Raw genomic sequence first — 144,179 nt, forward strand, 5'->3', positions numbered from 1 at the left:
ATCATTCATCCATTCATTCATTTTTTGTTATTTACAGATTGAGTGATAAATGTGCCGCCATCTGGAAGCAACAGGCGTCCCCTGATGTCGTGCCCTTGACAAGATCATGGCAAGAAAGTCTATAATCTAAAGTTGAGCACGGCTTTTGCAACCCGCTGTTTACATTGGCGCTGATTGAGCCGATCGGAGCCGTCCCTGAGGCGGCGAGACTTATCATTCACCGCAGAGGACCCGAGAACTGACAGAAGTCGTTCCTCCCCCCCCCCCCCCCCCCCCCCCCAAGCAAATTACAGCCAGGTACACTAAATGTTCCCATCATCTCACACCTGCAATACAAAGACAAACAGGGGACTTTTTCTCTCTCTCTTGCTCTTTCTGCAGGTCTGCTAGATCCTGCTTCATTAGACGTGCAGCTGTTGAGTAGAAAGGCGGTAGAATGAGAGAGAACCCAGGAGAGGCTAGCAGACATGTGACAGATGAAGAGAGAGAGGGAGAAAGAGAGGGAGCGAGAGAAAAAGGGAGGGAGGAAAACTAACAATGGCCTGTCATTCTGAGCGGCTGCCAAGCGATGCCCATAATTGATTGCTCGTCCCATTTTCAAAAGCTTTCTAGACACGGACACACGCACACACACAGACTGTTTGAACATAGACTATGGTAATAGAGGATGAATCAGTGCAAATCACAGACTCACACACCGTGAATTTGTGAAATGGAATATTTAGGTTTATAAAGGACAGTTCTGACTCTACATTCTGATTGGATGAACCGTGTTTGAGGCCGTTATGATGCAGATAAATGCACACCTGTGACTTCATATTCTATATCAAAACACCAAGTTGCATAGTTAACAGCCTACTGTTATGAATAGTTTAATTTGATGTTAAAATGAAAATTCGGTCGTTACAAACTTTTATGACTTTTTTTTTCGTTCTGTGGAACACAAAGTAAGTTGTTTTGAACAACAACAACAATATAAGTAAGTAAGTGGGTCCAAAACCAATTTTTTGGCCATTTTACACAGAACACACTAGTTATTTTTTTATATAATGTAGGATGTAGAAAGTGGCCCACACAGCAAAAGCTAAAATAATTTATAATTTTTTAAAAGATAAAAATATATTATTTTTCCTTACGTAGCAGCCATGTCAGTCCAATCTTCACAACCAACATAAGAATATTTCACTGCTATAAAATGAAGGCCTGGGAGTGCATGAGTTTAAAGGTAAATTATATATATATATATATATATATATATATATATATATATATATATATAATATATATATATATATATATATATTATATATATATATATATATATATATATATATATATATATATATATATTATATATATATATATATATATATATATATATATATATATAAATGAATAACACAATTTTACCTATAATTTATTCTTAGTATATATAGCACACATCAAAAAAAGCATAATAAATGGGACTTTTATTATGTATTTTATTTATATTAAACTGTTAGTTCACCCAAAAATGAAAATTCTGTCATTGATTACTCACCCTCATGTTGTTCCACACCCATAAGATCTTCGTTCATCTTCGGAACACAAATTAAGATATTTTTCATAAAATCCGATGGCTCAGTGAGGCCTCCATTGCCAGCAGAATAATTAACACTTTCAATGCCCAGAAAGCTACTAAAGACATATTTAAAACAGTTCAAAACAAACAATTCTTTCATGAAGCTTTACAAATCTTTTGTTTCGAATCAGTGGTTCGCAGAGTGTATCAAACTGCCAAAGTCACGCCCCCCAGTGGTGAGCCATTGAAATTTCGAAACACTTATGACGTAACGAAGCCTCGTTTACTGAAATCACGTGACTTTGGCAGTTTGATACGCGCTCTGTACCACTGATTTGAAACAAAAGATTCGTAAAGCTTCGAAGCTTCATGAAGCAGTGTTTTGAAATTGCCAATCACTAGATATTGTTGAATAAAGTCGTTATTTTGTTTTTTTGGCACACAAAAAGTATTCTCGTCGCTTCATAGCATTAAGGTTAAACCACTGTAGTCACATGAACTGTTTTAAATACATCTTTAGTACCTTTCTGGGCATCTAAATGTGTTAATTATCTTGCTGGCAATGCAGGCCTTACTGAGCCATCGGAATTTCATCAAAAATATCTTAATTTGTGTTCCAAAGATGAACGAAGGTCTTACAGGTTTGGAACGACATGAGGGTGAGTAATTATTTACACATTTTTGGGTGAACTAACCCCTTTAAAGTCTCAATGTAACAAAAGGAGTGGATTAGCAAAACAAAATAACAAATGTAGGGCGGGTCTTGGTTCAATACGTCAGTCAATGATTGGATGGAAGCAGAGCTGAATGTGAGCTTGCAGTTGATTGTAAAAAAGAGGCGGGTTTTTTGTGGATGAAATGATTGGAAAAGTCAGGCATATGTCATCAGAGAGAAGTCTGTTGATTCAATGGAAGATTGTGTTATGACATTTTGATTAAAAATTTCAATGTCCAAAAATAAAAGAAAATAAAAAACATGCATGGATGATTCGTTCACGACAAGATCAATAACATGCATTCAGGATACACGACAATGACGTACTAAAAATGGAAAAGTTTTTCCTTTGCGTTTTTCATGTACAGACAACAACATTGTCAAAACAATCCCCATTCACACGGATCTGCGAAAACGACTAAACGCTGTATTCTGCTGCCAGGCCAGTAGTTGGCGATATCACTTTGTAAAGAAACTCTATAGACTGAACACGTAATACGCATGCGCATGACGTCATCATTTTTACAAATTCACATTTTTGTTGTTTACATGGAGACAATAACGGTATTATTTTCAAAAACTTGCACTTTGAAACACGTTTCGAAAAGTTTCATTTTCAGGCCCCCAAAACATTGTTGTCGTGTAAATGTACGGCCAAAACTGTTTTTAGTTGAAAACGGTGTCATGTAAACAGCCCCTTAGAAAATAAATGAAATAGACTGAAGTTCCATTTCATGCTGCGATCATTAGAATTTTTTATTGAACATTTAATCAAAATTTGTAATAAGTTTATTGAACATTGGTGTCTTTTTTTTTGCTAATGCTACGGTATCAACAGGTCCATAAAATCCATAAAAAGTATGGATTTCTCAAACAGTACCTCAAACGCTCTCAGCCCAGTACGTCATAAACTGACACTCGTGTTTAGTGAAAAGAGAAGACATGAAGATGTTTGGTTGTGAGAGGTCAGCAAGCAGCCCAGTGCCTGTTTGTTAGCGTGTAGGCTAGTTTGTGCTCTGTTGGATGACTTAGCCTGCAGCTCTCTAAAGGGACGTCGAAATCTCCCAACCATATACCTGCTTTAATGCTGTCTGACATGCCTGGGCCTCAAAGAACGAGCCTGCAGCTCAGGTAAGTCTCTGTTAGCCATCCGTATGCACGCACACAAACACACACACACACACACCGGGGAACGCATGCCAACGTACACGCACACACGCTTGTTTCCTCCCTCTCTTTCTCGCTCCGTCTCTCTCCTCTGGCTTTCCCTGTAGCTCTCTGGCAGTTTTGCGTCAGTGCTGGAACCGCAGGGACGGTTGACATTTCAGTCTGGCTATGTTTCTAGTCCCTGTGATCAGAGCCATGCTGCCTCTACGAACTTAAAGGTCACAGTTGTTGTTTGTCAAAATTTCTAGAAAAAATAAAAAGGTAGAGCGTGTGTGCTGGCAAACAGTGCATCACATTCTCTTTACTGTTAGCTGATCTTAATGCACAATATGATTTGCTTCCAAAATAATTATACCCTAGTACATAAAAGCGGGCCAAACAGAGCTTCCCACATCGTAATGAGATTGAAACTGCAATGTTAAACACAGTTGTGTGAAAAAACATTGCCTTCAGCTTTTAATTTGAACATTTTCTCTCTATGAAATATTATGTACACATTGTTTAAAAGTATTTTACTCTGTGCCTTGTAGGTTATGGTCTTTTAATCAGCTATGAAACTCTTTTAGTTACATAACAGTTTTATCAGTTCTCTCTTTTTCTTCTGTTGAAAAGTTTTAAATTCTTAAAAAAAAAACAACCTAAATAATAGATTATCTGTATCACTTGCATTTCCAGGCATCATTAAGAATCTTATTACAGATGTAATGTTTTGCACTGCACAAATGAAGATATGGCAGCACATATGGCAGATATACTTGTAAAACTTGTTAATCGTTTACTGTGGTTCATCCAGAACTATAGTTGATATACCTCAGATGATTTTATAGACAATTTTTTGATGTTCATCTGTTCTGAGTGTCACAATCTGAGTGTGGTTTATTCAAAGGGCCACCGATCCCCAGACGTTGCAATTTGCCACATATATATGTACTGAGATATATCATGTTGTAGGGTTTTTTGTGTTGATTTTTTTACTGTTTGCTATTTTCTGTTATTAATTATTTGCTCCCTAATTTTCTAATGTTAATATAAGTTAAAGGGTTAGTTCACCCAAAAGTGAAATTTCTGTCATTAATTACTCACCCTCATGTCGTTTCACACCCGTAAGACCTTCGTTCATCTTCAGAACACAAATTAAGATATTTTTGATGAAATCCGAGAGGTATATGACTCGTTCATACAGCAATTTAACCGACACTTTCAAGGTCCAGAAAGGTAGTTGTTCAACCTTAATTTTATGAAGCGACGAGAATACTTTTTGTGGGCAAAAACAAAACAAAAATATTCAACAATCTTCTCTTCCCTGTCATTATCCTTATGTAGTTGCCTTTTTAAACAATGTCTTTAGTACCTTTCTGGACCTTGAAAGTGTCAGTTAAATTGCTCTCTAATGTCTATACCTCTCGGATTTCATCAAAAATATCTTAATTTGTGTTCCGAAGATGAACAAAGGTCTTACGGGTGTGGAACGACATGAGGGTGAGTACTTGATGACAGAATTTTCATTTTTGGGTGAACTAACCCTTTAAAGGCACAATATGTAATTTTTCGCCGATAGAGGTCGCTTATTTGAAACAAAGGCGTAGCTTGATGATGCCTTGATTTTGTGGAATCACGGCAGGTGTTGTCTTCACGTCTACAGCCGGTGGAAAAGAATCCGATGAAACTCGGGCAGAAATCATATTCATGGATGAGCTAATGTATTAAAGATTTATTAACATTACTGTAGTATGAAGCAGGGTGTGGCTGAAAGCCATTGGAGCGGAACGAGGCCGCTGGAGCGATTGCTAAATGAGAGATGAGCGCGACACACGGCTCGAGAGCAGTGGAGCTTTTATTATGCCGCAGTCGACCACTTCCGCTTCTTCCGGTCAAGCGTATGTGGGGTAATGCAGCCCTGTTTTATCATATTAGACACTGCAGTAAGCTAGATCGATATTAGGCATGGTACTTGCGGTAAATCAAGAAAACTAGATTTAAACAGTAAGACTTACTGTGTTGAGCTATATAACAATACTTAGTTTTCTGTTGATGAGTGTATCGAAACAGTTGCTCACCTGACTAATAAAACACATAATATATTAAAGCGTCTTTGGTGTTTCCATGGTTTCTACAAAATAAAACCAGAAATCGAGGGTAACACGGGTATGTTGTCATTGATAGGCGACACACGGACACCGTCCGTGTCCTGGTTAAAATTGCTTATTTCTCTGGATTTAAATATTCTTGGAAACATTTGGCATAATGTAAGTAGCCTACACAAGTCAACAAAATATATAACATTGTTCTAGTGGTTTTTGGATATTTTAATCTAAAATCTACATATTGTGCCTTTAAAAGTCTTGGTAAGGACTTGATCTTGACATAATTATTTTTTTATACTGTACAAACTGTATATTCTATCCCTCTCCCAACTCTAACCCTACCCCTAAACACAACCCTCAGAGAAAACTTTCTGCAATTTTACATTTTCAAGCTGTTTTCCTCAAGGGGACCAAAAGAAGTCCCCACAAGGTGAAAAATTTCTGGTATTACTATCTTTTGTGTTTGGTCCCCATAACGTAGGGACCACACACACACCTCTCTTGCTGTAACAGACATTATATATACAAAGGAAGCAAACTGACCACAGCAATGGCAAAGTACTTTAGAGCATTGGGCTGAACCATACTAATGTATTGCTTTTGGGAACCATGTTCGAGATTCAGCCTGTCAAACAGGTGTTCCATGCAACTCTCTTTCCCAAAGGACTGATTATGTATCAGCAACAGATATCAAACCTATGAGTCCTGGGTGTACGATAGAGGGGCGGTGTGTACTGGTGAAGGGTCCATGCTTGTTTCATGCACATGCACAGATTATCCCATCCTGTTCAGGGCCACACTCAATGAGTGGAAGTAGAGAAATCGAGGCGGATGATATACGACACGTCATATTTTTAGCGGAGGAGAAGGACAGAGTGAACCTCCAGGGAGTGCTTGATGATCTCGTCCTGAAGACTGTGGCCCATTCGCTCGCTTTCCCTCTCTTTCACATCGTAGCTTCATGCATCTGCTCTCTGCAAGAATAATGAGTGAAGAGAGGAAAAGAATACCATGTTGGAAAGAGGACTGTGTGTGTGTTCCTCTGACAAACTGTTGTCCGTAAACAACCTCAAAGATAAACGTCTTCCATCTCATCTCCAAACACTTGCACACAAAGAATTTCCCTGCCTGCTTGTTTGAAGAGAGCACTGCTTCATCCCCAAGTCTTCCAGCGGGACCTACTGGGGTGAGTTGGAGGCAACAGAAAAGGCTTTGAAAACATTCCAGAAAAATCATCCCAGACCTGCAAGCAGAGCTTAAGAGGACACACACAGAAATGTCTCAAAGCTTTGTGGATGATGTGCAGTTTATATTCCTTTTTTGACTAGAAATCAATGTTTGAAGTGAGAGTTTGAAACTCGTCTGAATAATGCCACTGTAAATGTGCATAGTGGACTGATTAAATGTTTAATTTTGCTCAAAATATGTTAAAGGAAGTCGTGAACGTGCCTCAGAGGTTTTATGACTGATGATATCAAAAGAATATTGAACAAATAACGATGAATTATAAATGAAGTCACACTGCCTCCGACCTGTCCTACACCACTCCATAAGACCCAAGTCTCAGCCTCAGATAAAGGCAAAACAATATCGTTATAAGGTGACTTTGCTTTAATGTTGGAGAAAGCCAACAGCACAGCTCCTCGTTAACAAGATAATTAAATGGCGCAAAGTCGTTAATTCCCTCTGTATAACCAATCATTGTCAGGGCTGACCATATAAGCCAATCAGCTTTCAGTATCACGGCGTCGTCAGGTCAGACCTCTACCTCTCTTGTTGTTACAACGGAAACTTTTGAGTTTAGCCAAAATTATCGAGGAAAAAAAGTGAAACCGAACGACAGGGACATATATACATTTTCCACAATGGATTATGAAGTTCATCTTCGAATAGGTGAGTAGATACTGGATAAAATGGAGCTTTCCATTCGTGTATAAATGCGTATTATTATCATATTCTGTATATGACGCTGCGTGATTTGTTCCGTTGATTTGTGTTTGAAGAGACATTAATAACATTTGCGTCATTATTTATCAGGACTATGTTGGAATGTCAGTAGGGATATTATATGTGTATGTTAGCATAATTATTCAACTGTTTAAAAAAAAAAACCTTTATTTGTCAAAAGCTGTTACAGTCAAGTTTTTTGATTGAATTTGAATTTGTATTTGAGTGTAAAAATAGCTGAGCCAATCCAGTTTGTCAACGTCTGTCAAAAGTCTATTTCTGCAAGACTAACTAGCCCCTATATTAATATAAAATAATAAATCAAATATATTCTGCAAAAAAGAAGCCCAACAAGTTAGGTCTGAGTCAAATGAAGAAAATTTCTTTCTCTTATGCTTTCCTCACTATACACCTTTTCCAGTGCATAGGCAAACACAAACGCTCAAATTGCTGTGCTAACCATTATTATTACGGCATAAAGAATGGCTGTCGTTTTTTATGGGGGCCTGAGACTTACATTTGTTTGAACATTTATTAATGAATTCGTTTTTGCAACATCATTCAATGATTAATGTACCAACCACGGTCCCATATGGTACAGGAAAGTTAAATATTACATTTCACCCTCTGTGCAAAACATTCAGTAGCTAACAAATTCTAGAATGTACAGCCAAATTGCATTCCTTGTGTGGAGGAGAAATATTAAAGATTCATATTTGCATTTTTGGCTGAAAAGACTCAACTTTTGAACAAAAGTTTCACTCTCCCTGGGTATCTCTAATCTGTGTTACAATGCAGCCAGAAATCTCTGAGTTTACAATCTGTCCAGAAAAATAAAGAGCGATAAAGCCTGGGGCAGGCCATCCGTGTTTATAACTGCATGTATTTCCTCATTTTATTAGCAGAGATAATCTAATCCATATGACACAGAAATGCCCAGATAGGCCATTTGGGTTTTTTTTTTTTTTTTTTTCTTTCTTTTAACACATTTATATTCTTTATTTGGTCGCCTAATTACAATATTGACAAAAAAGAAATGGTTCTGCTGTTTGTTCAGGTCAGTTTTTCATGTGTAACTTTTTTGAATATATTGAAAAATCTATTTATGTAGAACATTTTATATTTTAATTTTAGCAGCTCATTTAACACACATAACCCATATATTTGAGTCAGAACTTAGTGACAGCTCGTAGCTACTTAATCTGTGCGTCTATGTATATACAAGTCACGCTCTTATCTCATTGGTTATTTTGAATCCAAATTTAGTTCATGCCGACACATGCATAAATCCCAGAACCTTACATTTTGTGACATTTATTTGGGAGGCGAATATAAATCCTTTTTAATCCAATGCATTTAGGGGGATTGAGTAAGAATGTATTGTGCCTCGCTGGTGTTGGTGAATCAGCCAGGGTGAGGTGAGGTGTACCACTGCTCTGGGTTTATTGAGAGCTTGTTATCTATTGGCTCTGAGTGGTTTGTTTCCCAGCAGCATACTTTCACCGGGGTGTATTCTTCAGTTCGTGTGCGGTATGATACCTGGTGACTGTGTGTGCGTGTGTATGTGTGTCTATATTTACTGTTCACCAGATGAGCTCTGATCAGGAGATGGACCATAGAATTGAGGTGGGAGGTTTGTGTGTGTGTGTGTGTGTGTGTGTGTGTGTGTGTGTGTGTGTGGCTTATTGGGAATTTGAAGTGTGATTGACAGGGGAGAAGTCTATTAGCTGAGATTGTTAACTCCAGGGCACAGTAGAGGCTGTTATCGGCTGCAGACAGCCGTGAAAGGGCCCGGCTGATTCACAGGAAAGCCATTGTGCATTTCAAAGGTGTTGTCTGAGTGATTCGGGTCTGGGCTGACACCAAAGAGAGGCAGAGAGAGAGCAAAAACACAGGAGAGAATGTGCTGGAATCCACAATGATCAATGGACGTTTAGACATCCCCATATACCCCCTCTCCCTCCTGCCCGCCGTCTCTCCGAGGAACTCGTGTGACAGTCGTGGATAGAAAGGCTAGAGTGAAAGGAGAGCTAAATGTTTAAAGTTAAACTGGAGTGATTGAGGCGGTTTGTCTGGCTGCCTGCTCGCATTGGTGTGTGGGCTGTGATTGGCATTACATTGGAGTCATCCTTCTCTAGGATGGCCGCTTGTGTCTGACTGCTGCTCGCGGCAGTTTGTCCATTAGGTGTAGAAAGAATTGAAGTGCATCACACCTTAATGTAACTTGACTGTGGGATATATATTTGTTGTGAATTTGTGTGTATTAGGTGCATTGGTGGCAGACTTCAAAGTCTCCTCTTTTCTTTGGTAATGATATCATCATGAACAAATTGTTCTTTTGAGCGTGATCTTATTTAATCTAGTTTGCAAAAAATTGGTCTGAAAGATTTGTTCACAAATCAGACTGAATAAGTTTGAGTGCTTGTTAAAGGGATAATTCACCCAAAAATGAAAATTCTGTCATTTACTCACCCTCAAGTTGTTCCAAACCTGTATGAATTTCTTTCTTTTGTTGAACACAAAAGAAGATATGTTGACTGTCGGTAACCAAACAGTTGATGACCATTGACTTCATAGTATGGGAAAAAAAAATAATATGGAAGTTAATGGGGCCCATCAACTGTTTGGTTATCGATATTCTTTAAAATATCTTCTTTTGTGTTCAGCAGAAGAAAGAAATTCATACAGTTTTGGAATAACTTGAGGGTGAGTAAATGATAGCAATTTTCATTTTTGGGTTAACTATTCCTTTAAGGCCTGTTCACACCAAGAATGATAACTATAACGATAACTAAAATGCTTCCCAAAAGATTTTGTGAGACTGTTGTAGGTGGAACATGGTCCCCCAAAAGAATAGTTTGCATTGTGAGAGAAAAAATAAGCCCATAGAAACATAATTGAACAGAATAAAAAAAATGTATTTTCATTTACCTTTTCCTGGAATTTTAAAGGATTCGTTTGGGGATTATTTGCTTTAACTCTGTAAAACTAATTTTTACATTCAGGAGTAATGCAATAGTGGCCTACCTATTTTCTTCTGATGCCATGTGGCCAGTTTCCATCTTTCACTGTCTCTGTCTACATTTCACTCTCTGTCTTTAACTCTCTATCGTTGTATCTGTTGAACCTTGTGACGTCACAGGTTGTAGTACTGCAAAATGAATGAACGAATAAATGAATGTGTGAATGAGGAATTAATATATAGTGCTTTAGGGGCCGTTCACTCAGAATGCGTTTTTCCAATCTACTGCACTTTTCCCTTGTTTTTCAATGTACACACATGCTAGATGGATGTCTTTAACCGTTGCGCGTGGGTCTCGCATCTTTTGCAGCGTCTTGTGCATGGCACAGCGTTCTAAAAACACTGCGCTCAAGTTAAAAGAAGTTCAGACAGGACCACTTAAATTACTTGAGTTTATTATTGAAACACAATTTATCTTTGGTGGTATGGTTCCTTATGGGCGTTCTTGCTCCAAAATTAATTGAACATACAAGAGCTTTAACATTAACCCCCCGGAACCATCAGCTTGGAAATACATAGACAATTAAGACACTTAGTAATGTCTTTAAAAGCGAACAGTGGTAATCGTGTAGATATGACAGTGGGACGTCTATACTGTAGCTTGGTTATGAGGATGAGTGTCTCTCAGCAGTGAGGTCCATGCCAGCCGGGACTCGAAAGCCTTAGTGATCTGAAACAAAAGAAGACGACAACCAGAAGGTGCACAGTAATATGCTCATGCTTATAATGGGGAGGGAGGGTTGCGAGCAGTTTGAGCATACTTACCGAGCAGTAATGCCACGTATATATATCCTGTGTCTAATAGGAGAATGGTAGTGATTGAAGCGATTTGCTAGGTTGCAGCACTATGCCTACGTGGCCTGACTGAACTAACGCTGCGCTCGATTTTAACTTTAAAAAAACGCATCTCTAGACCTTGCCCTTTTTTTTTTTTTTCTATCTGAAACTCGCCTCTCTGTGTGCGTGCTTTGAGTGTGTGCAGATCTGCGCACAGACAACGGCACGCGAGTACCGAATTGAGTTCTTTTTTGTCTCTTCTTTTGCTAGAATGGTTTAAAATCACTTGAATGTGTAAATTGGCAAGATAAAACACATGCAAATGATAATCTTTCACTCTATGATGGTTAAATTTTGCAACTAAATCACAAGTCACATCCGTGCCAAACTGTGAGGTCAACTATCATCCGTTTAACCCCTAATATCTATAAATATGCTACATTTATATTATAGAGTCAACACTGACAGGATAATCAGGCACTCACACCTCCTATCATTTAAGTTTTCATCTACTTTTTGCTGTCAAGGACAGAACTATCCGACAGTGTTACATTAAAATAATAAATGAGTGTTTTACGCACTACTTGGTGTCAGATTTTGTCATATTTATTCTGTTTTATTTTTGTACTGTTGATTATTGTCTCATCCAAATGTTTCTGGCTCTCTCGCCTCCTCTGATAAATCAGCCCTGGATCATTCCTGAACTTCTTCTGACCCTGAGAGATGCAAACGCAGGGGTTTCTAGATGACAAAGAGGAAGAAAGGACAATGTAGATAGATCTCCTGGACTGGTGATCAAGTGAGAAACAGCTGGGGGTTTTTGTCCTTATGTTCTTACTTATGCGCATTGTTACTCGGCGTTTCCTTTGCTACACTGTTTGAATCTACAGTGATATGGCAAAAGAAATAATAATTCATCCGAGTTGTGAGTTTGCAATCTAATTCGAATGTGATGGGATAAGAATCAAATCAGCAAATCATTGGTAAGAAAATATGTTTTCTCTTTATGTGTCTTCGAAGTCTGCACAGAAAACAAACACAAATACAGAGTGGCAAAAGTAGTCAGATTCACAAACAAATTTCCTCTTATGAGCCAGATCTCTTGATGAATTGTTCAAAAAGACTAATGGGAAAATGGTTTCCATCTCAGGAACCTTTTACACAACACTTTTTCAACTAAAAAAGTTTTGGGGGCCTGGAAATGCAAACATTTGAAAACTGGTTTCAAAGTGCAAGTTTTTGAAAACAAAACCGTTATCCTCACCGTGTAGACTACAAAAAGGATCATTTGTGAAAACAGTGATGTCATGCGTATTGCGGTGATGTCATTTGCTATTTAAACAACGTGGCTGAAACTAGCAAAAAAACACTTGTCGCGCCTGGTGCCGCATTGCACCGCGTGTATGATAGGGCCCAAGGTTAGCTATCTGAACAAGCCACACCATGTTTCCTGAACACAAACACTTTCCTCTCTTTGCTATCCTGTTTGCAGCTGAAACAATTCTGCTATCAAGCTTAAGTTAGGGTGTAACTAGTAAATCAATCTTAGTTATACTGACTCTAGGCTTGTCTGAATGTTGCGATAATTACTATATCGGCTTGTCATGCGATATATGGACATGACCTTGATCATTTTTGGTGACGTGATATTTGGCCTGTTATATTTACATAAAAATGAGGTGAAAGTGGGGCTCAGGCAGCTCCTCCATGCACAATGGACACCATCAGGAGAAGAAAAGGCATTATAGTGTTTTCCTGACAACTACAGGAAGTCCAAATGGACCCGGTTTCAAAGTCTCAATCCACTGTTCCGGTGCAAATATAAATGTTACCGATTAGCATTAGGGCCATTCACAGAGAATGCGTTTTCTGGGCCAAACACGCTTGCATAACGATCTGAAATGATTTGGATTCGTTCGGACCGCTCTGTCACTGAATTATCTGTAGTTGTTTCTTGGTCAGTAACAACAAATACAGAACAAATTGCTGTGTTTTCCTGTGTTTCACTAGTTTACTTTGAACTACGCAGCACGGCCCAGTGGATAACGGAACGAAAGCTTAAAGGAGCTGCGCGTTTATTCCCGGTCACCATTATTAAACAGCGTTGCAACATCAAGTGAGATTTGCGTTTCAAATCGACACACACCTCTCGGTTACAAACTACAAATCACTCGATGATTAAACTAGTTTTAAATCGGATGAAACAACCAACATTCCCAACAAGACTGAGGAAAACATGAGAAATGTGCCATGAATGAAGATAGAAGACTTTTAAATCCCAAAATCACCACCCTTACAAAAATTTACCATGAATGAACTTTGTTTGTGAAAATGTGGAATATTTATATTGAAAACTATGTTATAGCCAATTATATTGCAATATTTATTAGGTGGGTAGGGGAATATATAATTTGTGTCTTTGTTAAGGTGTAGTTTGTACCTGTGTTTAGCCGTTTTTTTTTTTTATAGGCCTATATAACATATTATAATATAATATCATTTGACAATGGTCCATGTATGGTTTTACCTGTGGTTACCAAGTCTCAATATGAGAATATTTTCATTTAAGCCTAATAATTAATAAAATAATTTTACCAATAAGTCACATCTGTTGCAGTGTCTCATACATGTAGTGTGTGTACACATAGGCACAAAAAAATGTAATTTAAACATTTTTTTTCCCCCCATTAAAAAAATGAATGAATACTTTTTTTTTTTTTTTCTTCATCAATTACAAACAAAACCATTATGCACATCCAAAGGTAAGAATGAAAAATTGACATTTCAGATTTGTTGATTAATAGGGTGGATTCTAGTTTTGTTGTGTCATGTTTCATGTTTGTAGTTTTAAAACAAATTTTGGTCAGATTTTGTCACATCCTTTTGCATCACCTTTTTATAACTGGAGCGTTCTAGTTCTAGTTTTTTGCGAGTGTTGTATCACTCATATTTGAAGTGTAGATGGCTTAATTTATTATAATGGAACCATTGTAGGTTGTTGTCACATTGTGTTGCTCACTTGCAGTGTACACCAATTGATCATAATGGGTCTGTTCTAGTGCTTGCTTGCAGTGTAGACATGTCAAAGTTCAATCTAATTTCGTTGCATCATGTCTCATCGCTTGTAATGGGAACTAAAGTTCACTGAATATCTCTTGTTTTTGTTTGTTGTCATGTTCCTTGCTTGCTTGCACAGAATTCAGTCTAATTTTGCCACATCATACCATTTATAATGGTGTGTGTTTGTCATGGCGAATTGCTCACTTGCAGTATAGAAAACTTTGATTTATAATGAGAACATTTTTTTGGTTTTGTCATGTAATAATGGTTGTAATGTGAGCATTCTACTTTGGCTGCAGATGTTGCATACTTGCAAAGCATAACTAGTACACTTGGTGTATTTTTGATCATACGGAGTGTCGCTTTAGAGCAAGAGAGAACATGCTTTACCATTTGAAATCTTTCTCTTTTTTTGTTCTCGTTTCAAAAAGCATTCAGCGACATGCACAGCGCTTCAAAAATCATTTCCGCGACACAGCAGAGGGATTGAGAGAGACATGCCACTATTTTTCCATGCTCTCCCTGCAGCACAGAGCATACTGTTCTCTAATCAGCTGCTCTCCCTGTGAGTTCGCCTCCACTGATGGCAGAATTGGCTCTCTGGAAGCGAACACTGCCTGCATTTTGTTGACTCTCAGCGGTGGAAAAAGCTTCATAAATTGAGATGCGTTCTCTCCCTCTCCCTCTCTTTGCCTCCTCCCCAAACACATAATCGCTGTAAACAAGCGCGCTGAGAGTGAGTGCATGTGTGATTTGGATGTTGTCATGGTTTATTTTCCCCGGTTAGAGACGCTGCCAGCATCATCGTCATCCTCCCTCGTTCTCTTCCTCTCCCCACACAACCGTCGTGGCAGCAATTTCTCCCGCTGTCACAGCGCAGAGGCGGCACCTCTCTCCCTCTCGCTGGCTGTCCGCCCGGTAATTTCTTTTCATGCAAGCTGCAAATGTTTCTGTTGCTCTGACAGTGGGTAGACAGTAGATTAAGAGAAAGGAATTGCAGAGTGTGGAGGATACAGCAGCCCATCCACCTTCAACAGGAACAGACTGACTGCACGCACAAGCGCAGATAAGACATCGGGCTGACTGGAGAGCACCGGGCCACTGATCGCTGTGTGATTTCACCCTGCGAGTGCAACGGATGCTATCCCACAATCATAAAGCGAACTGAAAAACTGAATGCTTTTATTAGACTCAATATACATTAGGCTCGAGTACATGTATTGTTTTTTACACAGCTGGTGTTACACAGCTGTACTGCCCAACTCCCTCATACTCAACCAAGATAATGTCTTTCATAAAAGGGTACTTCACTCCATCTAAAGTGGCCTTAAAAGATATTTGGACAACTACAGCAGTCTTAAAAATTTGTGAATGCCTTTGCATGGTGTGTGTATATATATATATATATATATATATATATATATATAATTTTTTTTTTTTTTTGATGCTGATGTTGATGCAAATATCTTACAGAGCAGGGTGGCCTTTGGCAGATAAAAAGCCGCTGCACAATTAATCATTAAAAAATGATCTCGATTCAAACACACACATCCTAAATGACAATAATAACACCAAATGACAAAATCACACCAGAACATTCAAATCTGCATTTGAAATTTCATTGAAAATTTCATTTCAAAACGTATGTCCGCCTATGGTCCTCATTGGTTGCCCGCGAACAACGTCTACTCAACGTTACAAACACTGTAGCTGGTTTGTGTTGAGAAGATGCGGTTTTCTGCTCTGCAAAAGAAAATGATCTTTGTAAACACTTCTAAACAATGAGGATGTGACAAGTCAGTGGTTAAAATTACCACAGTATAACCTTTTGACTAGGGTTGCACCGATATAAAAAATTTGGCCGATACCAATAACCGATAATTCTTTATATTTGAAAGCCGATAACCAATATATTGGCCGATAAATCTAAATCAAAGGTTTTTTTAATATAATTTTTGAGAGCCTGATTACAAAAATAAAAGTTTCACGATTAAAAGCCATGTCCCAAGCACACAATTATAATGTTCTCATTATAATTTTATTTAGTTTGTATGACAGACTTGCGCTGCTTATGTTGCACTTAACTGTATTTTCATTTTTGAAGTGATTTCAATCATATTTCAAGCAATTCAAAACCATCATTGTGGACAGTGCGCATCTGAAGTGTCTCAGCTGAAGGAAATAGTCCATTATTTATCAGCTTTATTATATCTGCCAAATTTTCTTACCTTGCCAATAATGATAACATTAAAAATGAACATATATCGGCCTATACTGATATGGTGTCCGATATATAGTGCATGCCTACTTTTGACAATTGCTTCTCAAATCTGAGGTCTAAATGTGGATTTACAAAACGCTTATTAATGATGGGACAGTACCCACTTTATTTGGACCGACTTGCTCCTCAGAATCACAGCCTGTAAGTATGATTAATTATTGATGTATATATTTTCTATCAGGTGTTCAAAATACGTAGTTTTGTGTTTTATATTGTGTAGGTCTATGGCTAACTTATTACTGTCTTACTGATATAGTTCTGCTAATCAGCTGTGGGCCCACTATTACCTAAAATTGGATCCATTAATGCAGATTTTTCTGTTGTTCTTATTACTTTGAGTAATGATAAAGGACGGAGCAAGATATGTTTTACAAACTTTAATGTTACATCAGTCACTCAAATTGGTGCTCAGCTAATGTGCGCTGGTATTGATACAGTTAATGATACAGTTCCCACATGTGCACTGCAATAAATTAGAAATATACACATTGGTTTGTTGATGATGGACATACGCTTGTTAATGCTGATGGTGAGGAATTACAGTTGCAACATCTCATAATGCACGTCAAACTGAGTAGCGTATCTCTGAGAAATGTCCTGCTCAAGTTGTACTTGCGAGATAGGTTCGGGTTGAATAACTAGTTCCAGTGTTATATCATCGGACTCGCACTCGGATTGATATGGTAAACTCGACAGCATAGTTACTGTCTTTACAGTGATCGCTGAGCTTTAGGAAGACTCCGGGTCTGAAATTCAGCCTTTTGTTTCCGACACACTCTGTAACGGTACACCAATCACCAATCAGCAGTAAACCTATCTGGCCAATCAGAGCAGAGTAGGCTCTCGGAAAGGAGGGATTTCGAGAGACTGAATCTTCAGACGTGTTGTTTGAGAATCATTGAAAATGTGGTGATGTGCAATGTATATTATGAGAAAATGAAAGAGTTTTTTGACCTTTGATGCATGTAAACCTGTTATAGTAGACCCCCAAAACAAAATTAAGAACCTTTAAAATAGCATAATATGGGCACTTTAAATGTCTGAATATCTTTGCATGATATTATAAAATATTAAACCAAGTGGCATATATTTTAAAGAAAGTGTATGGACACTTTGTATGCAGAAACCACTTTGTTTTATTTTTTTGTTTCTATGATTCAGTTTAATTCAGACATTTTAAGTGCGACGTGGCTAAAAGTGTCCCAATATACCTTTTTTGGGCCACTGTATGTTAAATATGAAAATTATAGTTTTTGCTTGTGATGTTACTTTCTACATGCATTAAATTTAATCTTATCAAAAGACATTTACATATACAGTAAGACAGATAGATGGTTCATAGAGAGGGTGGAAAGGATATGTAAAACTAAATATCATTTTTGGTTCAATAAACTCTGACTAACCTAATAAGTGGTCCTTAGGGAGGGAATTGTTATGACCCCTGTAAGATAGACACGGTAAATGTATAATTCAAAACAGTTAATGATCATGAGTCAGATTCTTGAGTTTTCTCATTGTGTTCCTATTAAGTTGTTTCCAGCGCGCCCACTCCATCATAAAGATCTGTGCGGATGTACAGCATCAGCCTCCGGCTCATGTCCCGTGGGTCATTTCATTCAGCAACCACAAATAAACTTAGCGCTCTTTCTGGATCTCCAATGAGGAATAAAAAGAGGATTTTGAGATATATTTAGTTTGATTATATAGCGAAGTGTGCCCTCACTTTTTTTTTTTCTTTTCTTCCTCTCTCTCTGAACAACTTTGGAAATCTCATCTCTGGTGTAATACGTTCGCCATGTCCAATTCTCAAAAGGCAAAACGCTGTAATCTGAAGAATTTATAAGCGACAGTACAGCATTTGTGTGCTGGTATTTACACAGGCATCTTCATAAAAACTCTGGAATATTCAATGACATTTCAAATCAAGCGTAGCCTTAAACATCCAATTTACTGTCACAATAACTCAGGGAGGCGCAAGGAAACGAGTAGAGAGTGTAACTATGACAACATACATATGTGTGGACGCATGGGGTGAGATTCAATATAGATGGCAGGATGCAAGGATTTGGCTGAAATGAACTTGTGGCGGGGAGGGAAATGAAAGTAGCGATGGGTGGAATGAGTAAACGTGTGGGTCCATTTCCTCACGCGGCAATGGGATGGATCCCTAGATTAAAGCTTTATGTGGGAAAGAGGGGATGTGGGCCATGGCCTGGCAGAGACGATAAGAGAAGGCCTACCCTCACATCTCAGCAGATGCATTATTGATCAAGACTACCGGTAGCTGAGGGGTTCTCCCATACGGGCTTGGCCCCTCTGGTTGTGGGGCTTTGCAGAAGGATGGAGACCTGCTGGAACTATCATAGGCTTTTGATGTTATTACCTGCACTCATACGTTAAAATGCACGTGGAATTTGATCTATGTCCAAATTCTGGAGTTTTGTAAACGTTACTGAAATTTTATGACATTTTAAAAAATGATTGTCATCCCAGAAGGAAATTCTGTTGTTCAGAGTTTCTTTTATAGCTCAGGAAAGTTCTTACTTGCGCTACCAATTAAAAGTTGTGGTCAGTTAGAAGTAATTAATACTTTTATTCAGCAAGGATGCATTAAATTGATCAAAAGTGACAGTAAGGAAATTTATAATAGATTTCTAAAAGATTTCTGTTTAAAATAAATGCGATTCTTTTGAACTTTCAGTAACATTTTACTGTTCCATCTTTAATGTATAACTAGGAAGAAATGAGTAACGCATTATTAACACTCTAGTAACTACTATTAGCGAACAAGAAACTCTGATTAACGAATTAGTAAGTAATAGTGCTTTGTCAAATAGTAGTTCACTATTAGCTAATCAATAATTACTATTTTTTTTTTAATGCCTCCCAGAGGACGAAGAACTACTATATAAAGGTTCATAATTAACATGAATAATGCGTAATATATAATTAATTCTGGTCACACTTTAATTTAGGGTCCAATTCTTGGTCCAATTCTTAATTCATAACTATTAACTATGACTTTTGCCTCAATAAACTCCTTATTACTGCTTATTAATAGCTAGTAAGGTTATGTTTAAGAATAAGGGATGTAGAATATGGTCATGCAAAATAAGGCATTAATATGTGCTTTATAAGTACTAATAAACACAGCCAATATCCTAGTAAAATGAAAGCTAATAAGCACCTAGTTAATAGTGAGAATTAGAAACTAAAATGTTACATTAATTCTAATGTGAAGGCCACAGTAACCCACTAGTAATGACTGAAGTATTACCAAATCCTTTAGAAGGAATTAGTAGTTATTTGGATCAGTTCTCTAGTAATGACTGAAGTCATAGTAAGCTTTTGAGGTTTTTGTATGTTTTTGTAAGATTTTGGATAGTAATTCCTTCCGATGGATTTTGTAACACTTGAGTCATTACTAGTAGGTTACCATGATCTTCACGTTAGAGTACTGAGCCAAATAATTAGTAATTCCTTTAGAAGGATGTAGAAACACTTGAGTCATTACTAGTAGGTTACCATGATCTTCACGTTAGAGTACTGAGCCAAATAATTAGTAATTCCTTTTAGAAGGATGTAGAAACACTTAAGTTATTACTATCCAAAACCTTACAAAAACCTTAAAAGCTCACAATGATTTCAGTCATTACTAGGAAGTTATCATGCTTTTAAATTTAGAATACTGATCCAAGTAATTAGAAATTCCTTCTGAAGGAGTTGGTAATACTTGAGTCATTTCTAGTGGGTTACCATGGCCTTCACTTTAGAATTAATTATACATTATGCATTATTCACATTAATTATGAACCTGTATAGTAGTTCTTAGACGTTCTCTGGGAGGTATAAAAAAAAATTGTAGTTACTGATTAGCTAATAGTGAACTACCACATTCAACTGAGCACTATTACTTACTAATTCATTAATCAGAGTTTCTTGTTAGTTAGTAGTTACTAGAATGTGCATTACTCATTTGTTCCTTCTGGAGTAGTGTTACCGAACTTTCTGTTCATCAAAGAATCCTGAGAAGAAAAAATGTATCACAGCATAATGGCCGATTCAGCTTTGTCATCACAAGAATAAATTACATTTTAAAGGTGCAATATGTAAGAATTTTGCAGTAAAATGTACAAAAACCACTAGGCCAGTGTTATATGTTTTGTTCACTTGAGTACTTACAACATCCCAAATGTTTGCAACTATTTGTAAGTTGTGAGAAAATTGCACTTTTAACCAAGGCTCTGGGACGTGTGAGGAGTCACCTGTCAATTGCGTCATACCCTCGGTTTCCGTTTTATTTTGTAGAAACCATGAAAACATGTTTTATTGTTTAAATCTAATTTTTTTTTTTTTTTTTTATACCATGCCTCAGAGAAAAACACTATTTTGTGAAGTAGCTAACATAGCATAATCAGATGCAGCTTTATTTTTAGTAACAGTAATACAGAATTTTCTCCATCATACAATACGTTTTAAAATTAATTGCATGCCATTTATCAACACAAGCCATCCAGCATTTAATATGATATTCTAAAATCAATCAAGCTTACTGCAGTGTGCAATAAGTGTCTCACAACAGCCGCCGAGCGAACGCACGGAGTAACATTGTAACATCATTTTCAGCACACTCAAATGTATCTAATATGATAAACAGAGCTGTGTTACCTCATACTCATGACCGGAAAAGCGGAAGTGGCGCCGGCGACTGTGGCATAATAAAAGTTCCTCTGCTCGCGGTGTGTGTTGCGCAATCGCTCCAGCGGCCTCGTTCAGCTCCCACAACACTCGGTCCTGCTCTGCTTCATACTACAGTAACGTTATTAATCGCATCCCATGAACATGATTTGTTCCCGAGTCCTATCCCAATTCTTTTCCACCGACCGTTGAGATGAAGACCACATTGCCCAAGATTCCGCGCTTAAACTTGGCGTCATCAACCTACGCCTTTGTTTTGAATAGACCTCTAGCGGACAGAAAATATTACACAGTGCACCTTTAAGTATATTAAAATCGAAAACATATTTTACAATATTACTGTTTTTACTTTATTTTTAAGCCTTGGTGAGCATAAGAGACTTTTCTAACATTAAAAAAAAATCTTACAGACCACAAACCTTTGAAAGGTAGTGTAAATCTTAAAGCATCAACTTTGTCTCAGATGTTTCTGCTAAATGATTTAGTAAAAATAAAATGAGACATTTGTGAACAAGAATTAAAGTGTAGAGCTCTCACACTCACAGTTTTGCACTCAACATTTGGTCTACATTTTGTCCAGTTGCTGTTAAGGAGAAATTTAGATATCACATTTTTTTTTCTTATGGGATGAAGTACAAGGTAAATCTAGATTTCAGGTATGGTTTTTCAATTCTGTAAAAAAAAAAAAAGATTCTGTGCTCCCAGCAGAAGACAAAAAAACAAACAAAAAAAAACAACTCCAAAATAGTTTAAAAGCTCCCGGTACTGTCTAGCAACCTTGGATTTTAACTAGTGTAGAAAGTTATAAGGAGCTCAAAACAATCTTTTAAAAGTTATCATTTCTGTCCCATAAAGTGTGTGCACATAAAAAGAAAGTAAAAAGTTTTAAAGGAGATCTGTAACAGAGGTCTAATCAGACTCAAGGTGTCAGTTTCTCTCTCTTTTTACACTCCCTCTATCTCCCTCTTTCTCTCTCTCACTATCAGTCTGGGAGAGTGTGCTAAGATTCACTTTTTCCTGTGCCGAGGCTCTTGGCTTTCCCTAGATTAATTGAACAGACCCAGCTGTGCTTTAATTAGTGTTAAAAGATCAATGATTTTCGATACAGAGATGCCTGCTGTTAACCCCTTCCTGCCCACCATGTTTTTTTTTAATTTCCCATGATCCCTCCATCTTGTCAGTTTGGTTCTCACTATCAGCAACCTGTAGTTCTGATCATATTTACAGCTGTTGGCATGACTTTCGAATCCCATGGCCTGATGACATACAAACACATGCACAAATCACAAGATGTTGCTTTGCTTCTCGCCAGGACAATAAATGTTCCTTTAGCGGCAGGTCTAATGACAATTAAAAAGAGTTAATTATTTCTGCCACAATGATCAAGAGCATGTTAGGCATGAGGAAGAGGGAGCGTGCGCAAGGAGATTTCCTTTAACCAGTGTAAAGCCTGAGGCATTGTAAACTCTCTGAAGGGTTCTTTCAAAGCTCTACGATTAATATAAATATAGTAGGATGCTTACAACAAAGCATGACACCCATCTAGGCCCTATCTATTTTCTAAATGCATGTTATTGATCTTATTGTGAATGATTATGCCTTGTGTATATGCTTTTTTGATGTTGTAACCTTTAATCAAAATGTCATAACTCGATCTTCTGGTGAAAATGACAGACTTCTTTCTGGTGACGTACGGTGGACTTCTCTAATCATTTCGTCCATTTCGTCGCATTCATTTTTGAGCACAACGGTTACATCTTGAAATCCAATTAACAACCAATAGATAGAACCAAGATCTGTAGCTTTTGTTTTTATCATGACTTGAAAATAGTTCATGCAAAAATGAAAATGATCATTATTTTCTCTCTCATCCACATCCACAAGTTTCATTTTTGTACACTGTAAAAATGATTTCATAATTATATTGTGATTAAAACGGATAAAAGTATGTTTCGCAAGAAAATACTATTTCAGTCTTTCTACTTCAAAATTTCACATTTAATTAAATCTGTTACTTGCCATTTCTTTATAATTACTTGGGAAATTTACTAGTTGTTTCCAAGTAAATCCTACACCATTTTTTTTTTTTTTTGTCCCCCCCCCACACACACATATGTCTTCTGCTTGTTCACCTGACTTGCACCAACGCCTGTCCTACTACAACATAGTGCCATTCTATGTGTAAGTGAGTAAGTGTGTGTGAGAGACAGAAGGGAATGTGACCCACTGTATTTTGTGCGAGGGTCTGATGGATGTGTGGTGACACATTCACTTGAGTCCAGATCCATCACGGTAACTGGAGAAGCTACAGACGCAGGGAAATTAAAAGTGGAGCCCTGAGTGGCAGGGGCCAATGGCTGAGGCTAAATATGGACTCTGCCAAATAATTACTTCGGTGATTGGCCAAAACACCTTCAGATCTTCCGCACCGAGAGTTTCTTAATGGGACTGACTTGCGTTGTCTGTGATTTCCAGAAGGCTTAGGGATTATTCAGGTAGCATTCAAATCTTAACACCACTACAATTAGCAGTTTAAGTTTGGAAGTAATGTGCTTTTGCGGAGCCATAAATTTTATGTGGAATGAGAATTTGTGCCCTCATGAGATTTTAAATGCCATTATGGCATATATTACACAACAAAGACTAGTTATTGATTGACCAGAACAGGTATAAGAAAGAAGGGTTAACAAACGTGCTTTTTGAAGTTGATTCAAAGTAATTTAGTGACTCAAGCATCCCTTGGATAAAACTTTATCTGTTTTCACTCAATTCGCAACATTTGGTTTAGGTTACAGAGAGGCCATTTGCCATGTCAGAGGTTTATAAAGCTGATGGATCAGCAAAAAAAAAAAAAAAAAAAAATTAATCAAACATTGAATAAATAAAGTGATATAGGGGTCCAAACTAGTCAGTTGCAGCAGTTTTAGATTATTTACAGTATATATATATTTGCTGACACAGCTGCCTCAAGTTCAATTCAACTTAAGTCTATGACTGCCAAAGCGCAATGTCACCAAAAATCATGTCATATTTCTGTATAAAAGGTGTGTGCGAATTGCGAATGTACTGTATGTGTATATGGGAATAAATATACTCTTGTTGTAGAGTAGAAAAGGAACATTATATTTTTTGCTTCTTTTGATTTAATAATTCATCCATAAAATAGCTCTATCCAAAGAATGCACAGAATAATAAATCAGCAAAGTGGTAGGGGGAAAAGCTGCCTGCATTATCGGATCTTTAGATGTATATGCTTATATGAAATTATGCTGCCTGTGGGTGTATGAGAACACGTCAAAGCAACATGCATCAATCCCAGTAATAATAGTTGAAACAGGCTCTATGATATGCAAATACGTAAAATAATGCAAGCAAACTATGAAAGGAAAATTATTGCACTACAATGTATTATTAAGACCTTGTGGAGGGTCTTGCAGTGTTTCTTTGTGGTGTGGTCTAATTCATAATACTATATTTTATCATGTTTATACATTTTTTTTTTTTTTTTTTTTAAGATATTCATATAGATTAAAGCAGATAACAAATTACATTTGATGTTTCTACAGTATGTAATATGTTTTACACAAGAACAAGTAACTCCAAGAATGATGTTGCTAATATATATAGTTGATTATATATATGATTTATAGTGAGTCATAACCTTTTAGCAGCACTTCATATCCAGTCGTTTATACGAAGGAGGGGTGCTGAGATCTGTCAATACTTTCCACATGTTGAACAGAAACATTTTCATTGTCTCAGCTCTAATGTGCTTGAACCGAATTGCAAAACAGCTCAATAGCACAGAATTGGCTTTTTATGTAATGTTATGACCATAAATGATGGAGTCATAAACCCTGGGTGAATGCTTAAGTGTTTGAATTATTGTCATAATCATCATTACTTCGCTGTGTGTAATGTGTATTGCTAGAGATGGCAGAACAAAATTTGAATTTGTTATCAGTGAAAGAAGCTCTATTCTTGGAGCCGAGACCTTATTCATGAAGAGAGCGACGCTCTGTCTCTGATCCTGGATCAGAGCTCATCTCTCACTTTCTCCTTTTTCTCTCTCTCTCTCTCTCTCTCTCTCTCTCTCTCTCTCTCTCTCTCTCTCTCTCTCTCTCTCTCTCTCTCTCTCTCTCTCTCTCTCTCTCTCTCTCTCTCTCTCTCTCTCTCCAATCTCCCCCATTTTGCTCTTCGTCCAACTCTACGGGAAGCTTTCCTATCCAATTTTCTCCTTTCTGTCTCTTCTCTCTGAGTGCAGAGTTTAGATTCGGCGACAGAAAGCTTCATAAACAATTTCCTCCCCCTGCCGTCGAGCCATTTTGCCCGGGTAGTGTGTGAACGCCATTCCAATTTCCCGAATCCATACTTCACAGATATTTCTTCCTCCTTACTGCGCTTGTCTTGTAACCTTTCCTTCCCTCTCTCACTCTTTCTCCATTCTTGTTACAGTACCTGTCTGGAGATTGTTCTTGTCTCATTGCAGTGTAGTAACACTGGATAGTTATGTCCCAGCCAAGGCTGGTGGTGTGTTGGCAATTTACTCCTCTGTACCAGGTACCTCTACTGCTGCATGTAGATGTCCTCTGATCATCTGATCTCAAACCTTGTTTATACTGTATATCCTGTCATAAGGAAAATAATCTGCACTGAGAAAAAGATCTAGTGAATAATATAGAAAAATAATGTAATTTTTTTTGGTTTACTTACTGTGTTCTAGCTACATTCAGGAACATGAATATTGCATCTGGATGCAGTTTTTCAATTTTGATTTACTGTTTTTTGAAGTCAAACAAGCATAGCAGGTAATTTTGTTTAATGCACTTTTTTACAGGCTCTGGGGCATGAATAACTTGATTTTGTGGTCATGTTCAGTAATTTATTATCTTGTGATTTCAGGATGTGTTTATTCCTCTCATTTAGTTGATTATTACCTTTTTTGCATTTGCAACTGTTGAGGTCCCTGTGTGGCGCTGTAAGGCATTTCATGAGTTTTTGTAGTGATAGACCAGTGTAGCAGCCAACCAATTTTTTAGCTATTTTGAGATTATTGCTATTGGCTGTTAACCATGTCCACTTGGCATGATTATTGATAAAATTATATGGGTCAATCAATCAATATATATATTTTTTGTCTCTTAAGATAGTTTTCAATAATTGAAGACAACAACTCCATGACATTAAAATTTCCCATAGATACCACATAAGTAGGGTACACGCTATATGCCTTCTCAGGGCGTGGCTACCAACCAAGTGGTATAATAACCATTGTCTATTGTCAAATATGTAGCAATGCATGATGCACCACTTGTACAGAACTAATTTTTAAACCAAGCAGCTTTCTTATCGGAAATGCTGCAAATTCGCTTGACCAACTTGAACACGAAGAGAATCTGTGTGTGGGGAAGTTTTTTTACCCTTGTGTGAAACTTGCAATCTTGAATGATGAATAATGAAGGCAGATTTTTTTTATTTGCACATACATTTGCCAAACACTTGGCAAACTAAATCAGGTCATGCATTCCCTGGAAAATCGAACCCAAGACATTGGTGTTGTTAGCTCCAAGCTCTACTGTTTAGCTTGCAGGAATGCAACTTGGTGGCAACTTTACATTTTAATGGTGTTTTCACACCTGGCTTGTTTGGAGCGTTTGTTTCGGAACCTGATGCATTTTCTCCATTAGTTCAGTTAATAAAGGCAACATTCGTGCTCAGATCCACACCAAAACACTGAACAAGGTTGTCTCGGTGCGATTGAAAACAAACTCTGGGGCAGTCCGGTTAAGGTGAGAAAGCAATCCGACCCAACGGGCCAACGAACCAAGTGGTATAATAATTCATAATAGGAAATGTGTTATATAAAAAGCAGCAGTTTCTGATTCTGTGAGCACATTAGTTATCGCAGTTGAAGACCAAAGAGTGCCTCTTCGTCTTAAAATGTTGTGTAATTGCTCTTCTTCATGCATTGTAAGAATGCTGTCCCAAAAAAAGCCTTGCTTCCCACTCTAACTGTGTTATAAATTATATATAATTTGTTAGTCCATCTTGATGGATGATGCAGAGTAAACTCTGGCCAATAAGTTGTACTCACATGTGACTTGCAACACATTTTGGTACCCTTTGAAATGTTGCCTTGTGAAAGGAAACTGAACCAAGGAGAAAATGCAACATTGTAGCAAATTAAGTTGCTGTTTCTGAACAAAGCAAACAGGTCTGAAAACATTTACATATAGTAATAATTAAGCAAATGAATCTGACATTCCTGTACCTTCCAAATGTGTTGATGGAATGAAAAAGCACTGCAAAGTGCTGCCTTTTTTTTTTTTTTTTTTTTTTTTTCCAAGTTTTTTTTCCAGTGTATGAATGCCCGGTGGACATCTGATCTCATAAACCTCACGTTTATACTGTATATCCTGTTGCAAAATAATAATCTGGTCTCCATCTCAGTCATTGTGATTTTCCTCATGGGAAAAATCCAATGAGATGCAATAATAACAACTGTAGAAAGTACAGAGCCTGAGGCGACGGCTCTCTGTTTGGTAGTCACAGTTGCTCTCGTTCCCTTGGTGGACGGGCCTGACTAAATCTCCCGTAACGTTATGAGCCATGCATCATGGCAAGGTTGTGTTTATTAGATGCTGTGTATGACTGGATTGTTTCTGACCTCGACAGGAGACAAAAGGTGAGGGGAAAAACGGACAAGCTGCTATAAACGGGAATTAGAATAAGACAAAGGAGGCGCCGTCGCTGGTTCTTCTGGGGGTGAATAAAGATGAATGGCGTTCATGAACCGTGAGTCCAGATTGCAGCATCTTCAGAGGCGTCTGCCTGTTGCAAATGTGTGTCCTGATGAGGGCAGCTGGTACGTGTTTTTGTCTGGGTATTATCATGTGTAGCAGGACCATGTGCACTCATTCTCCCCATAGTGAAAGGAGAGAAGAGAGGACAGCCTTGCCGCAGTGCCATAAAGGTCAAGGCAGATTTTCTGTTAAAATACAGCAGACTTGCAAAAAAATGCATATGTCTGTCTTCTAATTTTAGATTAGTTTTTTAGGAATAGCTCTCTCAGAAAGAACAAATTTTGACATTTTCATCACCCTCATGTTGTTGCAAACCTGTATGAAATCTCAAAATTAAAATGCTATAAAACTTACGTCTCATACACTGTATTCTGAAGTCAAATGAAATTTGTGTGAAGAACAGACTGAATTTAACTTGTTATTCACAACACCTCTACTGTTGTTTGGTGTGATTGATGTTATCCTGGTAGAATTGAGGTGGAGGGGAATATTTTCAGCAAAAATTGATTTCATTTTCAGTCTGTTCCTCACAAAAAGCTATCATATGACATCACAAGACTGAATATAGTGTGTGAGTCGTATGAACTTATTTTATAATGCTTTTTTGAGCTTGACAGCATGTGTCCACTCTCTCTTTCACTGAATGGAAAAGAGCTGCCTAACTTATCCTTTTGTGCTCCACGCAGAACCGTTTGGAGCATCATGAGGGTGAGTAAATGATGACAGAATTTTCATTTTGGATGAAATCTACTTCTTGAGTACAAAATGTGAAAGTTTGCAGTATTATACTGCAATTTCCAGAGATGTAGAAAGTACTTCTTTAGCTGAAACCTGAGGAATGAGGCCACGTTAAACATATATCTACATTCAGGGCTATTTTTGAAAGCGTACAGCAGAGCAAAAATCGTCACTTTTTTTTTTTTTTTTTTTTTACTGAATTTTATTCTGGTCTGGGCCCTTGTCTTTACCATCTCTGCATCTGAATGCATGTGTGTTAGCCAGAGGGCAGTAAATGAAGTTAATTCCTAATGACAGCTTGCAGGACCACAGACACAAACACTTTCTCTCTTTCTCTGTCTTTGGCCACATAAAGATCAAACATCAGATTTACCCATTCTTACTGCTTATGTTACATGTCTGCAAAGGAGGTAAAAGTACAGATTATTTATTAATTTATATTAATTACAATAATTATATTAATATAGTATGTATTTACTCGGTTCTTTTGGTCCGGACCATAAAAGAAAATTATATATTTAGTCCTGGTTCACTTAGCATTCGTGCTGTCATTTTAAAGGGGCTTTTACGATGTATATTTTGCAGAACTTACAGAACATCCAAAACAATGCTGTGTGCTAGGCTAAACACGCTTGTTGTATGTGTACATACACTCTAAAAAATAATGTGTTGGCTCTACAAAAAAAATTAACGCCACAGTTTGCATCAATTTTTTGGAGTTATGACAATTTTGAGTGAATTTATGTTCAACTAACAAGCTACACTGAGATAGAGGAACTTAATTTTTTTGAGTAATCAACTTAAAAATACTTGTTTATGCTACAAATTAAGTCGCTCCAACTACCAGAGTTGTAGCCCTGGAATAAATTAATCTTATCTATTTCACACTTTAAATCAACAGCTATCATAGCATATGTTAACTTATTTATAATGTATATTTAATGAACAAGTAAGATATTACTTGTCACTGGCTGTAGCGCAGTCATTGCTTATAGAGTCAATAGTGTTACTACAACTTCATTTTTTTAAAAAGCCGATTAACGCAGAAATTTGAGTTTAAATTATAGACGATATTAAGTTGATATAATGATCAACATTATCATGTCAAAAGAACTCAACAAAATAATGTTTGCAACCTAAAAGGATTAATTAAAACAATAAATTAGAAATTTTAACTTGAAACCATGCATTTAAGTTGTGATAACCGGTCTCCTGAATTACAACTTGTGAAGAGTTTATAAAATGTGTAAAGGAGTCAAAACAGCGTTACACATTACACACACAAATGAAGATCTGCTGCAAGGAGACGGCATTTCCGATGCCCGTACCAAACTCAAATAGGCAACATTGTGACTATCACGAGAAAAAACATGTGTGCTTGAACATTCTGTCCTTTTTAGGGGTGCATCTTATGACATAACATCCTGTTTTTTGGTTAGTTTAGATGTCTTTGGTCCATGTTGCATTCATATTTCAGTCAACCCACCCAGAGTTCGTTTGGCACTTGTTTGGTGTTCACCAGCATTGGGATGACAGCGTTCACACTTAGTCAAATGTACCGCACTAACAGAGCAATCGCACCAGAGTTCGTTTTAATTGAACCAAACCTGCCAAGTGTGAACACACCCTAAGTAGTAATGAAGTACAGGTACAATTAATCTTCTTTACATGGTATCAGATTCTTATGGCAGCTCTCCATACACACATCTAATATTTTTAGGAATCTCCAGGCAACATTTAGACAATGTATTTGTGCTGTTTGCACCTTCACAGAGAGCTTGAGCTTTGCTTCTTAATACATGAAACTCTCTAAGCAGCTAAAAGGGTGAAATTTTAGTCATCATAACAGTCGATATATATGAAATAACACGGCCATGTTCAGTCATACGCACAATGATACAAGCGTCATTCGGTGATGCCATAAAACCTTATGAGCGGTAAAATTCAAAGTAACTGGTGTGTTAATCGCCCTAAATGAACATCGATAAAGCATATAGCTAATTGCCCTTAAAATGGCAGAGCAAGATCACAAATCCCAGTGTGCTTTTGTTTTTAGGCTGGCTAGCGCCCCTCATAATCACTGAATTAGAGCTCTGTTGAGAGATGGCTGTCTGCACCAGGTTATAAGATAGAGTGGCCTTTCTGCACGCTTTTCCATCAGCAGTGCTGAGGCGAGAATGAGTATTTTCAGAGGCTAATTAACTGGGGGCCGTCTTCATCACATGGCCATTATAGTGAGAGGCAGGGCCTAGAGGGGCGCCCGTCTCTCTCTACGCACTTAGCCCCGCTACTGCTTTAATTGTGCAGAAAATGTAATTTGTGTCTCAGTTCAAGTTCCCTCAGAGAGCGCTGTTCACTGTGGGAGACTCCAGTCACATGAATAGCTCTGCCATTCAACCATCCAGGGGTCAGGTGGTGGGAGTAGGCAGGTTTGGCATGCGTGAGTGAGTGTGTGTGTGTGTGTGTGTGTGTGTGTGTGCGCAGTGTCCTTGTGTAAACCAGTGCATGTTCACTGCACGTTGCCACGACAACTTGTCACTCACATGATATCGCAACAATAACAAACCATATCGATTCAACCATCCAATCAATTCCCAACGGAAAAAATCAGTCCTGCCCTACATTTTTTTCTTTCTCGAAGTTCTCAGAATAGATATTTTTGAGAATTGCCAGGAAACATTCAGACTATGTGTTTGTCCTGTTTGCTCTTGCTTTTTAATACATGAAACTCCTTGCAGCTAAACCAGTGGACGTTCACCGTATGTTGCCACACCACCTCTTTAAAAATCACACAGAGTGAGATTCGCTGCTAGCCACACTAAAAAGCATAGCAATCATTAGTTGAATTGTTACTTCTTTCGTAGTTAGTAATTACAGACACTGTGAGAAGATAATAGGCTGGATCCTGTGTCATTTTTTTGTAATACACAGCACAATGGGTAACTGGATTTTTATAACAAATGCCATGTGTGCCGCAATCAGTCCCTCATTGGCAGGATAATACGGTGGACAGAGGGGAAATAGGGCTGGGACGGGATGGAAGGGGAATTGCATTGTGTGGGACTTGTGTGAAACAATACGTGGCGTAGTTTTAAAAGAGATGCCATGATCTTAGCTGGTTATCATCTAATAGGCTGTGACAGCAAGGCATTATGGGAGTTCAGAGGAGAGCAGGGGTTTTGGCGCTCAGAGAAAGAGAGAAAATTGGGAGGGGGATTGGTTAAGGGGTAGAAAAAGAAAAAAAGTGTAAAGAGAAAAAGAGGGAGGGTGAAGGACGAAAAGATGAAAGAAGCAGAGCGAGCGAGGGGAAGGAAAGGAACGAGAGAGACCGTCGCTAGAGAAATCCTCTACACATGTCACTCTTTACATGGATCTGCTATTCCTGTGGTGGAAAAGTGCTGATGGGTGGTGTTCCAGTGAGCTTTTCAGCTCAGAAAAAAGTGCTTACTGGCTCTCGCTGGAACGAAGAAGGGCTTGAGGAACTCTTCCCTCGCTTCACGCTTTTGTCTGAAGACTTTGCAGTGGCCAGCATTTTCTATCTTCTCCTCCTATCTGCTCTCATTTTCATTTTCTTATTTATTCCTTTCACTCTCTTGCCTCTCTCCTCACTTGCAATGGTGTGTCAGTAAAGCCTGTTCTATTTCTTTCTTTTCTTTTTTTGTCCATCCTTTCTTTAAACCTTTACATTTTTCTGGCCCATTTTATATCGGGCATATCATGGAAACGTTATTTTTCTTTTCTCTAAAAGAGTATGTGCTATGTGGAGATGCTCTAACGTGCACAAAGCAAACCTCTCTCCTCAGTCTACCCATGCCTTTTGTTTAAACTAGGATGTACAAATGGCCAGGAGGACATTAACATATGACCGCCCACGTTTACATATCAACGCCTATTCAATATTCATCAATTTGGCCGGCAGTGATGGAAGATAATCATAACCCAGGTCATTTACATGTAGAAGTCTTAAAGGTATAGTAGCAAAACCTGTTTAAAGGTCGGCAAGGGCAGAAAGTGGTCATGCAAAGTAGATTTAGGCTGAATTCTTGACTAACATTACCCTTGAAGTATTACCCAAGTCATATGTTTCTATATTAAAAGGTTAGTTCACCCTAAAAATGAAAATTATGTAATTTATTATTCACCCTCATGTCGTTCTACACCTGTAAGACCTTCGTTCATCTTCGGAACACAAATTAAGACAGTGGTTCTCAAAGTGTGGGGAACGGGTATTCCAGGGGGAGCACGGGAGATCAACGGGAAAAAAAAGTTTTGCAATGGCGTTCAAGTGCATGTATAGCGGTTGGCGCACAGCCTATATAAAGCGGCACCGAATGCCAATTACACTGAATCGTTCTTCTTCAGATTCTTGACTTGTCACTCTGTGAACAAGCCCAACATAGAAGTTGCTCGCCATAGAAAAGCACTGATTCGTTCAGCTGACAGAATCACAAGCTACTATTATGAACGGCGTGCGCTCCACTGCTGTACGGGTTCTGGTGAGAAGACCTAACTTACAAGAAACTGAGCTTGTGAGGCGCTAAAAAAACTGTTATATATTGGCGGTTATATATTGTTCATCCAAAGTATCACTGACTATTGCTTTTTTTTTGTTGTTTATTTAAATTAAAAATTCTGATCTATTATTTTCTCTTGTTATAGTTTTCAATGATTCAGTGACATTACAAAGTGAAACTAATGCAGGTGTTTTTTATGGCACGTTTTTCAATTTAAAAAATCTTTCAATTTTTATCATTTTGAATGAATTGATAATATATTATTACTTACATAATATTTATTTATAAAATAAGTGAAAGGGGGGCGCGACCAAAAAAGAAACACTGCTTCGAATCTTTTGTTTCGAATCAGTGGTTCAGAGCGCCAAAGCCACGTGATTTCAGCACTTTGGCAGTTTGACACACGATCCGAACCACTGATTCAAAACAAAAGATTCGAAGCAGTGTTTTGAAATCATCCATCACTAGATATTGTTGAAAAGTCGTTATTTTGATTTTTTTTTTTTTTGGCACATAAAAAGTATTCTTGTCGCTTTATAATATTAAGGTTGAACCACTGTGAGTAATAAATGACATTATTTTCATTTTTGGGTGAACTAAACCTTTAAACGTAGAGTGGTTTTGTTTTCTAACAGCCATAGTTATGCACAACCGTTCAAAGCGTCTTTATTTTCTTTATAAAAAAAAAAATTTTTTTTTTTTTTTTTTATTCAGCAAGGATAGACTAAATTGATCAAAAGTGACAGTAAAGACATTTATAATGTTACAAAAGATATCCATTTCAAATAAATGCTGTTCTTTTGAACGTTCATCAAAAAATCCTGAAAGAAAAAAATGGATCACAGTCCACAAAAAACATTAACTGTTTTCAACATTTATAATAACAATAAGACATGTTTCTTGAGGACCAAATGAGCATATTAAAATTATTTCTGAAGGATCATGTGACTCTAAAGACTAAAATAATGGCTGCTGAAAATTCAGCTTTGCCATTGCAGGAATAAATTACATTTTATGTTTTTTTTTGTTTTGTTTTTTAATTGTAATAATATCTTGCAATACTACTGTTTTTACTGTATGTGTGTAGCCTCAGTCCCTAGTCTGCAAGAAGTTGCTTTTTTGATTGAAGCTCTCAATTTTCACAAGTGCTTACCAGTTTATTGTGCAATATGCATCAGGCAGTCAGTGAAAGGACTGTAGGCGGTCCGTAGGTGTTCCGTCTGAGGCTGAGACTTTATCACTGATATTGCAAGTTTATTTATAAAGACTGATCTGCTCTGTATTACAATTATGATGTGGCCTGCTACTTTTGTTGTACTTTCAAGTCCCTTTTTATAGCAAAAATCTTATTGGAGTTCAAGGTTGGACAAAACATGTGTTTCATGCCCACAATGTTAAGATTGAAAATAATTTCCTTTCATTCATAGATTTTTGTGTAAAACAGTGTTATCTTGCTTTCTTTTTCAGCCTCCTTTCCTCTCCTCTTTCTGCTTTTTTAGGTCTCATTCAGTCTCGACCCTGTTATAAGCCAAAGTCTCGATCTGGGTGTCCATTACTAATCGATTTAAAGTAGAGAGTGCAACGTGAAATAATAGCTCATCCATGAGGAGAAAGAACAAGGGAATTATCCCATCGCAAGGTTTGTCTTCCCATTCAGAAACCCCTATGGCTTTGTAATCAGTCTTTATAAACCACCTTAATCTTTTAATTCACTTGTATCACTCCACCGGCTGGCCTTCTTTTATTTCTGGCGGGCACTTTGTAGCCGTTAATCCTCTAAACTGCGGGAGATTTCCTCCCCGTTTCCGAACCACCACCCTGACACCTTACAAGACGGGACCCACATGAAAATTAAGCACAAAATTAATTGTGGTTTTAAATATTGGTGTGTCATTCAGAGGCAGACATCTTAGAGCAGGGAACTTGGTTTGTTTTAGTGTTAGTGAATGTGGACAGCACCCTAAGATAGGATTGCATGGTTCAAACTGTTCATTAATGATGCATGTTAAATGAGGGTTGAACATCACTTTGTATAATAATGGAGTCTGATCAGTTGCTTCTTTGTGATTGCAATAAAAAAAGGATTACAATAATTACATGGTTAAGGACACAAAGTACATAAACAGACACACAGCAGCCTTCTATGAATTTGATTTGAAGTTGAGCTAAGACGCAGGATGCTAAAGCAGTAAATATCTTCTTTTTTTTTTTTTTTTAGATACCATTTTCACCCTTTGCCACTAGCTTCCTTTTGCCTTTAAATAATAGAGAAAAGTTTGAACTTCTTCTGACGTCTGAAATAAATTGCATGTACAAGATCCAAATTACATTGTTTAACCTCAGAATTATTGGCCCTCACTTCTCTCCTGTGGCCCGCCGCTCAATGATGTATGGCTTCGGTTTACTCTCCGCAAATCCCAGGGTGCACTGCAGCCCCGGGGGTGGGCGGAGGGCGCGGCTGCTCAGATGGAGCGGCCTTTTATGTTTTATAAGCCCCCCTGCACTCCTCTTTAATTTAGAAATATGAGAGTATGTGTGGAAAAAGAGGATTATTAGCTACTACTAATCTCCATGTTTGCTCTTGTACCCTCCGTCCTCCAAATCTCCACTGGTGGGAAAACAGAGAGAGAGAAGGAAAAGAGAGGCAGTAGTAAGGAATTAAGAAACAAACAAACAAACAAAAAGGAAGAAAGAAAAAGAGAGAAGGATGAGTGAACAGACAGACAGATAGATAGATAGGACCATATCATAATTATCTGTGAGTAGATATGGGTATATATAGATATAGACAGACAGACAGACAGACTTATTTTTATTGTAAATAAAGATAGTTAAAGGGATAGATATGTGTAGATATGGATAGCTAGAGATAAACTACCGTGTTGTAGAATGGTAGATAGATGGCTAGATAGATTAATTGAAGAATGAATGGACGGACTGATAGACGGAATGATAGCCGGATAGATAGATAGTCAGACAGATGGATGCTTATTTTTATTGTAAATTAAGATGTATAGACAAGTATTCAGTAGATATCTATATTTTGTTGTAAATAAGGATGGGATAGATGGACGGATGGACCGATAGATAGATAGATAGATGGATGGATGCATGGATGCATGGCTGGTCAGATAGATGGATAGATGGATGGATGGATAGATGGATGGATGGAAAAATGGATGCATGGATGGATGGTACGATGGATGCATGGATGGATAAATAAATGGATAGATAGATAGATAGATAGATAGATAGATGTAAATTAAGTATGTATAGACAAATGTATGCAGTAGATGTCTATATTTTGTTGTAAATAAGGATGGATGGATGCATGCATGGATGCTCGGATGGATGGATGGTCAGATAGATAGATGGATGGATGCTCGGATGGATGGATGGTCTGGTAGATGAATGGATGGATGGATGGATGGATGGATAAATGGATGCATGGATGGATGGATGGATGGATGGATGGATGGATGGATAAATGGATGCATGGATGCATGGATGGATGGTCCGATGGATGGATGGATGGATAAATGGATGCATGGATGGATGGTCCGATGGATGGATGGATGGATGAATGGATGCATGGATGGATGGTCTGATGGATGGATGGATGGATAAATGGATGGATGGATAAATAAATGGATAGATAGATGCATGGATGGATGGATAAATGGATGCATGGATGGATGGATGGATGGTCCGATGGATGGATAAATGGATGTGTGGATGGATGGATAAATGGATGGATGGATGGATGGATAGACAAATAAATGGATGGATAAATAAATGGATGGGTAGATAGATAGGTAGATAGATAGAGAAGAGATAGATAAGATGGATGGTCCGATGGATGGTCCGATGGATGGATGGATGGATGGATGGATGGATGGATAAATGGATGCATGGATGGATGGTCCGATGGATAAATGGATGGGTGGATGGATAGATAAATGGATGGATGGATGGATAAATGGTGGATGGATAAATAAATGGATGGATAGATGCATGGATGGATGGATAAATGGATGCATGGCTGGATGGCTGGATGGATGGATGGATGGATGGATGGTTGGTTGGATGGATGGATGGATGGATAAATGGATGCATGGATGGATGGTCCGATGGATGGATAAATGGATGGGTGGATAAATGGATGGATAGATAAATGGATGGATGGATAAATGGATGGATGGTCCGATGGATGGGTGGATGGATGGATAAATGGATGCATGGATGGATGGATGGATGGTCCGATGGATGGATAAATGGATGGATGGATAGATAAATAAATGGATGGATAGATAGATAGATAGATAGATAGATAGACACATGGATGGATGGTCCGATGGATGGATAAATGGATGGGTGAATAGATGGATGGATAAATAAATGGATAGATGGATGGATGGATGGATGGTCCAATGGATGGATGGATGGTCCGATGGATAGATGGATGGATGTTCCGAAGGATATATGGATGGATGGATGCATAGATAGATAGATAAATAGTTTTTGAGACAGATAGATGGACAGAGAGAGAGAGTTTTAGAGTGGTGTCACAGAGAGCGCTGGCGGGGGGAGATTCACTCTTTCATTGAAGCAGCTGTGCAGTCTGTATTTAAAGGGGAGGGGACAAGCTGACAGAAACACTGCCCTCTCTCCACTCACCCTTTTGTGAGGAGATTGCAGCGGCCGTCATAATCACACACGGACAAAAGACGAGAGCTGCGGTGACCGTGTGATGGAACACTCTCGGCCTGACAGGCTTTTCACCTTTTCATCCATCTATCAACACGCCACTGTCATTTGTTTCAGGTCCAAATCATAACAGTAATAACAGCACTGCAAGGCTTTTAGATATATATTTATATACATATTAGTCACACGCTCAGGGTTTTTTTTTTTTTTTTTTTTTTTTTTTTTTTGCTGTTTCTTGCAGAAACTTGTTAAAAAAGACACCCACACATGACAGAGACTAGCTTCACACAAATCAATGGTGTGCGTAATGAACGCCGGCGATGAGCAAAAAATGGCCCCATTTAGAACACGACGCACCGGCGAACGTGCGCTTACCTGTGTCTGCGGATTCAGCACATCACCATGGCAATTACAGCCTCTGTTTCCTCTCCAAGGCTGGGTGACCAAAGAAAGAGGGCCGTTTATTAGCCCCAGCGGGTGGCCAACTTTGGAATGCACACTCTGTTTATTCCCGGTTTCTGTTCCCGCTGACAGCCTGCATCGCCAAACTCTTCCAGGGCAGGACCCAGCCTTAGCGCTTTTTATGCATTCAAATACCTAGAAAGAGCCATCTGGATGGGAAGATATTAATGACACACGCAGATCCCAGCATGCATCCCAGTTCTAATCAGGCGGCACTTGCTCCGCAGCTCTGTTTTCCAGGGAATTGGGGGGTGTGCGGGTAAGTTTAGGGGGGCCGCCTGTACGCAAAGCACGATTGATGCTTTGTGTGGCATGTGAATACAAATGAAGGATTTGTCAAACCGCAATATTTGGGTCCCCCTAGATTAGCATACGGCAGTTGGGTAATTATACTCACACTTGATTGAATGGAGTCAAAACAGGGGGATGAGTAAACTTCTGACAGCTTTTGATTTCAATGGGAATGGGGGCAACTAGATAGATGCATATTACACACACGCACATTTTCAAACAAATGGCCTCCATTTTGTGTTTGCTATGACAGATGTGTCCCTTTTAGTAGATAGATTGATACTTAGATGGATGCATAGAAATGTGAAATGCTTTGTTCGTTTCAAGTGTAGACCTTCTGCCGAGTGAATGATTTTATCTAACAACAAAAAGACATTTACAGCCGACGGAATTACATTTACCTTTTATTGAGTCGTATGTTATTGTAATAATATTCAGAATGGTGGTACTTCAGGTTGTTTCTGGTTACACTTGTAAGCTGTCCTTCAGTACCTGCTGTTTTAGTAAAGCCCAGAGGGGCGTCATCTAAATAGACTGAATTAAATCACACACTGAGATTTGAGAAGCATGTAATTTGTATTTTTTAATAGGTTTGAGTGGATGACGCTGGACTTCTGCGTCTTCTGGTGAATAAGAACTCGAAGGTTAAGCAGGAATTTAAATAAGAACGTACAGTAATTTAGTTCTATTTGATTAACGTTGTATTCCCCTAAAAAGCCAATACATTTTTTTTCATCTTCTTATTTTAATTCATGTTTCTTTTGATTACTATTCCAACAGAATTAAACCCAGCATGATCTAAATCCCTGAGGAATTTAATATTTTATTATCAAACAGACGTGCACATGCAAACTCTTTCACATCAGTGGATTTTATCTTGTTTCCTTTGTTCAAATGATTTCACTTTAATTTATTTCTGTAATCATCAGAGGCGCTTTCTTTTATTTTTACTTCATATTTTGTTTTTGGATTTCCAGTGTAGTATCATTCATTGTTTTCTTTCATTTTTTTTTTTTTTTTTCTTTTCTTGTAAAACAAATTTATTCCAAACATAAAAGGCAATTATTTAAAAAAAACACTGCAGCTTTTAATCAAAAGAAAATTGCAATACATTCTTCAATGTCAACACAAAATTAATTTGCAAGATTATTTCAAGTAATGAGGGGAAAGCCTGAAAGCATGTTCCTTCTGACTTACTGTCTCTATCTATGACCTGTAGAATGTTTTGGATGGAATTTCTTAGGACTTCTCCAAGATATTGCAACTATAATATTATTATTATTATTATTATTTTTTTTTTTTTTACCATTAATTTATTATTATTTCACCTCCAAAAGTTGATGGGGAAAAATGTATGTCAGTAGGGCATTTTAAAGGGGTTAGTTCACCCAAAAATGAAAATTATGTCATTTATTACTTAACCTCATGTCATTCCAAACCCGTAAGACCTTCGTTCATCTTCGGAACACAAATTAAGATATTTTTCTTCGTGATGCTTCGAAGCTTTACGAATCTTTTGTTTCGAATCAGTGGTTCGGAGCGTGTATCAAGCTGCCAAAGTCACATGATTTCAGTAAACAAGGCTTTGTTACATCATACGTGTTAAACAATTTCAATGGTTCACCACTGGGGGGCGTGACTTTCGCAGTTTGATAAGTTTGAACCACTGATTCGAAACAAAAGATTCGTAAAGCTTCGAAGCTTCATGAAGCAGTGTTTTGAAATCGCCAACCACTAGATATTGTTGAATAAAGTCGTTATTTTGTTTTTTGGTGCACAAAAAGTATTCTCTTCGCTTCGTAACATTAAGGTTGAACCACTGTAGTCACATGAACTGTTTTAAATACTTCTTTAGTAGCTTTCTGGGCATCTGAAAGTGTTAATTAACTTGCTGTCAATGGAGGCCTCACTGAGCCATCGGATTTTATCAAGAATATCTTCAGAAGATGAATGAAGGTTTTATTGGTGTGGAACAACATGAGGGTGAGTAATTAATGACAGAATTTTCATTTTTGGGTGAACTAACCCTTTAATGGTCGCTACGCCCCTGGATTTAGCATGTATTGCTAAATCTATCAGTACAATGTAATACAAAAAGTAAAAGAGACGCATTATGAAGCATTGAGTTTTTTAAACTATCATTTGAGACCTGAATAGTGCCTAGGCATGAGCAGGAACTATTAGCCCAGGCTGACTTGAGCTGTACTCTATAGCATCAGTGATGCGTCTATGACAGACTGTTCTATTCCCCAGGATCCTCGGAGGCGGCTGGCCCTCTCATTCTGAACCCCGTCCGATGTTCTTTCTTTCTCTCTGTAGTTGGCAGGGCCATTTTGAGAAGCTACTGTGCATGGCGGCCTTTAGCAGAGAATGTAATTTCAGGCTCCAACGGGGGAATAAGAAAAAAAGAGGGAGAGAAGAATGATAATACTGTGGAAGGTCAAATATTGATCATGCTATAGAGAGCAGCTTTAGGCAGGCTCACCATGAGAACTTTCAACAGGCTTTCGCTCTCTCTCTCCCACTCAGGGATCCGTCCTTCATCTCGGGGGAGAAAAAGAAAGTGAATGAGTGTGATAGAGAAAGAAAGATATAGCAAGAGAACATTTGGGTCGAGTGAATGAATGCCATGCGCCTCCTCTGCTGATTTGAGTGAGTGTAGGGAAAGAAAGTGCTCTTCAATTCTGCACCTGTCCAATAGTGTTTACGCCAGGTGGGAATATCCAGACTGTGTCCTTGTAAGACAAGAGGCCCCAGCGGATTCAGATGAGGTGGTTCACTGCCGTTGCGTACATCAGCTCGCCGCATATTTCCTGGTGCTTTATCCTGGCCAGAGAGAGGCTTGAGAGCAGAAGAAATGTCCTCGACAATCAGCAGAAACCCCCTCAACCTTGGGCTCTCTGGCGACCTGAGCCCTCGTCTCTGTGAGAGTAACTGAAAGAGACACACAGACAGGGGCTGTTAGCAAGTCTTATTTACGTACTTGGAAATCTCAGCCAGTGTTAAAATACTCCATTCCAGAAACATCTGGCCAACTGACACAGGCCTTTCGCAATTTCTTTCTCTTTTTTTTTTTTGCCCACAGTTTTAGGAATTTTGTAGTTACCAAAACTCATTTGTTCCGAGTGGTGCTGTCTATTTGTTATATTAGCATTCATAGCATCTACAGTATATGAACTGAAATGCTGTATATGCATTGACACATTGGTGTCTTTTCTGCTATGGGCACTTTTGGTCCTTTAGATTTTTAGAAATGTATTAAAGGGATAGTTCACCCAAAAATGAAAATTACTCCATGATTTACTCACCCTCAAGCCACCCACTGTGTATATGACTTTCTTCTTTCAGACAAACACAATTGGAGATATATTTAAAAATATCCTGGCTCTTCCAAGCTTTATAATTTATTACATACTACGCAAGTCGATTTGCGCCACAAGAGTAACCCGTGATGCGATGTATGACGCAAGATGAAGGAGTAGCGGTTCAAACAAGTAGGGATGGGCAACAAACTCAAGCTCTTCTTATATCGAAATCCTCCGACATTTCTTTTTAAAATTTCTCATTTTAGACTTCTAATTCATGACCGGTGTTTTGTTTTGCTCTAGGGTCTGCGCTTCTGTGTTCGTCATTACGTCATGTGTCGGGTCAGGAGATACTCTTCCGCCGCAATCCGATGCGTACAGCCGTCTGCTGGAAGCTAGTTATTATAGTTTTATTTATATATATATATATATATATATATATATATATATATGTATATAATTTTTTTTTTTTTTTTTTTTTTTTTTTTTACAAAAACCCATTGCTTCGCTTCAGAAGGCCTTTATTAACCCTCCAGAGCCATGTAGAGTACTTTAACGGCGGATAGATGCACTTTTTTTGGCTTCAAAATCGGGCCAGGATATTGTAAGTGCCAGGATATTTTTTTAATATATCTCCGATTGTGTTCGTCTGAAAGAAGATATACACCTAGGATGGCTTGAGGGTGAGTAAATCATGGGGTAATTTTCATTTTTGGGTGAACTAACCCTTTAAGTCCCCCTATAGGTTTTATTATATATATATATATATATATATATATATATATAAATATAAATTTTTTTCCTTGTCTTTCTAATTTCATAGTTAATATTTTTTTTATTCTAAATACACATAGTTAAATAATAATGTTATCACTTTACAACTGTTTTTGTAAATGTTTTGTTCACAAGTGATATTAATCTTGATTTATCATGATTTATTTATTTATTTTCTTGATTTCATTTTAAGAAATTTATTAGTGGAATACACTGCTCAGTAGTTACACAGATTTATGCATATTTACAGTCTATTTACTTAAAGGATGGCTGACACATCCTCATTATGCCGCCATACGAGATGACAGAAGTCTGAATGGCATTTATGTTAAGGTCACTCTATTTTGTTTACTCAGCTGAGGCCTGTAAGAGCATTTGAGTCTGTTGATCTATTGTTCGCATTGGGAGAGTTAAGTAACTTAGCCTTTCTCCACAAGAATGCTCACAGTTGCCGCAAAGCAGATTTCCAGTCACTTAACATTCGGCTCACTGAGCAGCGAAGAGCAGTCATTTACTAAATGGTCAAAAGATGCTAAGAAGTAACCCTAGAAAACAGCAATTTAGCATAAATAGCTATATGGTTTGTTTTAAGTAAATTTGTTTATGGTGTTCACTCACTGAGACGTATGTGATGTGTAGAGCGTCAGAACGATTTAGCAAATATCCAAACGGTATAATTGCTGAAACCTAATAACTTCAGAGGAGGAATGTTCATAGGGAGTGAACGCAGTTGAAAGCAATAGTATTTAAAGAAACATTCAGTAACATTTTATCTCATTATGATAGAATATGAAAGTTTATTAATACTAGGGATGAACTTGTTAGTGAGTGCCTGTTTAGTTAGTTTTGTGGGTTATGATGGGCCAGTGTTGGTCTCCTTGCTACTCTATAAGAAAAAAAACAAAAAATTTGCTGTGTCTGGTGGGATTATGATGAATCTGAACATTTCATTCCGAATTAATCTCTTACTTACCATGTAAATCAAAGGTCAAGAGATCCCCTGTACTTTTTGTCTTCATCCTGTATATATTTAAACTCCAGTTCGGTCATTACCACAAACTAGACTCCAAGGACTGAGATCTATCACCTCTGATAGATTCAGAGCTGAGGCTGGAGGACACGAGGCCTGTAAAACACCACCGCAGTGATTCGCTTGTAAAATATGCGGTGATTTCATGAACTGAGGAGCATCAGGTATGCAAGATATATGCTAGTGGCATAGCAGCTTAGTAAGATGGTGGGTTTCATTTGAACATGACACCTGAAAGAAAAGTATATTATGACTGAATGTATAAGAAAATCATTTTAGACCATAGAAAGCCGTTTTAGCCAAGCTTGAACACCAAAAGAACATGGGAAAAGGCAAATGTCATAGAGTGCTCAAGAGTTTTTTGCAACAAAGTCACTGGTTAGGATACTTCATAGAAATTAGAAAAATGGCTTCAAATTAGACTTCGGTATGAAAATGGTTAAATGATTTATTTAAGTGGAATAGTAGAAAAACAGTTTATATATTACCTTTCATGCAGTGTGTAATATTATATAGCTGAATAGATTCTGAACTGCCGAAACGAGTCGTCAGCAATTCCAGTCTCACTTCCGGTTTTATACCTATGTAACAATTGTGTTATGGTCTTCATTGGCTGCCCATGAACAACGTCTACTTTGACCCACTCTCAAACACTGTAGTTGTAGCTGAGGCCTGGAAGAGTTTGGATCGTGTTGTCGACATGTCAAGAAGACATGCAACGCGTTACTGTTCGTATCACTGTGTATACAAGTGCTGAGGAAGATCTGGAGCTGAAATTCAGATATGGTAATGGACGTTTCGTTTTCAACATGCACTGGAAGTGGTAGACCAATCACAACAGACTGGGCTATCAGACAAATCAGAGCAGAGTAGGCTCTCGGAAAGGAGGGGTTTAGAGAGACTGAATCCTTGAACTGAATCTTTTGACATTTGATGCATGTAAATCCTTACAGGAGAATAATAGCAGCACTTTAAAACACGAGGGTTTGCAGCAGAATTAATTCTATATTATAGTGTTTATTTTTTAATTATTTTATTTTTATATTTTCATTTCATTATTAGTTTAGTTTAAGTTTTAGTAATTTTGTAATTTTTTTCTATTTAGCTGTTATTTCAGTTTTAGTCATTGTAGTACTTCAGCTTATTTAAGCTTAAACTTATTTTATTTCTAATTTTCAGTATTTATAAAGTTTTTTTTTTTTCATATATGTTTTTTTTCAGCTTTTTTTTTTTTTTTTTAATTAATGAACATGAATAGTAATAATTTTATCAACAAAAACAACACTGGTTTGCAGCCCTTTTGTGTTTTTAAATTCATATTTCTACTATGAATCAACTGTTTGAATAAAAAAGGCTTTGAACTATTTTCACATTAGAGTTTGCCTTGGACCCATTCCAGTCAAAACATTTTTGCTTCAAATAGTTAAGAAAATGCATGATAAAAATGTTGATAAATGCAGATATTTGAGTGACTGTTCTAATTTCAGTCACACTTGTCCACTGTGGCAATTCACAGGTTTCCAAACATTCTGCGGCTATGGGTGTTATTGTACAACACCCAGGCACTGCAGTGCGGTGCAGTTAGCGGAAATAACGACAAATTGAAGTGTGCAAATAAAACGCTGTCTGCGAGCTCACTCACTGTGGGCGCTCGCCAACCAGTAAAGTGTAATTATGTACAACTCTTTAAGCAGTTCTCCTGGAAGATGGGTTTGCAAAAAAACAAGTCGCTGTATGAAGACAGAAAGCTTCTATTAGCGCACAAGTGTGTAAACGCACAATAGGCAAGTTTGAAAACTTAAATCTTACTTTGCCTGCCGACGGCGTAAACTGGAGGCTGACGAAAGTGTTTAATGCGGCATCGGCGGTTTATTCTGTCTGAATGAGTAATCGAACGTGCCCTGAGTGATTCAGTTTGTAACGGAATTCATTATTCATGGTGAATAGCTCATTTACTTGTAATTTCTAATGGCTTTATTTGGATGTGACTTTTGAAATTCTTCTAAATGTTCCTCTGCCACTGCTTATTAGTGTAATGCATTTATGAGTCAGTCATTTTTGTTAATGTTTGTGTGCTTTGAAAATGCGTGTGGCCATTCAAATGCTTATGCAAGTGGAGGGAAAAAGGTTCAATAACGATTTGTTTACTAAAAGTCATTGTGGGCCATTCTCATCTTCTATACCCCCATCCCACCCAGCATTCATTAGAGTGACTGGACTAATTAAAAGCACCACTTTTAAGTGTGTCTTTGTGTGTGTTTGTTCTTCGTTATCTCTGTGAGTTCCTCTGGCCGCAGTGGAGGGAGCTGGATAACCTTCTAACAGTGCTCGTTTAGAATCTGAGAGAAGCTTTACGTTTCCTCCTCCTGCGCAGTGTGGACAGGGAAAAAATATCGAACCTGTAGGGCAGTTTTTTTTATATATATTAGATGTCAAACTGCAGATAAAGATTCAAGCCACTGGCTAACCACTTTGACAGCTGCTATAGAGGATATTTTGTCTGTGAAATGCAGTCAGGAGCTCTTCAGGAGAAGGAGGGAGAGAGAGAGAGAAAGAAACAAAGAAACTAGGGAAGCTTATGCATAGGCCCGAAACGTTCTCTATGTAAATATGTGAACACACATATGCAAATGATTCTAGAAAGGCAATCAATTCATGTGTTGTTAAGTTGCAAAATGTGGCAGGCGTTTTATACACGTTGTGTATAAATACAGTAACAGGAGAATTCTGTCTTTTTTATTTTACAGTGTCATTTTCACCACATTAAATTCTGTAATTGTTTGGTAGCATTTTGTGGTGGAAATTACTCTTTAAAATATTTTTGGAACAAACTAGCTGACTCCTTTGTGTTGCTAAGACTAATTTATAGCTACACAGTGAAAAATATACAGTTAAATTTAGGGTAAAAAATACACAGCTGTAGTTGCCAGAACATTTCATGTATTACAAATTGGCATATTGTAAGTTATAACCTTATAACTTATGACCATATTTTTTTTCACTGTATATGGTGAGGTAACTAAGTTAACCAATTAACAGATTTTTAATGTAACATTTTTGTTGTAACAAGTTTTTTTTATACAACATTAAAATTTTTACAGCGTAGCAATTTTGTAATAGTGTTGTCAAAAGTACCGACCCCAAGTCGGTACTTAAATTTTAAAAATGTGACACTTTGAGCGCTGTTGAGTGGATTTGAACGCACCTCTGATTGGCCATTGTGTTCATGAGCTTATCACTTATGTCTGTGATTGGCTACAATGATCAAGACTTCAGAAACATGTTGTAAATAGACATTAATGACGCTCTTCACTGAGCGCTTACACAGATACACACGGGAGCATTTGAAAGCGGGCGTCTATCAGCAGATAGACAAATTCAAACATTTCCGTGTGCTTTCAAACGCTCCTGTGGGCTGATCATTGTAGCCAATCACAGACAAATCTGAGCACGTGAAAACAAAGGCCAATCAGAGGTGTTTGCGAATCTGCTCAGCAGTGCTCAAAGCATCACATTTTTAAAATTTCAATACTGACTTGGTAACACGGTCAGTACTTTTGACAACACTATTTTGTAATTGTAAAAGTTTGGGAAAAAAAAGACTTTTTTTTTTTTTCTTTTAGAGCCGCCATTATAAACAACCCTGTTGCTATTACAACTATTAAACTAAGTGCTACTGAGCAAATACAGATGGCAGAGCATTGAATAATATTACCTAAAACAAAAAAGAAAATTCCCTAGGCCAACATGTTTGAAAATTTGACTGATCGATATCCATGAAATAAACACGTTTTAGACCACTAGATATAAATACATCTTAGATACACAATTTCAGCGGTTTTACCATGAATACGGACAAGTGACAGCACCCCCACCAAACATAATTGTGTCTGCTTTAATATAAAACACACGCTCATTGCAACCGCTTTAATAACGTAACAAACTCATTGCAACCCGTTTAACAGATGCATAATTTTACGGTAAGTTAGAACAGCCTGAACTGCAACTGGTGTCAAACAATATCATGCATGCAGTGGAATAATTAACTAACTACGACCAATTATCTAGCCTTCTAAAAAAAGCATTTCATCATACCTGTAGCCTATTCATTAGAGCTGGGAAGTTGCTGAATGTGCCAATCAAAATGTGACTGTGAAACAGACTGTTCTTAACTAAAATGTTGCTAATATTAATATTAATGCTAAAAAGCCTATGCACTTAGCAATTGTGATTTTTTTTTTTTTTTTTTTTTTTTTTTTTTTTTTTCTCCACAGAGGTATATTTACTGAGTAATACACTATTTTGTCACCTGACATTTGTAGCCAATTTACAGGGCTGTAAAAATGACTTTAGAATTAGAATTTACCAGAGACCTCTGGTTGAGTTGACATAGAATGACCCTATTCTGTTTCATCATTTAAAATCTATTTTCACTTTCACCTTGACTGGGGGGGCAGGATAGTCCAACAACCTCCACCCCCACCCCCGTGACGCATGTCGCTTTTATAATATTCATTAATAATAAAATGTTTTAAATTTTATGGTAGCATTTTTATTAGATGGTAGGTTGTGGCTTAACTCTGGCTTAACCTGGTAGCATTGTTTTGGATCATGCTTGCTGGTTTCCAGGTGGTCCTATAGCTTGTCATTAGCTTTAACCAGCTAGAAAGCAGCTAAGTTCCAAAACACAGATACTAATTTAAACTGAATTTTCCAGCAGAGCATACTGCCAGTTTTCTCTCCCAGGTCAACAGCTCTTGCGGAAGAATTTTGGCTAGCTACCTGAACAATAACATATCTGGTTTAATTGCACAGACATTTGAAGCTAAATCTGTCGATCCCTTCAGTACTGAGGTTTATCACGGCCACAGCAATATGTTTAACGGACCTTGCTTGCGATGTGTTAGACAAACATTTACATACTTGCGTAAAATGTTTCTGGCCTTAACTCCTCATGACCCCAGTCATTTAAAGAACTCAACTTTTTATATTAATAAATGTACTACAGTCATTTGAAACATCTACCCAAGATTGTCTGTCCTTTATGGGGTTTTGAAATGTGCAGTGCTGGAATTTTTACAGTGCTGACCATGGCTTAGCATACTCATAAAATATTTTATGAGTATGCTATTTTTTTCATCTTTAATATTTAATATCGCAAGTCCTATAAAGGTAATATTTGATGTAAAAATGTAACGTTTTCAAATATATACTTTACAGTGCACGTCATCAAATTTTGGCCCAGTCAGCGAAAAATAACATTTCACTTTGAACCTGTTATTCCCAGCTGACTAGTTATGCAGCAACTGTCAGTAATATCATTTGTCCGTGACAGTTATTCAAGAGTTTGATTGATTATTTGAGGATTTGGGGCTATACTACAACTGCAGGGTCCAAAGAAAAACACAATTTTAATGTAGAACGTAATGCAAAACTCACGCGTCTACAAGATTTTTCTTCTGCATTGACGTTGCACGTCTACCTTAATTTCTTTGTTCATCTGTGATGCTGCAACCTCCAGTTGCAAAAGTTAGCACAGCTTTGGTGTGGTCCATATAGTGCAAATATTTATTCATAAATCTCATTTTTTAGTCAGGAAATGTGTGCGCAGTCGAGTCGGTTCGTTGTTTGTGAGTACACGTGTATCTGTGTGTGTGTGCGTGTCTGTAAAAAAAAAAAAAAAAAGACAGGAGAGATTTTTAGAGTGTGTGTGAACCCACAGAACGCCTAATTAAATTCCTATTCAAATCCAGCAGTATTTCATGACAGCTTGTGATAAAAACCCCATTGTGTGTAATGATATGCTTTGTGAATGTGTGTGAGAAGAGATGGAACAGAAAGCTTTGGGGGGAAGCGGGAGGAGGGAAGCTCAGAGCTTCCTACAGTCGAAAGAGAAAATGGTAATACAAACATGAAAGTAGCCCTTGAACTACTTTTTCACCTCTGTTACAGACCTAGAATTTCTGAATCAGCAAGCGTCTTTTTCTCCAGGTGTCCATGATCCGCTCACTGTATATTGATTAGAGAATATGAGCAGGGAGCTCATCTAATTTGCCCTGGAGTTTTATAGAATATAGTATGCTATAACAGACCATTCAATGATTTATAATATAAAAGTCCCTTATCATTAAAACACCCTGTAAATTGACTTTAATAGCCAGTAAAGGCAGCATCTCCTTTATACTGTATTAGATATAATTATGGTTCCCTTCATTGCTCTGTCACTCTCGGATTGGGTATGTTGAATTTTTGTGATATAAAATTAAGCTACATTGTAAGTAATACAATAATTGTAATGCGGTTTTTTTTTTTTTTTTAATCGACCATAAGGTTTACAGTAGGCCAATTAATTAAGTAGTTTGGCTGTCCTTTCTTGTCTCATTCTTAGTATGAGCACATTTAGACATTTGTTTAAATTGGCACTAAGCGGAATAATGGTAAAAAATAATGGTTGCTTTCAAACAGGTTTCCTGAACACTAAGGACAATAACTGTAACGAAAACTGTAATTAAAAATCTAAGTTTCTAATTCTTTGAGAATAGGTATGTCCATGCCACAACTATAACGAGAACAGCACAGAGGAATAATATCAGTAGAATTACTTTCAGAATTTGCTGATTACCATTAAAATCATTGATAGCCAATCAAGCTTGAGCATCGAAAACCGCAAATGACAAAACACCAGCATGTGCTTATAATAAACAATGTTATTGTGTGCTCGTGTGGATGCTTATAAAGTTATGGTTATCTTTATTGTTATTGTTCTTGGTGCGAATGGACCTAAATCCTAACACTCAAAATAATGAATTGGTTTGAGTAGGACAAACTTAAATTAAACAAATTAGTTCAGTCAAATTAACTTTTACGAGTATTTAGCACTTTATTTTCCTTTGAAGTTCACAGAACTGATATATTTTAAGTAAACTGAACTGTTTCAGTGTTTTGAGTTTTATGAACTTATTTCTTTCAATTTAGACAAACTTAAGTTCTGGGATTTCTATTTCCCATGGCACTCAAAAGGGAGTGTAAATTATAAAACTAAGTGTTATATAATGTTTTTTGTGCAAGATTAATGTTAGATTTGTGAGAGATTTAGTAGTGATTAATGTTTTGTTATGCTAATTTAGAAGAGTTTCTGTTAATGTGGGTTTTTGGATAGTTAACATCATGGTGGCAAGTGGCGCATGTGGCTTGGTTTGAAGAGCACGTATGTTAAATGCTTTATATCGCTGCACTCATTCAACAAATGCTATACAATGCTATTGTTAACGTGTTAGCAAATTAGCAAGTTAGCATTTTCTGAATTAGCTTGTTATAGCTAGCTAAGTTTACACTAATATAAATGTTCACATTGAGGTTACATGAAAGCTTTAAGTTAAATGTATGATTTAGTGTACTCAAACATTTCAAGTTAAGAACAATTAAAATATGAGTACAAAATTAAAAAATAATAATAATAATAATCTGCCAGTTCTGCTTAAACTGATTGCCTCAGTTGTTTTCAGTTTTGCCAACTTATTCAGGTTTACAGTATGTATTCTTTGGCATTTTTGAAGTATTAAATGTTCACTAAAAATAGTCAAATATTGCTCTTTACTGATATAAAATGTTTTCTTTGTGTATGTAAGTGAAAATTATTCAATATCATTCTTCTTGCTTTATTTAAATCTAGATTTTAGGGTTATTTGACTTTCTGCATAACCATTTTGAATCAGTTTGACTTGGTTTTGCTTCATAAATTTTATGGGTAACAATGGGTACAATAAGTTCTACAATAAGTTCTACAGTATAGTTAATTCCAACATTTACTAATGCATTTTTAAAATCAAAAGTTGTATCTGTTAACATTAGTTAATGCACTGTGAACAAACAATAAAATATTGTATCTTTTTTTAACAAAGATTAATGCTGTAAAAAATATATAAATGGCTCATTGTTCATGTTGGCTAATGCATTAGCCTAACTAATCTGAACAAATGAGACTTATTGTAAAATTTTACGATTTTATGATATAGCCTTTATTTGTTTAACCATGCATAGTTTTGTTCATAGTTTTCAAGGATGTCATGCAACGTCAATGTTTGCCAAGAGAATTTGGATAGAGGCTACAACAAACTACAATAGAGTTTGACCATGATTAAATAGCCTAGTTAGTTGCACTTTATTAATTGCATTTAGCATTGTTTCTTCTCTGCTGTCTGTAGCCCATCAATACACACCAGCAACTCTAGTTACCCTTCCTTCTCAAGCTCGCTTTAACTCGTTCTCTCTGTCTCTCCATGCCTTTCCTGTCTTTTTCGCTCGGACAGTCTCCTGTTTTCAGCTGGAGGCAGAGTTCTGTCTGTAAACCTCTGGAGACGTGCTCTCTCTATCTCTCTCGCTCGTTTCTCTCGCTCTGTCTCTCTGACAACTGCTGCAGGGGTAAAGGCCCGTTGTGTTTCTTGGTGTTTGTTTTGGGAGGCTGCATGTTAAGTGACCTGTCCATCCAAAACACTCTCTCCATCTGATCTCTCTTTACATCTCAGTCAGACGTTCAGCTTGGACAGCGGTATTCATTAATATAGTAACAACGTATACGGCACACTTGCATAACCCCAAACCTAGCACACGTGCACACACACGTAGACCAGCAGCAATAAAACAGCACACCTCCGGAAAGCAGTTTGTGTCACATTCTCTGTACACCCTAAGGGAGTTAGTACAGAGGAGAGATAGAGACGTTTCCTATACTGTAAACAGCCGACTAGATGTGTGAAGAAAATGTGAATAGTGTTTGTGCAAGAGCTTGTTTGAGGTGTGTTGCTAGGGTGTTGCTGATGGTTTCTAGTGTGTTCTAGGTGGTTCACTGTAAAAAAAAATATATATATATATGTATATGTATTTTTCAGGTAACTTAAAAAGATGTGTTTCATGTGGTTTTCTTGATTCTGTTTTAATGGTTAAATTAAATTTTAGTAATCCAAAAAATCTTTTGGTCTATGCTGTTTTCAGTTGATTAATGAACAAAACTCCGATACAATAAATCGCAATAAGCTTGGTTCCTTGTTACTTTTGTAATGAAACTCAGCTTTCAAATTCTGTCAATTTTATAACAAAAAAATAGGCTACCGTTTGGCGCTCTTTAATGTGACGGGATCATCTCTTCTTCTTTACTACTAGCACGAAAAAAACATGAATGAACATCATAAGGTATGTTGAAAGATACAGTACATCTTACTAAAATCTGTATCATGTCTCATGTAATCTCTCAATCAGTGTTTCAACCACGGAAAGACATCAATAACTTGTACATTATGTCACGTATAACATTTACCTCAGAAAAGGCATTCAATGTTCATAAATTCGTCAGTTATACTCGTTACATTAGACTCTAAATATATGTACTATATTGCATATTCATTGTATTTTTACTTAACCTGTTATTCAATAATGTATGTTTGAATAAATCTGAGCTTTTATAACAGCCACCATTCAAATGTTTATATTTCAAAAAGCAAGTAGAAACATAATAGTCATTAAAAAGTTGTTATTATAGCTACGTTATTATTATACGTTATTATTATAAAAACTTACTTATGTGCAATTTAAATTTAAGGAGTCTATACAAATCAGTTAATTTTAACCTATAATATTATAGTAATGTACCAACTGGGGTTCCCTATAGTTTACAGCATTAGTTGAGAGATTTTTTTCCTTGAGAAAATTTGCAATTTATTGAATCGAAATCAAAATTGAATTGAATCGCAAGCTTGTGAATTGAAATCGAATTGAATTCAATTGAATCGTAAAATTTGTGTCAATACCCAATCCTAGTTTGTAGGGTGTTGGGTGGTTCACTTAAAAAAAAATATATATATATATATATATTATATTAAATATTTTTTTATTATTAAAAATCATTTTAAAAGTTTTAATTAAAAGATTTAAAAATATTATAAAAATATTTTTAATATAGTATATAATATAGTAATTATTGTCTGATCATTTATGTCCGAAAGTAGAAACGGGTGAAGTGATGAAGTTTAATACTTAGTGTTAGAAGTTTCCTGAAACCCAAACCTTTAGTATGAGCAATAGTAGTGATGTTTCCCTTAGCAAGCACCACTAATAAGGCATAGGGTGGTGAAGGGCCCTGTTGTGTCCCCTCCCGTGTGCTTGCATTCCCCTAGCTAAATGATGTGGCCTGTGTGGCGATACAGTGAACCTTGACATGTGCTGTGGAACATTTATCCTCATTAGGGCTGGTCTTTAATGCAGCTGTGCTGTGTTACCATTGTATGACACTCCATCACGGTCTCTCCAGGCGCAATGACATCCCTGTTACACCAGCCACACATGAAACCACCAATTTAAGCCCTTTTTTGTACAACGATTGAGTCATACTAACAATTTATTTCTATGAAGTGCAAGAATTGGTGCAAGAATTTCATGAAAAAATGTATTACATCAAGAGTTTTAGTAACAAGACATAGGAGTGTTTCTCAGAGGCTTTGTGACTTTATTCACACAAATATAGGGGAGACCAGGGCTAGTTCTTACACAGGGAGATTGTCAGAAGTCTGCTTACACGATTATATATATTTTTTTTCTTATCAAACACCTACAATCAAAAAATATATCATAATTTTTTCTTTAGCTGTTATATAAAAAAACGGAATAAACTGAAACCTACCTACATGCATACATTTAGGTCTTGTCCACACTAATACATTTTCATTCGAAAACACATATATTTTTCTCTCTGTTTTGGCCTTCCATCCACACTAAGGCTGCGTTTTTGTCAACGAACACAGAGCTTTTTGAAAACGCTCTCCCAAGTGGATAAATCGATGACGCATGTTTGGTCATGTGTCATATATTGTACCCATACAATATGGATAATAATATAGATATCAATGGTTATACCGGCATTGTTGTGCCTGCTATTTACTTTCATAGTGTTGCTAAAGAGAAATGTTCTTTTTTACAATCTTCATATTGGATTCCTGCAAAGATGACAGAAAATTTATTTGCAGTTGCTGTCCTAAGGCAAAACATGATGACAGTTGTGTTTTAGAGCATACAATTTTGAGAGCAACCTGGACGCAACACTGAGTGGTGGGACAATTTGCTAATAAAATGATCATGCCAGACAATCTTCTGAGCTTTTATTACATTTTTATAAAGACATAAAAAACTTGCTTGAAAACGCTAGTGTGGACAAGGAGCGTTTTGAAATGAAGATGGCATTTTCAAATTTATCTGGATTAATGTAGACATAGCCTTAGAGTTAATTATGATATTGTTGAAAGTCTGAATTGTTCTCAGGACATAGATATTTTTCATATCAGGTCAGGTCAAACAAGATGTCACTTTTTTTTATTGGCAGGTTATCACATGCATTTTAAATAGTGTTGTCAAAAGTACAGACTTCAATACCAAGTCGGTTCTGAAATTTTAAAAACGTGAGACTTTGAGCACTGTTGAGAGGATTCGTGAACACCTCTGATTGGCCATTGTGTTCACGCGCTCAACATACATGTCTGTGATTGGCTACAATGATCAACGCACGGGAGCGTTTGAATTTGAAAGTGTTTTGAAAGCGGGAGAATTTGAAAGCAACCAGTCCGCTGATAGATGCCTGCTTTCAAACGCTCCCGTGCGTATCTGTGTAAGCGCTCGTGAAGAGCGTCATTGATGTCTATTTACAACATGTTTTTGAAGCGTTGATCATTGTAGCCAATCACAGACATATCTGTCGAGTGCGTGAACACAAAGGCCAATCAGAGGTGTTTACGAATCCGCTCAACAGTGCTCAAAGTAGGGCTGGACGATTATGACCTAAAATCAAAACCTCGATTAATTGAACATTTTACCTCGATTACGATTAATGAACGATTATTTTGTTTATGTTTTGTAAACATGTATGTAAAACGCATACAACTGATAAAGTTTAGTGAAGACGCAAGGCTCACCGCTCGCACGCGTCTCTGTGTGTTGACTCGGCGTTCACCCACGTGTTGACTGGACGGGGCGGAGTCACGTGGCTACACACGCAGTAGTATGTTTTTAAGGGGGAAGGAATAAAAAAACGAAATAACCGACATGGGAAAATTACGTCGGTTAGAGGTTCTGAATTTCGGTTTCGATGAATCGTCCAGCCCTAGCTCAAAGCGTCACATTTTTTTAATTTCTGTACCGTCTTGGTATCAAAGTCAGTACTTTTGACAACACTATTTTTAAATGCTACAAATTTATATAATCATGTATTCAATCATTGTTTATTTAATTGTAAATATGTATTGGTCAAAACCAACCAATTGATATTTTTGTATGTTACCTTCTATATTTCATTTTAATTTTATCATTACTTTTAAAGTTGGCATGAAATGGAAGTTGCGATTGTCTTTTCTTCCATATTGTGACTTATCCAAGTGAAATGGTTTCTCAGACAAGAAAAAATGTAGGGCTGGACTTGTTCATTGCAATTGAATGGATCGTTGGATGGTTGTGGTTTGCTATTGGTCGAGCATGGCACATGAATCTTATAAAAAAAAAAATGATGTGCATGGATAAATCATTTATAAAAAAATATTGCAAGCAGCCTGTAATAAGCTGTTTATAAGCTGCTTGCAGAATTTATTATAAATGATTATATAATCAGCTGATTGGCAGGTTCCACTGTGACAACTTTCCCACATAATGTAGGGCATGCTGTCAAAATATACAAAAGGTCAGTGTGTTTTCAATTTTTCAATTGAGATTTTCCTAGACAATAACAGTGGAAATGTTCTTTTCTTTTTTCTTTTTTTTTTTTTTTTTTTTTTTGTAGACTTTTGTAAGTTTTATCAGAAAGGGAGATTTTCAGAGCCAAGCAGAGTTCAGGCCTCTGGGGGCAGGGATGGGTGAGCGTACCCAGGTGGAAGATGAACAAACAGCCTGTCAAGGTCAATCACATCCAGCCATGTGAAGACCTCCAGCTCTGACAGTCTCTGCCCCAGCAGGAGACTCTCACTAGCCCAGACCCAGGAAGGGAAGGTGCTGGGGGAGAAACAAGCTCTCCTGACAGTCTAAACATGCTAGAACAACAGATTTACTTGTATTTCCGTCTGGATGCCAAAAATGAGTTGGTGTGTTTATCTCATGAGATGCAGAATGTGTTAGTGTAGATTTACAGTATGGGTGGACAGTATGTCCTTTTCAATAACAAGAAACTTTTTATTAGTCTATATCAATAATTCAGGTGGATCTGAACAAATTTTGTCATTTCTACCACAATAATACTGGTCTTCATGATTGAACAGATTTTGAGAATGAATCTGTCCGATATACATTCATTTACTTCTGTTGAACACAAAATAAGATATTTTGAAGAATTAGGTAACCAAACAGTTGATGGGCCCCATTGACTTTCATAGTATCGAGAAAAAAAAAAATACTATAGAAGTCAATGGGGTCTATCAACTGTTTGGATACCAACATTCTTCAAAATATCTTCTTTTGTGTTTAGAAATTCATACAGGTTTGAAACAACTTGAGGGTTAGTTAAATGATGACAGAATTTTCATTTTTTGGGTGAACTATCCCTTTAAACACACCATAGTTTGCCATATAAATCTAACCAAATTAGGCCTTACAATGTGAAAAGTGACAATGTGCAGTTAACTACTACTTTTCTACTAGTCTGACCCTTAAATTACTTTTGCTGGTGTACAAGGTTGATTCGGTCAAGTTTTAAAAATTTGACTTGAATAAAATTTTATCATAAAAACATTTGTAATTAATACATGTAAATATATACATTGATTATCACTTTTTATATATTTATTTATGTATTATTTATATATTCATCTACAGTACGTGCAGAATTATTAGGCAAGTTGATTTTCTGATCATATTTTTTCCAGGCACATCTTACCGATTTCAAACCACATTAATCTTAATAACTACTATTAATTTTGTATTTATTCATTTATAAGTGATATATAATTGTTCATGAAGGCTGGAAATGAAAAACGCCTATTCAGGTGTGCATAATTATTAGGTAAATTTTCTTTTACAGATAAAATGAGCCAAAAAAGAGATTTAACTCAGACTGAAAAGTCAGAAATTATTAAATGCCCATGAGAAGGATGCAATACTAATGCAATACTAGAAATTGCAGTTAAGGCATGACCAATGGACAGTAAAATGCTCATTGGATCAGACAAAAACAGGTGGAAAAGAAAAGACACATGTTAACTGCAAAAGAATTAAGAATTAAGATGAAGAATTAAGTGTGAAACCATCAGGAACCCCCAATGAAAACCAGCGTGAAAGTATACTTTTTATCCAGGACGTGGTAATTTTAGATAGTTTGCTGAGGACTTTATATTACATAAATTTTATGGTTTATATACAGTACTTTATAACTTTCTTTATATTATTTCTTATGGAAGCTTTTTATTTGTCTGAGTGCAGTGCTTTCACTTGGTTATTTGCAAAGCCTTATGCGATCAAACGTTTTTTTTTTTTGTTTTTTTTTTTTTTTAAAGGAAGAAAAAGTCCTTATATCTTTCAAACATACCTATGCTATTTGCTGCATGAATCGAGCTTTGTCATTTGACGTACAGATCATTGTAAAAAAGAAAGATACTGAAACGTGTAGTTTCATAATGGTATTGCTCAGTATATTAAATACCTATATGAAGGTTTTAACTTATCAAACATATCCACCATCCAAACAAGGCTAATAATGCTTATCGGCCTAATTGAGTCTTCAGATGTCATTTTTCAAATGAAGGTCATATCTGGTTAGAGGAGTGGCTTAGAAGTTCCTTCTCTATGTTTAGCTCTCTCTGTCTTCCTCTCTCTCTTCTCCCCCACTCTCTCTATCTAGAGGGAAATGTAATTACTTTTGGGATCAAGAAAATAGCAAAAAAATGTGGCTGCACTGCGGGCTATCTGTGAGATTAGTCGTTTTACAGGAGATGTGTTCTGTAATTAGTTTGCTTCTCCGCGCTACAATATTGAATATCCTACTTTGAACGATTATATTTGATAGCAATAAGGATCCATAACATGCATAAAAATAATTCTGTCATTCATAGGCAGTACATTATGAGAAGAGTTTTCAGGAGAATACTTCAGGAGAAAATAAATAAAAAAATAAAAATCACTGATTCACTGAATACATCATTGGGTATTATATAATAATCATGCATATCATGATCATGAATTAAATTTTTTCTTTTAAGATTGACAGCCATGTCCATGATCATCTGTGCAGAAAATTTCATAATATTGTATTCCTATGCAGGCTTTCTTATTGTACTCTATCATGCTCTCTTTTGTCAAGTGGCATTTACAATATTAATAAAAATAATGACAATATTGATAACAGCAATTATTATTATTATTATTATTATATTTGTACAAACCAAAAATTATGATGATAATAATAATAATAATAATACAATTATTATTGTTGTTGTTGTTGTTGATCTCTTTATTAATAATTTATTAGAATAAATTATTATTATTATTATTATTATTATTATTATTATATGTCTATAAGTCTAAAAGCTAATAACTAATAATTATCATTATTATTGTTATCAATATTGATATTATTATTAATATAATTGCTCTTCTTTGCATGTTAATAATAATAATAATAATAATAATTGTTACTGTTATTATATATGTAAAGACTAAAAACTATTAACTAATAATTATTATCATTATTATTGTTATCAATATTGATATTATTATTATTATTATTATTATTATTATTATTATTATTATTATTGATCTTTATTTCCAGGTGTTGTTGTTGATGATGATGATGATAATAATAATAATAATAATAATAATAATAATAATTATTATTATTATTAGTAGTAGTAGTAGTAAGTAGTAGTAGTAGTAGTAGTAGTAGTAGTACTATTATTATCATATTTGTAAAGACTAAAATCGAATAACTAATAATTATCATTATTATTGTATTTATCAATATTGATATTATTGTCGTTGTTGTTGTTGTTGTTGATCTCTTTTGCCAGGTATTAATAATTAGTTATTTATTATTATTATTATTATTATTATTATTATTATTATTATTATTGTTGTATGTAAAGACTAAAAACTAATAACTAATAATTATTATCATTATTATTGTCATTGTTATCAATATTGATATTATTATTAATATTATTATTGTTTTTTGCAGGTGTTAATTATAATAATAATAATAATTATTATTATTATTATTATTATTATTATTATTATTATTATTGTTATAAATATTGATATTATTAATATTAATATTTATTAATAATAGTTATTATTATTATTATTATTATTATTATTATTACTCTCTTTTGTCAGGTAATAATAATAATTAGTATTATTAATTTGTAAAGACTAAAAAAAAAACTTTTCATAATATTGCATGCCTATGCAGGCTTTCTTCCTCTGCTCAATAATGTTCTCCTTTGTCTGGTGACCTGTTATGATGACATGTTATGAAAAGAGATGGTCACAATAACAGACTATGAGCGTGCGACTGAGTACATTTCACTCAGATATGGCACAATAGACGCAATTATGAGACAAAAGTGTGACACATGGCTTTTATATAATTAGAATCTATTATCAAACGCACATGAATGGCCTTGGTTTCCTCACCCTCTTTACTGCTGTTCAACAATAGGTTCATCACAATTCTTTAGGGAAAAAAAACATAATATGCTGCTTATCAGATTTCACCTTATGCTTAGTTTCTTGGTCTGGTAACTGTGTCCGTAATTATCTTGCTTTCAGATACTGCAGAGTATTTTGTCAAGCCCAGAGAGAGATTCATATGGCTAGTAGATACATATGAGGAACTGTGTTGCTATTATGTTAGGGCCTCCATGAATGCTGTTTCGTTACGCTTCAGTCAGTTTCTTACCTCCGAACACATTATACGTATGGTCATTCACCAGAACATTTGTCTTGAAAATGCTTTGTCCAATTACCAATCAATTTTCCGAATGTTTCCCAGGGCTGAACATTTCATAACAGATTCCAGTCGAACCTGCGCCCAGAGGACATCTCGAGACCCGGTCCTCTCTCTACGGTATGCGTGTTTTTCTTTGAACAATAAACAACACAATTTTCAAACCAATTTTCCTCTCCCGAAACAATTCGTGTCTAATGGAGCAGGACAGGAAACAGTTCCTTCACTCCTCTTGAAATATTGAAAAAAAAAAAAACAATAAAAAAAATCAAAGAAAGTTGTCTCCGTGCTGGAGAATACAATGCGAGCTTGATAGAAAACAATAGAACAATCTCTTGACTGGAGACGCGACTCGGGCTGTGATTGTTTCTTCGCCGTGCCTGCTATTGTTTCCAGGAATGCCCCGCACGCGCTGTGACACAAACAAATTCAAATTTGCATGCTTAGTTTGCACGATTTACCGTTTTGACAGCCGATCATCGTGCAGTTTATTTGTACACAATCTCACACAGAGAATAGAACTAGCGTGTGCCTTTTCCGCCGAAACCCCAGGAAAAAAAGCCTTTGTGTTCCTCACAGAGGTGTAGTGACAACAATAAAAGGGATCGAACAAAATGCCCTGTGATTGAAAATACTTCAAATCAAATAGCGTTTTATTTACATCTGCTCTGATTTTGTTTAGGTTCTTTCTGCTTGTTGTCTTCCCCTTTACAAGATCTAAGTGATCTTCGCTGCAGGGGCTCCCTACTAGCGCTTTGCTATCACTTTAATGATGAGCCTACAACAGAAGCCACGGTTAGCAGCCACAGGCAGGAGAGTTACGGTAGTTTGTCGTAACGTATTGCGACCTGGGATGCAGGAGATAACTTTGGGACATGGAGATGATGTTCCTGTTTGTATCCCACCTTGTGAGCACCAGGGCTTTGAATTATGGACCTCCCAAAACCACAAAACTCATCATGGAGGTGAGTTGCCCCCTCTATCCTGCTGTTTCCCCCACCCTACAAGGTTACTCTAATAGATTCCCTCCCTGACTATACGTACACATGATTATACTGATGCTGTAATAGTTTGCTCCATTCTCATAACTCTAGGCTCATTGCTTTGCAAGGATAGGCACTATATCGACAATGACATTACAGGTGTGAATGAAAGTTTTAAGAGTGAAAGTGCTTTTCTGGGGTCAGTATGTCCCTTTTTTAGGTTAGCTATTTTAAACCATTTTTAAACTGGGGCGTCTGAAAGTGGGTGCAAAAGTTAAGACTAAAATATTTATTTATTAATTTATTTACTTACATTTGGCAAATGTGACGTTCAATTTTTTTTATAGCTTCATTTGTATATTAATAGTATTATATAATATAAAAATATACATTAATATAAATATACACAGCAAGATCCCCAGAGTTAAATCAACTCTGCTTAGAGTACTTATGGTCCCTCTCTAAATAGTGTTAAAGTAATTCTGAAGCAGAGTTAAAGTTAATGAGATAATTAAGTGATTAATTGATGATTGAGCATTAGTGATGAACACCTGTTGTTAACAAGCAGAATCACTGAAGAAAAGAGAAACACAAAAACTACAACTGACTTTAACTCTGTTTCAGTGTTACTTTAACACTATTTAGAGAGGAACCATATGTACTCTATGCAGAGTTGATTTAACTCTGGGGATTTTGCTGTGTATGCTTAAAAATGGTACCTCTCAATGGAAATATCTTATTTGGGAATTTTTGGCATTTTTCTTTTCTCTCTTTTATTTTTTTAAGTGATTGACTTTCTAAAACAAATGAAAAAAAATCCATTAGACTTGCATTGAAGAAGAAACCCAAGCCATATCTCCTGAATATTTTAGAAACTTGATGGTGGGATCTTTTGACTTGGACCAGCAAGTAACCACCCAAAACACCCTAGTAACCACTGAGCAATGTCTTAGCAAAGCAACAAGGTTTTGGCGTTGTTCTAAATGGAGTATATGTATTGATGTGAACATTTTTCAATTGCTTAATACTTTTATTCTAACAGTTTGTCCCATTGTGCCTCTGTAAAATGTGTTTGTGTCACTACACTAGGAGAGCCACAATTACTTCTATGCGTCTTCAGTTTGGAATGGATGGAGAGCACTTTAGCCCATGCTTTCATGTAGTGCTCTATAGTAAGAGGTAATTGCTTTGATACTGTTCCATGTGTGGGATTTCTTGTACATTTGAACGACACCGTGCGCATATCTCTGTGTCAATAGCTTGGTGCCTGAAAGTCTATTCATGTTGAAAATGAAGCCAGTGGAGAGGAAAGGAAAGAAAGAGAGAGAGAATTTCTGTCACAAATCTCATCTGTCTGACAGCTGTCATCACTCACTTTTTGCTAGAAAAAAAGACTGGTTTAATTCTGCGGATAGATGGAGAAAATGGTATTGAATAACCCCCTTGGTCAAATATTTTTTTTTTCAGGATTTCAGGCAGTGTGATAAATTAGGTGCCCCCTGGATCAATACCTGCTTCTTTCTTCATAGCTCAAGATGGGATTTGTCAAAATAGGAACTAAAGGAAAGTCTATTGAGTTCAGTGTCTAAGGTGCGACCGTAATTTCTAGAAAAGTAGAAGGCGATAGGGAGATATGCTTGTATTTGAGAGTGTTGTACATGCACATGAGGTTGTGTGGTGTTATGTGGTGTCCTTTTTGTGGTGTTAAGTGAAGTGTGTCATTTATTTTTTGGTTCTTAATTCCAGTCCTGTAATGCAGGGGAATATAAATAAATAAATATATATATATATATATATATATATATATATATATATATATATATAAATATATAATTTGTGTTCTGAAGACAAACAAAGGTCTTATGGGTTTGGGACGACATGAGGATGAGTAATTAATGACAAAAATTTCATTTTTGGGTGAACTAACCCTTTAATGTCATGATTTCCAACAATCTTTTGAAAGCAGAATGAATTTTATTTTATTTTATTTTAAATATATTTCCATTTAGGGTCCCCAGACCCTTGTTTGAAAACCCCTGTTCTAATGTAATTGCTCAAGCACTATTCCAAAAGTAGTAGCATAACTAAATCATTTCACTGCTGGGATCAGTGGGCGTGGCTGTGTTAGCTGTTTTTGATTATATCAGAGAAAATTTATGCACAAATACTGCACAAAAATGGTTGGAAAAATCATAGCTTAGGTCATCAACTTTGATGCTCTCTGCTTTCCTTACTTTCCTTACCCTTTCAAAACATTTTCTTATCACTTATTTTCCCATTTTTTTTTTTCTTCTCAGGTCATGGTTCATGTTTACAAAAAAAGGAAGCCCATCTACACCGTTCCTAGTATTTCATGAATTTACATTAGGTGTCTTTTTTCCCCACAATTCCGTGCATGTTAATGGGAGAGTCTTAATTAAAATGTCAAGGTAGCGTGATGTCCCTTTACATTTCTTTGCCTCCCTCCACCATCTCGCTCGCTTTGAACCTCCCCAGAGGCCTATTAAGCGCTGGCCGGAGTGATTGAAGTTCAAAGGGGTGAGGCTGAAGATTGTGCCTCTCCTTCCACGCGTCCCAACATCCTCCCTGCCTGACCTTTAGCAGACAGCCGTCCCGGCTAATGCGCTTGCATATCTAATGAGAGGGTCAGAGATGCCCTGACAGTCTATGCGTGCGATAAGACGCAGCCTCCCACTGCCGGGCTGTCTTTAAATGTTAGATCCTCTCTGAGTCTATCCCTCTCTCGTTCTCTCCCTATCACTCCCTCTGTTCTTTTGTCTCTCTGTTCGAGAGAAAGGTTAGTAGGAAGGACAGGGCACTGCCTGCTTTTCATAAATGGGTAGTTTCTGTCAGCGAGTAGAAGGCAAATTCTAATGAGGCTTTCTCTTACACATGTAATATAGTTTTGGCCTCATAAATCACGAGCTGTTGGAGGCATCAATAATGTTTATGTGGCCATTAACAGTTGGGCTTGCACTGATTGTTTGATGTCCTTGCCAGGATGGGAAGATGGTCAAGGTGGATTGCTCTTTCAAAAGAGGGCAGTAATCTTTTCACAGAGGGGCTAGATGTGCTGCTATGACATGTTTGATGTTTGGCAAAGTCCAGTTCAGATAGTGATTACTGAACGCAAGCCACGTTTAATATGAGAAGTACTTCTCACATTAAAATCTTCTGTACTTCTTACTAAACTCTGTAGTCATATGCACATTTCAATACATCATAATATTCTCAGTTGGTAGCTCTTTCCCATGCAATGAATGGGAAAAATCTGAAAGGGTGCAAAATCTCCATAAAAGGATCATAAAAGTGGTCAATATGGCTAATGCATTAAATTACAAGTCTTCTAAAGCTGATGCAATAGTTTCGGCTAGAAACAGACAAAAAATGTAATCCTTACTAAATGATTAAAGAGACCGTATTATACCCTTTTACAAAGTCTTGATTTTGGTTTTGGGGTTACTAGAATAGGTTTTCATGCTTAAATGTTCAAAAAACAGCTTATTTTTCACATATTTTACATTTGAAGCAGCAGCTCTCTTTCCAGTCTGTCAGTAACACTCGGGGGCGTGTTTCTAAAAAGCATTGTTAGCCAACTAATATCACAAGTTCCGTCATTACTAACATAGTTCAACAATTTGGTGTTTTCCGAAGCCATCATTCAAATGAACATTCGCAAACTGCATCACAAACTTGTGTGGTTGGTACGACAGCTCTCGAGCTGTATTAGAAGCATAGTTTCTTGTTTTTGACATGTGGACTTAAAGACTCCCTGTGGTAAAAATCAAGTTTTTTTTAATGTTGTTTATATGTCTATTTGGTGTTTTTAATATGCTTTAAAGGGTTAGTTCACCCAAAAATGAAAATTATGTCATTTATTATTCACCCTCATGTCGTTCTACACCCGTAAGACCTTTGTTCATCTTCGGAACACAAATTAAGATATTTTTGATGAAATCCAATGGCTCAGTGAGCCCTTATTGCCAGCAAGTTAATTAACACTTTCAGATGCCCAGAAAGCTACTAAAAACATATTTAAAATAGTTCATGTGACTACAGTGGTTCTACCTTTAATATTATAAAGTGACGAGAATACTTTTTGTGTGCCAAAAAAACAAAATGATGACTTTTCAACAATATCTAGTGATGGCCGATTTCAAAACACTGCTCTGAATCCTTTGTTTCGAATCAGCGGTTCGGATAGAGGCCTCACTGAGCCATCGGATTTTATAAAGAAAAACTTAATTTGTGTTCCGTAGATGAACGAAGGTCTTACGGGTGTAGAATGACATGAGGGTGAGTAATAAATGCCCTAGACAAACCATGTGCAAATTCATATGTCAACACCATTGCTGAGTATTTTCTCCTTACAAAATTGCATTGCAAATCGATACCATTGTGCAGCTGACCGAGTGGATCTCTGAGCTGGCGTTAACGAGTGGGGGCGGGCTAATTTGCATATTTATTGATCCGCGTATATTAAATGAGGCAAGGGTGTAGAGTTACTTTCAAGCTATTTTAAGGCATGAAGAATTTTTTCACAGGAAAAACATTTAAATGTGTCATTTTGGTTATAAATACATCATTTTAGTAATCAAAAATTAGTTACAATTATTGACTACAGGGGGACTTTAATAAATCGTTATCTTGAGCAAAATAAGAAAACTGACATTAAGTACAATGTGTATCTTTTATTCCGAAATCCGAATATATACAAATGTCAATTACATATTTTAGTTTGTCAAAAGTTTTTAAGCACCGTTTTTGAAGAGTGCGCATGTACGTACATACTCTGGTACATAAGAACAAGCCTATGATTGAATCTGGAAATAAAGCTCTGAGAACTGAGAAAAATGAGAATTAGTCCTCAGATGCCATGTCTGTAATTTATAGCAAAAAAATCTAGCATTAATTAGATCTCAAATGGATTCATTTAAAGTTATTACTCCACCACCTGTGTGACATCATTCATAAACGTGGCTGAATGACAGGTTTGCGACAATACGGTTTCGACAAACAGTCGTGACTAGCTAGTTGATTTGTTCAGCGATGCATCGTACTATGGTAATGAAGCAGCGATTTACGTCATTGTATGGGAAGCGCACCCCTGTTTAGTTGCCCATAATGAAGCTCCTCCTTCCAATAAGCACAATGTGCTCTGATTGGTTGGCTGTGTATTGTGATTGTTTAACTTTGAGCGTGTTTCGGAAATGTCCTTATCATAACCGCAAGTTGAACATAGGCCTGCTACTAACTACTGTAACTAAACCAGGTCTCGCCACTTATTTTTATTTATTTTTTATTTTATTTTATTTTTTGGCATATGCCTTGGGTGGGAATTATTTAAATGAAGAAAATTGTGAAGTGTACATTCTTGGAAGAAAACTCAAGATTACTTGGTGTTTCAGGGAGTTCAGAAACAGTGCTTACTGATATAGAGAATAATTCCCCTTGAAGTGACTTTGTACTTTGTAACTTTTTCCTTTCAACAAACAGCAACATTACACACTAAAAGTTGAAAATGTAAAAAAGCATAATAGGTCCTCCTTTAAATTCATGCTAACACTAACATTTTGTACTGTTTCTAACCCAAAATATTCTATAGTATGACCATAGAAGACTTGGAATATAGTGTACAAGTCGAATGGACTGCATTATGCTTGTATATTAAATATTTATTCACATTGACATCAAAATCCTCTCTTTTGTCACCACCCCCGTCATAGAGTTTACACTAGACTTTTATTGTGTAATTTCCTGACGCCCACCTGTTTAGCGTTGATGCGTTTGCATTGTCCATTTTTTTATGATTACTATACATCAAGTCAGGGAAATTGACAAGTCAGTTAATATTAGCATATTTCTGAGTACACATCCCTGCAGACTTGTGAGGTAATCCATGAATAATTCATCTTTTTTGTCTTTTCTTTTTTTAGAGCAGCATCAATGAGTCACATCTCAGTATCTGAGCCTTGAAGTGTGTGACAAACTTTAAGATTAGAAAAAGACCTTTTCCTGAAAGCTAATGCATTTCATGTTGTGGACGCTACAAGTCCCATCCGCTTGTTCCGAGCCAGGCGAGAGATCTCTCATCAGGGATGAAGCCTCCCCTGATAAATCACTCCTCGCTGCTCTTTGACCCCTCCAGCATACCTGCAGGCCTTCACTGAGACTGCCTGCTCAGGACCTGCAACTTTTCTTCTGACCCCCTCTCAGACAATTATCCCCGAGACTGCCATGCTGCTTCACCGTCGGCCCTGCTTAATGAAGTGTGCAGCGGTGGCTAGGCCCGTAATCACGTTCACCTTCTACGGCTCATCACCGGAGATTACATTCACAAATCAATGAGGGGTGCCTTGCACTAAAAATGCTACAATTCATTTGCGTGCCGCGGGTTATAGCTTATCTTCAGCCCTTTGTGTTGACAAGCATCTCCTGCGCGATGTTTCGGGGGATGGGAGATGGTTTTCGTTAGCTGTTTTAGAAGCGGCCGTGACCCCAGACGAGGTTAGCGTAAACCAGCCGTCGGATGTAAATGCAGTTGTCCTTTTAAATCAAATTATTCTCAATACTCAAGCTGCTAAAATTCCAATCAAGAACCAAATGTCGTCTCCATTTCATGCCTTAGATATTAAAAACCGAGACTCTGTAATCTTAGACCTGCAAGGAACGTAACCTGAGCTGTAAGAGCGTATACACACACAAGCGTGTGCGCGTGTACAGACAGAGCTGTGTTCAGCACTATCCCCTGCTTCACTGGTCCTATCTTATTAAAGGCTGTCGGTGCAGCTACTGAGGAGCTATCATAAGCTTTTCATTATTGACTGAGAAAATATGATAATTTGGAAATCAAATGCTGCCTTCCAAAGGCTCCACTGTCACTTTCAATTTTAGATTCTCTCCTCTACTTATATGAGCAATGTGATAGTGGCGACTTCATATGCTTCTCAAGTTTCCTTCTCCATTTTGTACATTTATTTATTTATTTGTGTGCGTGTTTTTTTTTTTTTTTTTTAATTAGAATGTTGTAATTGAGGTCTCTCACCTATTGCACCTTGGTAAAAAAAAAAGCTAAAATTTAATTAAAAGCTGTATCTCCTTTCATAGCGGAAATTGAATTATGTTTGAAGTGGGAGAGATTGCAAACTGACAACATGTTTTCTTTATTAACTCCCCTCCTCTCCATTTCATTTCTTTCCTTGGAACACCTGACAAAATTTCCATGCAATTTAGTTTTTTTTTTTTTTTTTTAATCTTCCTTTTTTACACTTCGCTAATTTAACATAAATAATCTTATGAGTCAAGAGAAAGTCATTTTCCATTTCATACAGTAGGTGGAAATGAGAGCAGTCCTGAATGCTATTAAAACGAAACTGATAGGCCTGAAATGTTTTAATGAATAAACGATAACAGTATTTTCAACTAAGGCAAGGATTCTTTTGCTGTGTCCCAATTTGCCTGTATATACTATGCCCTAAAGGTATGCACTCTTTTGAGAAGGAAAAGTAGATACTTTTGACTGTGTAGCAGAAGAGAAGGCAAGCTTTGGGACATACTTCCACATCATAAAATTGTGCTCTGTCGCAAAGTAATGTGCAGTGTCACCGTAAAAACCGGCCTGTCAATCATTCTGTCACAGTTAACATACTCATATAAACACTTTTTTTATTTTTTAACACTCATTTTATTTAATTAAACTTACACTACTCAAACTATTCTAAAAAAAAATTAACAAACATATCTGTTTTGCTATTGTGCAGTTTGTATCTTTATAAAAGTTATCAGGTTAGATATTGACTGTTAATAAATCAAGCCCCTCACGCACAAAAACCATGCTTGTAGTTCTTTTTATTTGTGTTTGTGGTTATAAACTGAATCTTCCTCCAAAGCTCAATGGGTGGTGGGCAATATTAGCCATTAGAGTGTTCACGGATCCACATTTCCTAAAATAATAGACCATCTGTGAACTTTTGAGACACACTTATTCTAATCTCACATACTATTTGAGCCTAAAGTATACTTCGGCCGTCTATGTCCGTGCAACGTCCGCATGACGTAATTTTCGCGCAGCCCAATTTTTGACAACGCACTTACAACAGCGCGTGTGTGAGTGACTTAAGTGCTTGAAAACAAAACCCACGCATCTTTCCACATTCACGACCAAAGGAGTATGCTTTGAAAGGCTCACACGCTCAACTGTGTGCGAGACGGAGCGGAACATGGAAATTAAAGTATACCCGGGCATTTAGTAGGGGTGTAACGGTACACAAAACTGACGGTTCGGTATACCTCGGTTTTAAAGTCAAGTTAAGTACAATATAATGAATATATACAGTTGCAAGAAAAAGTATGTGAACCACTTGCAGAATCTGTGAAAATGTGCAAAATTTTAACAAAATAAAAGAGATCATACAAAATGCATGTTATTTTTTTATTTAGTACTGTCCTGAGTAAGATATTTTACATAAAAGATGTTTACATATAATCCATAAAACAAAAAAATAGCTGAATTTATTAAAATGACCCAGTTCAAAAGTTTGTGAATGTTTCTTATTTCGCTTGAATATCATTTTTTTTTTTCATTTAGTACTGCCTTTGGAAGCAACAGAAGATACTTGCATGTTTCCCGGAAGACAAATTAAATACAATTTACCTTGATCTTCAAATTCCAAATGTTTTCACCCCCCATCTATTAATGCATCGTGTTTCCTTCTGAAGCATCAGTGAATGTTTGAACCTTTTTTATTAGTTGTGTTTGAGTCCCTCAGTTGTCCTCAGTGTGAAAAGACGGATCTCAAAATCATTCAGTCACTGCTGTAAAGGGTTCAAATATGCATGCAAAAAATGCTGGAAAACTGAAGAATCTGCAGGACCTGGAAACAGCATTAAAACAGCATTTTGTTTGAATTTTGTGATAAAATTGACAGAATTTAAAAGATGACACTTTCCACTGGACTTTTCGACTAAAATGCATGTTTGAACTGTTTCAACTGAAAGAAACTTGCACTGACAGATCTTAAAATACGTCAGTGCAATTGTTTTGTCTCAAGATGCACACCAGTAACATTTTTTTTCTAAGACATGTTTATAAAAGTTACTTAAATGCCCTAATTGAACTAAGGCCAAATAGTGGCTTAGGCTAAGCCCTGTCTGTGAAACCGGGCCTTTGTTTCTTATCAAAAGTAACAAAACACTGAGCTTATTGCAATTATTGGTGGTTAATGGCGGTTAGGCTACAACACTGTTTTCGTCACGTACAAATGTAACTGTAAAACGCAGACCGGAAATTTACAGAATATGTGTACTGTTACACCCCTACTATTTAGGATGGATAGTATGCACATTGGGATGCAAGGTCTTTCTATACATCCGTCACCCCATCCGAAGCATCATATATTACCTCTATAGCACCACTATTCACACTTATCCCTAGGATTCCCAGAAATCCCAACATAATCCTTACTGTGGCATATTCCGGGCCAGCCGGAAACATATCAGGCCCTGCTGAGTAATTCTTTCACCCTCGCCATCCTCTTGGTGCTGGATTGTGCTGACTCTAGGAAGTGTGATAGCCTGTAAGCTTCCCTCTGTCGGGATAAGGAGCCGGGCCTTTTTCCCAGGGCAGCGCTGAGGTAAGAGGGGAAGAGCTTCTCCGGCTGGCCAGCGGAGCCCAGGATAAGCTTGATCCGTGCTAATCCTTCACACACGCCGCTCCTCGCAGATAATGGCGGCACTCTCTCTAGTCCTTATCAATCCGCCGCTGCTGCTGCATTACCTGGTGTGCGCTTGGCCTGATGGGAGATTTCTTGCTTAAATCCCATGCGGTAGTTGCTATGGTGTGCGGGGGAGACGATGAAATGAAAACAGGCTAATTCATGAGATTATTTTTATTAGGGATGATAATCAGGCAACCTAAAACTAAAGGTCTGGAAGGATTAGACAAGAAATTGGAATTAATTTTCAGAACATAAAAGGGGTTCTGCCTTTTTTTTTTTTTTTTGCCTTGTTTACCTCATATAATATTATATTTAGAACAACACCAAGTGCTTTTTGCGCTAATGGCATATGCTTTTGCTGTAATGAACCTGGTGATTTATCCTGGTTCGGCTAATATTCAAACCTAGACCTGCTATTAACATTCAAGCATTCAGGATGCACTTAAAGAGATGCTCTTCTAATGAGAAGCTTTTGGATTTGTGTGATCAGTAAACCTCCTTTGTACCTATTCCCTGATAACCCGACATAAATATTCATGAGCGCATAACTCTGTCTCTTTTCTTATAGGCTCCTTCGCTGATTGGCTGAATAACCTCACTACAAGGAAAGTGTAAGTGAGAAATCTGTCAGGTTAATGCTGTTTGGTGTCTCTTGTAATTTCAGACATATAACAATGACTTAATCAGCATTTATGGAGAGGAACCGCATCTGTGCTGAATGGGACCTGTACATTGTTATGAAAAACAGATGCATTTATGGCCACAGGGAGTTTCTCTCTCTCTCTCTCTCTCTCTCTCGCGGCAAGATCTTAAGCAGAGAAAAGTGAAAGGTGGAGAATTGGTGGAGGCGAACGGAGGTGAGCTAATGGATCAAAATTACCCCCGTCTGAAAGTTTTGACGAACGCTGACGAAATTGCTTTTCTTCCCCTCTCTCCCCACCCCCCACCCCTTCTCAATAGGAGACGCAGACAGAGAAATCCATCTGTAACACAGGCATTGTCATCGCCTTGCAATTTACACCCATTCCTCTCAACAGTGGTTCTTGTGCTTGATGGCGTGATAAATTAATCTTTTTCTGTGCCACTGCGTCGATTCTTTTAAAAGAATACATTAAGGGGCGTTAGAGACTTTTTTTTCTCCCGGAGTAAACATTTTTTCTTTCTTTCTCTCTCTCAGTCACCATGACAAATCATATTCTCTGGAGATGAAGAGAAAAGGCCATGGAAATAGGAAAAATGAGAGAAGGATGGAGGAACGGAGAGGCAGAAAGCCATTTTGGAAAGCCGTCGTGCTAGCCGGATCAGTCTGAGCGCTGCTTTGACAGAGTGCTCCGTGGAAACCATCACACACACTGCCGATGATAGTTGTGGTTGTTGTTGAAGAATTAAGTATGACCTTCACTCTAATCGTGTTAGACATTGGAAGGAAAGCGTCTAATCATCAATCACTCAGCAGTCAGCAGAGTGGAAAGATCACCCAACTCAAACACAGCGGGGACAAACAACAGCATGCGGGGCTGTGACTATACCGGCCCACCTTTACCATTACCGCCAGGGCTGTCCTTCGCTTATAATCTCCAAGCTAGTGCTGCTGTTTTAATGGCCTCTACTGTGTGTGGCAAGAAAGTTTCTCAGCTGGTGGGTTGCAACCCATTATTTAATAATACATTTTAAAAAATGAACATACTTTATTTCATTTTATTCATCATTTTTTATTTTTATTTTATTTTATTATATTGCTGTTTTTAGTACTTTTGTGAAAAACATAATTTTTCCCTGTGTAGACGCACCTCTGTAGTCCTCTATGGGGATGAAAAAAGTTAAACTCACAGGAACCATAAAATCATTAACAAAATAAATAGGGAGGAGGAAACGCCTGTGAGTTCAGTCAGACTCTTCTCTGTGTTGAACGCATGACCATGACGTTTATAGTTTCATGCTTTGCCACAAAATCATTTTTTGTAGAAGCCAGTCAGATTAGGTGGACACCAACCCTGTTTGCGCATCATGGGCTCCTACATGAACAAAACTATGCAAGGTAAGACAAAGTAATGATTACATTAATTTTGGGTTTTAGCATAATTTGTCCCATCCACAATGTGTTTTGCATTTTTTAAAGCTATATTTTTTGTGCTTTTGCCTTTTATTTTGGCAGGACAGTTCAAGGCAACACAGGAAGAGATAGGACAGAGGGAAGAGAGGGGAAGGAGATCAGGAAAGGACCTTGGGATGGTACTTAAAGTCAGGTTGTGCTACAGTATACACTACCGTTCAAAATCCTGGGGTCGGTAAGTTGTTTTAATGTTGAAATAAGCCTCTTATGCTTACCATGACTACATTTATTTGATCAAAATTACAGTAAAATATTGTTTAAATATACTATATATTTAGAATAACTTTTCTATGTGAATGTATTTTAAAATGTAAATTATTCCTGTGACATTTCTTATTATTATCAATGTTGAAAACAGTTGTGCTGCTCAATATTTTTGTGGAAACCGTGATTTTTTTCTTTTTTTTTTTTTCTTTCAGTATTCAAATGGCCACGTACACACTAAAGGAGTGACACCGCATTTAAATGCCCCTAAATTATCGTTCCGTGTATGCATGGAAGACAACTTTAATTAAAGGCGTTTTGCGTGTTTGGTATCCGCTATTCTGACCAAAGAAATATTACAGCCACGAAAGACTTGTTATGTTCAGCAATTTTAACTAAAGCACAGTCGACAGAGGCGTCGTGTTTTGCTTATGCTTGGAAAGTCTGCTTCACAGATCGTGCTCTTGCTGTGTTGCCATGTTTACTAATTATAAGCCTTTTTGGGCTTGTTGTTTAAGCTTGGCTTGGTAAGTTTACAGATTTATTAAAGTGAGCAGGTGCGGGTCACGATTTTTTGGTTTATTGGTTTTTTGGTTTATTATTTCAGTTTATTGTGGGCTTGTTCTTGTTCGCTGTTCTTTTAGCAAGATCTGGCAACACGTATACGTCCAGACTCGTACCACTTTCCCTGTGATTTCCTGCACTGCACAGAAAGAAGAGAGAAACATTTCTGATGCACACTAAAATATGTCATAAACAGTTTTTCAGTTTGTTTCCGTACACATTACATAGAATTTTGGTAAATGCGATTGTCACCACCTGCATTTTTCGGGAGTTAATTCAGTTGTAGAAAGCAGTTGTCACTCCCTTAAATTACTGAACTGTGTGTCTACAGAACAGGATTAGGCAGTAAAAGTTGAACTGACAACCAAATTTAGTTGCAGTATGTACGTGGCCATGAATAGAAAGTTCAAAAGCATTTATACATGTCTTTACTGTCACTTTTGATCAATTTAATGCATCCTATCCGATTTCTTAATTTCTTGAAAAGAAAAAATCTCATTAACACCAAACATTTGAACGGTACTGTATATATCATAGTGCTGCACACAAGGCAGTGAATTGTTTGTTGCTGAAGCATGAAGCCATCGCAGTTCAAGAGACATTTATAATTCAATTGTCAATTGTCAATTTTTTTTTTTAAATATTGTTTTTACTTTTGTATGATAAACAATTTTGGTACTATTGTACCAAATATCCAATATAAAACCAGAACCACTGTGCAGCCTGGTGTGCAGTAAGAATTGGGCTGAATATCCATCCTGATCCTTATTTTAAATCTCCCTAGAGGAAAAGAGAGAGAGAGAGAGAGAGAGAGGCAGGCAGGTGAAGCATGGGGCCGAATGCAGATGTGACGCAAGTTCAAAGGGCTTGTGCTCCCTGCGGACATCCCTCTGCCTCCGAGCAGCCATAGCGCATCACTTACCCAAGCCCACTGCGGTGCCCTACTCATAAAAGACTCACTTTTAAGGGGATGAGAGGCAAATAAATCTCCTTTACAGGGGTTATAAAAGTAAAATGCAGGATTAAGGCTGCCCTGCACAACCAGTGCACATACACAAACATATATATATATATATATATATATATATATATATATATATATATATATATACATCATTTCCCCCTTTTTCCAGAGCATAACCTCCTGTAATTTCAAAGTGACCCCCGTGGGGTCCTCAAGACACGTTTTGAATGTCAACATATGGTGGACAGCTGGAATAAGGCTTTTAGGATACGCCGCAATGGGACAAGGTCAGTTTACTATAAGTGACCATAAAGAACCAATGCAGTATTTGATCTGTCTGCCTGTATGTGTCTGCAGATATGCACAGATCTACTGAAAATGTTTTTTATACCTCTGCTTTAACTACGGCTCGCTTGGATCCACGTTTCTTTCCCCTTTATTTTCCTCGCTCTCTTTCCCTATCTATCCCTCAGCTCCCTATCTCTATTTAAATACAAATAGAGGGCTCTTAAAAAGAAATTGTCCTCAAAATGCCAGAGTCCCTTTTGTATTTCACACTCAGGGAGCATGTCGCACCAGCCGCACACGTGTTGAAAGTGTGTGCCGAGAATTATTGGCGCCTGTGCCTCGTTTCCAAGGTTACAGGTTATTATTGGTTTGAGTGGGCTTCACGTGGCATGATGCAGCACGGGCTCTGAGAGGTGTTTATGGCAGCAGAAAATGATCCAGATTTTAAAAGCAGCATTAGAAGGTTTGGCCCAGAACACATGTTGAGTTGTGAGCTCATGACCTGTACTATTTATTTTAGATAAACTGATTAATTTCCCTGTTGCTAAGTCACAGTGATTTGCGTTCTTTGAAGGTGCCTCCTTTCTCGCTTGAACTCAGACTTCTTGTGTAGTTTTGTTGTGTTTCTTTGCGGAATTTAAGAGAATCTACCAGTGACAAGGGAGGTGAATTGATTTACTTGATGTGTTTTTTTTTTTTTTTTTTATATTACCCTTACGAAAAAATAAGTATACTTCAAGTTCATTTTATTAAGTACACTTAAGTAAAGTTCAGTTTACTTTTAAGTGTACTTTATTTAGTAAGTATACCAATATCAATGTACTAGGCGTAAACTTGTAAGTGCACTGCTCAATACTACTTGGGACTAAATTAGTCCACTTTTTAGTGTGTAAAAGTATACTTTTATGTATACTTTAAGTGTAACAGTAGTAAACTTTGAGTACACCACTAGTTTACAATTAAGTTTTTTTGTTTGTACTGCATCTGTACTACAAGTGAACTTAGGTATAATGATAGTTTACTAGTCAAATACTTGTAGCACAGGTTTAATTTATGAAAGTACACTCTCAGTAAATTACTAGTTTAGTAGTTTTATACTGCAAGTACACATGAAAGTTACTTTAAGTGAACATAAACAGGTAACACTTTATTTTACAGTACCGTTGTTACACGTTACTACATGTACTTACTATAGTAATAACAGTAAATGATGTATAATTACAAGTAACTAACCCTAAACCAAACCCTAACTGTAACTCTATAGTAAGTACATGTAGTTAATTAATAGTACTCAGTACTTATTTGAGTAATTACAATGTAACTACGGCACTGTAAAATAAAGTGTAACCCATAAAATCATACTTATAGTTTACTATTTATATATTATTTTTGCACTTTATATACTATCATGTTCCTAGGTATTAATTTTTTATAACACATTTTATTCTAGCTTCATGCATTCTTTTTTTATCAACACTGGAATAAGTTTTATAAAAAAAAGCAAAATCGCATTTTTGTCAAATACTACATCCTGATCGGATTCAGAACGATGATCAAAACAGATGAGTAGATCGAGTCCATCAACACCCCCAAATATTCACACTTGTTTCCTCTTCATGGGTTCAACATTTCATTCAGTAACGTTAGGCAGTTTTGAACTTAGGCTAAATGCTGTTTAATGTTTGATTATCGCGTTATTTCACATTTTCATAAGCAATCTTCTGTCATTTGTTTCTGCTTTTTCTTCATCTGTGTTTTGATTTAAAGATTCTGTACTAGAAGATGCGTAATAGCGCCCCCTACCGTATAACAGTGACAACATGGATAGCCGGAAAATTCAGTCAATGGCGGGGAAAGAGTAAAGTAGATTTGAAGTAAATTTCTATGTACACTACCAGTGGACTAGCCTACACAAAATTGGTTCAGATACTCAGAATTAGGAGGAACATATCTGTTTTCTTTAAAAATCAATATTTTCAAACAATGTAAGTTTATAAGACAGTATGCAAAATTATGCGGAAAAAGTATTTAACAGGCTACTCAATCAAAAGTGTAAACACAACTACAAGCCAAGTATACTTAGAATACGTTAATTATACGTTAAATTCAGTTAAAGGCCTGTTCACACCAATAAAGATAACAATAAAGATATCTATATTAGCGTCCACAAGATATTGTTCTGTTTATTCTAAGCATGAACTTTAAATGCTCAAGCTCTTTAAAGCAGGATGGATTCTGATTGGCTGTCAATGTTTTAATCGTTCATCATCTAGAAATTGTTCCACATAATATAATTGTCTTCTTTTTTTTTTTCTACTGAAGAATGTTAAGGAAAAACATCTAAAGCAGAGATGATAGTTAAATGAAACACCTGAGAATTCCATTAAGTCTCTTGAGCTGTGAAAAAGCAATAAACTTTTCCTCTGAGAAACGAGAGGATGTTTGAAATTTGAACAGCAAACAAACTGACATCCTCAAAAGGCAACAAGATTTGGTGGCAAAGATGAGAGAAATGGATCTGTGAGATTTTGTGACCACAGAGCAGGACACCCATTGAGAAGGACTGAAGCGTCTGTCTGTGTTTGGCTGGCTTCAGGGGGCAGGTGCGTGGCAGTCTCGAATCCTTTCGCTGCGCTTTTCCTCCTGTACGTCTTTGTACAATGAGAAAGCGAGGAGGGGGGAGAAAGGACCTTGTGAAGACGAAGCCTCCTGCAAAGACGCAATTAACAGCATAGCCCTGTCAAATTCTCTCACTCTCTCTTTCTCCTCAGTCTCCTCTAACAAGGCCACAAAATGACTCACCTCTCATTGGGCGGGTGAGGTGCCCTGCGAAACAGCACAGAGCATCACACCAGAGTATTTCCACTCTCCAGCACCACCGAGATTCATTCCTCCTCGTATTCAAGACTCTTCTGTGAAAATGAATGCAGTCAGCCAAGGTCAGTAATACTGTAATCTTGTGCAACACTCGGAATATGGAATATAAACCAGGCAGCTTTTATGCAGAGGAAAGGAAGTCGAAATCCCCTGTTGGAAGCTCGGATGGTGAAAACCACCCTCATTGCATGTTATGTATGCATACTGTATGTGCGATGCAAACACATGAATTATGTATTGCATAAATGACAGCGATGACAGGACAGAACTCTAGTTCTGTTCAACAGCTGAACTGAAATGGCAGAGGACTTTTGTGGTCCGTAGTATTCTTTGGGAAGATCTCCCTTGCTTTATTAACCCCCCCCCCCCCCCCCCCCCCCCTTTGATGCTATTTTGTGATGCATATCATTATTGTGATAAAACTGTAAACTGTTTAACAACACAGCACAGTGTGAGAGTAGATTTGCATGCAATATGCAATTGCTAAGCAGATCACTTACAGAACAACTTTGACCTGAAAGGTTAAGTTCATGCTGAACATTGAATGAACTATGGGTGTGTAGGAGTTTGTGTGTGTGTGCATATCTTAAATCAGGGATTTTCTAAATATCTGTATGTTTATCTGAATATATGAAGGTTTGGAGTCTGAATGTGTGTGTATCCATCCATCCATTCATCAGTGCTGGGTTAAAAACAACCCAAGTTGGGTTGAAAATGGACAAACCCAGCAATTGAGTTGTTTTAACCCAGTGGTTGGGTTAAATGTTTGCCTAACCTGCTGGGTAGTTTTATAACTCAACTATTGTTTAAAAATTACTGTATTGCTTGTTTAAAATGAACCCAAAGTATGTTGGAAAATTAACATTTATTAATAAGCTTAATGAATAGTAATTAAAAAATAAACATTTATTAAATTGCTTAATTATAAATGTTTACCTTTTGATTATTATTGTTTCCTCTAGTAATTATGTGTCTGGTTTTTAATTTCCAACCTATTTTGGGTTCATTTTAAGCCAGCCATATAGTATTTTTAAACTATAGTTGGGTTAAATAAAACTGCCCAGCACATTGGGCAAACATTTAACCCAACCGCTGGGTTTGTCCATTTTCAACACAACCTGGGTTGTTTTTAACCTAGCATTTTTTTAGAGTCCATCCATCCATCCGTGTGATTCAGGTATACTCTACATTATGGGGACAAAATGTCCCCACAAAGATGGCAATATCCAAAATCCTTGTCCTTGAGGGGACGTTTTTTGGTTCTTATGAGAAAATGTTAACACTTTAGTATGCAGTGCAATTCTCACTTTAAACTAGTTGCTTATTAGCTTGCATATTGGCTGTTTATTAGTACTTATAAAGCACATACTAATGCTTATTATTCTACATGACCATATTCTACATCCCTAAATCCTACCCCATACCTAAACTTAAACGCTACAACAACTACCTTACTAAGTATTAATGATGTTTTATTAACAAAGTTCGGGAGGAGCACATTCAGATAATTAACCTAATTAACACGAAAGGATTGCATTCAGTTAATCAACTCAATTAACGATAAGAGGTGTATATGTACAGCAGACTTACCTCCATTTGTTGACAGTTTATCAGCATCCCTCCGCCACCCCATCTCCTCACTTCTAGTCCTAACTGTTCTTACCACAACCGGGGGGAGTGCTCTGGGTTCGGGCCAAAATTCCGAGCTCGGAGCCCTCTCCCTGGACAGCACGCAAAATATGCATAACCTTTACTCTATCTAATTATATGTCAGTGTGAATTTGAGAAATAAGCAAGAGTTTATTGAGGCAAAATTCATAGTTAAAAAAAAAACATATAAATTATGTTTTTAGAAAATGTAAAAATGCAGAACATTTTCTGTGATGTATAGGATTAGGGTTAGGGGATAGAATATACAGTTTGTACAGTATAAAAATCATCTCACACACAGATAAATCTCCACCATACCTTCACATGAACCCCCATTGGGTTCCACTTTTTTGGAGTCAGTTTATACAGTATATAATCTGTTATTAAGAACTACAACACCAAACTGATGATCCAGAGTAGGTTTGAAAATGGATTAGAAATGATCAGACTGCACAGGGACCACTGCAGTCTCTCATGCAGTTTCATAATTCAGAGATTCATCAACTGTTTTAGTGTTGCATCAATTCACCATCCCACATTACAAAGGTTTTGAATTGTGTTTTGTCTCATATGGTATAGCACATTTCCCATTACCCTGAATATGATATATGGTAATTTGACAGATACCAGATTATAAGCAAATGCAAAGTTAATTTTAGAAATGTGCTAGAGCAGTTTTGTTGGACTGGATGATTAAAAAAACATTATAAAGACAGTTTTGCATTATAGTACTCCTGCATATGTATACACACCAAAAAAACTCTATTATATCACATTTTTTATCATCTCTCAGAGCACTTATCAAAATATTTGATTCCATGTGACAGGTGAATTAGGATTCATCTTGTAAAAATACATTATATTATTTCCCCCTTTCACTGTTTCCCCTTTCAATGCTTTTCTCTCAATTGCCCACCTCTCCGTCTCTGTCTATCTGACATCTTAAAAAAAACGGTGTCCGGAATATATCAGTCCAGGCTCCGGGCCTGAAAACAAGAGACTGATATATTCTGGCCGCCATTTTTCGTTAAGCTGTAGACAGTGAAGATAAGTGAAGTGTGTGGATTTTTGTGTATGTATGCATGTGTGTCTGTGTTTGTATGCCGTCGCCGCTGCTCTTCCTCACGCGCTGCGAAAGGGAGGAGGGAGCGTGTGTAATTTGGCTGTGGGAAGAGCGGCAGAAAACAATTATGTGCACGAGGTGGCCACGGAGATGAGGCAATCGCCGCACGCTATAATGGAGAGGACGGTTGACACATGGGCTTTATCCCGCTCTGGTATTGTTTGAATGTGGGCAAAATGACTCCACTATATTGTCAGGACCTAAAATGAATTGCCAATTATATCCGATGGCATCCCATTGGAGAGTAGGTAACATTTAAAGTGATGGATAGAGACAGGGAGGATCTTTAGTGGATGCCTTTTTTATTCAGAAATGGCTAAAATTTCCTCACATTGTGAGTCTGGTGAGCAAGTTAAGTTGGGAATGTGAAATAAACAGTGAACAAACAACAGCTTTAAACAGATTTTCATTGAATCACATGGTTGCTGTCAGAGGTAAATCGATTTTGAAGTTCCGATTTTTATTTTTCTTAACCGTAAGTTGAAATCTGGCACTCCCTGTTGTGTCTTCAAGATGTTGTAGAAGAAGACTTTTGTTTTTCTTCTTTGAGAAATCACTGTTCTCAAATGGCAGTTGTTTGCCTTGTTTTTGACATCTTTGTAGTGCAATTTGTGTGTTTTATTCACCAGGCAATGCAGCTATAAGCTCTACCATGCTCTTTATAACTTACAAGTATTCTCAGATGGTAGTTGTTGTCTTGTTGGGGGGGGATTTAACATCTTTGTGTTTGTAAGGCAATTTTTTTGTGTGTATTTCAAATCTTGCTTACTCGAGAGTCCAACTGTAAACTCTAACATATTATTTAGAACTTATGAGTGTGTGCTTATCATCCAATGAACTCAGTTTCCATTACAATATTTCTGCACATCAGTTTCATCAGTGATTTTTTTTTTTTTTTTTTTTTCTGTAAGAAAGAGTGGAAATGCAGAAGCTGAGAGAGAGACTAATCCTCCCACCTCTGTTCACCCACGGTGCAGCTGTGTGAATGAAGCTCAGCTAATAAGCAGGATCAACCATGTTCCATTCCAACTTATTTAAGTACATCTCCAAATGCCAAGATACTTTTTCACATGTTCCATTTTTTGCCATTCCTCGCTTTTTACCTGTTCTCACTCTCACTGTTCATTTTCTTTGAGTAAGCACGGTTAACTGCACGGCTGATTTATGTCAGGTACATCCTGTCTGAACATAGAAATCAACCCTGTTACATCCATTTCTGCCATTACTTTCACTTTAATTTAGACTGTTATGTCGACATATGAGATTCTCCTAAAATCCTAATATTATAAGGTAAAATCTTATGAAACATGCAGAGTATGGGTCAGATTTCAACCTAAAATGAAAAAAAAAAAACTTTGTTTTATATATATATATATATATATATATATATATATATATACACACACACCATTCAAAAGTTTGGTGTTAGTAAGATTTTTCTTCTTTTTTTATTTAATAAAAAGTAAAAAATATCTAACTCCGCAAGGATGCATTAAATTGATCAAAAGTGACATTTCTAACATAAAAGATTTCAATTTCTAATAAATGCTGTTCTTTTGACCTTTCTATTTATCAAAGAATCCTGAAATAAATTTTCAACATTAAAAATAAAAAGGAATATTACTTCCAAATCAGCATATTAGAATGATTTCTTAAGGAGCACAACAGTTTTAAACATTGATAATAAGAAATGCTTCTTAATCACCAAATCAGCATATTAGAATTATTTTTGAAAGATCATGTGACACTGAAGACTGGAGTAATGATGCTGAAAATGCTGCTTTGCCATCACAGGAATAAATTACATTTAAAAATATATAAAAGAGAAAACAGTTATTTTACATTGAAATATTATTTCACAGTATTATTTTTAAAGTATTTTTGATTAAATAAATGCAGACTTGGTGAGCATAAGAGATTTTTTTTTTCAAAAAGTATCTTAAATTTTGAACGTTTGAACAATAGTTTGGTATGTATATATTTTTTTGCAATTTTTTTTTAATTTGTTTACATTGTGATATTTTCATGAGTGAACCTCATTCAGGCATGAAACACAATTCACAGTGCAATACACAGCCAGAATTTTACTTATTTTTGAGTAAAACTAAATATTCAGAGGTAAATAATGTAGTGCAAAACTTAATTTTATCCATCAGAATTGGTAAAAACATAATACATAATTTTATTTAGAGCATTTTATTGTAGGCCAAGGTTGTGAGTTCAATTCCCAGGGAACTCACAGTACTGTAAAGCATTTATCTTGAATGCACCGTAAGCTGTTTTAGATGAAAGTGTCTGACAAATAAGCCCAAGGACATTTGTTAAGAAAGTAAGTTAATATTGTAGATTAAATAGTAATACATTAAAATCATAAAGCTTTATTTCTTTTACATATCACTCTATGTCTGCTTCTACATGTGTGAATATACATGCTCATTTTTGATTTTCCCTCTGCAGTATTCACTGTGTTTGTGACCCATGTGCTGCAGATGCCTCAAACAGCCCAGAGTCCCCATCCTGACACGTGTGACTGACTGACAGACAGGACAGATGCAGGGAGAATGATGCATTGTATGTCTAACCACCCCACAACCTTCTGGAATGCCCGGCAAGAGCTGGGAGTCATTAACTTTTAAAGCAGGTAGACTGAGCGAGAGCGATGGAAAGAGAGGGGTCAGACAGACACAGGGGCCAGTGTCCATACTTCTGCTCTGTGGCATACCAATCCCTCCCAAAACCCCTTCAAACGGGTCTGATGGACAAGAGCGAGAGGGCAGGGCGCAACCCGGCAATGGTGGGGTGTCGCTGCTGTCATCCGCCATGGCACAGGTGGCACAGGTGGCATTGAGGATACGGGCAGGTATGTGCACAAGTGTGTGCATCAGAGGAACAAGAGGGTTGATTGACAGGTCTCATCAGAGACAGCCTAATGACACCCCCAACCACCAATTAAGGCTCATCAAGGTCCCCAATTGAATGTCGCTGATAAATAATGTATGCCCTCAGTAATTCCACATAATCTTGATACTGGAGAGTCAAAGGTGTATGCATTATTAATGGGGCCAAATTGGACTTTAATAACTGCCTCAGTGAATCCTACACGGTGGAGGAATTCACTTATGTTAATATGGCTTTATTATTAATGGGGTGACGGTTTTCTAAAATGTTAACTGACTGAAGCACTCCAGAGGCAATTCCCAAGATTGACGAGTCCACCATCCAGGAGAACTGGAGCATTCTTATTTATTTACCGGCCTACCTGTGGTGCGACGGCCCACACCATTAGATCAATAATTTGTTCATCAAATCATTAGCTTGTATCAGAGTGGCACAATTATGCAGGTGGCACGTTCGGAAGACAGGGCGTCGTTAATCGCATATTAGCTCGAGACGGACCGGCTTACTCTTAACAAACACAGATGAGATGATAAAGGTGGCACTATATAGATTGTTTGGAGTGTTGCTGTTGCCTTAATTGGTTGACAGTGAGTTGGCTGATGGGATCCTGGAGAATATCACTAAATGATGAGCATTTAATCTGAAAAGATCTCCCGGGGATTAAAGTACCAGCACATCTCGGTGTTTTGAGTGAAAAGACTAATATTTGCTGTAAACCTGCTTAGTTGTTAGACTGAGGAGCAATTTTCTTATCCGTTCCCACTGTTGAGGGCCTGATACAGGAGCACTTTGTAAACACAACTTATAGGAGAAGTTTCTGTGGGTTTAAACTGGTTCTTAGCTTCTGTAAGCTTGTTGAAACTTCAGATATCATGTCTGTGCATGCGTCCCAGAAAGGAAGGAAAGTGATTGAATTGTTTGTGCGTTTCCCGTGCATTTGCATACGTCCACGGCGCATCAGAGGCGCGGTTCTGCTTCACTTCTCTGAGCTAATCTACCTGGCAGAGGCTCTGAGATGTTGCTGGCACGTACACGGATCACAGCCCACTTGCACAACATCACAAAGAAGCCAAATGAAAATATGTGTTTTCCATTTGTGTCTAGAAACCTCTGTGATGATTAAGAGATGCTTGTTTTTGAAGTTATTCAGATTTTGGAGGTACAAAGTTCTAAATCAATTACGCAGCGTAAAAACTGAGCTTCAGTATGAGCGCAAACGGATGCATACAAACAACAAGTTTCAAGGGTTACAGGGATAACTTTTTTTTTTGTGAAAAAAATATATACAGTGTCTATAGAAAGTCTTAATACCCTGTGGAAATCTTTACCTTTTGTCACATTACACCCTGGAAAAAAAATAAATAAATTAAGTCTAACTTTTTGAGCTATATGTACACATTATAGCCCTCATCAACAAAGTGAAATTAACATGTTAAAACATTCTGGAGTATTATTAAATATTAATTAGTGAAATACCTGGTTTGGTAAAGTGATCAGCCCCTTAAGGTGAAGATACATGGGGCAACTTTTTGAGCAATGTTGCCGAGCGATGATGCTTGGGCACTTTCCCATTGAGAATGGGCAACAAATTTCTATCTGGATACTATAGATCTGAATTTTCAATGGGAAATTGCCCAAGCATCATTGCTCGGCGTCATTGCCCGGCAACATTGCTCAAAAAGTTCACCAGTGTATCATCACCTTTAGAGTATACCATTATAAACTTGCTCAGATGCAACCCGATCAAACACCAGGCTAATTGCCCCACCTGACATCAATTGTACTGGTTTTGATAACTTCAGAATAAAACCAGCTGTTTCTTGATGATTCTACAGTTAATAGTGCATGGTACTGCAAAGAATTCACCATGGTTGGGAAAGTGCTTTCAAAAGGCCTCTGGGATAAAGTTGTAGAAAGCACAAGTTAGGAGAAGGCTACAAAAACATTTCGAAGGCTTTAGCTTTCCCTCTGAGTACTGTTCAGAGAATCATTAAGAAGTGGAAAGCTTATGGCGCCACCAACACAATGCCTAGATCAGGGCGTCTGTCCAAACTGGATGCCCGAGCCAGGAGGACACTGATCAGAGAAGCTACCAAGAGGCTAAATGCAACTCTGAAGGACTTACAAGGCTTTCTCTTCAGCAGGGACTGGGTGATCGGTCATGATTGAAGGGAAAATTGATGCTGCCAAGTACATCCAAATTCTTTAGGAAAACCTTCATCCCTCGGCTACACAGCTGAAGATGGGCAGGTAATTCACCTTCCAACACGACAGTGATCCTAAACATACCGCCATGCAATGCAATGGCTAATGGATAGGAAGGTGAATGTCCTTGAGTGGCCAAGTCAGAGCCCTGACTTAAATCCGATCCGGATGGACTTCGGAGAGCAGTCCATTGCCTCTCACCACGGAATTTGACTGAACTTGAGCAATTCTGCAAGGAAGAATGGGGCAAATATTCCCCAATCTAGGTGTGCAAATCTACTACAGACATATCCAAAAAAATTAATGGCTGTAATTAAAGCAAAAGGTAGCTTTACGAAGTAATAAGGGGACTGATGACTTTTCCAACCCTGTTTTTTTTTTTTTTTGATTAATTTTCAAAACTGTTGCCATTTTCTTTTTCTTTTTTTGTAAGGCAGTATTTGTAAATAAAGCTGTAAAAGATTTTTTTCTTTGGAATGGGTTTTAGGCTGTACAACAAAGTAACTATTTCAAAGGGGTATGATGATTTTCTATAGGCATTGTATATTTACCTTCTTTCATTGGCTCTTTTGTGACATGACACTTTCATGGTTTATTCAATCGTTTTTCCTCCAAAATTGGTTTATGGACTTTGTTCCTTTTTTTTTATCTGTTTCTTCTGATTTCATTTCTCCTTATCTTGCAAAACTGCAGTTTTCTATATACCAGAAGTATCTTCCTGAAGAGCATCAAGTGTGTGTTTCAGTGAACTATGCTTGGTGCCCAACCAATTGAGAAGCAATAAAATCAACAGTATATCAGATACCAGTGTCATTACAAATGCAGCATGCAGGTATCACATTATTTTTATATTTTAAGAGCTCATTAACACCAAGAACTGGTTTCATCACTTCACCTTTTACAGTTAAATTCAAATGAATCAATCTTTTTTGATGTGTCCTGTTCAGTGTGTTGTAGAGGTGCTGCAGTGTGTTCAGTGGATTTCCAGAAGGCTGGCGTGATCTGCATGTGCATGTATCAGGTCAGTCTAAACTAGGTAACTGTGGTTGCCTGGAAAAACAGTATTGTTTGTGGGCTTAATTAATGAGAAATATTAGATGACAGACATTAGCGCAGCTGGAGTTGCTCTCTTTCTACCTTGTTAACCTCTTCTTGCACTCACTCTCACTCCATCACCTCCATCCCCCACTTCCTCTCTCTTCATTACATGTTCATCTGGCCGTGCGACTTGGCTTTGTGTGCACGGCTGATACGGCAGATCGAACAGGACAGGTGTTTTCCGTTTCATCACGGCCTGTGTCTGAGGTTCGGGCAGTTGGAGGAACGGAAAAGCGAAAGGAGGGGGCAGATAGACGCAGGGCTGGCAGTTCATCGTCTGCATGCGGCAGAAGCCTAACAGACTTCCTGACATCCCATCGATATATTGACAGCCACTGTCACTTGGGCAGCTTTAGTGATGTGCAGAGCTCTGGCACATGAGGCTGATGGCTTGGCTTCGATTGGTTGTGTGTTTTTCCACGCTGTCTTAATACCAACAGCATTCTGGGCAGGTCATTTCGATGGCAGCACGGACACTCGCTTTGCCAACATTTGTGCCAGTGCTTGCTATTAGATTAAAATGGCCTTTTTCATCTCAGAATATCCTCCAGCACTTAATGTTTTTACTGGCCTAGTGTATCTCTTTTGTCTGTTTGTTTCCTGCGGTACATTTATTGTTTCTTGCGGTAGATTTAGCCATTGATCTCACCGTAAATCTTGCTCATTAAGCAAGTCTGGATTAAAGTTTAGATAGGTCTGAACATCCAGTTCCTTTGTTCTCCGTCTTTTTCCAACCAATGCGTATTGCTCCACATAAATTACTTCTCAACCACCACAGCCTTCTGTTTTGGCCAGCAGTGAGAGTTTGAGCTGAAATGGTACTTTTTTTCTTTCTCATTTTTCAGTCAGACAGGGCATATATATATACAACCCGAATTCTGGAAAAGTTGGGACGTTTTTTAAATTTGAATAAAATGAAAACTAAAAGACTTTCAAATCACATGAGCCAATATTTTATTCACAATAGTGCATAGATAACATAACAAATGTTTAAACTGAGAAATTTTTAAATTTTATGCACAAAATGAGCTCATTTCAAATTTGATGCCTGCTATAGGTCTCAAAATAGTTGGGACGGGGGCATGTTTACCATGGTGAATCATCTCCTTTTCTTTTCAAAACAGTGTGAAGACGTCTGGGCATCGAGGTAATGAGTTTCTGCAGTTTTGGTGTTGGAATTTAGTCCCATTCTTGCCTGCTATATTCTTGCCAGCCGCTGAAGAGTTCGTGGTCATCTTTGACTTATTTGACGCAGGCAGGCCAATTCAGCACCCGGACTCTTCTACAACAAAGCCATGCTGTTGTAATAGCTGCAGTATGTGGTTTTGCATTGTCCTGCTGAAATACACAAGGCCTTCGCTGAAATAGACGTCGTCTGGAAACCTTTATATACCTTTCAGCATTCATAGTGCCTTCCAAAACATGCAAGCTGCCCATACCGTATGCACTTATGCACCCCAAACCATCAGAGATGCTGGCTTTTGAACTGAACGCTGATAACATGCTGGAAGGTCTCCCTCCTCTTTAGCCCAGAGGACACGGCGTCCGTGATTTCCAACAAGAATGTCAAATTTGGACTCGTCTGACCATAGAACACTTTTCCACTATGAAACAGTCCATTTTAAATGATCCCTGGCAAACAGAACACGATAGCGCTTCTGGACCATGTTCACATATGGCTTCCTTTTTGCATGATAGAGCTTTAGTTGGCATCTGCAGATGGCATGGCGGTTTGTGTTTACCGACAGTGGTTCTTGGAAGTATTCCTGTGCCCATTTAGTAATGTCATTGACACAATCATGCCGATGAGTGATGCAGTGTCTCCCAAGGGCCTGAAGACCACGGGCATCCAATAAAGGTCTTCGGCCTTGTGCCTTACGCACAGAGATTTCTCCAGTTTCTCTGAATCTTTTGATGATGTCATGCACTGTAGATGATGAGATTTGAAATTTGACGTTGGGGAACATTGTTTTTAAAGTATTCCACAATCTTTTTACGCACTCTTTCACAGCTCTGCCCATCTTTACTTTGCCTCTCTAAGACATCCCTTTTATAGCTAATCATGTTACAGACCTGATGTCAATTAACTTAATTAGTTGCTAGATGTTCTCCCAGCTGAATCTTTTCAAAATTTCTTGCTTTTTCAGCCATTTGTTGCCCCTGTGCCAACTTTTTTGAGACCTGTAGCAGGCATCAAATTTGAAATGAGCTCATTTAGTGGATAAAAGTGTAAAATTTCTCTGTTTAAACATTTGTTATGTTATCTATGTTCTATTGTGAATAAAATATTGGCTCATGTGATTTGAAAGTCGTTTTGTTTTCATTTTATTCAAATTTAAAAAAAACCTGCCAACTTTTCCGGAATTCGAGTTGTACTACATTGTAAAAAAAATATTTTCATGATTTGTTATTACTTTATTTTTTCTGTTGTCAAAACAACTTAGATTATTAATGTGGTTCAGATAACATAATATTTTGTGTTTCTGTTGATTGAACCAATCGCATTCATGGTATTAACTCAAATTTTTTATTTCAGTGAACTCAAAAAAGGCAACCAGGTTACTTACTTTAAGTTATGCCAATAATTCCTCTTTACAGTGTAGTGATGCTGCCCTAGAATTTGGTCAAAAGATGTCATCTTGCACAAATAGTTCTTTTTGAAAGAATTTTCTATCTAGATAGGTGGTTTACTGCAGTAGTTTTTGGAGCAGAGCCTCTCCTGCACAAGGTATATTGGTTTGTTCTCCATGTTTTTGCATCCAGCGATGTCACGGTCTAGGGAAGCTTATCTCAAGTAAGGGTGTCTGAGTGTAGAGTCAACTGCGGAGAGCAGATCCTAAATTTCCGTTGACATTTACAGAAGGTCTCCTTCCAATTAACCTTCAAGTGTCTCCTCACCTCCTCATGCTGATTACATTTTTCCCTAACAAACAGGCTAATTTGTTATTAGCAGGCTGTTGGAGAACTTGCGTTCATTTTCATCAATAGGAAATTGCGATGGGGGAGTGATTGCTTGGATTTCTTTCTGTCAGTTGGCATGCATTGTTCGATTTTCCTTCTATTCATCTGCTTCCGTTACCAGTAGCACCACTAGGATCAGTTTATATGCACCGCTGCTGCTGTACACACCACGGTATACTTTCATTCAGACACACTTTCTTTTTCCTCAATTCTCCCAGTAGTGATATTTAGCTCTGGAGAGAGACAATTGTTTCCCACCTGCATTTCCACTCTTCTGAAAACACTCTCACTCAAACATACGCATAGAAACATGCAGATGTTTAGCGTGGCATACGAGGAGATTGCTCCCGTGGGCAGGAAGGCACAGCAGGGATGCACGTTTGCAGGGTTCTGCCAGGCGAGAGTAAGTAAAACAGAGAGGGAAAGTAAAAAAGCAGGGGGAGGGGAATGTATACCCAGCCTGCCTTGTGCTGCCCTGATAACGCTCCCCTCCTCTCCTCGCCGCAGGCCTGTGGAGGAGGGCGCAGAGGCCCTTGCCTGCAGCCAACCCACCCAGGAATCTTATCTTTCCTGCAGACTGTGCTGCTGCCTGAAACCCCATCAGACCCTGGGACTTGGTCACTCACCACACACATATACAGGTTTGCAGATGGTCACATGTGCTGCAGATGCATACTAAATTGCTTGGTAAGAGAGACGAAAACAAAACTCTACCACAATCAGCAAACCGACAGTATAAAGAGCTCATTCCAGTATTGTGTGCAAATCAGAATTGAATTGAGAATGCACTTTAAATTAGCATTTTCAGGGTGCAGAATTGCAACTGGAATTAGAAATAAGATGAATTGAAATGCCAAAAAAGAAAAAGAAAAAAATCTTGTTTAAACAATAGATTAAATGAGACAAATTCATAACTTAATCTTTTTAACTAGAAATGACAAGACAAACTTGTATTGCCTTGAAAAGCCTTGTTTGAAAATTTCGATAAAAAGATAGGTAGATGGGTGGATAGATGGACGAATCAATAGACGGACAAACAGATTGATTGATTGATTGATTGATTGATTGATTGACTGAGTCAATTTAGTAAATTCCTCTACCTGTCATTCAAAGTCAAATTCCAATTGAACTTCATGTAGGGTGTGGCCAATTCAATTCAAATTAATTAATTAATGAACTGAAAGGTATCGCCAATTCTTCAAATCTGAATTTTGCCCAACCCTTTCATATCCATGTTGACATCTTTGCATGTGCATGACAGCCACGATTTTATCAGTGGCACTTTTCTCCCGACGGTTCGGTGGGGCATCTGTCATGCTGTGAGCCAGGTGACTCCTGCCTGCTTCCCTACTCTCCCGAAATGCGTATTGACATCTCGCTTTCCTTCTAAACTGTGTCTTGACAAGACGTGAATCCGAGCCAAAGGGAACAGACTGCAGCTGTGTGAGTTTAGGAAACTGGGTTTTTGGGAGCCTAACCATACAAAGCCTTTCCTTTTAATCATTCCTGTCTTGTTCTGATGATGATTCTGACAGATTACAAGAAAAAATCAGAATTGAAACAGCAGATTGTCAATGGTTAATTGCTTGTCGTGTTTGTTTGGGCCTGTTAGACCTATTGCTGAAATTGCTTATTCTGCTTAACTGCTAAAGAGCTCCTGTAGCTTAACTTGTGGAGTTTGGTGCTAGCAATGTCAAGGTTATGCTGTGTATTAACAGAGAACATATATAAATGTGTAACTATAAAAGTGTCTGGTAAAAACATAAATATAGATGTAAGAACAGCAGAGATTCACACATTATAATGAGGCACTGTGAATGAGATAACTGTGAACAACATTGACTTTATCACTGTTTAGACTGGTATTAGCATCTGTCTAGGGTGATCCAGTCATGATTGGTCATCAAAACTGATTGCTGTTTACACATGGTATTAACATGCATCTTGAATGCATCTCTAGTGACCACTTGTGATTGGATTTTATCAAGGGGAGGGTCTCTGATTTCATGATAAATCACTTGATATGTCAGTGTGTTAACTGCATTTTTATGTCAAGCATTGTGAAAATGCATTTATATGTGACCTGCTCCATCCTTTTGAGTCACTCTGACCCAGAAACATATTTGTGTTCTATGCGCTGAAGTAAAAAGGAAAGTCTTTGCTTTCCAATAATTGTTTTGTTTCTATGTACTCCAAGACCATTGAGGGATAACTGCTTAAATGCTGGCTTAGACTTCTTTTCTTTTTAGTGCATAAAAATTATATTTTTCTGGGTCAAAGTGACCTAAACCTAAGATTTTTTTTGTTTGTTATTTATTTATTTATTATTATTTTTTTATGCTCACCAAGGTGACATTTATTTGATTAAAAATACAGTAAAAAATAATAATATTAGGGGAAAATATTTAAAACTGTTTTCTCCTTTCTATATTTTAAAATGTATTTTATTTCTCTGAATGAAAGGCTGAATTTTCAGCATCATTACTCCAGTCTTCAGTGTCACATGATCCTTCAGAAATCATTCTAATATGCTAATTTGATGCTCAAGTAACATTTCTTATGATGATCAATATTTAAAATGGTTGTGCTTTTTTGTTTTTATGGAAACTGTGAAACATTATGATGGAAACTGTCGCTTTTGATCAGTTTAATGCATCCTAGCTTTATAAATGTATTAATTTCTTTTAAAAAAAATCTTACCATAAACTTTTGTGGTAGTGTATTTCCAATTCAATTTCAGATTCAATCAGGTTTAGCGCTATTTTCAGTTCTATTAATGTATTAAGATCTGCTTTGCCTCTTTCAGTCTATTCATTCAAATCAAGCTCAATAGGATCATTTTTTCTTTGCATTATGTTTTTTTTTTTTTTTTTTCGTTTCATTTGAGCTATAAGTAGGTTTATTAACATATTATTAGGTTGCATGTGACAAAACCTTAATTGACCCTTCGCTGGGAGTTTGATTGACAGCCGATTTAACCAATCATAAAGCCGAATCCGCCGTTTTGTCCGACAAAGCAGTCAGTGGAGTTAGCAGATTAATGTCGGTGGACTTGAACTTGAAAAATTGTGTGTACTGATGTCTTTCCGCAGTTGAAACAACATTCCTTATGTTCATTCATGTTTATTTCGTGCTATAAATGAACTAGTAGGAAGAGATGATCGGTTCACGAGCCGCTTGAACTGAGGGCGCTGCAGCGATCTGTCACGACACATTAAAGAGCCACAAAACGGTATTAATTGTTTAAGTTTCTTTAAAAATTACAAAATTTGAAATTGGAGACTTTGTTTCATATCAAAAGTAACCTGCTCTGTCTTGTCTGTTGACGCGTTGTCAGTGTCCTCTTTGCTCCGCGATGTATTTTTTTCACTGCGTGAGAACATGATGTGTGGAATGAGAGCTGCATGGCTTGTCAGACATAGCAACATTAACTAAAGGGGGTGGGTCTTTGCAAACAGTCATTTGACCACAATACTTGTTAAACTTGACTGGTTACTCCTACAAGTCTTTTTAGGGGTCAAATGAGCTAGAAATACATCTGCATTTGTTCAGTTGTTTACACTATTTTGTAAAATGAGGTGGACTGTGTTTATGGATTGCAATGAATCACACTGGATGTGTGAAACACTGAAAAAGTGTTTGTCGCACTGAGCTTATGCGGTTTGTATCTCTCTGGAGATGATGCCATGTGAGTCTCAGTGTTTCTCTAGTGTTTATGTGGTGGTCCTGCAGCATTAGAAAACCCCCCTGAGCATTGAACAAATTACTGACGCATTAGAGTGAAGATCTCTTTGTGTGTATGTGCAATTTAAGGAGCTCTGGGAGCCTAGGGGCTTGTCCCCAAACTTCATCTCTAATTAATATTTCCCCTCGACAACAACTTACAAAACACGTTCAGGCTATGACCACTCTTGCAGTGGTTGTTATGAGTGAAAAATATCAAGTTCAACAACAGTCAGCACGCTTTCAAGGCAGCCTGTGAGTTAAGACATCAAGGCGACACTAAAAGGGGTCAATGTTCTGGGATACTGGACACTTGACCTGCTTTTATATGGTAATTAGGTACATTCACGTACAACTCCCATATGGCACAGGAGGAGATCTGATAGAATAAGAGCATCTGAGTCACCACCGCAGGCACTTTCAGACACCTGTGTGTGTGTGTGTGTGTGTGTGTGTATGTGTGAGCGAGCCTCTGGCCCCATGAGACTGTGCTCGTCAGGGGGCCGTAGTTGACGATGCTATTTTGATGTGTATGTATGAGTATATGCAGTATATGTGTGAGTATGATAGACATATGGAGGTCATTAGGAGAAGGAAGCACAACTGGAGATGGACCTCAACAGCTGTGTCCACATTACATACATCTGTTTCAGAGAGAGAACTCAGTGTGATCTAAACGGAGTGTGTGTGTTTGTGTGTGAGAGCTTTTATGTAAGGAGGAAGTGCAACTTTTCTCGCTTTCCATCAAGTTACCAAGGAAATAACCTACTGATGTATCACATGGCAGAGAATTTCTTAATGAGTTGCATTTTACTGGATTTCTGCTAATTAAGATGTTTGAGAAGCCAATTACAGTAAATATCATCTTCCTCTGCCTCCCTAATTACAGATAGAGGAGGTGGAAGGATATGAAAAAGAATAGCAGTCCTTTATAAAAGATTTGTCCTTTCATCTTAAGGGTTTGTTTGCAGACCTTATTTGCATACTCTAACAGTTGCCAAATGAAAAACAGAAATCTAAATGTGGACTTTAAATGATATTTAAACTCAATTATTACAAGAGCTGCAATTAGGCCTCACAAAATATGAAAATTATTAAAATGAATGTTAGTAAAGGTTTTTTCTGCATTTATCTGCTTGAATTTGAATCTACTCTGTGAAAATTAATTTTAGATTGTGTCCATAGAAATATGTATGAAAATTGAAAGGATTTGTTCACTTTAAAATGAAAATTAGCCCAAGCTTTACACACCCTCAAGCCATCCTAGGTGTATATTACTTTTTTTCTTTCAGATGAATACAATCAGAGTTATATTAATAAATATCCTGACGCATCCGGGCTTTATAATGGCAGTGAACAGGACTAACGAGTATGAAGCTGAAGAAAGTGCTTCCATCCACATCCATCCATCATAAACATGTACTCCACACGGCTCCGGGGGGTTAATAAAGGCCTTCTGAAGAGAAGCGATGTGTTTGTGTAAAAAAAAAAAAAAAAAAGGGTTAGTTCACCCAAAAAATTAATTTCTGTCATTAAGTACCCGTAAGACCTTCGTTTATCTTCAGAACACAAATTAAGATATTTTTGATGAAATCCGAGGGTATCTGATCCACACATAGGCAGCAACGACATTGCACATTTTGAGGTTCAGAAAGGTACTAAAAACATCATTAAACCGGCGACGTGACTACAGCGGCTCAACCTTAATATTATGAAGCGACAGGAATATTTTTTGTGTGCAAAAACAAAACAAAAATAACAACTTTATTCAACAAATTCGTCTGTCCCCTGTCATACTGCAACGCTGTTTTCGTTGCAGAGCGTCAGTGTTTATGTCCGAACGCCGGATCAGTATTGGCCGGATCTGGTCACGTGAGCAGCATGAAGCATGCGTGTGATGTTGATGCAGGAGCCGGCCACAACTGAGCCGTTGTAACGAAAATAGCGTAGCAGTATGACAGGGGACAGACGAATTTGTTGAATAAAGTCGTTATTTTTGTTTTGTTTTTGCGCACAAAAAGTATTCTCGTGTCAGATACGCTTGGATTTCATCAAAAATATCTTAATTTGTGTTCCAAAGACAAACGAACGTTTGGGATGACATGAGGGTGAGTAATTATTGACAGAAAAATTTCATTTTTGGGTGAATTAACCCCTTAATATAACTCTGATTGTGTTCATCAGAAAGAAGTCATATAACTAGGATGGCTTGAGGGTGAGTAAAGCTTGGGGTGATTTTCATTTAAACGTGAACTAATCCTTTAAATGCTTAAAAGTAATAGTTCACCCAAAAATAAAAATTATATTCACTCACCTTCATGTCACGCCAATCCCATATGACTTTCATTGATGTCTAAGCTGTTTTAAATATTTTAAAAAGTTTTGTGTGTGTGTGTGTGTGTGTTTTGTAGGAAGGAATTAGTCATACAGCTTTGGAGCAACATGAAGTTGAGTAAATGTTTTCATTTCAGGTGAACTAACCATCTGATTTGTCACTAGTATTTGTCTGTCAATGTACATACAGTACTGTACTATAAGAATAAAGACAACACAATCTCTAACAAAGAAACATTGACATGACTGCTTAACAAAGAGTGGCATAACCTTATTACCCATAATTCAGCGGACTACTAGATTGCACTGTTTTAGCTTATGTCTGCTGCTTAATTTGGAGGAAAGATACTAATGAGGGTGTTTTCAAGAAAACAGTGAGCAATCTCTACATCCTGTGAAAGTCATGAAATGATTAATTTGCCTTCCTCCCTCCCTCTCTGCCTCTCTCTCTTCATCTCTCTCCTTCTCTCATTCTGTATTCTACCGGCGCATTGCACTTATTGTATGATAATACTGAAGGTAGATTGTTGTGTTATCTTGTCTACAGTCCATATATAAATGTTAATGTCATCTGTGCATGACTCAGACACACACACACATTCATGCAGAGCACATTTCGCATTTGTTGCAAAGGATGATGCAAGAATGCTGTTAAATTCAGTCACTGAACATTTCCATGGATATAGTGAGCGCATTATAATCAGTTCCAGTTTAGTTCAGCAACTTGTTCACCCATAAATGAAAATAATGATTATTTACTCATCCTCATTTTATTTAAAAGATATATGACTTTCATTCTGCCAAACATAGGAGATATTTCACTGTTTTTTTTTAAAGGGTTAGTTCACCCAAAAATGAAAATTCTGTCATTAATTACTCACCCTCATGTCGTTCCACACCCGTAAGACCTTCGTTCATCTTCAGAAAACACAAATTAAGATATTTTTGATCAAATCCAATGGCTCGGTTCTTTTGAAGCGACGAGAATACTTTCTGTGCATCACAAAAAAAAACAAAAAAACAACTTTATTCAACAATATCTAGTGATGGATTATTTTAAAACACTGCTTCATGAAGCTTCGAAGCTTTACGAATCTTTTGTTTCGAAACAGTGGCTCGGAACGTTTATCAAACTGCCAAAGTCACGCCCCCCAGTGGTGAACCATTGAAATTTCGAAACGTTTCAAAACAGTTATGACGTAACAAAGCCTGGTTTACTGAAATCACGTGACTTTATGAATCTCGTCGCTTCATAACATTAAGGTTGAACCACTGTGGTCACATGAACTGTTTTAAATATGTCTTTAGTAGCTTTCTGGGCATCTGAAAGTGTTAATTATCTTGCTGGCAATGGAGGCCTCAATGAGCCATTGGATTTCATCAAAAATATTTTAATTTGTATTCCAAAGAACAAAGGTCTTACGGGTGTGGAACGACATGAAGGTGAGTAATTAATGATATAATTTTCATTTTTGGGTGAACTAACCCTTTAAACTATCCATTCATATTTATTATAGGATGTAAATTCTCAATAATAATTAAATGTGTGTTTGTGTGTGTGTGTGTGTGTGTGTGTATATATATATATATATATATATATATATATATATATATATAGAAATATAGTTAATTATTATTGAGGTTTTCTAAAATAAATTTGAATATATATATATAATTAACTATATTTAAATAAATTATATTTAAATTAAGTAAATGTAAATTAATATTTAAATGAATTATATTTACATATGCCCATTTGATTAACTTTTTTTGATTAAAAAAACATTGCATTTTAAACATCCACTATCCGCTTAGCATACATTGGAAAAAGTCAGCAGACCCTCTAACAGAAGTGAACGTTAGCAGCGCGTCTCTTTGAACTAGTTGCAGTGACTTAAGACGACAGAGTGCAAACCAGTTTAAAGATATCTGGCAGATGCTCCTTAAGGAGATGTGATGAAAGAGCTCTTTCTGCTGTACTGTGTGTGTGTGTGTGTGTGTGTGTGTGTGTGTGTGTGTGTGGAAAATGTGCAACTTTTTCTTTAAAATGAGTCTCTGGGTTATGGCACTCTGTGTGTGCGTGTTTGTGTGTGTATCAGGGGTGGGCAGCACTTCGCTGCTGTCTCCCGGGCGGCTGGCATTTGATGCAAGCTATCTCATCATTCCCCATTCTCATGCTAATGAAGCTAAAGATCATGGCTGTGACGGATGGACGGGTGGAGTGAGAGGAGGGGCTGTGGGAGCGTGCTGTTCGGTGTCACTTGCCATCCTGACACACATTAAAAAAAAGAGCACCATAACAGAAACCCAACAAACTCAACTGAACTTAGTCAAAAATTTAGGGTCAGTCCACTGTCACGAATGGCTTAACTGTAGTTAACTGATTGGTTGGTTAAAATGTCTCAGGTTTGGTTTAGTCATATGGTCAGATAAAAGAAGACTGTTGATTTCTCTGAACTCTGATTTTAGATTCTCATCTTATTTTATGCTCCTCTTCATCACCTGAGCTCTGCCTCCATTGGCAATTGGGTTATTTCATCTCATTTATAACCTTTCAAAGCTGTACTGTTTGCCATGAGTGTTTAAATAGCATTGTGTAAACTAGTTTTAATGCTGTTCTTTTGAAATATCTATTCATCAAAGAATCCTGAACAAATGTATCAGTTTCCACAAAAATATTAAAGGGATAGTTCACCCAAAAATGAAAATGATCCCATGATTTACTCACCCTCAAGCCATCTTAGGGGCACATTTTAAAGCCCAAAAAATTTCATCCATCCATTATAAAAAATAATGCATACTGCTCCGGGGGGTTAATAAAGGCCTTTTGAAGCAAAGTGATGGGTTTTTGTAAGAAAAATATCCATATTTAAAACTTTATAAATTCAAGTAACTAGCTTACATTTCTCTTTAAAATTTCTCGTTTTAGACTTCTAATTCGTGACTGGTGTTTTGTTTTGCTCTCTCCTTTGAGCTTCCACGTTTGTCGTTACGTCATGCGTCAGGTCAGAGGTCACTCTTCCACCGCAAATCGATGCGTATGGCCGTCTGCTGGAAGCTAGTTATTATAGTTATTATATTATATTTTTCTTACTAAAACCCATCGTTTCACTTCAGAAGGCCTTTATTAACTCCCTGGAGCCGTATGAATTACTTTTATGATGGATGGATGGATGCATTTTTTTTTTTGGCTTCGAAATCTCACCCCTTATTCACTACCATTATAAAGCTTGGAAGAGCATGTTCATCTGAATGAAGATTTTTCTGCTTTTAACAATGATAATAATACAAAATGTTTCTTATGCACCAAATCAGCATATTAGAATGATTTTTGAAGGATCATGTGACACTGAAGATTGGAGTAATGATGCTGAAAATTTAACTATGCATTCAGAGGAATAAACTGCTTTTTAAAATATATTAAAAACAGTTACAAAAAAAGTTGTTTTAAATTGTAATAATATTTCACAATATATCTGTTGATATGCAGCCTTTGTGCGAGAATATGAGACTTCGTTCAAAAGCATAAAAAACAATTTTACCGACCACAGACTTTTGAACGGTAGTGTTTTTTCCTGGTATAATGTTAATAATTATTATAATGTTAAAATTTTATTTATAATTGTAATTTGATATTAAATTGTTGACATTTTGTTTTGATTTAAAAAAATATTTTAACCCTTAAGTCCGATATTGAAACTCCAAGATGTTGGAGAGTCATCAGCATCAGCAAGGCCAAACAACTCTGCATATCTACACAAATTTACAGATCCTACTATGGCAAAGGCTTATGAATATTAATTAGCATATGTATGTTTGGGCAGCCCAGAAAAATTGTCAGCTTGACCTCCTAATTAATATTCATGAGACAAGCCGTCATGTCATAAACAGTACATCATGCCCACAATTTTAAAATGGCTATTTTGGCGCCACTGCACATGTTAAGTAACATTATGTGTTCTGTCTATGCATTCTGTCATTTTATGTCTAAAATGGAGATATGGACGGAAATGTGACTGTCTATCTGCCCCTCACCCCCCACGACTCATCCAGGTATGTTTGCTTGATGTCTGGCTCTTTCTAACAATGCTTTTAAGAAGCAAAGCCAAGTCTAATGGGTCGGGCAGGGTGCCAGAGAGAAGGTCGCGTCAGGGTCAGTGGATGTTAACCTCCTAAAGAGCACCCTGGGGCCTGTTCTAAATATACAGCATGTGAGCACAGCATCTCAACCCCATCATTAGATAATAGCGTTACAGTTACTTCGCATTCTCCCAGGAGCGGAGTGAGATTAAACCGTGCCAATTCCGAGGACATGGCCCATGTCAGATGTCAGAGACGATGGGTTGAATGTCCGCAGACACAAACATTTGCTCTTGTAATCCAGTAGAGGTCTTTGTAATGCTGCTTAAGTGCCTTACGTGTAGGTGTGGGAAGCCTGGCAAGGTCGGACATCTAATTGACCCCATTTCCTCTGGTTTGTGCCACATTAACTTGGCGAGAGACATTGCACATTGTAGTGCCTTCTGAAAAGACTCGCACAGACTTGACGTGCTTTCATTGGAGACAATGAACATGTCTAACCACAGTGTATATAAGACTATGTAAAGAATCTAGTTTCTGAATGCACATTTAATAGCTTCAAAACACTGAAAGCTCAAAGATATTTATTGTATTTTGCTGGAATAATAGCATGTCTGTGCTATTGTAAAAAATCAGCATTCTTGAGCTGTTCTCATTTGTTAAAGGTGTTCCAGATAATGCAGACAGCCTGCTGACTAGTTGCTGTAAAATTTAATATAAGCTCAGTGTGGGTTACATTAATAACTTCTCACAAACTGTCATTCTTGCACAGCAATTAAGCCTTCGTATATATTATTGTGATATGTTTTAGTTGTGGTTGTCAAGCCCCATGGTAAGCACATGTGTAATTCACTTTCACAATATGGTTTTTATTTTAAGCATGCTGGGTTCCTTCATTAGAAGTTTTTGAAATTACATGGATTAGTTGTCCATCATCTTTTTCATAGTGACTGTCAATCAGACACATTGGGATACAGGTACACATAATAAACCACTTCTGTGCCCGAAGATTTGAGTTGTTTTTAGTTAGCAGTTTTTCTGTATCATCTGAAACGCCTTTAAAAATGAAAACGGCTCAAGTATGCTGATTTTAACAATAACATAGAAATGCCCATTATCCCAGCAAAATAGAAAAAAATATACTTGATTTTAGACAGGGTATCCACAGGCCATTAAAACATATTAAACTACATTTCTCAAAATATTAGGTTGCGGCTGTAAGAACTTTAAAATGTTTTTGAAAAAGTCTCTTAAAAATACAGTAAAAGCAGTAATAATGTTTTCTATTTGAATAAACATTTCTTATTAACAGTTGTTCTGCTTAATATTTTTGTGGAAAATGTGATTCTTTAATAGGATTCTTTGATTAATAAAAAAAAAGAAAGAAAAGCATTTGTTTGAAATATAAATCTTTTCTTACTGTTACATTTGATGAATTTAATGAAAACATATTACTGACCTCAAACTTTTGAATGCTGGTGTACATTTAAATAAATATAATTTTTTTTCTTTTTTCTTTAGTAAAACAAAAATTCATACTGTTGAGTATAGGATATTTTATGTGTTCGTGTTGAAGCCAATGAAATCATGTTTTAATCTGATGCATTTACATGAACACAATCAATTTTGTAGCTGATGAATCCCCATATAGATTGAAGTGGCATGCAGGTCTTAAAAAATTAAAAGTTAAAGGGTTAGTTCACCCAAAAATGAAAATTCTGTCATTAATTACTCACCCTCATGTTGTTCCACACCCGTAAGACCTTCGTTCATCTTCAGAACACAATTTAAGATATTTTTGATAAAATCCGATGGCTCAGTGAGGCCTCCGTTGACAGCAAGTTAATTTACACTTCCAAATGCCCAGAAAGGTATTAAAGACATATTTAAAGCAGTTCATGTGACTACAGTGGTTCTAACTCAATGTTATGAAGCGACGAGAATACTTTTTGTGCACCAAAAAAACAAAATGGGCGATTTCAAAGCACTGCTTCATGAAGCTTCGAAGCTTTACGAATCTTTTGTTTCAAATCAGTGGTTTGGAGCGCATATCAAACTGCCAAAGTCACATGAACCATTGAAATTTCAAAACACTTATGACGTAACGAAGCCTCGTTTAATTGAAATCACGTGACTTTGGGGCTCCGAACCACTGATTCAAAACAAGATTCATAAAGCTTCGAAGCTTCATGAAGTTGTTATTTTGTTTTTTTGCCGCACAAAAAGTATTTCGTCGCTTCATAACATTAAGGTTGAACCACTGTAGTCACATGAACTGTTTTAAATATGTCTTTAGTAGCTTTCTGGGTGTTTGAAAGTGTAAATTAACTTGCTGGCAATGCAGGACTCACTGAGCCATCGGACTTTATCAAAAATATCTTAATTTGTGTTCCAAAGATGAATGAAGGTCTTACTTGTGTAGAACGACATGAGGGTGAGTAATAAATGACTTTATTTTCATTTTTGGGTGAACTAACCCTTTAATGTAAAAGGTAGATTGCAGATACCCTGTTTTAGTGTTTTTGTAGCTATTAATTAGGGCTGTTTGATTATGGCAAAATCAAAATCATTATTATTTTGGTCAATATTTAAATCATGATTATTTAACCCGATTATTGGTGGGTAATATGATTAAAGTCTTATTTCATGATATTGTGTAATTTTAGATTTTCAGGAAGATGTACTAACAGTGGTATTCAGGTGCCTACAACAGAAACTGAATAAATAATCAAATGTAAAATAACACCGCAGTATAGAGAGGTGGGATGTCTGCTGTTTTTTGTCGTTAATCTTGTTTTCATAATTGTTGGAAGCCAAAATTTGAAATCGAAAAATCACTTACGAGTAATTGCACAGCTCTACTATTAAATGCCTTGAAAGCAGGCCATAGCTATAGTAGTAGTATACTAAGCATACCTTGATTAAAATGTCTACTGTGTGTTCTGCAAAAGATAGGGGGTACGTTATTTGTTTCTTGGTGGGACCTATAACAGTTGACACTCATCTGCACTTAATGGACGCCTATACAGATTATATTGTTGCAAAAAATTCCTTTTAACCAGGTATTCTGTTGCATACTTTACACAGAATGAATGTATACGGTTCTTGCAAAGGGTCCCCAAAGGGCTCCAAGTAATTTAGCTCAGTGGCAGTATTTTAAAATTCCCCCTGGGTCTTTTTAAAGGATACAACAGTTAAAAGGTACAACAGGTTGTTTATGCCTTCTTGTAGCGGCTGACAGGCTGGCTATTTCCACAGAAATACCTCATAAAGCATGTCGGAGCTTTTTCCATTGTCACCTTTCTCTCCCTTTGGAGTGGTTGCTGCCCAGAAACAGCACCTGAAACATAAACACATGATAGGAAGTTTATGGCGTCTTCGGAGTATTTGAGACTGACTGATTGTCCAATCATTTCATGTAATTGCTTGCACCTGGTTTAGCAGAAGGAAAATTGGTCCTGAGTGACTTTGCTGTCTCCATAGGCACAGTTTTTCACTTCGAAGGAGCCAACATTGTCACTCGTCGCAACCGTGCAGTCATTTCGTCTTGCTTTCTCTTTCTCTCTCCCCCCAATTGGAATGGTCTTTGGCAGCACCATGTGTTGTATTTCCAGCAGTCATGCTGAGCCCCAGGCCCTCCGCTCTCCTCCATCGCTGTAGGGCAGTGGCAGGTGGCTTCGCCCACCTTCTCTAACACCCTCCCGGGGGAGCAATCAGGGGCTCTGTGGGGCCAGACACCCAGACACCACAGTCACTGTAAAAGAGCGGAGTGGAGCTGACATGACAGCGAGGTGACACGTCTGGCTGTGGCACAGGTGCTGTGAGACAGGCGAGGGGTCAGAGGTCACAGGATCCCAAACCACTGATTAAAGAGATGGGACTGACATCAAGAGAAGTTAGAAGCCACATACATGTGAGAACCTCTCTCTCTCTTTCTCTGTTTAGTTCTGGTGGGGCTAAAGTAACAAGGAATTCACGTGTTGTGGAAGTCATCAGTATGCATCATGGGAAGCATTTATGTGTGCTGTTAAGAAAGGGAAAAAAGTGTTTTTTTGTTTTTTTGTTGTTGTTGTTTTAGTCAAAATAAGGCAATAAAGTATTCATTCATTGTTTTTAAATAGTACACCCAAAAAAAGAAATTTTGTCATTGTTTACATTGTTTGACGATTATATACATTTATTATATATATATATATGCAATGCATATCCACTCACAAAAATATATTTTTGGTATATTTATGGTAGGAAATTTACACAATATCTTCATGTCATGGAACATGATCTTTACTAAATATTCTAATGAATTTTGGCATAAAAGAAAAATCAATAATTTTGACCCAAACAATGTATTGTTGGCTATTGCTACAAATATACCTGTGCGCCTTATGACTGGTTTTGTGGTCCAGGGTCACACACACACACACACACACACACACACACACACACACACACATATATATATATATATATATATGTGTGTGTGTGTGTATTATGCAAATACACAAAGTTGTGTGGCTTTGACATTCAATATTGGACAAGCTTTAGGGTCAAATGTCATTTACATATTTTTTTTTTATCAAAACAAAATGTCAACTATTTAATTTCAAATTATGATTGTAAAAAAAAATTACTAAATTATTTAACATGTTTTTATGTTCACCAATACTGTTTATTTGATCAAAAATACAGTAAAAACAGCAAAATTGTGAAATATTATTGCAGAGTCAGCACAATGTTGCTCATACAAAATATTAAACTCATCAGAATGGTATGATGCAAAGAAAAAAAAAGGCAGTTATTACTCCAGTCTTCAGTGTCACATGATCCTTCAGAAATCATTCTAATATGCTGATTATATTATTATGTTGCTGCTGCTTGACATGGGGGTGTGGCTTAGGTCATTGCCATTTTGGCCTTTTTCCTCTGAGAGAGTTCATCTTGTCCTCTGAACAGGGATAATGTTGTTTCAGTGCTGTGGTTTTGTTCCACAATGGGGTAGAAAATTTGAGAGTCAGCTGAGAGTTGTGATCTGGATTTAAGTTTGAAATGCCCAACTGTGTCAAGTGGTAAAGCGCTAATCTGTTTTCAATACTGCAGTAACAACCAACAGCTCCCCTCTGATGCAAAAAAAAAAAAAAAAAAAACCTCACCGCTCACACGATAAGCAGCTCCTCTAGCGTAAACAATAATTAAAGGGGGGAAAAACTCCACCAATGCACGCCTTTATTTGTTCCAATCCATATATGTGTCCTATGGTGTTAATCTAAATAGTTTTTTTCTTGTCAGTAAAATCAGATCATTTTCTGCAATGTAGTGGTCAATTTTCTATAAAATTCCTCATACTGGCATGTACAGTAATCTCAGTGGATCTGATAGTTATCACCTTTTATATGCTTGCTTGCTTAGTAAGCTAGTTGTTTTTATTCATCTGCATTTGACTGAAGTCACATGTCTGATTTTCTTTCTGCTTAACTCAACTCTGCGTCTTTTTCATAGCACTGCTCTGTCAAAGGTTTTTTGGAGTTCTCTGCCCTTTCCCTGCTCGTCCTCCTAAATTACACTGAGATGATGAACCGCCTTCGAGGCTCAAGGCTCCCTGAGATTTAGAACTTTGTCCTGGATGAAGGACAGGTTAGGAGAGACATTAATATGCAGAACAGGTAATATCGAAAACCTCAACGTACTTTACGGTGGCTGGCGCACATTATCAATCTATTTGTGCAAGCTGCCCTGCAAGAATTTCATTTGCCACTCGTTTATTTGCCTTCCTCAACAATTACACTGCCGGAACAGGATTTGATTCAAAGTAATGTTCCAAGGGCACAAGTTATTTCAGTGCACTCTATTGTCAAAGAGTAAGAGGTGTCAAGAAAAGGCTTTTGTAACTTTCAGTCTAATATTATAGCAGTATCTCTCAAATAAACCTGTTTTTAGAGAAGGTCAGTAATGATGAAACCTTTGCATTTTGACTAGCTGTGCCTTGGTGAGATTATTTCAGCACCGTGGACAGCGGCTTACTGTCGTTCCAGCAGCCATGCAGAAGCGTGGAACGACAGTGCTTATTTTTAGCAGCAGGCCTGCTGTCGAAAAAAAATAACATTTGGGTTTATTATTTATTTCCTGACAGGAAAAAAAATAAGTATGATTGTCATTTGATTTTAAGGCTCATTCGCATAGACATACCGCTGAGATCAAATTTTAGGATGAAGATGTGACACTTTCCTCTTGAGACCATTCCTCTGCTGAAATTTAGATTGAAGCATTTCGGTTCCACTCCAGGTTCATCTGAGCTGCATCGAACCACGCTCTCAGCGACCTACGGGGCACCCTCTGTAGACCAATCGGTCGGTAAATTACCCGTTAATTGCGTATGATTATTATTATCACGACGATGGACGTGCTCATCAGATGCTTTTCATTTGGGTCAGCTTGCGGCACATTGAAAAGCGCAAAAGAGTCGGCAGGGGTGAAGAGAAAGACTGTAGGGAACAATAATGACAACATAACTTATATAATCGCTGCGATACTACGCACAGAACATAATTATAATGATTTGTGCTAACACATTTCGTCCTTGTATTAAAAATATGGCTCAAGGCAAGTCGGGCGTGATCTCGGGCAGCGCGGCCCCAAGGGTATGCTTGCAGAACCGAGCGCAGTGCCCTGCCAAAGAAAGCGGACTGACTCAGCTGGGCTGGGTTATACTGACAGTCCGAAATGACATTAACGGGCCATTACAGCCTCTGAGTGCGGGAGGTGAGAGGGCCATGGAGTGTATTTCGCTTCCTTTTTAATGCTGCTTTGGACCGCATCCAAAGATTTAAAATCGCATCGTTAGGGCCGAACACATACGAGATTATACTGTGTTTTAATATTTGACCAGTTGACCTTTGGTCAGAGCACATGCAACGGTAAGAGATGCAGTGTAGATTCCAGAGCGGCTCAGCTCTAAATTAATTATTTGGAAGACTGCAATGAAGAGAAGTTGCTCTTCTAAGAAACGTAGCATGATGTAATTCATTGCATTTATTGGTGTATCGTGAACTCTTAGGAGTTAATGTTCCAATTAGAACCAAAAAGGATTTTTTCATGAAGAACCTTTAACATTCAAAGAACTTATTCTCTATTCTCTATTGTATTCTCTATTTTTTTTTTTTAGTTAATTATATGTATATATATATAATATACACCGATCAGGCATAACATTATGACCACCTTCCTAATATTGTCTTGGTCCACCTTTTGCTGCCAAAACAGCCCTGACCCGTCTAGGCATGGACTCCACTAGACCCCTGAAGGTGTGCTGTGGTATCTGCACCAAGATGTTAGCAGCAGATCCTTTAAATCCTGTAAGTTGTGAGGTCGGGCCTCCATGGATCAGACTTGGATTAAGATCTGGGGAATTTGGAGGCCAAGTCAACACCTCAAACTTGTTGTTGTGCTCTTGAAACCATTCCTGAACCATTTTTTGCTTTGTGGCAGGGCGCATTATCCTGCTGAAAGAGGCCACAGCCACCAGGGAATACCGTTTCCATGAAAGGGTGTACATGGTCTGCAACAATGCTTACGTGGTATGTGTCAAAGTAACATCCACATGGATGGCAGGACCCAAGGTTTCCCAGCAGAACATTGCCCAAAGCATCACACTGCCTCTGCCCAGCTTGCCTTCTTCCCATAGTGCATCCTGGTGCCATGTGTTCCCCAGGTAAGCGACGCACACACACATGGCCATCCACGTGATGTAAAAGAAAACGTGATTCATCAGACTAAGGTCACCTTCTTCCATTGCTCCGTGGTCCAGTTCTGATGCTCGCGTGTCCACTGTTGGTGTTTTCAGCAATGGACAGGGGTCTGAATGGGCACCCTGACTGGTCTGCAGCTATGCAGCCCCATACGCAACAATGCACTGTGTATTCTGACACCTTTCTGTCAGAACCAGCATTAAGTTCTTGAACTTATTTTTATAATTTATGCATATATAAATTATTATTTTTAAATTATTTTTATGTATTTTTATTTGAATGAGTGAATGAGTTCATTTTTTTGTTTTGTTTATATTATAGGGACTTTTATTTATCTCCCATGATCCGTATTTCCAACTCAAGAACCTTATTCAGCGAAAATGATTCTTGGTAAGAAAATGATTCTTGGTCATTTTTTAAACAATCATTGAACAACCTAATGGGAAAAAAATGTGCTTCTTAACATACGCATTCTTAACATGCGCAAAAATGTTGCAATATTTTCTAAATGTCGATAAACTATTGCGAAATAACGGCATTTCCATTAATTGATATTATGCGACTAAAACGTAATTTTTTCCTCTTGCGATTAAGTCATTCCAAAAATCGGATGTAAGTAGGTTTAATTATATCACAGCCTCTGAGCTAGCCATTATTTTTAATCAAAGGAGACGTAGGCGTGTTATCCAAGCATAAAGGACAAGGAAAGCCCCTTATACTTGGGAGCGGCCACGTATGAGGTGTTTCGGGGTGTTTTTCCCTCCTATCTACTTCGAGGTCTTGATAAATTGATGCATTTCTTTGTTGTTTAGAATCCAGTATTTCTTTTGTCTTTTATGAGTTTAATAAAGAACTCTCATCTCGTCTTCTGTCCAAACATATCGCGCCATTTCTAAAGAATGATTGACTTTTACGTACGCCAGGTGATCTGTAAATGCAAAAAAACTGTTTCCGTTGTAGTTTTGTGAAATAATTCCTTTTTTGAATTGCCTGAAAAACCACCTCATGCAAGCGTAAAAACTTAATTCGCGATATATGGGAGTTTTTGCGAAATTGATGTATTTCCATTGGGCGCATTTTCAATTTGCAATTTCAATTTGCGCAATTTGAAGGGTAATGGAAACGCAACTAATGACCCAAAGATAGATCGCAAGACTGTGTAATTTTAGGAAACAGTGAGAAACAATGCTAAATGCACAAATAATCATATTATTGTGCATAATTAGAATACACTATATTAAAAATAAAGTTTCTTTGTGAGCATGTATGGTTCAGTGGAGAACTTTTTACATCCATGAAATCTTTCAATTGTACAAAAAATACTATATATTGAAAAATGTTCTTTAGACTAAGATTTTTCACACTAAGAAAAAAAAATTTTTAATATTTATTTTTATCTTATTTTTAAGTTCTTTTTTTTTTTTTTTTTTTTCAAATAACCTTTTGTGCAGTGGAAAGTTTCCATGGATTTTAAAGGTTCTTCATGGATCTGTAGATGCCAACAAAGAAAGTTTATTTTGCCTGAACAGGTTTATTTATTTATCCTTTATTTATCCAGGAAGATCCCATTGAGATATCGTAATCTCTTCTTCCAGGGAGACCTGGTCAGGTTATGTTTGGTATTTTGTTGGATCGCCACATGATATCAAGTGTTAATGAGTTCTGAAGCGAAACTAATTGAGAACCACTGTTCTAAACAGCTATGTCATCGGCTTTCCAGTGCCTTCAGAAGGCCTCATCTAAAGTGGCTTGTGGTTTTCCTCCATTTTGAGTTCGCTCGAGCGCTCCTACCTGCCTTTGTGCCGGTGCTGAACACATGTACGCCTGTTGTTCTCCGTGGGCCTCGTGCTCAGCAGGATCTCTGAGGCAGCCTACAATTTCCCATCATTATGAGCAGGTGCTTTGGTCTCGACAGTGGTGTGTCATTGTCAGCATGAAAAACGCTGTGGTTGTGTGCTCTGGTGTGGAAATTGGAGGCTTGCATGCAACGTTTGCACTTGTGCATACACGCTTTGACTGTCAACAGCGGTTCATATCGTGGATAAGTGGGATTTTAAAGGTGTTCAGGGCTCAGGTTAGATGTTTGGAGGCATCACTCAAACCCCCAAGCAGTGTTCATTACATCTGTTCGGTCAGTCTTCATTACATCAAGGTTGTTTTTTCTGATCAGAAAGAACAGCAGATCTCTGTGGACTCATTGATGGGTTTATGTTATTAAATTGAAGAGACACTTCGTTTTTTTGGCTTTAGTGAAAGAGGAGAGTTTATTGTTGAAGCAAATGCTCTGTATTAGTCATTCTCAACAGCATTTTAAACTGATGAAATCCAATGAAAGAAAGGTCTAAGTGAAAAGATGCAACTATAAATAATCTCTCTAAAGAGTACTTTGAAATTCCAATGTCAGCTATTGACCCGTTGCTCTTGAATTATGTTCCAGGGACACAAAAAATATGACCATGCTTCAATTCTACTCTAAATGCAGCCATAATATTTTTTTTAAAAAAAGATTTCAATAGCTGTTTGTAATGTCCATTATATAATATGCATTGGTTTTAAACTGTAACAACATCTAGACTCTATCTCTATCTCTCCCTCTGTCTCTCTCTTTCTCTCTCTCTCTCTCTGTGTGTGTGTGTGTGTGTGTGTGTGTGTGTTTGTGTGTGTGTGTTCTTGTATATATGGTTTATGAGGACACAAATGTGTATAATGACATGGGTATTACAACGTAAACATGGTTTACGAGGACACTTCCTGTGTCCACGTAAACCAAATGGCTTTAAAAACATACTAAACAGTTTTTTGAAATTCAAAAAATGCAGACAGTTTCCTGTGATGGGTAGGTTTAGGGGTAGGGGTAGTGTAGAGGGATAGAATATACAGTTTGTACAGTATAAAAACCATTACGCCTATGTAGAGTCCCCGTAAACCGTGTGTGTGCGTGTGCGTTATGGGGACAAAATGTCCCCATGAAGATGGCAGTATCCAAAATTTTTGGTCCCCATGAGGAAAACAGCTTAAGTCATACTAAATGATGTTTTTTCAACATCTAAAAATGCAGAAAGTAGAGTTATTGGATAGAATATACATTATAAAATGGATAGTTCCGGCCCTTGATTCTGATTGGTTAAGCCGCATTCGAAGCCGTTGTAAAATTCCCGAAAACATACAGCTATATGTATAATAATGTAACTTCTGTTGCTGTTCATGGTCAGGGACTATTTTTTTCCAGCGGAAGGAAGTCTTTTAATGATTTTACTTCATGAAAGTTGCATTGATACATATTTTTTGGCCTTAATATTTGTATTGTGTGGTAACTGTTTTATAAAAGCAATAAGCTGTGGTTTACAGTAAATTTATAACAGCTAAGGGGGTGCTCCGCATCATGCCTAACAACGCCCCTTAGCTGTTATAAATTCACTGTAAACCACAGCTTCTTGGGGCTTATTGCTTTAATATAATGTACAGTAAAAAAATCATTATGTCTATGGAAAGTCCCCATAAAACATGGAAACCCAATGTGTGTGTGATATTATAATCATTCAAATCATGCCACATTTTCTACCATATTTCAAAATAAGCCAGTTTTTGAGCCAGAAAAAAATCTACACTCTAAAAAATGCTGGGTTAAAAACATCCAAAGTTGTGTTGAAAATGGACAAACCTAGCGTTTGGGTTGTTTTAACCCCGCGAATGTGTTGCTTTAACCTAGCGAATGGGTTGTTTTAACCCAGTGGTTGGGTTAAATGTTCGCCCAACCTGCTGGGTGGTTTTATTTAACTCCAACTATTGTTTAAAAATTGCTGTATTGCTTGCAAAGTATGGTGGAAATTTACATTTATTAATAAGTTTAATGAATAATAATTAAACAAACATTTATTAAATTTCTTTCTAATAAATGTTCACCTTTTGATTATTATTGTTGCCTCTAGTAATTATGTCATTTTAAGCCAGCCATATAGTAATTTTTGAACAATAGTTGGGTCAAATAAAATTGCCCAGCACGTTGGGCAAACATTTAACCCAACCGCTGGGTTTGTCCATCTTCAACCCAACTTGGTTTGTTTTTAACCCAGCAGGTTTAGAGTGTAGAAATGCATTAAATCAAAACCTTACAAAACGTGCTCATTGGAATGGACACTGAATGGGTTAAAGGTTCCTCATTGAGAGCCAACTATATGATACAGATTTGTATTTTTATAACCCCCATTCCTGAACACACACACAGTAACGCGTCGCCTCCCTGCTCGTACACACCGCGCGGAGGAGCTCACAGCCCTCTTTCTGGCTCGTGCATTTGAAGAGAGGCATTGTTTTCATTCAGCGAAATAAATTTTTTTACGAATAAGTAAAATAATAATAATAATAATAACATTGAAAGGATTTATCCCAGCGAGGTTGCATGCATAAGGCTGTTTTTGCCCTTGCACTTTCCGAGCTTTTCAGCACTGTCGCTGTCCATTAGTTCCCTCAGCTCTTTACAGCGAATTTGGGTGAATCCTTTGATGCTTTCCTGAGAAATGCACATAGGGGAACATTATGCATTGGAGTGCGTTGGAAAACCAATGCGTACATTTTTTTTAATAGATTGGATGTTACTATGTAGAAGTCTAAGGTACGTCATTCACAAGGCAGCGTACAAAGAGCCGTGTAAATGTGATATTTTCTTTATTTATAGTCCCTCTCCTTCGGCGGAACATACCATGTTACTGTATAACGATGAGAGGGGGAGAGAGAGCGTCGTGTGACATAAAGGGAGCTGCTTTTTCTCCTCTTCCTCCCCACTGCACTGAGCGCGTTTGAGACAGCCCTGTCGGTTTAAACCGGGAGGACACCCATACCGACTTCTCAATGCAAAAAAATAAAAGGGTAGCTAGAAGCAGGGGCGAGGGGAACGGAGGTAAAGCGAACTCTCACGGTCTGTCTCTCTCTCTCTTTCTCTCTCTCTCTCGTTTTTATTACATGAATGAATGAATTGAGTAGTAAGGGACAAATACAAGGAATCACGCCTCCGCCTGGACGACCAAACGCGTTTGATATTTGACTTGTGTTCAATGGTACGTGTTTGCATCTGTACATTTTCGGCGAAAACCAGAGTAGGACGTCTCATCCCGTCATTTGAAACACTTCAGAAGGCGTAGCAGCTGAAAGTCCTCGCGGTGAACATGGCAACTTTAACGAACGGACAGGTGGACGCCGCGGTGCATGGAGGAGCGGCCAGTACGAACGGGCTCGTGAACGGAATAAGCCACACTCACAGTCCCGCGAGCTGCGCCACCATTCCCATGAAGGACCATGATGCCATCAAACTATTCATCGGACAGATACCCCGCAACCTGGACGAGAAGGACCTCCGGCCGCTCTTCGAGGAATTTGGCAAGATCTACGAGCTCACCGTGCTGAAAGACCGCTTCACTGGCATGCACAAAGGTACGTTTCGCTCGCGAGAGCAGTTTCCCACTCGATTCCTGTCACTCTAATGTCTTGATTTGCTTTGCCTCCGTCTCAATCATAAAATTTGATGCTTGAACGACAGGCTTGAATGTACTGGCTATTTTTATGCATATATAAATTTAACATTAAATATTTTAGGTAATAATTCATTCATTGGTGTACTACAAAAGTTAAGTATGGATTTAGAATTGTTCAGTAACCAACACGAAGCGAATATAGTAGCGTCAGAAGGCAAATGGTAGGATACTTTGCTGTTTTTACGCGATCCTATTTTGTAGGATGGGGTGGCGGGGGATGGATAGATATGCGCTTTTCACACTTGAAATCGACGTATCTTATTCTGTTTCACACTGTTCCTACTTTATGGGTTAATTCTAGGTAGCTAGTCAAGATTTGTAAACCTTAACGTTCTTATTTGAATATTTCTAAGGTGAATAACTCTTGACAAATATTGCACGCGACGTGTTTAATAAATGCTTGTTCGTCTGTGTGAAAAGTCGCTATGTAGAGCTAAATTAATATAGTCTATTCATCTCCATTTAACGCGTCTGCCGTCGCTGTTCGACATCCTAACTCTTTCCCCTCAGACGTGGAGACTAAACACGGCGCGTGAAACTTTCAGCAAATGTACAAAGCGTATGAATATTTAATAAGGTAAGCACTGAGGCAAGTTTGTGATGGGTGTCTGTTGCTAAACAACTTACGTTTTAGCGTCGTGTTGTTTCGTTAGCGGTGCTAGTACAACCCAGGGATAAAAGTAACGCTAATCCCCTTCCAAAATGGCAAGTGTGAAATGTGTGCTTATCCCAGGGTTACAACTGGTCTTTACATCGTGTTGAAAAAGACATTAACCCAGGGTTAAGTGTAGTGTGACAAGCCATGTTCTGTAGAAGATGTCTTGAGGTCCAGCTCGCTTATAAGTCCATCACTTTGTTAGGCATTGCATTAATGTGTGTGTGTGTGTGTGTGTGTGTGTGTTCAGGTTTTGCATCCATTGTGCTGACTAGATGTTCAAGGATAGAATATTCTAAAATCTACATTGTGGGGACCAGCCAGTGTTCCTAATGATTTGACATACTAAATAAAACATATTTGAGATTTATTATATATTATTAACTCAGTATAAATACAATAGAAGCTAATGGAAAGTCCCCACCATGGTAGAAAAAAATGAATGTGTTTGTACTTGTGTATGTTTGACCTTCCATAAACATTTCCCCAATTAGTTTTCTTTAGAGATCGTGTTGTGTGCACAACAGAAAAAACTCCCTTGTATACTGTCTGAGACAAGTAGCCTATTATCTTTTGTCTAAGTATAATCGTGCAAGAACTAAAGGTAAATGGCAGCCGTCGAGACAATGAAAGAGAACATTATGAGCAAGGATAGGATCTGTACTGAAAGGGATCTGTCCAGTAACCTCTTAATTGGGGTTGTGTAGCCATGATTGTTCCTGTTCTATTGCTTCACAATAAAATATTAATTTATGATGACAGTCCACACAATAGCATTTCAGTGTGGTGTGTTCTAGCAGTAACAGCCACCGAACTATAATTACCTCCTGCTTATCTTCTCTTTGCCAGTTGGTGTCATACGCAGCAACTCACATCTCCGGTTAGGTTCGGCTGCAACTGTGCCTTGTTTGTGCGCTCGCTCGCTCCTGCAGTGTGGTAATTACTGCTGAAGTTGTGTACCTGTGGTGTGTTCGGAAAGATCAATTCCTGAAACCCTCAGCCAGGGGTCCAAAGGGGGATCTTCCCAGGGGTGACATTATTTCACAGGCTTGTCTAATTGATCCCCAACCCAGAGGACATTGTTTGGCTTTAGGGTCACATCAGTGGCTAATTTACCCATCCAACACTGGGAGTCGAGGGAAGAAGCTGCTTACCCAAGCCCCAGGGATGAAGTCCCTCTGTTGTAGTAAACAAAGCTGTCCTCTGTATGTGCCTAGCAAAAATGTGGCTTTGAGAAGCGGATCTGGGGAGGGTAGGAGGTTATCTTTTATTAATAGCACCGCTGGAGTACTCCCCGTCCGGTGGTTAATCATGTTGCTCGTGAACTATGGGGAGTCATGCCGGCTGATTCTAGGAACTGTCTCCTTTTTGCAATATATGGTCCTTTGTACCCATCCCCCCACTGCAGGGTCTGTATTCACTAGTGTGGTCGTCAGGCCTGCTTGGCTCTATGTTACGACTGAGTTTAGGTACTCGTTCACTCCCTCTCCACAACATAAGCACTGGCGTCAGTGTCTCTCAAAATCTATTTCCATTTGGCAGCGGTGCCGTTCTCTCCGTACCCTGCAGTACGCTGGGGCCTGTCCGCTTTGGAGCTCTCTTAGCTTCTAGAACTTAATATGCTGTTTTGTAAAACTGACCTTTCCCTTTACTTTCAGGAAAAGTAGTACATTGTCACTTGGGCAGCACCCTTAAAAAGTGCTTATATGTACCCTTAAAAGGATAGTTCACCTAAAATGCAAATTCTGTGATCATTTACTCACCCTCGTGTGGTTCCAAACCTGTATGTATTTGTTTCTTCTGTTGAACAGATATTTTGACACAGTTTTTTTTTTCCTTCCCTTAAATGAAGGTCACTTTGGATATTTTCTTTTGAGTTCCACAGAAGAAAGTAAGTCTAACAGGTTTGGAATGAGATGAGGGTGAGTAAAGATGAAAGAATTTTAATTTTCTGCCCTATTGTGACACAGTGAAATGGCTTTTCAAACAAGAAAAAAATGTAGAGCGGGACTTGATTTTGTCCATCGGGAATTGATCATTGTTTGCTAATTGCTGCGATCTCATGTGAGTGACAAGTTGCTGGAGGGAAGGGATTATTGTCCCACTCTCGTGCCGGTGAGCACATCATCACACTCTAAACACTCTTGGGTTGTTTTTGGGTTAAAAACAACCCAAGTTGGGTTGAAAATGGACAAACCCAGCAATTGGTTGTTTTAATCCAGAGAATGGGTTGTTTTAACCCAGCGCTTGGGTTAAATGTTTGCCCAGCCTGTTGGGTAGTTTTATTTAACTCAACTATTGTTTAAAAATGACTTGTTTAAAATGAACCCAAAGTATGTTGGAAATTAACATTTATAAACATTTATTAATAAGTTTAATGAGTAATAATTAAACAATAAACTTGCTTATTAATAAATGTTTAACCTTTTGATTATTATTGTTGCCTCTAGTAATTATGCGTCTGATTTTTAATTTCTGATCTATTTTGGGTTCATTTTAAGCCAGCCATATAGTAATTTTTAAACAATAGTTGGGTTAAATAAAACTGCCCAGAACATTGGGCAAACATTTATCCCAACCGCTGGGTTAAAACAACCCAATTGCTGGGTTTGTTCATTGTTTTTAACCCAGCATTTTTTAGAGCAAGAGAAGATTGAGATTTCATAGGGACATTAAAGGATCTATCTCAGTGGAAAACTAAAATCTAGCAAGCTACCACTAAAATTACTTTATTTTTTCTGAATGTGCCTCCCAAACAAATGATTATTCTTTAAAGCTCCATAAATATTCTATTCCTTCAGTTGTCTGCCCTCTTTGATCATTAACATGATCGTATTGTCTTGTTTTTCATCATTATAGGAAGTTCTCCATCTTGGCTCTTCATCCATCTCCACCTCCACCCACTTCCTCTCTTCACACGTTATCACCTCCTCCAGCCTGCTGCATGTCTCTGCCGTCTCTCCTCTTCCAATCGTGCAATTTTTCTTTCCATTCACAGGCTAGAAGGGGTTTTGTCATCCATTTATTCACTCACTTACCCTCCTACACACATCGTTCAAGATTTACCATTACACTCCACGCTGAGATGAGGTCCTGAGAGCAGGTCTGCAGCTCTCTGTTGGGGTCTAGGATAACGGAAGCAGCAGAACCTCAATGTTTTCAGTGCAAATATTGGTGTCTCTTAAAGATAGTTTCTGCTTCTTGCAGATGATTGGAGAGATGTTGACATGACAGACTGAGACAGCGGTATGGCAAGCCAGTGTAGACTGCTGAGATCACATCCAAACACAAAATGAAAATTCTATCATTATTTACTCACCTTCTTGTTGTTCCAAACCTGTATGACTTTCTTTCTTGCGAATGTTGTGAAAAATGTCCATACAATTGGGGTCCAATGTTGTTTGGATCCCAGTGTTCTTCAAAATATCTCCTTCTGTGCTCCAATGAAGAAAGAAACTCATACAGGTTTGGAACGACATGAAGGTGAGTAAATGATGACAGAATTTTCCTTTTTGGGTGAACTATGCCTTTAATTGCTAGCGGTTCATTTTCAGCAGATTCTAAAATCGTCAAGAAAACGATCCCGCGTTGTTCAGGTAAACACCAGAAGCAAACATCGTTGAGAAGCGTGAGCGTTTGAAGTTGTGATGAGCGTAGGTGGAGAGGGAACGCGTTTGATGCTATAAAGAAGCACGTAGGAGGAGACGCTGCATTTTCGTACTATGCTGCTGAATTCTATTTTTGATAGTCATTATTCTCATGCATATGGTCTACTTTTGTGCTCTGTTTTTGATATGCAGACGTGGCGTGCGGGCATACATTTGATTTTGCCATGCTGGATGCGCATCTGGAGCCATGACTGAATAAAGCACGATGCGTTTTACGTGTAGACTCTAATGAGACACTGAGCGGAGGGGGCTTCATTCATCCTCATGCCTGAGCAGCCAAAGTAATGATTCTGTACATCAGTTATCTAGTCTTAAGACTCCCGTCTCTCGGGAGAACGTGAGAAAGAGGCAACACTGGCTAAAGGATGGAGATCGGGAGAATGATGGATTGAAAAAGAGAGCAGTAGAAAGAGGAGAAACAAAACAAAAAGATGGATGAAAACAGACTAAAAAAAGAGTTCGGCACAGGAATGGGCTTCTGTTTTAAACTGAGTAATAGAAGTAGACAAGTAGAAAGAGAGTTAGATGGAGAAAACTGGGTACTTGGGGGGGGGGCAGGTCTGAGCTGGGGGGGAGTTCTTGAGTCCTCCGTTCACCAGCACTTTCATTTGGCTGCTCTGCGTGACTCAGCACAGCTAATAGAGGCCATTTGTACCGGTCACCAGCAGCTACAGGAAACATGCTGCGGACTGTAACATCTTCTCCTTGCATGCCTTTTAGCGTAGGGGAGATTGCCGCTATGCACTGAATTACTATCCCACCCAGCTTGCAAAGTCTGGGATTGTGATGGTTAGCATTGTCTTGTTTAGCTGAAGCTCATGACTAGCTTCCATGTTTAAAGTCCACCTGAAATCAAAATGTAAGTTTTTTTTGTTTTTTTTTAGCTTTTAGTATGAATATGTTAGCCTTAAAGGGATAGTTCACCCAAAAATGAAAATTCTGTCATCATTTACTCAACCTCAAGTTGTTCCAAACCTGCATAAATTTCTTTGTTCTGCTGAACACAAAGGAAGATATTTGGAAGAATGTTTGTAACCAAGCAGATCTCACCCCACATTGACTACCATAGTATTTTTTCCTCCCTACTATGGTAGTCAATGGGGGTGCGAGATCTGTTTGGTTACAAACATTCTTCCAAACATCTTTTTTTGTGTGTGTGTGTTCAGCAGAACAAAGAAATTTATGCAGGTTTGGAACAACTTGAAGGTGAGTAAATGATTTTTGGGTGAACTATCCATTTAAGGTTAGGAATAAGCTGGTGTGTTCCAAAACAATGACAAAATTCACATTTAGGAGATATAAGCATTCAAAACTTGGTCTAAAATGGATCGTGGATTTTTATGACATCATGACTTCAGCTTCTCATCAGATCTTCTGTCCAATCAAATGCTCTTTAGAATCTAAAGCGTCCCGCCCCCTACATTGTAAAGAGACGCTGAAGCTGTGGCTGAAATCGGTCACTTGTTCACACTTTTACTATTTTCTACATGGTGAATGGCACATAGTGCACTATATAGGGGATAGAGAACGATTTACACAGTGTAAATATGCTTTCCATTGAGGCGAATGAAGTCTAGTTTCATGTTAGTGTGGCCGCAGCACTCACACAGTCTGCTCTGGTCCAGAGACACGATAGCACGGAGCGGATCATGACAAAAGAGTCAGCACAGACCCCAAAATGTATTGGACCCATTTGAATTCTCCACAGAATGCTATATTTTAAAGTGATATGGAGGAGATTAGGGGGAGTAATGGTTAGAGATTAGAAGGAAACTTAGGCTTTACCGAGCTTATTGGCTCTGGCCGAGCTGTGATATAAACGAAACACTATTGGCTATTTTAAAAAAGGGGAGGAGCTGTTCGATATGTCCCGCACTGTCTTTCTGTTTCAGTTGAATTTACATCAACACATTTTTATTTTCTAGGCAGTTGTGTTTCAAAGGTCCAAACAAGCTCTCCTTGAAAAAAATGTACAAGTACAAATGTTTTCCATTGGGGTATTGTGTTATCTAGAGACTGTGTTAACGGGGAAGAAAATTCTGTTTCTGGGCAACCTAAACCTGAGTTTCTGGGCAGGATTTTTCCAAAAGACAATTGGATGTCCTTGCCGGAGAAAGAGAAATGCTGGGTTTTTCCTCCTGCGGCTTGGTGTTAATTCAGCTCGCGTCCTGGACTCACCATTGCATTGCTGTTGCATCATCTGCACACACAGCGTTTCTCTTTTTTTTCCTCTCTAGCTCGTTCGGATCTGCAGATGTTCCGAGCCTCAGCCCATCCCAAATCCTCTCAAGCCTCTAGTCTCCAATTGCTCATCCCCGCCGAGAAAGCGCAGACAAGCTCCCGCTTCGAGTGCGGTATCTGCGCCGCATGATCGATGCGTCTGCTTTGTTTATGAGTGAGTCGACGTGTCACTGCGGAGGTCGCCGCTGACCGTAGGTCGCCTTCTCAATATGCAGTATGTCTGCATTCAATATAAGTAGCAGTGAACATGCATGTAAATATCCATACATGAGAGAAGGCCCATTTTTCAGGAGGACAGTCGAAAGGGTGGCAGAACTGTTTTTGTCCAGCATTATTTGTGGCAATTGCCACAGAGGTCAGCGATCAAGAGAAAAGATAGTTACTCAAGGTGAGCAATGACTTGCCGATGAAAGAGAGGGAAAAGAAAATGCTGCATGTGTTGGCCCGCAGGTTTGGAGTTCTACAGGATAGAGAACCTGTCTAGCAGTCCTAACCCTGCGGTGGCCCTTATTAGCCAGTGTGACCCTGTTGTGCTGTCTGAATTGGGCCAAAATGTAGCCATTTTCTCATGCCTTGAGGCACTTTAAAACTCGTCTCAGACAGCATGGAGACATGTTTATGTGCAACAGCTAATCCCAAAACACTCATCTCATGAATTTCATCTGTTATCTACCATAACTCTCGGTCAGATAGCTGTGTGAACTTTTAAACTGGAAGTAATGCCGCTTGGCGGAGGCGATTTACTTTCTAAATTGAAAACTATGCAAATATGCTTCGCTGCGCAGCTTTTGCAGGCTTCCTAAAATTTTATCTTGCAAGATTTATGTCCGGCGTAATGGCCTTGTTGTGTTTTCATATATTTAAATAGCGGGACTCGAAGAGCAAAGCAGGGCTAAACTGGGTTCAGCCTTAAAAGTTTTATAAGGTTTAGCTGTAATTTCATATAAACTGTGCCGATGAAAAGCCCGAGGCCACACCCCCCTCTGCGGCACACTGGTTTTAACTCGCTCTGTCTGTGAATCACAATTTTGATTTAAGAACCTCCGAAGCCTTGCAGTTTCTGACAACAGCTCTAGCAAAATTAATAGTTTCTGTTTTCAAACTAGTTGCATCATCTAAGTGTTATTGTGGTGTGTGTGTTAAATATTTAAAGGGTTTAGGAGTGATATGTGCACTGCTGTCTAGGCAAGGCTAAGAAAAGGTGTCATAGTGCTGAAAATACAGCGAGAAAACAGAGCTGTCAGTCAAAATGCTTCAGTTTCATCTGGAGAAGCTCTTTGCTTCGAAATGCTTCCATTTTTCTTGCTGTAATATAACACTATGAATCGACTAATAAAAACATGGATCCAGTATTTTTTTTATTTTTTTTTTTAAAGCATGGGCTTTTTTTTCTCGTTCGCTGCATTTGAGGTCACCACTCAGTAGCTAATAGATTTACTATGGCTCCAGAGTGATTTGTCACATGACATTTATGGCTCATGTGATTGGTTCAAATTCTGTGTTTGCCCATGAGCAAAGAAGGAAGCATGCAGGTTGCATAATTCTGGGGTGAATGAAAACTTTCTAAGCAGTAACCTATTTAGACCAATGATTGCTTATTTTCTCCTCAGAAATGGTTTTCGCTACTCCACTCTGCAAGCAAACTACAAAAATAACCACATTGTAATTTAACATGTAATGATTTTTTAATTCAGCGTACCTGATGCGATCTGAGAATCTACATAGAATCCATCTTGTTAAAAATACACCAGTGTGCTCTTTTTGTCTGAGCCCTTTACATCATTTTAAATTCTTTTTTTCTCATTATGTGAAGCGTTACCTATTTGTTAGTCTAATGATGCTGTATTCAAACTTCATTAATTAGTGTGCAGAGAATGGTGGGGTAGAGAACTAAAAGCAGACAAAAGCCTAGGTAATAGCTTAGATTATTTTCATTGTATGGATTGATTTAAGCACGCAACATTTTAATTACTTTTTAATGTAAACGAGCACAAAGAAGGAGAAAAAGAGAGCAAACTACTTGGAAAGGAATGAAGGGGCTATGTAGTGTTAATCATCATTATGTCTTTTTATAGTGGATTGTAAATAGGGCTACACTGAAGCTGTAAAATTACAATGAACCTGGTTGTTAGACTAACTGTTGGTTGTTTCACTGTGAGCAGGTTTAGAAAGCTGTTTTTGCAGTATATGCATTGATTTCTTTAGGAAAATCTGTGGAAATGTGATAAGTGGAGCTGAGAGTACAACACTCTTATTGGTAACTTTATTTTGTTTTGTTTTTGAGGAGTATGCCAGTTACAGTCCTGGTTCACATTTTTTCGATGGAAGACAAATAATTAAAAAAAAATCTCTGCTTGCATGTTTTTCTCTATAGTGGTGTAGTTTTCTTTAAGGAGACCTGGAATCAAATCACATCCTAGCACCTTTATAAATAACTAACATAATCATATATAATTTTCAATATTTCCTTTTTGTGTATGGCAAAGAGTAGCTTTGACGTTTCAAAATCCAGCCTCAAGAAATTTCTGTCAAAAAAGCTTCTGTGTAAGGGATAGTAAATGATGTTTCTCCCAATTATGTGAAAATCTCTTTCACAGATGTGTGGGCTTTTATTTTTATTACTATTACTTTTATTTTTTTCCAAATTCCATTTTTTCAATTTTGATTGAATTGTTTTAATTTTTCTGGATTTTTTTTTTTTTTTTTTTTTTTTTTTCACGTTTTTATTTTTTTGGATTCCATTTTAATGGGTAAATTAAATTTTAGTAATCAAAAAGCATGTCTAATTACTAAAAAAACTTAAATTACTTTAAAAAAAAAAACTTATACAATTTAACAATAATTTATTAAAAGTTTAACAAAAATTACAATTTTTAGGGCCCTATGAAATACGTTTTTCACCAAATTCTGTTCCCTGTTTTAAGATTTCTGGATTCCATTTTAATGGTTTAATTAAATTTTAGTAATCAAAAAGCATGTCTAATTACTAAAAAAACTTAAATTACTTTAAAAAAAAAACTTATACAATTTAACAATAATTTATTAAAAGTTTAACAAAAATTAAAATTTTTAGGGCCCTATGAAATACGTTTTTCACCAAATTCTGTTCCCTGTTTTAAGTTTTCTGGATTCCATTTTAATGGTATAATTAAATTTTAATAATCAAAAAGCATGTCTAATTAATTGATTTCATAAAAACAACAAAATGTATTTATTTATAAAAAAAATTCTAAGAACTTTTTTTTTAATTTCTCATTTCTATGAAATGTTTTGTTTTTGTTTTTTCAGGAATTCTGTGTTGTGTATTTTAATTTTTCTGTCAATCAAATGAAGGCATAAAACAATTTAATTTATATTTTATGACATTAAACAAACTTTTGTCAGAGTTTTATTGTTAAAATTAAAACATGGAAGAAAAATTGTGATTATTCCTTAAAAAAATAAAGTTTTAATAATAATAATTTATTGTTGTTAATGTTCGTATTATTATTACATTGAGACGTAGTTTAATTCTGTACAACAGTAATATATTTGTCACAATTTCTTTAAGTTAAACCGAGCTTTTATTTTGATGGGTTGCCATGAAGACCTTTCGAGTGTCTGTGTGTTCATGATATGACGATAGTTTTTCTCAAATGAAACGGTAAAATGCTCATGACATGAAGTGACTCTTAGAGCGGCTCTGGAAATGAAGTTCATGGAGTCATGTCCTCATATAGTGAGGCAGCAGAGGCTGAAAACACCGTAAGCGTCACGCTTGGTTCAGTGTGTGTGGTAAATGAAACCGCGCGCCAGTGCCATTCATTCACAGAGACGCAGAACATGCAGGATTCATATTTAAATAGTCTTTTTGTGGTTTCATATTCACAAACACTAGTCTACATACCAATTTGATTTAAGTATACTGACCTACTTTTTATTTATTCATCAAAAATTTGACAAATTCCGTGACACTCCGCATTATAGGCTACAGTAAATTCTGTTTTTATGACTGGATTCCGCGATTCCGACCCTAGAGATGCACGTTTCCACACATATAAACAGCCGATAAACTTATGGATCAGAAGTACAGAGCTATTTGAGTTTCCATGCATGCATTGCAGGGAGCAGTAGTATTTAAAATCCTGCAATGAACAGATGAAACAATATTCCACGGGTCAGTGATAGCATGAGTGCACACTGTGTGGCAGAGTTACGGGCCCATAATGGGTCTTTGCTTTATACAACACTCACCCACCATTTCCTTGTAAACAACAGCCTCTGTGTGTATTAGGCGTATGTGATTGCTAATAACATCCTGGTACTTGATGTTTCGGCTTTCATAGATTATATTTTCTCATGTTATTATACATGACTGAACCAACATTTGTTTATGTCACATTAAATAGTCAAATAGATTAACTATATTAAGCATAATTTGTCTTTTCTTTATGACAGAAGCAACGGTGCATTAAGAACTGCTGTTTTGTGAGCTACATGTCAGAACAGCCATCCATCTGTATTTTTATTATTTGGAGGACTTACCACAGAGTACGTCTGTACTGACACAAGGTGTTCTCGTACCTATGCTAATGTACCATCTTGTGCTGAGCTGTATTGAGATTTATCATGCAGGGTTTGATATAAAACAGAGGATGTGTGGAAGCTAGTCGTTTTCAGAGTAGCAGGAGGGTATTGTGGGATACGTGAGGGTGGAGGATACGCTTCGCCTGCAGTCAGAGCAGATCGAGATGGTGATATGATACCGGCCGACTTCGGCGCATGGAGATTGCAATGCTTATGTATGCGGTGTATATGCATAAGTGTATATGTATAGCATTTAAAGTATCTACTTCTCTTGTGGTTATAGATTTACAGTGTTCTTTGATACAAAAGTGATTTGACGGCGCTCACGTACCCCAAGAAAAACACATAATGACTCTGGAACAACCCCCTATTAAACCATTATGAGATTATAATTAGCTTGACGTCGACTGAAACAGTCTATTTGTTATTCATAGGGGACTACGATTTTTTTTTTATTGAGGCATTGTTAATAAATAAATCCTCATTAGTGATTTTCCCACTCAGTGTTATTGCATGTAAATAGGATTTTAATGTCATGATATTTATTGGACTGAAATTCATTCAGCATAAGACGTTAAAAGACCAACCGGACTGCTAGAGCATCAAGAACCTTTTTGTCTGTGTTTTCTTACAGCTTTGAGCTACGGTGCCTGAACGGTTAAAATGGCTTAGGAGAGCTTGCAGACTGTTTAGAAATAAAACATTGTTTTGCTTGTCTTTTCAGTCTATCAGGAAGCATAAAATTCAAAGTTATGAGGTTCAGGGTCAGTTCAAACCTTTTCATTAATCCACTGCCATCAGAGTGGCTGCTAAAAAAAAAAAAAAAAAAAAGACATGACTTGTCAGGTTCTCGCACTTCTCATTTCATCCCATGAATTAAAAGTGCCTGCAGTTTGCTTTTCAAATGGAGGTGAGAGAGCTGGAGAAATTGCAGACATCTTTTAAGGTTTGTTTTGGGAATTAGGAGAATATATGAATAAATTATAAGAATTATAAGAGAGAAATGGGGAGGTCAGACAGCAGAATGCTGCTAGGGCTAAACTCAAGGATCTTCAGAATGGAAGTCTGAAAGTTGCAGGTTGGATTTCAACCGTGCTGTGAAAGTCTCCGTGGCAGTTTAAAATGTGCAGAGCCCACTTTCTGAGGCAGAAAATCAGTATTTCATGCCCAAAATGGGCATTAAACCTGCACTGAAAGTGATGCCACGAAAAGCTTGGGTGCTTGAGAAGCCCCTGCGTTGAAATACATGCGACATAACATTTGCTCATGAATTTTAATATGTTTGGGTTTAGTGGGAGGACCTTCATTTGCAAGAAAGCGCGAAAGAGCGCGATAAAGATGGATGGCGAGGGAGGGGGGTTGGATAAAAGAGAAAGGAATCGGGCAGAAAGAGAGAACAGGGGAGTCCCTGAGACAGATGTCACCCTCACCGCAGATTGATGGCTCTTGGCCGGATTCCACGCCAAGCTTTGACCCCGCTGTCCTTTGCAGTAATTTATAGGTGACGTTTTTAAAGATTTAAGCACTATTTTGTGGCCATCATGGCCTCGGACAGAGAACGACCTTCTAATGCAGGGTCACAGTCGGGCTGGAGCTAAAAATCGCACACATGCAGATCTGACAGTCCGGGACTGAATGCGAGCATTTGTTGTTTTATTCTCACAGGCCAGCTTGATTAATTAAAAACCTTGTTTGTTTTAAGGATGTGGATTTATTTTAAATATACAGTGCGAGTGTGTATGACATTCTGAGTAATAACTTTCAGCTCGAAACATAGAGGGCTGGAAAGAGGACGTGTAGGGGGACTAGACACCCTGTGCAGCTTTTGGCTGTGTATCCAGTGGACCCAGCTGGGTCTGGTGTTGGCTGAGGTATATGAGAGGCCCTTATGTGTGCAGCAGTGGCTCGTGATCGGGGGGAGCCTCTCTAGCACATCATCACTCATTTGCAATTTAATGGCCCCAGAGATCACCCTTTCCTCACCCCACCAGCCCATTCCCAGCATGGCAAAGCTTATTAGCAGAGGTTTTAAATAATAATCTCAAGTGAATCTACTGCCCTATCCTTCCCCTTTCAAGATGCCTGGTCAGTGTGGTCCACCAGGGTGGCACTAAAAAAGAGCTCTTTTGTTTTTTCTGGCAGGGTTCAGATCGAGCCAAGAGATGTCTATAACACCTGGAGAGAGTTACCTGTTAGTATTCCCATTCATCTAAATTAATAAAATATCCATTTCATAAGTTCATTTGATTTTTTTTTTTTTAAGAGCCTCAATCTATCTATCATTTGTTTGTTCTATCCATCTATCTATCGTTCATTTGTTCTATCTATCATTCGTTCGTTCTGTCCATCTACCTGTCGTTCGTTTGTTCTATACATCTATCTTTGTTTGTTTGTTCTATCCATCTGTCTATCTTTGTTTGTTTGTTCTATCCATCTATTTTTGTTTGTTTATTCTATCCATCTGTCTATCTTTGTTTGTCCATCTATCATTTGTTTATTCTTTCCATTTGTCTATCATTTGTTATATCTATCTACCTATCATTCGTTCGTTCTGTCCATCTACCTGTCGTTCGTTTGTTCTATCATCTATCTATCTATCGTTTTTTGTTTATTCTATCCATCTGTCTATCATTTGTTATATCTATCTACCGTTCGTTCGTTCATTTGTTCTATCCATCTATCTGTCGTTCATTTTTCTATCCATCTAGCTATCTTTGTTCATTTGTTCTATCCATCTATCGTTTGTTTGTTTATTCTTTCCATCTGTCTATCATTTGTTATATCTATCTACCTATCGTTGGTTTGTTCTATCCATCTATCTGTCGTTCGTTCTAGCTGTCTATCGTTCATTTGTTCTATCGTTCCTTCGTTTGTTCTATCCATCTATCTATCATTTGTTATATCTATCTACCGTTCGTTCGTTCATTTGTTCTATCCATCTATCTGTCGTTCATTTTTCTATCCATCTAGCTATCTTTGTTCATTTGTTCTATCAATCTATCGTTTGTTTGTTTATTCTTTCCATCTGTCTATCATTTGTTATATCTATCTACCTATCGTTGGTTTGTTCTATCCATCTATCTGTCGTTCATTCTAGCCGTCTATCGTTCATTTGTTCTATCGTTCCTTCGTTTGTTCTATCCATCTATCTATCATTTGTTATATCTACCGTTTGTTCGTTCATTTGTTCTATCCATCTATCTGTCGTCCGTTTGTTCTATTCATCTATCTATCATTTGTTTGTTCTATCCATCTATCATTTGTTATATCTATCTAGCTATCGTTCATTCATTCTATCCATCCACCTATCGTTTGTTTATTCATTTGTTTGTTCTATCCATCTATCTATTGTTTGTTTGTTCTATCCATATATCTATCATTCATTTGTTCTATCTATCTATCGTTCGTTTATTCGTTCTATCCATCTGCCTGTCATTCGTTTGTTCTATCATATATCTATCATTAATTTGTTCTATCTTTTGTTTGTTTGTTTGTTTGTTCGTTCTATCCATCTACCTGTCGTGTTTGTTCTATCAATCTTTGTTTGTTTGCTCTATCCGTCTATCTTTGTTTGTTCTATCCATCTATCTATCATTTGTTTGTTTGTTCTATCATCTATCATTTGTTAAATCTATCTACCTATCTTTCATTCTATCTATCTATCGTTCGTTTGTTCATTTGTTCTGTCCATCTATCTGTCGTGACTTGTTTGTTTGTTCTAGCCATCTATCAATCTTTGTTCGTTTGTTCTGTCTATCTATCGTTTGTTTGTTCTAGCCATCTATCTATCTTTGTTCGTTTGTTCTATCCATTTATCAATCTATCATTTGTTATATCTATCTACCTATTGTTAATTCATTCTATCCATATATCTATCGTTCGTTTGGTTGGTTGGTTGGTCGGTCGTTCTGTCTATCTTTCTGTGGCTTTCTAGTTACAGTTAAATGAATTTCTTAAAATTATAATCTTTGATTTTGTTTGGAAATATTATTTTTGCAATCCTACTGGCATAAATATTAGGCTCTTCATCTTTAAGAAATAAACAGTGTATTTTTGCTTTGTTTTTCTAAGAAAGTGTCTTATAGTTTAAATTCATGACTCTGTTTTCCCTGGAGACCCCCAGTCGATTCAGACATATTTAGACCTGTCTGGAGGTAGCAGACTACATTATGGTTCTCTATGGAACATTATGGCTTTGTAATAATGTTCCAGGCTTTGATGACACTGATAACTATGACTGGCTAACAATGCTGCTTTCAGTAGGCAAATCATCTAGTCTATGCAGACTACTCTCTCATTTAATTCCCATGTCATACCCACGTGTAGTTGCACGCTGCTACGCTACCTCGGATGCTCTGCCCGAGGGCATTAAATTCACAAAAAAAGACTTGAAATTGAAGCTCTGCAGTCCTACTTATTTAAGGAGAGAAAGATAGTGTAGGGTTGCTCTGCCAAACGGATAAATATTACGAGTTTTGAGGATTGTAGAAACGCTTTCCACCGTGGGCCTCCTCACCCTGAGCAGCTTAGCTGTCCTCTTTTTAAAAGAGTGAGGAACATGGGTATCAGCGTGAAGCAGCCGCGAGGGCCTTCACAGCATGCGTCTGTGTGCATGTGCAGGATTTTAGGAGAGCAGCCATAATGCTCTGTTTCCTGTAGAGAGTCAGCTTGACTTCCTGTCTGGGCCGTGCTCATGTTGGAAAGGATATCGAGCGTGCGTTTGATAAAACATTGTCTGTTTACAAATCCTATTATGCACGTTTGCTGTGTCCTTGGAGTTGATTGCCGGTCCATGTTAGCTTTAGTAAACGTCTTAATTGTGTTAAATGGATAGAAAGGCTGGCAGATTAGAAGCCATTAATGAGCGTTGTGTGAGCGTGCGTATTCCCGAGATGCCACTTTTGTTGGGTTGGCAGGCGAGGAGGGAGAGAGTATGCCAGCGTCACCTTGAAACTCAAAAACACTGGAGAAACAGGTCATTGTGTCTCTGCTGAAAAGAGGTACACATCGCTCTCTCTCGCTTTCTCACTCGCTCTCCGCACCCTTTACAATCTCTTTGGATTCTCTCTCTCCCTCTCGCTCTCCCTTTCCATCTGAACAGTAGATAAGCTCACTGAGGGAGAGTTTAAAGGACTCTCCATTTGTGTATAAATAGCTTAGGATGAATTATTGAGGGACCCAGGGTTACTAATAATCCCCCTGGACCCATCCGACAATGACATAGAAGATAGAGGGAAAACAATTACACTGGGTTCCTCCTGAGGAGGACTGGGTGGAAGGGTGGAGGAGGAGAGGGGGGTGCAGACGGAGACGCTGCAGAAGCCCCTCACCGACTTCCCGTCTTGGCTAATAAAGCCAATTAAGTCGGTAGAATCAATGGGCATGCGAGCGGTCCCGGAAAGAGGAGGCATAATGATTCATGTCCTCCGCCCGGAACGTCCCGTCCCTTTTGTCCACGCGGCCAGGAGGACAGCGGGACACTGACGGGATGAGACAAGGGGACCGCGGGGGAATATTAAGGAGCTGTTTGTGTCTGCTGGTGTCAATGCAAGGACGGCACCGATAGGGTAAGAGGTGCAGTCAGACAGGCCGGTCACCCTGCCACACAATCGCTCGCTTTCGGCAGGCCGGTCTCTGCGCTCTAGTCTGTCTGCGCTTCAGCTCTAGCAGGTGGATCTTGGGTGCGTCTCAAAAGCCGGACCTCTGCGGATGCGTATGAAGCAAGGTTGTCTGTAATATTTAAAAGAGGTATCCGTTATTTTATGCTTTATGTTTGGGTGTTTCTTCAACTTTAGGGTTGATTTTTATTAAAAAAGAACATATTTCAACTGTATTTTGTTATGTTAAGATAACATTAAAATGATTTATCATGCATTCATCTATTTTTTCCTACTTTTCAAATGTCTTTACTGTATAGATTTTATTATTTTGTCATCAGTTTTGTGTGAAAATATTATTTCATCATGGGTATTTAGGATGTCTTAAAGGTTAGCTATTGAAATTAGACTCAGGAAGAGAGTTAGCCATTGTATGCAGTATGTTGTCAAATACTGATGCATGAGTATATATACTGTTAGACATTGCTAGGAATAATTATATATGTACTAATGAGTGTAGGTATGAAAGTTATTTGGTAACACTTTACAATAAAGTCTCATTTGTTAACATTATTAACTAACAATGAGTAATGCATTTGTTATAGTATTTATTAATCTTTGTTAATGTTAGTTAATAAAAAATACAGTCCTTCGTTGTTTATATGTTAACAAATACAACTTTTGATTTTAATAATGTATTAGTAAATGTTGAAATTAACATTGACTAAGTTTAATAAATGCTGTAGAAGTATTGTTCATTCCTTAGTTCATGTTAACTAAAGTAGTTAACAAATGCTAACTAATGAAACCTTATTGTAAAGTGTTACCAGGTATTTTTCACAGACAAAAGTGTCACAGTTATTGAAACACCTGCAAAGCTGAATTTTCAGCATCATTACTCCAGTCTTCAGTGTCACACGATACTTCAGAAATCACTGAGTTACATTTCTTATTATTATCAATGTTGAAATCTTTTCTGTATTAGCTTTTTTTTCAGGATTCTTTGGTAAAAATGAAAGTTCAAAAGAACAGCAATTCTTTATTCGAAATAAAAACTTTTTTAACTTAAGAATTTTTACTGTCACTTTTGATCAATTTAATCCATTCTTGCTGAATAAATGTATTAATTTCTTTAAAAAAAAATCTTACTGACAAACTTTTGAAGGTAGAGTTATGTCAGTTATTTTCTGGATTTGTCAAATATCACGAGGTTCATGGTATTTTGTCTTAATAAAAGACTTGCAAGAGCCTCAAGTGGTTAGTCTCATGTCTTGAATTTGCAAACTCTTCAAGCGCAATTGTACATTCCGCTTTGTTATCAGAGTTATGCCTTTGAAATATTCAGTACTTCATCTGGATGGAGCACAAATCTGACCAAAAAGTCAAAAGGTTGTCTGCAGAACTGAAAGTGTACACAATAATTTCAATAAGCTTTCACTTTGTTTGCAGAATTAACTACAATTTCATACCAAAAGTCAAAAGTTTGGTTTGTTACACCATGTCCAGCGACAAACAATTTGTCTGTCAACACCAGATGTGACTTTGAGACGTGATAAAGTCAATCAAAAATCACAGCCAGTCAGAAGAGAGCGAAGGCAGGCTCTCTCGGCAAGCTCCCAGCACTCGCAACGAAATGGATAAGTACATAATCAAATTCATGAATATTACACCATTTTAACTTTACTGAAAATATTTACTGAGTTACTGAAACCATTTTTGTCAATAAACTTGTCTGTTCACAATGAGTTGACAGTTTGAACGTTCCTGTTTCCTTTCATTTTTTTGAAGATCTGAGGTAAATTGTCCATTGTTGCTTTCTGTGCGGCTATAAAAGACACACAAAATGATATTCAAACTCACATTAGACACTTTTAACATTAAATAACACATAAACATTACCTGAGATTATCATTGCCATACTTTGTGTTGTTGTTCCATAATGGCTGGTTAGGACAAAAACTCTGATTAACATAGAAAAAAGATACCTTATATCGTGTGTTGTGGTGTCACGTCTAGTTAGGATACAGTGTTACACTACAGATGATTTATAGAGCAGATTGCAGATGTGAATGATTTTATTAGTGACAAAAATGGCTGTGCATGAAACATTTTCAGGGCTAAAGCGCACTCGTAGCATTGCCCATCTCTCTGACCCTGCCAGTGGGAAGGATGTTGATTTGTAAACCGCTGTGAAATGCCACATTACTGGTTTGATTAGTCATGTGACTTGGCAGCACATTTACGTAAACCTTGACTTTACTGCCTTCCTGCATGACATCTCGCTAACAAGCTCTCAGTATTAAACACACTCCCTTACATCTTTGCTCTAACAATACTATATTTGGTAAGCCAAAGATATTTTCTACCCTCTTTTAGTGCAACCTTCAGTTCTTGTATTTCAGAGCCTGGCAGACGGGCTTATCCTTGATACTTCGGTGAAGCCCCACAGAGCCAGGATGTAATTGACTGTCCACTTCTGAACACCACACAGCTGAATTTTCTATTATCTGTCCAAAAGGTGATGTAAATTCAATTCAAAAAGGCTTGGTCGAATTAAGCAGTGTGCGCGTGTGAGAAAAGACGGTAGAGGGACAGAGAAAGACTTGCCTTATAGTGTTATACTGTATGTGTGAAGATGTATTGATGAGCGTGAATGGAAAATAGTCGGTGTAGGTTTGCGTTTATAGTCCCTTTGTATTAATGCGTGTGTGTGTGTGGTTGTGTTGTTAATTGTGAGACTGTTAACACACGAGCCTGAATGAGTGTTAGGAAGTGTGGAGCTGTATTTATTGCATGTACTGTAGTGTGCGTTCATACTGTCTCTGGATCCTTTGGGAGTATGGAGTGGGGGGGACTGTGTCCTAATGATGCGTTTTCTACACCATTGATTCAGTAGCTCTGCTCCACAGTAAATCCTTCACATGCAACACATTAGAGCCTAGGCTTTTTCCTCCGCCAATCGATTCACAGAACTTACAGCCCTTCCTCTTTTCTCCTGTCCTCCGTTCTGCACTCGTCTCCATTGCTTTGTGCTCCGCATTTTGCCTTTTTCTTTTCCTAAAGAAAGTAACAGTGAAAAGAGTTCCTTCCTTCCTTGCTTCCTTCCTTCCTTCCAGGTTCCTTTACCCTTTCCTATTTCCAGTAAATAGATTCAATGACAAGACCGATTTTTGAATCTTGATTTTCTTTTTTCCTATTTTCCATTTTTTTTTTCCACATACTTGTTTCTTTCCTTTTCCCCTTCCTTATTATTTTCCTTTATCATTCTTTTCTTTTGCTTATTTTCCTTTTTATTTATTTCTTTCCTTTGCTTTACCAGTTCCTTTTCCTTTACATGTCATTTTCCTGTTTTCCTTTACCTATCCATTTGCTTTACCCTTTGCATTTCCTTTTCTTTCTCCTTTTTTTCTTGTCCTTTTCTTGTACCTTTTGCTTTTCATTTTCCTTTACCTGTTCCTTTCCCCTCATTTTCATTAGTTTACTTTATTTTACCTTACTCTACCCTTTTTTCCCTTGTCTCTTAAGTTGACTCTTATGTTCAAAAGTTTGGGGCTGGCAAGATTTTTTTAAATGTTTTTGAAAGTATCTTATGCTCACCAAGGCTGTGATGATAAAGCTAAATTTTCAGCATCATTACTCTCGTCTTCGGTATCACGTGATCCTTCAGAAATCATTCTAATTTTCGAGACTGTCCTCCAAAAAATGACCCTACAGGTCGTTTTTTCAAGCACCTTATTACGACCTATATACGACCTACATTTAAATGCAATGTGTGGACTTTTTACACAGCCCCTTACCTGCCATTTGTCCTATTTCCATTTAGCAAAACTCATTTTTTTTATTAACGACTACACCACCCCAAACCTAAACTTAGTGATTTTTAGTGCATATACACTTCATGAGCACATGCGTTTCCTGGGATCGAACCCACGATCGCATGATCACATAATTGCATATTGTTGTATATTGCAATGCTCTACCAATTGAGCTACGCGACACCCGAAATATGACGCAGATAAAAAATGCATTAAAATGAGTCCTGTTGACGATAGGGGTGCAACTTTAGTAAATGTTCCTATGGGTTGTATTCCAGGGAAGTGACAATTTCATATTTTCAGATTTTCTGATTTGGTAATCAAGAAATATTGTGCTGCTTAATATCTTTGTGGAAACCTAGACACATTTTTTCAGTACAATGTAACTCACCCTAAAAGAAAGTGTAACCTTAATTTAATTGAAATTAAATTAATTAAATATATATATAAAAATATATATATATATAAAAAAATCTTACTGACCCCAAAATTTTGAATTGTAGTGTATGTCATGTCATTGGGGAGTTCAGCTCATACTGCCATCTCTCCAAGATTATTTTTTTCCACGGCAAGGGTGCAGCAGTGGAGAATCCAGGTTTAGCATTAAAGCCCATTAGAAATGCATCCACCGACCTCCTCAAATATTCCCTCACACTACCACTTCATTCCACTGGAATAATATCACTCAAGGAGAGGACTCATTAGTCCCAGAAACAGCTCCTGAATATTTAAGGCCTATTTTATTGAATCAAAAAAGAAAAGCTTGACGTGGTTTCGGCACAGTAATTGAAGATCGCTCTCATTCTCTCTCACTTTCTCTCTCTCTCTCAGATTACTCTCTGAGCTCATATTGCTGTCTTCAAAGTGCATTTTTATTTAATCAGGGGTTTACTGCTTCCAATTAAATATTTTAAGAAGACATGTTGTTTGGAGGTGGGGGCAGGGTGGAGTGGCGCAAAGGTGTCCTAGGGTACTTCAGGAGACCTTGAATTCTCAGACCTTGGAGGACAGTTTATTCAAATTACCCAAGGTCTACGGGGATACTCGTGTTAAAGGGAGGAGGGGGAACTTTGGGAATTTGGTACCTTTGCTCAATCTCTACCACCATGAAAGCGATACACGCTATCGCAGACACGCTTGTCAGGCACAGCCACTAAAATGACATGAACAAACATGACAGTGCTTGGAAACACTTTTTGGAACAATAAATGTTTGATCAACACATTGATTTGAGCACACACAAACCGCAGCTGGAAATGTCTCAGCTTACCTGGTGTGTTTATGCCAGTTTGTTTGTTGGTTGTTTTTGGTGCACTAGTGATTATTGCCCAAACAGTCTTGGGTTATTGCCCTCACAGAAACTTTTGAAGATGAATGCTTTTTTGGCCAGATGATCAATTGGATTATTTGCAGTGGCAGGTATAAATAATGACAGTAATAAGCAAAAACAAGTGAAGGAGCAGCTGTAATTTATTATTCATATCATGAATCCCAATTGTTATAAATGACGCCTGCATTATTCCATTGCCCTCTCCTTTACTCTCGAAACCAATTGTACACATAAACCCTAAAGGCTTCTAGTGAAATACTGATCCAACACATTTTTTTCCACTAGTACAAAGGCTACTGAAACCACCACCTTTGATTTGAGATGTATGTGTGTGTGTGTGTGTGTGTGGATTACAAAACATTGATATTTCCATTTACAGACCAAAATTCTTATGTATTTGGAGGGATTTGTTTACTGTTTCAAAACTATATTTGTGTTATTGACATTTTCTAAGCATTCTTTAAAATGTAAAAAAGCTGAAGAATTCCAATTTATTTAGAGGAGTAGGAAAAAACGTAGAAATTTGTTTTACTTCTCTTTGAAAGCGTTAAAAGTATTTTTTGTGTAATATCACATGAAAAGATGTTATAATTCTGAGCAAAGCAAGTCATTGTAGTGATTGCAAGGTGAACAATGTACTGAAATTCCTCTTCTTCTTTTCTCTACAATTAATTCAGCCTGAACTCCTTAACAAACAGCCTCTATTCAGATTTTGTTTTCTAAATCATTTCAGCCTTAGGTGTGCTGTTAATTTTTGTAATTAATTTAAAGTATTTTTTACACTACCGTACAAACGGTTGAAGTCGGTAAGAAGTCAGAAGTCTCTTCTGCTCACCTTGGCTACATTTATTTGATTAAAAATACATTAAAAACAGAAATATGCAATTTAAAATGGGGTGGGGGGCAGGATTCTTTGAGGAATAAAGTTCAAAAGAACAGTGTTTATTTGAAATAGAAATTTTGTTAAAATGTAAATGTTTGCCACTTTTTGATCAATTTAATGCACCCTTGCTAAATAAATCTTACTGACCCTAAACTTTTGAATTCTTAACACCTTTTAAACTTTAAGTCTGAAATGTTCCATTAAAGGGTTAGTCCACCCAAAAATGAAAATAATGTCATTTATTACTCACCCTCATGTCGTTCCACACCCGTAAGACCTTTGTTAATCTTCAGAACGCAAATTAAGATATTTTTGTTGAAATCCGATGGCTCCGTGAGGCCTGCATTCAAAGCAATGACATTTCCTCTCTCAAGATCCATTAATGTACTAAAAACATATTTAAATCAGTTCATGTGAGTACAATGGTTCAATATTATAAAGCGACGAGAATATGTTTGGTGCGCAAAAATTAAAAAAATTCCGATTTCAAAACACTGCTTCATGAAGCTTTGGAGCGTTATGAATCTTTTGTGTCGAATCCGCGGTTCGGAGCGCCAAAGTCACGTGATTTCAGCAGTTTGTCGGTTTGACACGTGATCCGAATCATGATTCTAACCCTTTAAAATTGATTTAAAAACGATGATGTCATTGTAATATTTATACACACTCAATCATGATTGACCTTTTTTGCATTTATTTACAAATAGAATTGGCCCTTTCTTTCCAACGCTATCTCACGACCAATTCGTACGTATTTTACGAGGTGGCTAATTCGTACAACCTCACAGTACGAATTCATATGATTTGTCTAAACCCCAGTGACGGGTAGGTTTAGGGGCGGGGTTAGGGGTAGGTCATTCTTACAAATTCATACGAATTTGGCAACTCGTTAAAATTTGTACGATTTAGCAAAAAACTTACTAATTCATATGAGTGAGCCACCTTGTAAAATACGTACGAATTGCCGTGAGATCAGGTTGTTCTTTCTTGTATATTTAAACGTATTAGTTCTCATGCTGTGAGACTGAAAACAAGATATACTGAGTGTCATGACATTGACAGAGTGTATGGTGGTTCTGATGCGGCATGTCATTACAGCTACAACACAACTACACAGTAACTACAGACTAAAACCTACGCTTGTCTAAACTGTAATACTATTCTTTTGCAGCCTAGTATTTCCTTCATTAATGTTTTTGTAGCAATTGCTCATCACAAAGTCTGACCCAAGGCACTGTGAATAGAGTCAGGGCCGATGATCACCATGGTGACTGGGATGTAGTACTGAAATACAGAAGATATGTGTCACTAATAATGTGCAACTGGTAAAGGGCTTTGTAGGATGGCATTTTCATAAATGTTGTTAAAACTGTGTATACTGAAACACTTGTGGAATGGGAGTCAGGCCTCCCAACAAGTCATCCATTCATGCCAGCACATAAAAATATTGGTTTATCTTTATAACTATCAGCTACATTTATATATAATTTTTCATTGTTACAAGGTGGTGCTTTTTTTTTTTCTTTATAAATTGTTGTAATTCATCATTCTTGTATTTCAGGATAAGGCTAAATATATTTCTAATCCAGATTAGATTTCACTAGTTGATTGTGAATCTGATTTATTTTATTGCTGAGCTAAAAAGTGCTTTTCTGAAAGTGTCCAGGGTGGTGACAGTAGAGTGAAGACACTTTGGCCACATTTTGTTAACTTCAAAGGATTTTAGATAAATTTCATTCTTTTTCTAATCATTCTTTCAGATATTTTACTTTGCTTCTTAGTATATATCTCCAGATTTGTGTGTGTGGTCCTAGTCTATGTTGTGGGGACATTTTTTGGTCCCCATGAGGAAAATGGCTTATAAATCATACTAAATTATGTTTTTTGAAAATGTAAAAACGCAGAAAGTTTTCTGTGATTGGGCAGGTTTAGGGGTGGTGTTATAGGATAGAATATAAAGTTTGTGCTGTATAAAAATCATTATGTCTATGGAATGTCCCCATAACACGTGTGTGTGTGTGTGTGTGTGTGTGTGTGTGTGTGTGTGTGTGTGTGTGTGTGTGTGCGCGTGTGCGTGTGTGTGTGTGTGTGTGTGTGTGTGTGTGTGTGTGTGTGCGTGTGTGCGTGTGTGTGTGTGTGTGTGTGTCCCTTAAGGGTGTCTGCAGAAGGGGAGATAAGACGCTACTGTAGGACACTAGTGGATAGTGTTCACAGAATCCTGGTGATCTTATCTTTTCTCTACTTTCCTTTCTCCTACTTTCCTTCATCCTTTCTTCTTCCTTGTCCTGCAATTTTCACAGCATGCATGTTTCACATCTATAGGGTTAGACTAAGAGGGAGTGAATTGTCCCCCAAATCATGCTTCTGTCTTGTTTTATCAGAGTCAAGAATTTAGTATGAAATGCCTTGTAAATATTTTGGTGCGAAGTTATCACTTGGTACAAAACTTTCTTGTTAAATTATATACACTACAGTTCAAAAGTTTGGGATCAGTAAGATTTTTTTTTTTTTAAGAAATTGATACTTTTGATCAGTTTAATGCATCATTGCTGAATAAAAGAAAGAATTTTAAATTGTTACAACAGATTTCAAATCAATGCTGTTCTTTTAAACTTTCTATTCATCAAAGAATCTTGAAAATGTATCACAGCTTTTTTCAACATTGTAATAAGATAATAAGAAGAAATGTTTCCTGAGCACCAAGTTAGCATATTGCTGTATTCTTTGGCTTATGCATTTTGCAGAATTACATAAATTCTAAAATTTACAGAATTAATACATTTCGTTTTTCTTTTCTTTTTTTTTGTAAGAACATTACGTTTAATTTTGTAAGATACAAATTTTGGTTGTGCTTGGCTGCCATTTGATGTCTAATGTAAAACCTGGATTTTGAACCACTTTTTAAAGTTTCTCTAAGTCATTTTTTATTTGTTTGTTTGTTTTATTTTTCCAGAGTACTTGGAGACATGCCCTGATGTTCAAATGAAACCTACGCCTCTGACAAACCTCAGAGACTCTATTCGTTCTTCTGTTATTTTCACAAACCTCCAGCTTTTCCTCCGAATCCCCTCCATTACCATCCGACCGTTGTTTTATCTTCACTGCTCCCTTTGTACTGTTTTTTTTTTTCTCTTACATTCTCTCTCTGTTGTCCTTAAAGTGCTGTCTTGACCATACAGAAAGAAACAATATTGCTTTTAGAGGACAAACAAATAGAGGCTCTCCATTATCTTTCCGTTCATCCCGTATATTTGTGCGCGTTTGCTTGTGTGTGCGCGCTACAACGCTTGTCAAGTGGGACAGGGAAGCATGCACAAGTGTCCCATGAGAGCTCTAGCCCGTTCTATAACATGACAGGCCCTCAGAGGAGCGCGCCAAGCTGTCACACTGAGCTCTCCCCAACGCTAATGAGTCAGAGTTAATTAAAAAACCCAGTCAGGACTGCGGGAGACACACACATCGACGCACACACTTATACGCAAGCGTACATGGGCTCACCCAACCTGGCCAGGGTTAAACACACAGAGTGGACAGCGGGGAAGAATATTGCTGATTCATGCTGTAGCCTCAGGGGGCCCGTGTGTGTGGACGTCAGCGCGTGAGTCCCTTGTGTGTGTTTAGCGTCCCTGCGGCATTGGGACTTTTATGGGGAGGCAGGGAGAAAGCTACGCTACTGCTGCTCTCACAGTCTTTTTACTTAGTTCCCTTTCTCCTTTCTGAGGTCACGCTTTTCTTTTAGTATCTACCAAAATAGTTAACAAAATAGTAAGCTACTAGATGGACCTGACATGGCAGCGCTTCAACATTGCGCTTTGGGCGACCCAAGTTCGAGTCCCAAATTTCTCGATCCCATCTCCCTCCCTCTCATACTTCACTTCTTCTTGTCTACTCAATAAGGGGAAAATCTTAAAGAAGGATAAAAATGAAACTACTGCTGTCATTAAAAAAGGAGCTAAACAAAATTAAAGAGAGATTCTGAAAGCTTTTTATATTGCATGAAAGAAATCTCTGTACTTTAGATGTGGTCTCATTAGTTAAGATTGGTTAATGAATTAGCTACTACACTTTAAAAAGAATTGTTGGTTTAACTTAAAGTAAGTTACCTGGTTGAAATTAAAAATTCGGATTAATACAATGAAGGCGATTGGTTCAGACAACAGAAACTCAAAGTATTATGTTAAATCAATTGCCTTCATTGTGAGGCCTGCATTGACAGCAAGATCACTTCCTTTTTCAATGCCCAGAAAGCTACTAAAGACATGTGACTACAGAGGTTCAACTGTAATATTATAAAGCGACGAGAATACTGTTTGTGCAGCAAAAATTAAATAACGACTTTATTCAACAATATCTAGTGATGGGCAATTTCAAAACACTGTTTCATGAAGCTTCGATGCTTTACAAATTTTTTGTGTTTTGAATCAGTGGTTCAGTGTTTTGAAATCGCCCATCACTAGATATTGTTGAATAAAGTCGCTATTTGGTTTTTTTGGCACTCAAAAAGTATTCTCGTCGCTTTATAATATTAAGGTTGAACAACTGTAGTCACATGAACTGTTTTAAATATGTTTTTAGTAGCTTTCTGTAGCAGGCGCATGATATTACATGATATTCCTATTAAATAGGAAAAATATTGAAACTCTTTGGTCATTTTTTAACGAGATGCTAACGGTCTAATCAGATTCAATGAACTATGCTAAGCTATGCTAAAAGTGGTACCGCCAGATCCGGAGATCGGCTGAATGGATTCGAAAACGGTAAAACTCAACTGTTTAACTCTAGGGGAGCTGGAAAATGAGCCTATTTTTTAAAAAAGTGGAGTGTTCCTTTAAGGCAACCAGGTAACTTACTTTTTTTAGGTTAAACCAACAATTCTTTTTTAACAGTGCATGAGCTAACAATGAGCAATCATTTTTTTAATCTTTGTTAACGTTAGTAAAAATCATTGTTCATGTTAGTTCACTGTGCGTAAACATATGTTAACAAATACAATTTTGGATTTTAAAAATGTATTTGTAAATGTTGAAATTACCATTGACTTAAGGTTAATAAATGCTGTAGAAGTATTGTTCATTTTTAGTTCATGTTAACTAATTATATTTAACAAATTAAATCTTGTTTTAAAGTGCTACTGAAATCTCATGTAAACTTTTCATAATTTTAGGTTGTTTGTACAATAACTACGGAAGCAGTGGTTAACATGGTAAATTTTTATAAGGGTTGATTTTCTTTCATCACCAAAATGGTTTTATGTTCCTTTTTTGTTAAAAAGAAAAGATTAGCATCTTGCTGCAACAAGGGTTTGTTTGAAAATAAATTAACGTTTTAATTTTCCATTTTGGTTGGCAATCAGTCTTTCCATCTTATCGTCGTTTGTGACACTATTAGCATGCAGGCAGAAATGTCAGCAGCAGATTATCATGTTTACTCAGCATATTAATATATTAGCATTTTTTTAATATTAATGCAAGATTAGCATAAACATTAGCATCCATTAACATGCTTTTGCATATTCAAATTTGCTTACTTCATGTACAAATGCGACGCTAATCGTTTCAGCTTTTGTTCAGTGGTTATTCCACTCTATTCCTATCCCAGTGGGATTTTTGATTAAGTAGACGCTGAAAAGATTCACGGTTGTTTTTAGCAAACTACTTTAGCAGGGTGAGATTAGCATCACGTGAGAGTGAGTGCTTGTTCGTAGAGCTGCATGTTAACACAAATACACATTGATGCAAGTTAGGGCAGATGTTCTGAGGAGGGACAGGAAGATTGTCGTCTTGTCACACTGAACTTAAAGAAGGAGACGTAAGTTGCAGCAAGCCATGAAAGCTGAGAAAAAGATCCTATCGCATCAGGCGTGCTTGGATGAACTGTCTCGTTATCTCACTCTTTCTTCTTACAGATTTTCTCCATAACTTTTTGTTGTTGTTGTTGTTTGGCTTATCCTTGCATTATGCAGCAAATTTTGTTAATTCTAACCTGCTAGAATTTGCAAATCTTGCTTATTGTTTTTCTAAGGAACTTAAAAACCAGTGCTGCATTGTCTCTAAATCTCACATTTGTTGATGTACACATGCATGTGCATGTGTTTTTAGGTCTCAAAACTTAAACATTTGGTGCTCTGTAATGTATTGAACATTGTAGTTGTGAATTTTGCTCATTTAAATGGCATCAAGATAATATTATCTAGTATTTTGTTGAAATCCCAGAGGCATCATTCACATGACTAATGAATATTTATGAATTATTATTATAGTATAACAAAAAATGTAATTAATTAATGAAAATAAATTGTTACGATAAATTATTAATGCATTGTACCATTATAACACATTTAAAATATGTTGCTAAAAGCATTTTGTTTTATTTATGGGGCCAGTAAAAATGTTCTCACCTGTAAAAAATACATAATTTATATAGGGTGAATTCAGGTTGATTGGGACACTTTTTCCAAGTCATCTCAATGGCAAAAAGTTTCCCAATCTCACACACACATATATATATGCTCACACATATTTAATTGGTTGGATAATATAATAATATAACTGTCTGTACATAATTTTTATATAATTTTACATAATGTTCAATATTCTGAAGAGTGTTAGTATGAATGCTTTTTTTTTTTTTTTAAACAAAAAAATAATAATCATCAGCTATTTTTTATTGGCCAAAATATCTCAAAGTGCATCCTCATTGTCTGTCAAATTAATGAGCAAGCATACACAAACATACACTGTTAAATGTTGCTACCAGCAAGGCCTTGTAGTCAGAAAATTAAAAGAAGCTGCATATTTTCTTCCACACACATACACACACACACACATACACACACTCTTGTATTTGCGCACGCTCTCCTTCTTTCTCTGGGGAGCGTGAGTGTGTATGGCTGTGGGCATGTGCTCTCAGAACCTCTTCATCTCTCTTCTTTCTTTTATGTCTCTGTGTCTGCTACACAAATGTAATAATATTGTTTTTCTTTCCTGGGTTGGCGAAAACAATATGAAGGTAGAGAGCCCAGCTCTTCTCAAACAGACACCTGCTTGTGTCTCAACCTCTCTGACCTGTCTTTAATTTATCTCTGTCTCTGTTATTTCCTCTCTCAGGCTGTGCCTTCCTCACATACTGTGCAAGAGAATCGGCGCTAAAAGCTCAGACCGCACTTCACGAGCAGAAGACGCTACCTGGGGTAGGTCATCGCGGTCAAACCGCCACATAAACACATGCACAAAAAAACACGTGCACACTAGAACAAATGGGTAGTTGACACAAAATACTTTTGGGAAGTTTGCCATGTGACATGCTAAACAATCTAAAACTATTTTTATAGCTTACATTAATTAAGATCCAACATGGAATATTTGTACTTAAAATTAAATATACTTATATTCAGTTAAGATGCATTGATCAAAAGTACAGTAAATATGTTTAAAAGGTTACAAAAGTATTCTATTTCAAATAAATGCTGTTCTTTTGA

The 144,179-nt window shown here is 37.4% G+C and overlaps 1 protein-coding gene and 1 long non-coding RNA gene across 11 annotated transcripts in view; both read left to right on the forward strand.

Annotated features, from left to right (window-relative positions):
- Positions 1-3,240: 3,240 nt before the first annotated feature.
- On the forward strand, positions 3,241-75,221 carry LOC127524741 (uncharacterized). Its single transcript, XR_007933157.1, has 4 exons — positions 3,241-3,407; positions 72,164-73,233; positions 73,561-73,633; positions 73,751-75,221. It is a non-coding gene; the product is annotated as an uncharacterized LOC127524741 (long non-coding RNA).
- Positions 75,222-78,530: 3,309 nt separating this feature from the next.
- Positions 78,531-144,179, forward strand: part of LOC127524737 (CUGBP Elav-like family member 4) — a 137,811-nt gene continuing 72,162 nt past the window's right edge. For 2 of the 10 annotated variants that reach the window (XM_051916558.1, XM_051916559.1), the window contains exons 1-2: positions 113,160-113,846; positions 143,809-143,891. In XM_051916558.1, the coding sequence (XP_051772518.1) occupies positions 113,582-113,846; positions 143,809-143,891 (348 nt within the window). In that variant the 5' untranslated portion in view covers positions 113,160-113,581. Of the gene's footprint in view, positions 78,668-113,154; positions 113,847-143,808; positions 143,892-144,179 lie in introns of those variants that run through there. The other 8 variants (XM_051916561.1, XM_051916563.1, XM_051916562.1 and 5 more) reach the window with 8 other exon arrangements.

This window comes from Ctenopharyngodon idella, chromosome 13 (genome assembly GCF_019924925.1).
Source record: "Ctenopharyngodon idella isolate HZGC_01 chromosome 13, HZGC01, whole genome shotgun sequence".
NCBI classification, from domain to species: Eukaryota; Metazoa; Chordata; class Actinopteri; order Cypriniformes; family Xenocyprididae; genus Ctenopharyngodon; species Ctenopharyngodon idella.